The sequence below is a fragment of the Peromyscus leucopus genome, chromosome 23 (genome assembly GCF_004664715.2).
Source record: "Peromyscus leucopus breed LL Stock chromosome 23, UCI_PerLeu_2.1, whole genome shotgun sequence".
NCBI lineage: Eukaryota > Metazoa > Chordata > Mammalia > Rodentia > Cricetidae > Peromyscus > Peromyscus leucopus.
Window position 1 is genome coordinate 7,196,122 of NC_051082.1, and position 144,179 is coordinate 7,340,300.

At 48.4% G+C, this 144,179-nt stretch overlaps 1 protein-coding gene across 1 annotated transcript; it reads right to left on the reverse strand.

Annotated features, from left to right (window-relative positions):
• Nucleotides 1-25,727: 25,727 nt before the first annotated feature.
• Ccdc60 (coiled-coil domain containing 60) lies at nt 25,728-117,924 on the reverse strand. The gene is made up of 14 exons (XM_028856547.2): nt 117,832-117,924; nt 117,424-117,503; nt 74,628-74,798; nt 68,513-68,620; nt 61,451-61,558; nt 52,083-52,173; nt 47,807-48,038; nt 43,955-44,042; nt 39,558-39,629; nt 36,016-36,078; nt 34,772-34,894; nt 32,931-33,062; nt 29,347-29,536; nt 25,728-26,075 (listed from the first exon to the last, which is right to left on the reverse strand). The coding sequence occupies exons 1-14, from the start codon at nt 117,922-117,924 to the stop codon at nt 25,968-25,970; spliced, it is 1,659 nt and encodes a 552-aa protein (XP_028712380.1). The 3' UTR covers nt 25,728-25,967.
• Between the last annotated feature and the right edge of the window lie 26,255 nt (nt 117,925-144,179).

The following is a 144,179-nucleotide window of genomic DNA, read 5'->3' on the forward strand; positions in this document are numbered from 1 at the left end:
TATCTGGTGTGTCTATGTGATCTCGTCAGGATGAGTGAGCTGGTGCTGCCTTACCATACCTAAGCTCTCTGGTGGACATTTTTCTTAAGTGAGAACTCTCCCACAGGATGGAGAGATTGCTCAGCACTTATGAGTACTGATTGTTCTTGCAGAGGACCTGAGTTAGATTCCCAGCACCCACAGAGTGGCTCGCAACCACTCACAACTCCAGTTCCAGGGGATCCGGTGCCCTCCTCCGGCTTCCTGAGCACCAGGCAGTATGTGGTCCACAGACATACAAGGAGGCCAAACACCCATACGCATAAAATAAATAAATGATATATACAAATAAAAACTGTGACATATATTATTTACCATCCTTGAAACACCAAATTGTTTATGTTTGAAGTTTCTTGTACTACATGTAGTTGACTCTTGCTTTGCTTTTCACGTTTCAATGTATTAATCTATTTTAATGAATATATTTGGAAAATTTGTATTTTAGGTAGCTATTGCTATGTTAGAACCTAAGTCTGGCACACTGTCAGCAGCTTTCTGGTGGGGTGCTTGAATACCTTTTAAGATTCCATATTGATTTACTTTTCATGTTTTAAAATCTGTTCTGTCTAGTTATTTCACAGTAGCTCTGTGTATTTACCATACACACACACTTATTGGCTTATGATGGCTTAGTCATGTTCTGCTAAACCCATAGTTGGCTGAAAGTATCACAAATTAAAATACATTTAGGGCTGTGGTGGCACATGCCTTTAATCCCAGCACTTGGGAGACAGAGGCAGGTGGATCTCTGTGAGTTTGAGGCCAGCCTGGTCTACAGAGCAAGACCCTCAGAAAAACCAAAACCAAAATAAAAAAAAAAAACAAAATGTAATGCAATATTGTCAATGTTTTCTTTGAGAATTTCATGCATGTATACAATGCATTTTGATCATGTCAACTAATTTTTTTTTAAACACAAGAATTTAGGAATATATATTTTGCTCAAAGTACTCCATTAATTTTTTTCTCATAAAATTTAATCTACAGCATTTTTTTTTATCATTTTCAATAGTATTTTAAAATCTCTGTTGTTATTTTCCTTTGGCTCATGAATTATACAGAAGCTGGGTCTTAAATGTCCAGTCTTCTTGTTTCCTCAAGGCTGTCAACTTAATTGCATTATGATCTGAGATTGCAGTCTATATGATATCGATTCTTTGAAAATTGTTAGAATATGCTTTACTGCCTGGAATGTGGTCCATTTTTAAAATAAATGTTTCATGTGTAATTGAGAGGAATCTAATTGTCAGATACTGGCTCTATATGCTACGCCCATTAAATCGAGCTTTTAAATGTGTTGTTCAAAGACTCCGATACTCTGAGGTGGGAGCTGGACTCCTCCACTCTGGGTATGGGCTCCTCGATTTCTCCTTCTGTTAGTTCAATTTTTGCTCACATGTGCTAATGCTATTTTATCAGTGGCCTATAAGTTTGTCGCAGTTACAGATTTTTGATGAATGCTTTATCATTGAATATTATTCCCATATCATTCTAGCAAACACAAATGACTTTTTTTCTTGTTTTGTTTTGTGGCTATTTTGTGAGATAGTAGTTTAGGCTGTTTTGTTTGGTCATTAGACTTGTTCCCATCTTTCTCTGACCTCTTCTTTCTTACCCTTATGTTATTTTATCTTTATGTTTTGTTTTAGTTTTTTTAATTAGGATTTATTTATTTTTATTTTTTCTGTGTATGGGTATCTTGTCTGAAGGTATATCTGTGCACCAGGTGTGTTCAGTACCCAAGGAGGCCAGAAGAAGGCATCAGATCCCCTGGAACTGAAGTTACATATGGTTGTGAGCCACCTTGGTGTGTACTGGGAATTGAACCCACATCTCCTGAAAGAGCAGCCGGTGTTCTTAAACACCGAACCATATTTCCAGCCTCTTGTTTTAGTTTTTGAGCTTGGTTCTCATTTAGCCCAGACTGGTCTCAGTTTTGCTATATGGTGGAGGCTGGTCTTGAACTCCAGGTCCTCTTGCCCAAGCCTCTCAAGTGGTGGGATTGCAGGTGAATCACCACACCAGTTACTTTAAACCAGACAGTAGTAAGTTACAGCAGCTATCTTTTTATTGGTTAAATAATCTACTTTTAAAGATTTTTATTTTTATTTTATGTGTATGGGTATTTTTCCTGCATATATGTTTGTGCACCATGTGCATGCAGTACCTGCAGAGGCCAGAAGAGGGCGTCAGATCACCTGGAACTGGAGTCACAGACAGTTGTGAGCTGCCACGTGGGTGCTGGGAATTGAACCTAGGTCCTCTGGAAGAGCCGCCAGGGCTCTTAACCACTGAGCCGTCTCTCCAACCCCAGTATATATGTTTTATTGCCTCTATATTTGAACTAATTTCTATTTCAATCTTTATATTAGTTTCACATTTACCATGACTCCTCCATATTTTTGCCCCATTAGATGAGAGCATTTTCTTCCCATATTTTTTTCTTTTTTTTGTTATTTATTTATTTATTTATTTATTTATTTATTTATTTATTTATTTATTTATTTATTTAGAGACGGGGTTTCTCTGTGTAGTTTTGGTGCCTGTCCTGGATTTCGCTCTGTAGACCAGGCTGGCCTCGAACTCACAGAGATCCGCCTGTCTCTGCCTCCCGAGTGCGGGGATTAAAGGTGTGCGCCACCACTGCCTGGCTTGTTTGCTTTTTCTAATGATGCCTTGATACTTTCACCAGACTAGAATGTGCACCCCCTCTCCCAGACCTCAGTGGTCCAGATCCTACACTACTCGAAGACCACTTCCTCACACTCTTTCCCAGGCACCTGGGGGGTCCACCCGGGAGCGGGGTAGTGGTGGTGGGAGGACCCTGCAGAAGCGAGAGTCTCAGTTCTGTTGGTCCAAGTATGTGTCCCGGAGCTGGGTCCTGTCATCTCTGCAGATCTGGATCTTCATTAGATAGCTTTTGCCCACATAGACCCACATTACTGTGACTTCCTGGAGGACCACTGTTTGGCTGAGGAGGTGAAGGGCATCAAGAGCACACACATAACAACAATTAAAGAAAAAAGAGGCAATGAATATGGAAGAGAACAGGAGGGGGCGTATATGGGGAAAGTTTGGAGGGAGGAAAGGGAAGGGGGACATGATGTGATTGTAGTATAACCTCAAAAGGAGAATTAAAAATAACAAAGGAGATAGGCGACCATTTGGCCAACCTCTGTAGGCTGGCTGGGCTGCCTCCATGGCAGACTGGCATGTTGCTGGGCTAGCCTCCCTTCCAGGGGCTAGCCCTCAAGCATGACGAGGTGCCACTTCCAAGAGGCACCCCTCCCGCCCACTGTGCTCTGTACCAGCCTGTCTCAGGACCTCCCCCTGAACCTCTCCAGACACTAGGCAGCTTTGTAACTGCCCACCAGCCCCCCCCCCCAAGCCTTGGGCCAAGTGAAAACGGAGCTTTTTCAAAGAGGGAACAAAAGAATTCTCAGCAATTTCCAAGAATGTAATATACAAGGCAGCCATGGTGTACAGAAAGGCTCCTGAAGCCAGAACTGTTTTGAGACAGGGTCTCACTGTGTAGCCCAGGCTAGCTTTGAATTCAAGATCCTCCTGCCTCAGGCTCCCTGTGCAGAAACCACAGGCATGTTCCACTATGTCTTCATTGAACATATTTTTACTTTCACATATTTTAAGTCTAGTTTTATAGCTCACGAGTGAAACATTCTTTTGTAGATAGAATCTGTTCTTTTGTAGATAGAATCTGTTCCCATCTATTGGTTTGCTAATGTCTTCGCCGCTGCCCTTATATTTCAGATTTTCTTTGTGGCATCATTTTTCTTCTTTTTGAAATCTCTTCAAGGAGCTGTATTAGAGAGCTCTGTTGGTAGTGATGATTCCAGTGTCTGCCTTTTTGAAGATGCCTTATGTAGCTCATATTTCTGAAAGATGGTTTTTTTTTCTGAGCACACAATACTGGCGTGACAGGTTATTTTTCCTTCATATTTTATAAATATTATTTCACTTGCAGCAGGCTTTCAGTGTTGCTGGTGAGATGTGTACTGTCTGTTTATTGACCATTTCTTTATAAATGATCTGTGTTCTCTTCCTGGTTGCCTTTAAGATACTTGGTTTGCTCTTTGTAATTTTATTATATATATCATATTTGTACTTTTACTTTTTATCTTTCTTACATGGTTAGTTGAGCCTCCTAACCCAAGCATTTTTAAACATGTCCTGTGCACGATAAAGTCAGCTGAAATCCCATCATGGCCAGGGGAGGGGTTTATGAAGTCCAGCCCCTAGCTGAGAAGTACCAGCAGTTTACAGCTGCTGAGAAGGGAGAGTCAGTTTTCTTCAGGGGCAAGACCCCTCAGAGGCAACCTAAGCTCCAGTAAGCGGTCCTACCATCAGTCACACACATACAGGCAGCCTTAAGTGGATGCAGAAGGTTTAAAAAAAGTTGGGAGGGAAAAGTCATGGGAGACAGGGAAGGAATTGGAGAGGAGAGAATGGAGGGTGGATTTGATCAAAACACAGTATATGCACATATGGAATCGCCAATGAAGAATGTTTAAAAACATCAGTTCTGAAGCCTGGAGAGATGGTTCAGTAGTTAAGAGCGCTTGCTGCTCTTGCAGAGAGCCTGTGTTCCGTTCCCAGCACCCCCTCGGGGTGACTCAGAACCGCTTGTAACTACAGTTCCAGGGGATCTGGCTCCTCTGGAGACAACCACATCTTCTGGCCTCTGTGGACACCCATATGCAAAGAGGAGGCAGGGAGGGAGAGAGGGAGAGAGGAGGACAGGGGGAGAGGTAGAGAGAGAGAGGAGGATAAGAAGCTCTTATCCCCCGGGACGGCGCTACTACAGCCAAACAAACACAGAACCTGGAGACCGGAGGGAGAGACTACAACCCAGAGGACTGATTGCAACCCCACTTCCTTCCAAGCAGGTGTTATAGGCGTGGCGTCGAAGCCTCGACTTTCTTCCCGAGGGTGCTGGTTAGCTTCCTGCTACTCTGACAAAATACGGGAGGCGGTCAAGTTAAGGCAGGAGAAGTTGGTTTAGCCCCACAGTTGGAAAGGCCTCAGTCTAGGGTCGCTTGGTTCTGTTGTCTCTGGATGTGTGATAACATGGAGGAGCACATGTTAGAGCATGTCAGTGACCGACAGGCAGGAGAGAAAAGTGCCAGGGTGCCGACATATCCTTTCAACACATACCCCGTTGATTACGTCATCCAACGAAACTCCACTTACGATAGTACCACCATATGGGGATGAAGGGGTCCCCATGAACCTTTGGGGGAACATTCTAGATCTAAGCTATAACACAGGGGAAGGGCATCTGCCCAACAAATGAACGTTAGCTCTCGACATGCCCCCTGCTGGCATGGAGAATGTCTGGTAGGTTTCTGAGGAGCTGACTTTTCAGCTGCTGGGCTTTCAGAGCTCCACAGTTCCTCTTAGCACACAGCAGCTGTTGGAACTGGGGCTTGCCAAAATCTTCAGAGGTCCCCAAAGAGCCCTTACTTTGGTAAATCATTTCCCATCAGTAAACAGGGCCAAGCGCCTTGCCCAGAAGCCTGTTAAATTTGCCTCTTCTCTTGGCCAAGTGTTGCCTCGTTGAGAAGGATGCTCTCCTGGGTCTTCCGTGGTCCCTTTTGCCGATTTGTAGAGGTGAGGGGAAGTGGTGGTCAGTGGGGTCAAGAGAGGTGATGGAATGTGGGCTTCATATGAAGTGAGTTTTCTGTAGCCCCCTCTGACACTTTTCCTTTCGTCAAGTGGCGAGGTAGGATCCAATTCCTTCCTACTCTGCGCTGGGGCAGTCTGAAGTATGGTAACCAGGGAAGCTTGTAAAAGCAGGTTATTGTTATTGTAAATATGGTCATTATTGTGTGTGCGCACATGTGTGTGTGTGTGTGTGTGTGTGTGTGTGTGTGTGTGTGTGTGTGTGTGTGTGTGTATGCTAGCAGACGACCTCCAGGATTGCTACTCCAGTATCTTAGAGTCTCTCTTTGATCTTGAACTTAACAACTAGGGGAGGGATCTGCCTGCCTCTGCCTCCCCAGCCCTGGGGTTACAAATGCCTGTTACCATGTCTAGCTTAAAAAAAAAAGGGGGGGGGGGTCCTGGGGATCAAACTCGGGCCCTCCTGCTTGCAAGGCCAACATTTTCCTGACAGAGCCAACTCCCCATCCCTTAGAATTGCCTTTTAAAAGAAATGGATGTAATGGATGGTGTTCACAAGGCTGACCACACCCGTGGTTACCACGAGTTCTTGGAAACGTAGCCACAAATGCCCCTTACTTTTCTCTCACTTGGGAAAGTGCAGTAGAGGGCCGAATCATAGCTGTAATATTATCATAGTGAAACAAACTTAGCGTCTCACCAGGTACTTAGCAACACTCAAAATCATAAGCTATTTTTAATTACTATTTATGTTTTAGGCTTAACCTTTAATCCAAATTACACTTCATGGTCTAAATCCAGCCACCACCTGTTTTCCTATGACCTGTGTGAACCAAGAATGGTGTTTGCATTTTGAAGTAGCTGGAGAAATGTATGAAATGCAAATATTAAATAAGGCTTTACCAGGACACACAATGCCTTTTTTTTTTTTTTGTACTAAAACAATTGAGTTGAGTCCCTGCACAGAGACAAAATGACTTGTAAGTCTCAATTGTTTATCTGGCTCCTTATGGGAAGAGCTTGCCAAAATGTTCACTAGATATGGGTGCTAGGAATCAAACCCAGGTCCTCTGCAAGAGCAACAAGTGCTCCTAACCACTGAGCCACCTCTCCCTCCCCAGGACCATGTCTGTTTTGCTCACCACTGCCTTTCTGGTTCTGGGTACAGAATTGTGTCAAGTTCCTCCCTTGTAACCCGGGTGTACGGGATTCTTCAGCTTTCCCGTAATGATTGCCTTTACCACCGTTGGAGACCTCTTCCAAGATTTGCAGTCTTGAACCAGCCCATCCTCAGGTGGTTGGGGCCGGAAATGGGATACCTGAGGAATTCTTCTGTGGTCCCCATATATTTATTTGTGTGTGTGTGTGTGTGTGTGTGTGTGTGTGTGTGTGTGTGTGTGCTTTTCTAGGTTCCTGTTCTTAAGTTTTTTTATTTTTATTTATTTATTTAATTAATTAATTTTTTTTTTTGAGATAGGGTTTCTCTGTGTAGTTTTGGTGCCTTTCCTGGAACTCGCTCTTCAGACCAGGCTGGCCTTGAACTCACAGAGATCCGTCTGCCTCTGCATCCCGAGTGTTGGGATTAAAGGCATGTGCCACCACTGCCCAGCTTATTTTTATTTTTATTTATTTATTTTTTTAACTCAGCATCTCTGGTAACCTTAGAACTTAGCCATCTACTGGAAGCCTAATGGTGAATTCATAAAAATATATGGAAAGTACAGATCCTTAATCCTGTCCTTCAAACATGTCAGAGTTCATATGTCATGCTCATGGGCACCCCAAAGTGGGACCTTCTTCTCCTGCCTATGTTGTGGGACTGAGTCAACCAGTTTCTAGTCTTTGAACCCCTCCCTTCCGTCAGAGTTAAAGTCTTGGACTCCTATTTTGTTCTAAAGAGAGAATTCTTTGTATCCAGTCACACAGACATAGGCTCCCATCTGAGTACCAATCAAGTCTGACTCTGCTTAGCTTCTGGGATGAGACAAGACTGGGCGTGCTAGAGTGGTATGGCTGTAAATGCAAGAGATATTCTTCCCTTCCCTTCCCTTCCCTTCCCTTCCCTTCCCTTCCCTTCCCTTCCCTTCCCTTCCCTTCCCTTCCCTTCCCTTCCCTTCCCTTCCCTTCCCTCCCTCCCCTCCCCTCCCCTTCCTTCCTTCCCTTTCCCTCCCTCCCTCCCTCCCTCCCTCCTTCCCTCCTTTCCCTCCCTCCCTTCGTGTGTGTGTGTGTGTGTGTGTGTGTGTGTGTGTGTGTCTGTGTGTCTGTGTGTCTGTGTGTGTGTGTGTGTAAGTATGGCTTCACAAATGTGTGGGTGCCGGCAGGGTCCAGAACATCTCATGCCTTGGAGCTGGAGTTACAGGTGGTTCTGAGCTGACTGATGCAGATGCTGGGAACCAATCCTGCAAGTGCAGTGAGTGCTCTTGACCCCTGAGCCATCTCCCCAGCCACAGAAGTATTCTTTAGAGAGATGTACTTCTGCTCTCAGTGGAGACTTTCCCAGAAGAGGACTGTCTACACCTTTGCTTAATTCAAAGCCTTCTAAGAGGGATGCTCCCGGATCCAAACACCTCCTCCATCTCCTAACTCCTCATATTTCCTGTAAGAACCCAACCTTTCTCCAAAGAGCAGCTGAGAAATACTTTGATAGCTCAAAAAACTTATTTGCATCCCATGGTGAAAATCTTTTTGCACCCCCATGATGAAAGTCTAATTTTACCTCCTCCTTTAGCCTACAAAGTGGAATGCAATATCAGGGCCCACGTTTTACATCACAGAATAATACATGAAGGATGGAATGTTCATCTTCTATATACACCTACACATGTATAAGGCTTAATAATCTGTGTGATTGTATGTATTATAGATGTATACATGTACTTTTCTCTACATAGCTCATCATGAAGCAAAATGTATTTACTGTGTAGTCAATTATGTGCTAACTCGCTGTAGGATCTTGAGTGATTTGAAATCATTGGGGCTTTTTGCTTGAGTAACCTCAGAGGACTCCTGACTCCTGGGTGATTCATCTTTGGTTTAGAAGTGCTGGGCTCAAGTGCTAGGTGCTAACACCCCAGACCGAGATGGCTTTTAGAGCATGCTGCTTGCTGGTTTCATTCTGCTTGATCTATAGCCACAGCCTGGTATTAGCCAACTGTGGTGTTTAAGGATAATGTCTACAGGGCCCAGGACTGGGGCAAGGAGGATAGGAAATGAAGGTAGGGAACAACCATGGATATTGATTAATGACCTCTTTCTGGAGAAGTCTCCCAGGCCCAGCTGTAGTCGTGGGTAGGTTATCTGGGAGCCCAGGCCCATATAGGCATCAACAGGTTCTTCCTGTGCTGACTCTGCATAGAGGAAGTAGAAACATGGGAAGCTGGAGGAAGGCCGCATTGGGAGGGCTCATGGAAGGGGAACAGCTCATTGACTTTTTACAAGTGGTTTCTGATGGTGGTTTGTGGCCTTGAGGTTCTTTGGGGGGCCCAAGAGACCAACCAAAGAACCCCGTTAGTGTTGGTGGAGGTGGTGGCGGCTCTCTTCTTTACTATTTTTTTTTCTTGTGACAAAACTCATAATGCATTGCACACTTAAAAATATAGACAAGGAAACAGAGTTCTGCCCCCGCCCCCGGCCAAGAGAGCCATTAGATATATCTATGACATGTCTCCTGCTTGGTGATGGGCCCTGAGAATGCAGAGAGAATGCAGCATAGATCCAATGAGTCGGATGTTTTCAACAGTGCTGATAAAGAAAATAAAATAGAGCTCCTGAGTAGCTTGATGGGAGGCAAGTTTAGCAGGACACAGCCATTCTTCACATCTCAGGGCAGGCTGTTTTCAAGGTCCTCTACTTCTCCAACCTGTCCTCCTCTTCCATTCCCATCTAATTATGTGTCATCTATCTGAGGATGTGATTGTGATGTACGACCTGTGTTGTAACCTTATTTTTTTTTCACTTAATATAGTGTGAGCAGCTTTCTGTTTCATGATTTATTCATCTGCATCATTAATTTTATGCACGCAGAGCCATTTATCACAAGGGCTGTGACATCCTTACGTGAGCCCCTGTGATTTCAGGTAGCTGCCTTGGTGCCTCCGAGTGTCGCTTTTGTTAGGGATGCTCTGTCCATGTGAGCTTCAGTGGCTCCAGTCACAATGACCTCTGAATTGGGTCTCTGGCTCCATCTTCCCTGATTCTGCCAAGGTTTTCTTTTTATCTCTGGCCATATCCACTCACAAACTCTCATTGGCTTCCTGTTGCCCGCACAGTACAATCTTCACAGCTTAGTTTTGGCACTTTGGACGGGGCACCAATACCAAGGGGTGACTTGAATAAACCTGTACAGAAAAAAAAGCGCAACATCCACAGTCTTTAGGGAAAGGCAGGTCAAACCCACAATGGAATGCCACCTCACGCTTGTTAGAATGGGTATCCAGACCAGCAATGATACAGAGTTTAACATATGTTGCAGAGGATGCAGAGAAACGGGCCTCTGTCCCTGACTTCTAGAAAAGTTGTTACTTTCGCTTCAGCTGCTGGGGAAAGCAGTATGGTGGTACCTCAACAGGCTAAAAAGAGAGTTCTGCCACATCCATCAACTCCGTTCCTACCTGCAAACCCCCAAGCATTGGAAATGAGGAATCTGATAGACAGCTCTCTGTCTCTGTTCACTGAGGCTTTGTTCAGCATAGCAGAGATGTGTTGCATTTACAGATAAACGGATGGACAAGATGTGGCTTATCTATGTAATGGGATTCTGTTCAGCAAAAAGATGAAGTCTGTCTGGTACATGCTACAGCCCTTGGAGACCCCATGCCAAAGGATAGAAACCAGTTCAAGGAGGTGGAAAGGAAGTCAGGGGATGGAAAGTCATTGCTCAGTGGGCAGAGTTTCCGTTCATGATGATGGAAAAGATTTGGGGAGCAGGTGGTGGTGATGTGGTACCAAACCATGGATGTAGTTAACGGCATCGAATTATGCACTTAACATGTCTAAAAGGAAGCGTGGTATAGTGTTACGTGCTGGCAATCCCAGCACTCAGGAGACAGAGGCAGGTAGATCTCTGAGTTCAAAACCAGCTTGGTCTGCACAGTGAACTCCAGGTCAGTCAGGGCTATGTAGAGAACCTCTCTCAAAAACAATATTAAACAGGGAGGATTTTATGTTACAGATATTTTACAAGAAGAAAACTGGATGGGTTGACCACTGCCTCTCTGGCTTGCTGGTATGGTTTGTTCACCCTGGTCCCTTCCTCTCCCACCCCCCCTCTCCTACCCCCCTCTCCTCCCCTCCCTTCCCCTCCCCTCTCCTTCCTTCTCCCCTCCCCTCTTTTCCTTCCTTCCTACGGAGGCCAGAGAGGACATTGGGAGTCCTGCTCTATCATTCTCCAACTATGCCCTTGAGGCAGGGTCTTTCACTGAATCTGGAGCTAGGCTGACAGCCAGTGAGCCCCAGTGATCCTTCTTCTTCCCTCCTCTCCTCCTTCCTCCCTCCTCTTCTCCCCTCCCCTCGTCTTTTCTCCTCCCCTCCCCTCTTCTTCCCTCCCCTCCCCTCCTCTCCTCTCTTCTCCTCTCCTCTCTTTCCCTCCCTTTATTCCTCCTTCCTTCTTTCCAACTGTGTCTGGCTCTTCAGCCCAGGCTAGCCTTGAGCTACAATCCTTAAATTCTGCTTCAGCCACCTGAGTGGTTTACAGATTCATGCCACCGTGCCTGGCCTTGTTTTTATTGTGCTGTAGATGTCTGAATCTAGAGCCTTGCACATCCAGAGGAAAGCAGCCTACCAGCGAGCCACACCCACAGCCTCGGTACCCGCCATTCTTCTGCTTCTTCCTCCAAGAGGGCCCGTTTCAAACTTCAAGTTGCATCTCAAATGACATCTCCCTCCTTGATGACTGCCCTGACCGCCACACCCCACGTTCTTAAACACACGAGCCTTCATTTGTTTATCTGCCGGGGTCTGTGTTACTTGGACTGTTGGCTTAAGAGGGTTTAAGTTCTATGGACAGAAGTGCTTGACTTTATTCATCTCTGTATGATGCATTCAACAGATATTTATTGAGAGTACACTAGATGTCCTCCTGGAACATACACCAGTTCACCATAAAAAAATATAATTGAGTTAAGGGACTGGGGAGATGGCTCAGTGGTTAAAGAACTCACTGAACAAATTTGTGGACAAGACTTCAGACCCCAGAGTCCACATACATGCTGAGTGGGCATGGTGGCCCACCTGTAATTCCTGAAAGATCTTGAAGACAGAGGATCCCCAGAGTGAGCTGGCTGGGGAAACTAGCCAGATCAGTGAGCTCCGGATTTGATTGAGAGGCCTGTATCAACGAATAAGGTTGAAGACTGATAGGAAGATCCCCAACATTATCCTTGGGCCTCCACACGCATGTCCACCTGCACATATGTACGCCCCAAACATGCAAAAAACATAGATACGTACACACATGCACTCACAATGAAAAGAGGAAGCGATGCAGTTCTGTAAGGGACTTCAGGTCTGTGTCACTCTCAAGGGAAGTCATTTCCTCTCTGCTCCCTGTGCTGATTTTTGGAGGCGGTGGACTGTGACGGAGTACTTCTTCCTTCCTTCTGGGAATAGACGGCCTTCCACATTTGGGAACTAATTTCTGGCTTTAGTCAGTGTGATTTGAACCACTGGACATGTTCATATATGGTCTTTCCCTGTTGTTAACGGCTGATGGTAAATACAGATGGCCCAAGCTGGGCCAACCGGAGATTTTCCCCTGGGATATTTGAAGTCAAATCAAGCAGGAGCAGAGGGAACCTCCCTATCAGTGACAGTGAAGATCTATATGCAGCTTTGTCCTTCGCTGCATTCCTTCAGGTGACACGGTCTCTTCTGTTTGGATTGTCCTGAGTTAGGATTCTACTGGGGGCAGCCACGTTGCTGAGTCTCTCTGAGCCACAGCCTCCTCGCTGGAAAGCCCCGAGGCTGACTCCTTCCTCACAGGGTTGCCAGGGACACAAACCGCAGTGCCTGTCAAGTGCCTAACAAAGGGGGAATGCCAGTAGGTGGCTTTGTGTTTAAGTATTTTACCGCAGTGGAGAGATTGGTCAGCAGTTAAGAGCACCCTACTGCTCTTGCAGAGGGTCCAAGTCTGGTTTCAGCACTCATGCAACCATGTTGGATGCCTCACTTATAGTAGTTTTTGTCATGCATGTGTGTGTCCGTCCGTCCATCCGTCTGTCTGTCCATGTATGTCCATGTATGGATGTCACAGGAGGTCAGGACGTCCCACTCTATCACTTTCCACCTGCTTCCTTACGGCAGGGTCTCTCACTGAGTCTGGAGCCAGGCTCATGACCAGAAATCCTCCTTCCCTGTTGTGACCCTCCACAGCACTAGGGTTATAGCCGTCTGTACCCATGTCTGCAGAGGGCAGAAGAGGACATCAGTTCCCTCTAGGAGCTGAAGTCGCAGGCGGTCGTGAGCCAAGCGAAGTGAGTTCTGAGATCTGAACGCTGGTCGTCTTCTTCAAGAGCTTTAACCACTGAGCTATTGTTCCAGCCCCTCCGCCCACTTTTTTGTTTTGTTTTGTTTGTTGGTTTGTTCTGAAGCAGGTGTCTCGCTGGCCTAGAACTCACCAAAGAGACTGGACTGGCAGGTCAGTAAGCCGCAGGAATCCTTGTGACTCCACCTTTCCCAGTGCTGGGATTATAAACACATGTCACCATACCAGACTTTTTTGTTTGTTTTTAAACTGTAGGTTCTGGGGTGGGAACTCAGGTCCTCCTCCCTGCGGGGCAAACACTTTACCAGCTGCTCTACTTCCTCAGTGGCCCCCCCGCCCTTTTAAGCAGCATCTCAGGTAGCCCAGTCTAGCCTTGAACTCACTATTAGCTAAGGATGGTCTTGAATTTCTGTTCCTCCTGCCTCTGCCCCCTGAGTGCTGGGGTTAGAGACGTAATCTTCTATGGTGTGGTGTAGTTCTTTAGAGTCATTGTGCAGCAGAGCATCAGGGCTCTCTCCTCCTAACTACCTGCAATTTTGTGTTTATTGACTGGCCTCTCTTCCTGCCTCCCTTCCCTGTTTACCCCCAACCTCTGATGTCCGCTGTTCTTCCTTGAGCTTCTCCGATAGTCTGCCTTTCCACAGATAAGAGGGATCAAGCAGGGTTTGTCCTTCGCTGCCTGGCTATATCCCCTTGGCTCATGCATGTTATGGTACAGGGGGATTTCCACCCTTTATGGATGGCTCATATTCCATCAAGTATATTGATTATCTGTTGGTAGACACAGGCTGATGTCATATCTCACTGTATTGAGATACACTGCAATAAGCATGAATGTGCAGATGTGTTTTTGACATGCAGATCGCAGTTCATTTGGATACATCTCAGGCCATGCATGGATGGGTGGATCACACTGAAGGAAACAAAATGTCTGTTTACACTTAGACACCATGGCACTGGTATGAGTATCCACCGAGTCTGCTAAACCATGCCTGCCACCAGACATCTGCAGAACCATAGGGAGATGATGGCCAGCACCAGCTGTCGTTAGTGATGAAATTGGTTATGTAACTGGTCCTGCCCAAATCCCACTGTTGTGTGGGTTTTATATACTATGGTTTTGAGGTCAGAGGTGAGTGCCTTTACTTGTATGGCCTGTGTGCCAGCTGGTGTGTCTCTGTGTGGCCCATGTGTGTCAGTGTGTGCCCGGATGGCTGTGTGTGCCTTCCATGGTCACCCTCTGTTCCTGGTGTCTGAGCTGAGACCTCATACAGAATGATGATTTTTTAATTTTTTTTGAGGAGCATCCATACTGTCTGTTTTCTGTACTGGCTTATACTAGTTTACATCCTGGCTAACTGCAGGGATCTGTTTTTCTCCACACTCATTCCTACGCTGGCTTCTTTTTTTTTACATTAGCCATTTGGATAGCATCTTGATAATAATTACTCCCTGAATCAATGCCCGTAGTGCTCACGACCATGTCTCCACACTGTGAGACTACAGTGAAGGAAGCGGTGGGTTTGTTTCTGCCCGCGGAGCTGAAAAGAGAAACACCACTTGTGTGTCTTTTTGCCGGTGTCCCTCTCGGGCCCATATGTGCCTGTTGGGTTGATGACAATTTGGGTTCTGAAGACCCCTCCCCATTTCTAGTCACTTCTCCTTCAGTGTCTCCACCGTGGGGGCCGAGACACAGATGGGGTTGTTCCTTTGGCCACATTCCCGCTACTCCAGCTGCTAGGACTCTCAGTGTGCATCTCCAAGGCTTAATTGAATCCGGCTTCTTTGGTGCCAAAATACCGAAACCTAGTTGGAAGGGAGTGTTTGGGGGAAATGGGCTATGTTATTTCATCAAGCAAAGTTTCAAGAAGTTGAAAGTGCCGAATGAGCTGCCAGCCCTGAACCTGACCTCTATCTAGTCAGCCCACCTATGCTCTTTGGAGAAGGTATGTTGACATGTTTAGTAGGCGCTCTGGGAGTTCACTTGGAAGAAGTCTTATCCCTGCACCAGTATTTAGTGACACCCAGTAGGTCTGGGTTGTGCATTTTAAATATACTGTGAAGTTTTCCTAACATTAAGAGTAAAAGAATAGTAAACACATTATGGTTTATGCCAGCTGCTGTGTGTTCTGAACAGTCTAGTTATTACTAACTAAACGGTTTGCAAACCTCACTGTGAGTCAGACTCCCCTGAGCTGTGAAAACGAGTCTTGATGCTCAGACAGTGCTCGGCACCACTGGAAACAGAATCTCAGGACTTGTCGTTTTTAAAGCTCCCCGGGGGATTCAAATGTGAAGTCATGTGCAAGAACATTTTTAATCCTCACCGTGAGTTCATTAGCCAGGTGTTCGCCACCCACACTGCACAGGTGTGGGAAACTTACAGTGACTCGCCCAAGGTCACACAGCTGTTAAATGTCAGAGCTATGATCTGAACTAGTCTGTCTGGTCCAAGGGCTAGCATCGTCAGAGTCTGAGACCTGTAGAAGTGCAAGGGCTTCAAGGAGTCTGTCTCTCTCTGCCTCTGTCCCTCTGTTTTTGTCAGTCTCTGTGTGTCTGTCTCTGTCTCTGTTTATCTCTCTCTCTTTGTGTCTGTCTGTTTGTCTATCTCTCTTTGTGTCTGTCTGTCTCTGTTTGTCTATCTCTCTGTCTCTCTGTTCATCTCTATCTCTCTGTCTCTGTTCTGTCTGCTTCTGTCTATCCCTCTGTCTCTCTTTCTCTCTGTGTCTATCTCTGTCTGTCTTTCTCTCTGTCTCTGTTCTGTCTGTCTCTGTCTACCCGCCCCCCTCTCATTAGGCTGGAGGATTGTTGAGCCTTGGATTGCTGACTATCTCAGTGTATCTCCAGCGTGAGCATCGAACAGGGCAGGTGTGAATGCAGGTGAGAGCCCCATCTTCAGGAGGGAGATACTGTCTCCCTTATCATCAGGGACACAGAATTCAAGCAGCCCAGGGGTAAATTGCATCTGATTGGCTGCTGCTGGAGAATTTCCAGTCTCTGGTACACTGTTTTCCTTGGCAACACGACTTCTGTTCGGAGATAAGCTGGAGTGCCCAGGAGGAGACAAAGAGGAATGTAATTAGGCAGCCACTGAGTGAAGGGTGAGTGAGGATCCCCCATCTGGCTGTGCTGAGGGGGTACAGGGGGAGCAGTGCTGATGTCACAGGCACACCTTCTGCTTTGGGATAAACGGGGCAGGGATCTTAGAGGGATTGCAGACCTGCAAAGTAAGACCTACTTCCCGGACTGAGGATGGGAAGACAAGATGGCCCCATTATCCCCTTCACACTGTGGCATGTACATCCACCCTTGGGTTACCTGCTTGGATTGGTACCAGCCAAGCGGTGCTAGTCTTTTTTTTCTTTTCTTTCTTTTTTAAGATTTATTTATCATGTATACAGTGTTCTGTCTGCAGGCCAGAAGAGGGCACCAGATCTCATTACAGATGGCTGTGAGCCACCATGTGGTTGCTGGGAATTGAACTCAGGACCTCCGGAAGAGCAGCCAGTGCTTGTAACCGCTGTGTAGCATGAATCTTAAAAGTTCTTATTAATAAAATTAAACCTGAGCCAGGTATTGGGATGAACTGGAAGATCAGAGAACCAGAACAAACCACAGCTACCTCACCTCGCCGGATCCTCAGCTGGTCTTGTCTCCTCAGACTGGAGGCCTCTGAGTCCTCATCCAGAATGGGTCTCAGCTGAATTACTGCTCAAAAGCCTGAATGCTTAACCAGCCAAATGCTTCTAGTTTCTGGTCCTCATGCCTTGTAAACCTTTCTGCTTTCTACCACCACTCCCTGGGATTAAAGGCTTGCTTTCTGGGATTAAAGGCGTGAGCCACCATGCCTGTCTGTGTCTTTGAACACAGGGATTTCTGCCTCTGGAATGCTAGGATTAAAGGCGTGTGCTACCACTGCCCATCCTTTATGTTTAATATTGTGGCTGTTCTGTCTCTGACCCCAGATAAGTTTATTAGCATGCACAATATTTGGGGGAATACAATACCACACTGCTGAGCCATCTCTCCAGTCCCAAGTTGTGCTATTCTAAGTGTAGAATGAATGCAGGGGTTTGTGTGGAAATGCTCCCCCACAGGCTCATGTGTTTAAACTCCTGGTCTCCAGATGGTGGCGCTGTTTGGAAAGACTATGGAATCATGAAAAGGTTGAGCCTTGCTGGAGGAAGTACATTCCTGGGGGTGGGACTTGAAGTGTTCCAGGCAGTTCCACGTTGTCTATATTGTTTCCTGACTGCCCAAGCAACGTGACCAACCGCTCAGACCCCTGCCACCAAGGCCTTCCCAACCATGATGGACTGTGCCCTCTCAAACTGCGGCAGGACGAAACACCCTTCCTTACGTTCGTTGCTTTTCTGAGTGTTTTGTCACAGCAGGAAAAAGTAACTAACGCACGGAGTCAATTCACATCCAAGCCAGGGAAGCTTAAAACACCACCTCACTAAGACAGCGACGAAGACACGTCTGACATTTTCTTCTGCTTCCTAATGGGCCATCCCGGGCACTTCTTCCACTCCAGACACCATTCGGCTAGGAAGCTCATATACTAAAGGACCTCTTTGCACAGTGGCAGAGACACAGGATGGCAATCCCTACCTTCTGTGGGTTCCATGCTCCTTTAAATACAAATTGGCACTGTCATACCTGCTGCAAAAGTGAGCATCTTAGAACATCTGCATTTCCCCTCTTTCTCTTCTCTCTGGATCGATGTGGTGGATTCAACTCAGGATTTTTCTCTCAGCTTCACTCGCGTGATCTGATGATGGCAGACTCCCCTCTGCTGCCTCATTAGACGTGTTAGAGGAAGGGCCTTCCTCAGGGGAGAGTCCTAGAATTCATCTCTCTCTCTCTCTCTCTCTCTCTCTCTCTCTCTCTCTCTCTCTCCACCCCCGATTGCACTCAACAAGTTGGATCGATTGCACTCAACAAGTTGGATCTGTTTTAAGCAGAGAAGAATTTGCTAGCTTCTGTAACTGAACAATTCAAGGGTGTTCAAAGGGGGCAGCTTAGATGTGGTCATTCCTTGGCTTTGTTTTTGACAGTGTCCCAGTGTGGTAGCTCCCAGAAACCCTAGGATAGTTTTATTTTTTGTTGTGTTGGGACAGGGTCTTGCTCTGTAGCCCAGGACCATCTTGAACGAGAGATCCTCTTGTCTCTGCCTCCTGGGATTGAGGATGCCACACCTGGCTTGCTTTGTGTATGGTCAGTAGTTGCAGAAGAGAGAACAACCAGCCTTCTAGATTCATCGCAAGTCCAGGTATTGACTTGCACTGTTTTTTTTTTTTTTTAAGTGACCATCTCAGAAGTGCTTACTATGACCAAAGAAATGTAATGCTTGGACTGACCAGGTCTGGGTCACATGACCATACAGCTCTCTCTGAGTTGGAAACACTTCCTGATCCACAGTGAAGGAGAGTCCAGAGGTGGAAGGATCAATACCTGTGATGGCTAATCTTATTTGTTAATTTGGCTGGAGCTGGATTTGACAAGCTACTGGACACCCCTTTGAGGGGTGGTCTTGATCAGATTATTTGAAGTGGAAAGACCCGGCCTAAGTGTGGGTGACACCTTCCAGTGACAACCCAGGCAACAGGGAGATGGAAGAAGGAAGCCTTGCCTTTTGCCTGCTTGCTTTCACTCTTGCTGGCAAGTCCATCTACCCTGTTGCTGTGACCACCACTGTAGTGGGTAGCCATTCCAGCTTTGATCTGGAAGTTCCAACCCCCATTGAGGCTTCAGTAACTGTCATGCCTACAAGGCGGGCCCAAGAGAGAGGACCCTGAAGATCTGGGATCTGGATGGGCCAGCTCTCTTGGTTCCTGGACCCTGGACACTGGAGGTAGACCTAGCAGAGTTCTCCAGAGAATGCTGCCAGACTGTGCTACATCTTTCCCAGACCCTGTAACCTATCCCTTCACTTATAAGTTACCCCACAAAATAAACCTCCCTTTTAACTACATGGAGTGGCCTTAATATTTTAACCAATATACCACATTCTTATACTGATATTAGATGCTTCTTCAGGCTTCTAATATAGATCAGTGGCTCTCCAGGAATCCTCCAGGAGGCCATTGGTGTCAGATTGAGACTGACACATCCAGTCTTCTGGACTGAAGAACTACTGGTTTCTCAACCTCTCCATTGTGAGTTAGCCATTGCTGGACTACCCAGGCTGTATCATGTCAGCCACTCTGATAAATACCCCTTAAATACATTTTCATGTTATCAGTTCTATTCCTCCAGAGAACCCAGACTAATATGACCTAAAGAAGATGTGCTAGTCGGGTGCAAACTGCTTTTTCCTTTGGCCTAGTGTTCTTGCCAGAGGCTCACCTACAAGAGTTGGAAGGGCACGATCCTTTGAATTCTAGCTTTCTCTTTGCCATCCAACGGTGTTACTAAGTACTCAGTGTTAGGTTGCACTTCACAGGATTGCCTTCGAGACACAAGCCACAGCTTCAGGAGTTCCTAGGCCACAGACACTTTTGCCCAACTGACTATATTTTTGGGGATTCCCACTAGTCACTCCCAGGTCCAAAAACATTTATTAGAACAACTCAGAACACTCAATGAAGCATGATACCTATGTGTAGAGCAAATTTTAATTGGTCTTAATAATAAAATCCCAGAGCCAGATACAGGGGTAAATGCTGAAAGATCAGAGAGACAAAGGAGCAAGTCACAGCCACCTCTTACCTCACCAGTTCCTCATTCTGAAAGGGGCTGAGCTCCTATCTCCTCCCACCTTATATTCCCCTCTCCTCTCAGCCATATCACTTCCTGTCTCCACCTCCCTAGTGCTAGGATTAGAGGTGTGTGCCTCCCAAGTCCTGGGATCAAAGGCATGAGATCCCAAGTGCTGGGATTAAAGGTGTGTGCCATCACTGCCTGGTTTCTACGGTTAACTCGTGGCTAGCTCTGCCCTCTGATCTTCAGGCAAGCTTTATTTGTTAGAGCACAAACAAAATATCACCACACCTATGTTTATAGTTTATTGTTATTGTGGTAATTATCATTATTACCATCATCATCATCACCACCACCACCATCACCACCACCACCATCATCACCACCATCACCACCATCATCATCACCATCACCACCACCACCATAACCACCACTATCACTACCACCACCACCACAATCATTGCCATTATCATAAGCATGAATAGAATAGTTCTCTCCCTGACTGAACATGATTGACTGAATCATTGAGTCTGTGATTGAACTTGGCCTTCCAGGACAAAATGAATTAGCTATTGGATGGCTAGAAGTTCCAACCTTCTAGTTACGTAGCTGATCTTTCTTGAATGACCAGCCCCCGATATAAAAGTAGGAAGTCCAGCGTGTGTCACCAATCTGCATAAACTTAAGGGTGATTTCAGCATCCCAAACGAGGAACTAAGAAATGTCTATCACTTGGGGAGCTTGAAGGCTGAGATGTTCATCTCAGGAACTGGGAATAAAGATGAGATAAATCATTAATTCCTTCCTCTCTTCTGTGCTGTATCCCAATGTCTCCCCAGGCCTGGAGGTCAACTCCTGATCCCTGCTGGCTTTCTCCGTTGATGCCTCTGTGCCTAGACCCAACTCTGGTGGAGGCTTTCAACCTCTTCACACACCCCATCAGGACCTCCTCTGGGGTAGCCTCCTGAACACTAGCTCTCATTCCCAGCCTTATTTCTCCCCCAAAGTGGGTGACCTTGGACACATTTGCTCTGCATGCCTCAGTTTCTTCATCAGTGAACTATGGAGTATGGGATGCTTTTAGCCCAGCTAAGATGGTCCTTTGTCTAGGATGCCGTCTCTGGAGAGTGCATGTGGGCATTTCTAACTGGAATTCTCATCCCTTCCTTTCCTTGGAAATCTTTTACTTTTGCAGGTTTGATGTTGTTCCCATCACAGAAGCTGGACACGAGAAATCTCAACCTTGTGGTCCCCTGGACAAGACCAGTGTAACCAGTGTGCCAATGTGGATGGGGGAAATTTCACAAGGTCCCAGCCCTAGGTGAAGATCTACAGGCAATCAATGGCTTCTGACAGAGGGAGAATCAGTCTTCTCCAGGGATGAGAAACCTAGTAGGTTATCCAGTCTCAAATGGACAGCCTTACACACACCTACAAGCAATACCAACTGGACTGGACAGATTCTACCTATCATCTATCTATCTATCTATCTATCTATCTATCTATCTATCTATCTATCTACCTATCATCTATATCTATCTGTCTATCATTTATTCATTCATCCACCCATCTGTCCATCCATCCATCCATCCATCATCATCTATCTATCATCTATCATCTATCTATCTATCTATCTATCTATCTATCTATCTATCTATCGGAGGCCATGGATTTGAGAGGGAATGGGCACCACAGAAGGTATTGGAGGGAGCAGAGAGATGGGTGAAAATAGTGTAAATCCAGTACTCATGTGTGAAATTCGCAAGAAAAAAATTTTTTTAAGTTGGAAAGGGCCAGATAGGTGTCTTTCTTGTTCCTGGGTTGGGGTCATGTGACTTGGACTTTCCAATCAGTCTTTATGTTCTCAGAGGCAGTGATGGAAGGACTCAGGGTTCAATTAGCCAGGGTCAGATACTAACGTATGCACGTGAGGACAGTGACTGATGAACTGTCCTTGACATGTAAGACTGGGGATGTGGGACTGTGTCCTCCATCCACACCCCACTCCCTGCCCCCACTGCCACTGTTGCCATCTCTAATGAGTTTATGTGGCACACAGGCATCCTTGTGGGCTCTTTAGTGGTGTCTGCCCTTGACAGATGTGATGCCCTTCAAGGCCGTGCAGGGGGTGGAAGCGCGGCTGAGGTCTGGACTTGATCACACAGCAGCACCGCTGTTTAGTTCTTCTCGAGTTCCTGGAGAGAGGGGCTATCTTTGCGTCTCTGCATCTCTCACATGGTGTGGAATGGGCTAGCCACATCTCCCCAGGTTCAGGACTTTCCTGCCTCCCACACACCTCATTTCAGCCCTCTGTCCTGTAGCTCCCTTCTGTTATCTCCAGAATTTGTCTATTCATCACGAACCATTTTCTCTTCCTTTCTACACATACCTTTTAATTACATTTTATTTAACGTGTGTGTGTGTGTGTGTGTGTGTGTGTGTGTGTATGTGTGTGTGTGTGTGTGTCCACAGAGGCCAGAGGCCAACTTTTGAGAGTCAGTTCTCCTCTTTCCACTACGTATAGATCCTGGGAATTGAACTTGGGTCATTAGCGTTAGCGGCAAGCACCTGCTGACTCTTTCATTCCTCACCCTCTCTGGCTGGTGCTCACACAGAACATCTCTGGGAAGACCGAGAGCTACTGGGTGTGTCAGTCTGAGAGCTGGAGGGGTTTACCGTGAAGGTTTACCCTGTGCGTGTGTTCTCTTCCCATGAGAAGACAGTCAGTGTCATCTAAATATCTAAACAGATACTGAAATCATTGCATTTTGTTAGTCCTGCTGGTGTGTTCTTTTGAAAAAAAAAAAAGAAAAATGTGTCTTCTTTAAACTTACCCTGAAGCATGAGTCCACAGACTGTGGCTTCTTAGCCTAAATCTGCCCTGTGGTTTGCTTTGATATGGTTTTATTTTCATGTTTTAATCACATTTGTGATCCCAGTGCTGGGGATGTAGAGGCAGGAGGGTCAGGAGTTCAAAATCAGCCTCAGATACACAAGCAAACTCAAGATCCTCCCGGGCTTCATGAGACCCTATCTCCAAACCAAATAAACAATGAAAGAACTATCTGCATAAACAGAAAATCCAACCAAGAGATGCAGTTTTAGAAGCCATCATAGCAGATACTCAGATGGCTTGGGCAATCTAGGGGGACGGTGACTTTGGGGACTAGACATGGTCACTGTTCTCTAGGATTCTGATGAAGCTGTTCATTCCAAAAATATTTCTCCCTGGGGCTCCATTTGAGCCCAGCAGCTGGTAATATGATGCATGGGTCGCTGTCCCTTGTTCCTGGCTATGTTTTAGCAACATGCCCTCCTCCTCTGTGTGAGCCTGTTACTCCCTGTCTGAGCTGGTGGGTCTTGTTACTGCTGTTAACAGTCTCTGCCTTCCTCTTGGGCAGGACAGTTACGTTTTGCTCAAGGGCATAGTGAAAGCCATACTGACAGCCGAACATCTGCCACTAGATGGCGCCACAGTTCTGAGAAATAGGCTGAGAAGGTGCCCGGCGTGGAGGAGGAAGCAGGAAGTCTTGTGATTTTTAGGCTATTTCCTGTCCTGGACAGACCTCATTCTAGACTCGGACTCTGGCACAAATCTGCTATGTGTCTGCCTTCGCATGCTTAATTATAAAAATGGATAGTGTCGTAATGCCCTCTTCACCCCTGAAGAGTTTCTGTGAACACCTGGGAGACCAGACTTGAGCACATGTGTGCATGTCACAGTGCACACACGTGCTCCTTAAAGCCATTCCTTGGGCATCCTTCTTAAGACACAGCGACTTTTGTGACCTCCTTGTATGACAGCAAGGAGAACCTGGTACAGAGGTAGCAGCGGGGGGGGGGGGGGGGGGGGAGACACGACACGACGACACATAGTTGGGCATGGGAGAAGTAGTCATGGGCGAGGTTGACCAAAGGGGTTCTGAGCCACGGCTGGATAAAGGCAAGAAGTTCTAGGGTGCCATGGCACACCCAGGACTGCTGTAGCTACAAATGCTGCAGTTTGTTTCAAAAGACCACAGGGAAGGATTTGGGACATTCTTATTGTAAATGATGATCGTTTAGGGAGAAAGCTATGTTTACCCTGTTTGAACATGATACAATGTATACATGTTATAAAAAAAATGTGGCGCACGCCTTTAATCCCAGCACTCGGGAGGCAGAGGCAGGCGGGTCTCTGTGAGTTCGAGGCCAGCCTGGGTTACTGAGTGAGTTCCAGGAAAGGCGCAAAGCTACACAGAGAAACCCTGTCTTGAAAAACCAAAAAAATAAAATAAAATTTAAAAAAAGGTTTTTATGGAATTCTGTATCAGCTACAAATAAACCTAGGGGCTAGGGAGACGTCTCCGTCAGTCAAGTGCTTGCTCGGCAAGCCTGAGGAGCTGACTCCAGACTCTCAGTGCTCCTGTCACAAAGCCAGGCAGGGAAGCCTGTGCTTAGAACCCCAGTGCTGGGAGGCAGAAACAGGAGCCTCTCGGAAGCTTGCTAGCCAGTCAGCCTAGCTGAATCAGCAAACCCCAGGTTCAGTGAGAGACCCTGCCTCGAAAATAGAAACCTCAAGAATGTCATAGTGTTTGTCAACCAGACACAAACCTGGACACACCTGGGGGAGAGAGAGAGAGACTGGGTTGAGGAACTGCCCTCGCCGCTATAACTCGTGGGTGTGTCTGGGGGGGGGGAGATTTTCTTGATTGCTAATTGGTGTGGGAGGGTCCAGTCCACTGTGAGTGGTACCATCCCCAGGCTAGCTGAGCAATTCATTAAGAGCAAGCCAGTAAGCAGTGTTCTCATGGCCTTTGTTTCAGCTCCTGCCTTGAGTTAATATCTTGGATTTTCATGATGATGGACTGTTCCTTGTAAGCCAAATAAATTCTTTCCAAGTTGCTTTTGGTAGGTGTTTTATTTATTATATTTTTTTTTGGAGATAGAACCTCACTGTATAGCTCTGACTGGCCTGGAACTAAAGGCATGTACCACCATTCTTGGCCTGGCAGAGTGTTTTATCACAGCAACACAAAACAAACTAAGAGAGAGAGAGAGAGAGAGAGAGAGAGAGAGAGAGAGAGAGAGAGAGAGAGTTGGAAAAACACACTCAACATTGACCTCTGGCCTATGTGTACATACACATATATGTGAACATATGCACACACATCCACACACACAAACCTATACAAGCAAAACTAAATTTAATTTAAATAAAAAAGAGTGTAAGAATTCTTTCAAGCCTCGCTCTCCCTGTCTGCAGAGCAGGAAGGATGAAAGAGCCAGCCTGTGGGGGCTGTGGAGACAGATTCAGATGATCCACATCAAGTATTTGCACACTGCATAGAAGGAAGCAGTCCATTGGTAAGTGCTGCACTGTGGCTCTGTGCTTTTGCGATTCTGAAAAACGTGTCGGGGCACAGCTGTATATACATGTGCACACATACATGCCCCTTTGTGTACACTGCAGTTATCCATCCATCCATCCATCCATCCATACATACATACATACATAATCCACCCATCCATCTATAATCTACCCATCCCTCCTTCCCTCCCTCCCTACATCTATAATCTACCCATCCATTTATCCATCCAGCCATTCATTCATTTATTCATCCAGCTCTCTACCCATTCATTTATTCATCCATTTGTCCATCCATCCAAAACCATATATGTATATTGAAAATAACATTCTAGCTCCAATGGTATGGAATAGGTACACCATTAGTATCTACTCAAGAAACTCATTATAAGCTAATATAAATAATTATGTGATATAGCCCTGGGCTGTCGATGCAAAAGCTCAGCAAGTGATAACTTGTTCTCCTAAGATCTGACTGCCACCCCCAAATGCCATAGCTTGAACTCTTCCTTGAGCAGTTGTTAAGCATCCAACTCAATTTTATTATATAGGATTTTTAGGAAAGGGGCATGGTGAGGGAGCCTGGAAGAGTTGGCAGAGTCAGGGTTGAACAGTGAGCAGAGACAGGGAACCTGGTGGGGGAGGAGGAGGGGGAGACACATGGAACCATCATCTCAGACTAACGCATTTTTAGAAGTGTCTTCAGGTGACCTCACTGCTCTACGATGTGTGTCCATGTGATAGCACAGGCTGGACTCAGGTACATACCGGGGTGATGTACTGCCGGATGGGCATGTTGACCCGGGTCTGTAGCCAGTTGATGTAATCCTCTTGCGGCATATGGATGATGTGTTCTCTCACGAACTGTGGGGTAAACACAGTGTTACTCTCAGAGTCTGGTTTGAAAGCTGGACTAGCCTGCCCCTCTGCCAGCCTCTCTTTGGCATTCCAGAAGACTTTGTGATTGATATCCAGGATGAGCACCCCCCTCCATGATTTGGACATTCATATTTAAATTGGTGCAAAAATAATTGAGATTTTTGCATTGTTGACATTTATCATTAAATGGACATTAGAATACATTCTAAAATAAACGTGGTTATGTTATATACCATTTTTTGATGCACATTTCTTGATTTACATGCTTGATGCTGACTTATCACTTGATGTTTATTTTATACTATAGAAATGATATTATTAGAAGAAAAATTCTTTTTTTTTAAAATTACTATTTTATTTTATATGTATGAGTATATATATGTGCCTGTGGAGGCCAGAAGAGGGCATCAGATTCCCTGGAACTGGAGTGATAAGTGGTTGTGGATGGCCATGTGGGGCCTGGGAACTGAACCCAGGCCCTTGGCAAGAGCAGTCAGTGATCTTAACTGCTGAGCCATCTCTCCAGCCCTTTGAGTGATGTTCTTATTTGAATTCAAAACAGGTCTTAAGGCAGCAGAGACAATGCATTTGGCCCGGGACCTTCTAATGAATGTCCAATGCAGGAGTGGGGACAAGGCAATGGATGGTTGGGGGCAGTCACTGACGGTGACCCTTCACAATCAATCGAGAAAGTTCCTGTCTGAACTGTTGATTTCCTTTATTGTGTCCAGCAACAGCATTCATTCCTTAATTGCATCAGACAGGATAGGACAGCTACTGAGCAATCTCTCTGGCCCTTAAGATATTAAGAAGTCAAAAGAGCAGAAATAAAAATGTATCCAGATGGGGTTTCTTCCTCTCTTCAAACTTTCTTAGGGGGCTTGGCAACGAGATGAGCTTAAAATGGTAATGAGTTCCTAAGCGTTCAAGAACATCAAATTCATTGACAATATCCATTCCCAAGTACCCTCTCCTGTCCTCATTCTTACTAGTACCTTTAGGTTTTCATGTCGTGTGCGTGTGTGCATGCATGTGTGTGTGTGTGTGTGTGTGTGTGTGTGTGTGTGTGTGTGCGCGCGTGTGCGCGTGTGCGTGTGCGTGTGCGCGCGCGCGCGCATGTATGTGTATGTGTGTAAAGAGAAGAAAAGAAAATCTGGTAGTCTTGCCTTTTAAGCTCAGTATAACAATGTCATATCCACTTCCCAGCAAGTGGCATGAATAGCTCTTATAATGTCACTTGTCCTTAAAAAGTTTGTTTCGGTCAGTGCTCTCATTGAGCATTGACGACAGATCCAACTTTGAGCTCCAGGAAAGGGTTGAAGACACACAGAACCCAGTGTTTCATGTGGGCTCCTGCTGTTAGGTGATTTATGACGTTCCCCTCATCAGGAAGCTGCTGATGTCGGTTCCCACGTCTATGGGCTCACTGTTGGGCTCTTCAGCACCCGGGAAGATCACCCTTCCACAGACCTCAGTAACTGGTGGGTGGGGGCAGGGGCGGAGGTGGACAGCCACCCTCAGACTAGTTCTGTCTAGTCTGTCAGAGGTTTTCCTGAAGGTGCCTTCTTTGGTGATCAGAGTCGAATCTGGGCATCTGAACGGGTCCACAGGGCCACCTCCTCCACCACTCTTGACCTCGCCCAGTGCACACACACACACCCAGGTCATCCTGTGGAAGGACCAATGTGTTCTTAAGCCTGTCTACTCTTAGAGATCCACCATTTGAGTTGCTGCTTCTTCAGGAGGGGCCGAAGTCCCTATTAAAATGCACACATCCAACCTGATAAGATGAAGGATGAGTGGACTTCAGAGATAAGTCAGGGGGCTCAGGTGTCTGCTGCTCTTGCAGGGGACCCGAGTTTGGTCCCCAGCCCCCACATTAGGCAGCTCACAGCTGCTCCTAACTCTACCTGTAGGGGGATCTGATGACCTCTTTTGGCCTTCATTGGCACCTGTACTCATGTTCACCCTCCCATATGCATAGTTTAAAAATAAGATAAGGGCTGGAGAGATGGCTCAGTGGTTAAGGAAACCTGCTGCTCTGGCAGAGGATTTGGTTCCTGGCACCCACATGGCAGATTGGAACTACATGTAACATGTTCCAGAGGGATCTGATGACTTTTTTGGCCTCTAAGAGCACCAGGCACTTCACATGGTGCACATAAATACATGCAGACAAACACTCATATGTACAAGATAAAAATAAATAAATCTTAAAACATAAAATCTTTGAAATCAAGGATGCAACCTAAGCATATTTTAAAAAGCACTGGGGGTTGAAATCAGGGCCTTGCGTGTGATTTGCTTTGTCCCTGAGGGGCGTCCCCAGCCCTCTGTTAGCATTTGATTTTGAGATAGGATCTGGCTAGGTTGTCACGGGTGAACTTGGGCTCACCCTGTAGCCCAGGAAGGCAGTGGAACTGTGATCCTTCTGTCTAGCCTCCAGAGCAGCTGGGATCCCAGGCCTGGACCACCACCTCGGGCTCCACAAGCATCTGTAACCTCTCTTTGGCATCCTTACTGCTGTTGTCTTTGATGCCCCAAGACTTCAGGGATGCTGGTGATGGGAAAAGCTTCTAGCACCCTTGAGGAGAGCCGAGACGCTCTACCGTGACCTTCACAGGTCTTCTGGGGCTGACACGTCACCTCCTTGACCTCTCTCTGCCACACCCAATGACTTGCAATGTGTTTCTGCAACAAGTCAGGCCGTGTTATCTCCTCACTCTGCGCTTTTGCCTTCTTTTCATGATTCTGACTTCTCACCGTTCAAGTGCAAGATTAAACCTTACCTGTCCCATGTGCTCTGGTTAGCTGAGTCCTCCAGAATTTAAGCCAGAGCTCCTCAGTGTCACCATGCATCCGACACACCTGGGACCTCATTAGGAGGTCAATTCTGTATTGGCAAATTGGGTGCCTGGGGTTTCACATTCCCCACAAGCAGGCAGTGAGGGCCACACTGCCGGCCCGGGAACCAACTGCAGTTTCAGTAGCACGCTTTGAGATGTGCATTTCAATGATTAACCCACTTATGTCCCCTCCAAGCCTCCTAGTCTCCAGGGAGTACTGCTTACATAGACTCCAATGACCAAGGCCACGTGATACTCTCTTTGCAATTAGAGTAAAAGCTTCAGAGGGCAGGGTTTTTGTGTTTCGTGATGGTTGGGTCCCCTGCACTTCAGCAGTGTCTGGCTGTTGACAGACGACTGAATGAGGGCACCCGAGGCACTGTGGGAGGAGTGGGGAGAACGGTCATTACCTCAATGGCCACCGCAATGTCTGGGGAGCACAGCTCCCAGATCCGCAGGTCCTGGAGCACCTTCAGGAGGACATGCGGCCGGATCCTCAGGTCTAGGTTCTCTCCAAACTTCTGCAGTTTTGCCAGGATCTTTTTTGCAGGCCGGAAGTTCTTCAGATCCTCAGGGAGTTTGGACAACAGATCAAAGTACCTTCAAGTCCAAGAGGAGAGAGCCAGTTAGGGAAGCCCTGGGATGGGGATCTTGGCCCTTTGGGGCCTCCTTCATTTTCTTTTTCTACTCTTGCGATGTGTTGAGGGCATCATGAGCCTCTATGTGGGGGCCCTGTCCTCTATACCCAGTTTTTGTAGGGTCATACATGAGGTATTTATTTTTAAGGGTAGCCACCTTCGGTTTCACTGGAAAACAAAGAAGGGTCATTCTTTAAAAGGCTGTATTCATAGAACAATGCTCTATAAAGCAGATAGTGTGAAAATCCAGAAAACAAAATGGGGGTGGATGGGCATTTGAGATTCTCTTCTGACTTTTAATCGTGCCAGGGTGGATGTGGACACATCTGTGGGTGTTTTCTAGATGATAGTGGCTCGGACAATCAATGATGATGGTGGCGTTGGAGATGAGGTGGTGATGGAGATGATGGTGGTGATGGAGATGATGGTGGTGATGGAGATGATGGTGATGGAGATGATGGTGGTGATGGAGATGATGGTGATGGAGATGATGGTGGTGATGGAGATGATGGTGGCGATGAAGATGGAGATGAAGATGGAGATGATGGGCTGTGCATTTTCCATCTCCATGATAATAAGCTCAGTTGACAGGCTGTGTGTCTCATGTTACCACTGGGAATGCATGGTTGAGGTGGTGGAGAGTAACCCATCTTAGTTGGGTTCTAACCCATCTCTGTCTAACCTACTAACCTACCTTAGATGCTTTAAATGTGGCCAGGGATTACTTAGGACAAATGATGGCATGTGTTTAGAAAGTGCTCTCGGGTAGGGTGCTTGTCACACATGCCTGACAACCTGAGTTTGAGCCCCAGAGCCCACAAAAAGGTGGAAGGAGAGAACAGAATCCACCAAGTTGTTCTCTTAACTCTGCATGTGTTCCCTTTCTCACATCTGTAGCATGAATCTTAAAAGTTCTTATTAGTAAAAACAAACCCAGAGCCAGGTATTGGGGTGAACGCTGAAAGATCAGAGAAGCAGAACAAGCCACAGCTAACTTCACCTCGCAAAGTCCTCAGCTGATCCTGTTTCCTCAGACTGGAAGCCTCTGAGTCCTTATCCAGAATGAATCTCAGCTGAACTGCTGCTAAAAGCCTAAAAGCTTAACAGACTCTAGTTCCTGGTTTTCATGCCTTATACATCTTTCTGCTTCCTGCCATCACTTCCTAGGATTAAAGGTGTGAGTCACCATGCCTGGCTGTTTCCAGTGTGGCTTTGAACTCACTGAGATCCGGATGGATCTCTGCCTCCAGAATGCTAGGATTAAAGGTGTGTGTGTGTGCCATCATTTTCTGGCCTCTATGTCTATCTAGCGGCTGTTCTGTTCTCTGACCCCAGATAGGTTTATTAAGGTGCACAATATATTGGGGGACACAATATCACCATACACATGTACTAATTAGTAATATTAAGATAACAATTTAATTATAGAATTATGACATAGTTTATGATGATGAAGAAAAGTACTCTCTTTCATCACATATGTACCCTTGTAGAAGATTTTGAAAAATAGCTTCACCCACCATACATTCCTGGGTACTCACCTTTGTACTTAGGGAATGCATTTATATATTTGTTCCTACGTCTTTGCATAGCATGAATCCCCATACAAACATAAACTTTGCCTGAGTTACTCAGCGCATGGTGCTGAGCTAACTGGGCCCAACAGATAGTAGGTGTTCAATAGTTACTATCAGAAAGAGTGGATGAGAAACTGGATGAAGGAGGGGCCCAGCTGAGCACGCTTGCTGGCAGGCTGTGATTCATTTGACTTGATTTTAATGATGCTATGGAGGGCCCTTGTTTCTCCATGATGATACCGAAAGCTCCATCATTAGAGATGCTGGCTGAGTCCCACCGTGAGAGGCTCAACACTAAGTTCCCACTCTAATATCATCGTGTGAGTTAGCTTATTACCCTTCCACTTTTCTTCGCAAAGAAGCTGGGTTATAAACCACCTCTCCCTTCCCCCTTGCATAAGGCACCTTTGGGAGCCCCTGTACCTTTGGGGATAGACACTGCTCATGAGACAGCGAAGACCTGGGCATGTGAGGCAGTGTGGGTGGTTCCCACATCTCTCCTGCAGCTCAGGGTCCCTCTGAGTTCCTATTCCACATCAGTAATAATGTGGGAGGGAGTCTAGGTCCATCTCTCCATTTTTCTCATCTTTTTTTAGACCTTGTTTTCCTCATCCTGACAGAATGGGGTTCCCAACACACAAAAGGTCAGACTCTGATTCAATATTACAAGTGAATGCGTGGTTTGAGAGCAGACAGAAGCTCATGTCCTATGCTCACCACTTACAAATAGTGTGGCCTAGGACAAGTGAACCGACTTCTCTGAGACCCAGTTTCCTTGTGAAATAGGGCTTTCATTTGTATCCTTAAGGATTCAGAAGGATACAATACGAAACATTAAATTTTCTTAGGGTAGCCTCTGCCATCCATCAGTCACTCAGTTCAGAGTGATTTCTTAAGGTGGGCCAGCATTTCCTTTAAAGTTTTAAAAATCTTGTTTTAATTGACATAATCACTGAACCTATTTCTAGGGTACTTGTGTCACACGTCGGGACTTTTTTATTTATTCTTTTGTCTCACTGTGAGTCTTGAGTCATAGAGTCTCACTGTGCAGCCTTGGTTAGCCTGGAACTTACCGTGGAGACCAGACTGGCCTGGAACTCACAGAGATCCACTTGCCTCTGCCTTCTGAGTGCTGGGATTAAAGCAGTGTGGCTTTACATGTATGTAAAGTGTATGTAAAGCAAGTGTCAGAACATGTATGCAGTGTGTAATGTCCCAATATGGATGCACCCGTATGCAATATATAATGTCCCAATCTAGATGCTCAGTACATCCACCGAGCATTCATCACTTCTCCATAGAGGTTCAGTACCTCCCCCCCCCCGCCGCCGCCTATTTCAAAATACCCAGTGCCATCACCCTGCCATGCAGCAGACCCCAGCCCTCACCATGTTGCTCTCCATCCTCTTCTACATGCTGGGCACAGTGTTCCCAGGACTATACAGTGATAACCTCAGAGAACTCAGATTCTGCAGCCATTTGATTGACAGGTTTGGTATTACTCTTCAGTGTGTGTGTGGGGGTGCAGGGGTGGGGGGGTAGCAAGTGAGCTCTCCTTATTTCTAAGTCTGGACCCAAAACGAGGTAACTATGAAGACCAGGACAGGTTTCATGACTCATGGTTCTAGGAGGTTCGTCCCTGATTGCAGTTTGATCTGGGGGAACGGAGTGGTGGCTGATGGTAGTTGGGAGTTAATGCCTCCTGGCTACTGAAGAACCCTGGAATGGACCATGAGGTAACGCTAAGGGACCAGCGTGCCTGGTCCTCGGGGGTCTTACCAGTGGTCCGCAATCTCTTCTGCATCCCCCTTCACCATCGAGACCCGGTGCCTCATCTTTGATAAATCCTTTTGGAAAGTTGAAGTAAGAATAAAAGAGTGGAACTTCTGGATACCCCGTTCTTCTTGGCGCCTATGATGTGGTGTGAAGGAGGGGGAGGGAAATTAGAGGCACAGAACGCTCCGCCTCCTCCAGCTACGGGTGAGCTCTCGCAGATGCCACCCACCACTTTTTCTTCTGTGGAGCTCTTGTTGCCGTTATAAATTATGACTGGGCTCCCCGGACCATAGCTCTCTCCAATGTGCTGAAAGCGATCTTGCCGCCTCTCAGAGACGTCAATTAAATGCTGTGTGCAGAGCACTGAGCGTACTGCCGGGCACACAGTAGGTGCTAAGCTCATGTTGGTTGTTCTCTTCCTCAGCCTCATCATTTTGCACACACGCCCTCTCTCCAAAGAGAGTTCATGTTGTGATTATGCCCATGCCTAATGCCCCACGCCCAGCACCCAGTGCTTTGCATCTCACTTAGAATAAAGAACTTAGAACAATTCATTCCTTAAGGTCCCAGATTACCCAGGTTTTACACTTTCCAACTGCATGATCATGCTTAGAATTGTATGCCTCTCCCTCACAGTCAGAGTCTTTGGAACAAAGTGTTATCTCCACACTAGGAGGTAGTAGCCTTTTTTTTTTTTTTTTTTTTTTTTTTTTTAATTTTTGAGACAGGGTTTCTCTGTGTAGCTTTGCGCCTTTCCTGGAACTCACTTGGTAGCTGAGGCTGGCCTTGAACTCACAGAGATCCACCTGGCTCTGCCTTTATTGTCTTGTCATGTACAAGGTTTTTGGTACGAGACCTCTCTGAGTATACTTGGAGCATCTGTAGGGGGTCTAAATAAAGCCCTTACCTGTGGGGTTGTTGGGCACCATTATGATGCGTAACTGCAAAGCTCTTAGCTCAGCAGTGAAGCCTAACACGGTACCCTGGAGTTGGCACTGCCCTTCATTAACCGAGAATGTCTCCTTCATGCAGATGTTCAGGTGGCTTTCCCAGGTCAGGGGGGCGGGCACCAGCTCCATGTGTTCCCTTAGCCCTCTGCTCTTCCCCATCATTGATGGCCCTCACTGCCCTGTGTGGCAGATTCTTGTGTACTCACCTGTCTCTCTAGATGGTGAGCTCTGAGCAGGAAAGGGAATGTAAAGGGTCACCGGGAAGCCCTGCTGGGGTGGGTGAGTTCCCCGGGGCACGTGGTCACCTTAGCTAGGGGATGGGCTCTAGTAGGGAGGAGGAGGAGGCTCCTTGTGGTCTCTTCCTGTTGAACCACACTGACAGCATCCTGACTGTGTGTCATGTGGGAGTCGCTGCCACTTCTTGCTCCTATCGGAGTCCCCAGGTACCTCCACAGGGAACCCTTCTCTTCCTAGTTTCTTCTCTTCTGGGTTCCTCTGCTCCCTTCATGGTCATCCTAAAGCCACCTCCTTAGAGAAGACTTCCTCCTCATCTCCTGCTTCTCTCCTCCCCTGCCTCTTCCTCCTCCTCCTCCTCATCTTCCTCCTTACCCCTCTTTCTCCTTTGCTGTTTCTCTCCTCCCTTCCTTCCATCCTCCTCTGACATAACACCCGTTTTCTTCCCACATGAGATGATTTCAAAACTGTGTCTCTCTGTAGATACAGTGATTTCGTTTCTGTTTCTCAAGGGGGCAGAGTGAGCCCCCCCGACTCCAAGGGCAGGGAAGACATCTCCCTTTGTTACTGCTCTAGCCCCAGCCCTAGACACATGCTGAACATGCAGTAGGTAACCAGGTACATGTCCTGGCAATGAGCTAGGCATGTGTGTGCCCTTACTTCATGAGGATCTCCAGCTTGTCTTGCAGGCAGAAGCCGGCCTCCTGGGCGACGCTGTAAAACTTGGCCCGCAGAGTGCTGCACACGCCACTCTTGCAGTGGACGATGTCACGGTTAGCACGACTGTAGACAAGAGACACCATTGGGGGATGGGGGCCAATGGACACTCCGGGTAGCCTCATGGGTCCCACTGGCCTCCCTGAGCCCAAGATGCTAGTGTCTAACTGGGCTCTCTGTTTTTGGGTGGAGCGTCCCCCACCCCCCGGCATCCCCTTTGGGGGTTGGAAGAACAGGTGGTTGTGGTGGTATTGTGTTCCCTAAAATATTGTGCACCCTAGTACATTTATCTGGGGTCAGAGACAGAACAGCCACAATACTAAACATGAGGATAGGCAGTGGTAGCACACGCCTTTAATCCTAGCATTCCAGAGGCAGAAATCCATGTGCTCAAGGATATAGCCAAAACATGGTGACTCACGCCTTTAATCCCAGAAAGTGAGCCTTTAATCTCAGGGAGTGAGGCAAAAAGCAGAAAGATACATAAGGTGTGAGGACCAGAGACTAGCATCATTTGGCCTGGTTAAGCATTTGGCTGGTTAAGCTTTCAGGCTTTTGAGCAGCAGTTCAGCTGAGACCCATTTGGATATGAGGACTCAGAGGCTTCTAGTCTGAGGAAACAAGACCAGCTGAAAAGTTGGCCAGGTGAGCTTAGATGTGGCTTGTTCTGTCTCTCTGACCTTCCAGTGTTCACCCCAATACCTGGCTTCAGGTTTAATTTTATTAATAAGATAAAAGATTCATGCTACAGGTGGTAGCTCATGAGCCACAGTGGGGGGCTTCCACTGGACCCCAGCAAATGTCGAGGATAGTAAGCCTCCCACTCCAGCTTCACCCCTTCGCAGCTGTGTGGCCCTGACTGGGACATTGCTTGTGGCCGACTCTCAGCCTGTGACTCTGTAAAATGAGATAATGCTCCTGCCTGGCAGGCTTGGACTTGGGGAATACACAAGGCCAGGAACGTAGGGTGCAGCCCATGGTGCTTGGTGCTGCAGAGGGATCTCGTGTTGTATTCCGCAGGGCTGCCCACTATCTGGTGTGTGGGACCTTGTCCCTCTTTCCTGTGTATGGCTGCGGGGAGTCAGGGCTGCACTGAGCTTTCCCCATACCCCTGGGAGACAAAGGATGCAGTTACCATGGTGAGGCCTGCCTCTTGACCATGATGTCCGCTTCCCCACCTGGCTTACCCCTTTGACTTCTTCTGGGTCACCACGGTGTGGCTTTCTCCGCTTGTAGTGCTGGATCTCTCACTGAAACACCAAGGGACAATTTCCAGTTGTTTTTCATACGAAGTCCCTCTGAGCGCCTCCCCCGCTCTGCCCCCCACCTGTGCTAGTCCCCCAGAATTCAGGCACAGAGGAGACTCTTACCCGGGCACCAGGGCTCAGTGCACGTCATCTCCAAGCCCGGGCCTTTCTCCTGTCCTACTCTCTACCTCGAGTGTGTCCCCCTTGCCCCTCTCCCGCCATCCCTACTGTTCTTTTGTCTCATGGTCCGCAGTGAGTCCTGCATCCTCAGACTCTTCAACTTTGACCTCCGCATAGTGTCGGGATCACGTGCTATCTTCAGTAGGGACAGGTGCATGCTGGGAAGGGTATGGCCGAGTCTTCCTCTCCGTGTTACGTTTGGTGCTGTCCCTTCATTTCCTAAGCCGGGTCCCTGCAATGGCTACCCTCGGCTGTCAACTTGACTGGAAGTAACTAAAAGTCCATGCGGCTGGGCACACTCGTGAGGGATTTCTCCCGATCGTGTCACTTAAGGTGGGAATACCCACACTGCGTCTCGATCATCTGAGGTGGGCCACACCTTCTGGTGCCATCACACATGGAAGGAAATGGGAGAAGGATGCCTGCCCTCACTCTCGCGGGCAAGTCTGTCTGCCCTGCTGCCGAGGCATTCCTTCGCTGCTGTCAGGACCCACTTCTCCAGGATCCCAGCACAGACTGAAGGCCGGCTGACACACCCAGTCCCCTAGACTGAACAAGTGCTAGGATTCTTGGCCTTTCCTTAGGGAGACAGCTGTTGCCAGACTAGCTGGGCCCCAGCCTTAAGCTGTTCTAATGAACTCCCCTTCAGTATCTATGGATTCTTCCCATCAGTTCTGTTCCTAGAGAACTCCGACTAATACACCCCTCAACTGAAGACCCAGGCGCCTCAGTTGAGAGTCCAGAGTCTGGATTCAGAGTCCAGCCTGGTTGTCACACCTCCTCTGGGCCACTCAACTTATCACATCCTTGGACTCTTTCTAGGTGTAGACCAATTAGATTCTTTGTACGGCTGTTCCACCCTGTGGTTCTAGCTAGGCCAGCTTCCACGAGTAGATTATCACTCCAGATCAGATCCAGCACTTCCTGCTGCCTTTCCGCCTTCCTCCCAGGACACCTGAATATCACTGTGTGTGTGTGTGTGTGTGTGTGTGTGTGTGTGTGTGTGTGTGCAGGCATGTGTGCATGTTCATGCATGCAAGTGTATGTGTGGGTGCACTTGTGTGGGCACGTGCATGTGTTTGTGTGAGTGCATGTGTGCACAAGTGTGTGTGTGTGTTACAGATACATGCTGCCACACCCCACTTTTTTTTTTATTTTTAAAGATTTATTTATTTATTATGTATACCGCATGTATGATTGCTGGCCAGAAGAGGGCACAATATCTCATTACAGATGGCTGAGAGCCACCATGTGGTTGCTGGGAATTGAACTCAGGACCTCTGGAAGAACAGTCAGTGCTCTTAACCTCTGAGCCATCTCTCCAGCCCGCCACACCCCACTTTTAATGTGGGTCCTGGGGATTCAGACTCAGGTCTTCATACTTGCATGACAAGCACTTTTTACCAGTGGAGCCATGCCCACATCCCTGAGCACCATTTTTGAGACAGGGTCTTACCATGTTGCCCTGGCTGGCTTGGACTCCCTATGTAGACCAGGCTACCTTGAGTTCACAGATACTTGCCCACCTCGACTTCCTGAGCATTGGGAGCAAAGGTGTGGATCAACCACACCTGGCACACTGAGACATTTCTTTTTGTTAGCGCTACTTTACATACATCCCTGTCTCCCCCGTTTCTCCCAAATAACCCAACAGCAGACTTGGCCACTTTCTCTGTGGGATCTGGGGGCAAGGCTGTCCTGCTGTTCCTATGATGGTTGGATTACTTCCTTTCCAGCTTCACAGCTTTGGTGACTTTTGGGAGGTGGACTTGGCCATCTCGCAGGCCCTGGCATTTGCTGCTTTTTCTAGAAACTTCTGGGATTGGACCTGAGGGTTTGGGGCCTTGGAGGTGATGGGAAAAGTGTTAGCCCACCTGGAGAGGATGCAGGGTCCCAGTAGTAATATACAGGTAGACAGGACCAGATTCCAAACAGCTGCCCTGACCCCTGAAGATGAATCATGAGGAGACCATGCTGGTTCAGCCTTTCTCCTATAGACTGCTGTCTCCTCAGAGAGGAGGTGGGAGGTGAGGGATGTGGTGTCATCAGTTGGTGATGGGCAGACAAATGAGCTACAAAGCCCCCTTTGTCTTCCTCAGCCTCCCCTGCCCTGTCCTCACAGTGTCTTTGCTTGGTGCCTCCTGTCTCAGGCCCTCGGCATGGGCTCTTCCCTCGGCTTGAACCCTGTTCCTAGATTTCGCTCCCCACAGGGAGGCTGGCTTGTCTTTGTTCTGCAGGTCTCAGCTGAAATACCATACCCTGCCCAGATTAGAGCCTTGCTGGCAAGCATACTCCCATCCCTCCATCTGTTTTCTCCAGAGGACTTTTCATAGCCACGATTGTACGGCCAACCATGGGGTTAACCAAGGAATGCTTACTACATTATCAATTATCAAAAATGGGGAGAATTCAGGAGGCCCATGGAGGCAGACAGAGAAAAAAATTATCTCTGTTTTAACTAGTCTTTAACTGAGATGGCAACAGTGGGCATTTGCATATCATGTGACAGTTGTGGGAGAGAGTCTCAAGAATCACTGACACTCAATGCTAATCCAAAGTCACAGTGTTTGTTAGCCCTACCGTGAGGTCTTACTCTGTAATGCATCATTAAGCTCCTAGAAGATTATACTTCAAATTGGGAAGTAATCCAGTAACTTATTACCATAGATGCCTTCAGAATCCTCGTAATTTATCACACGCATTTACAACACCCTTCTGAAAGGCATCCATGGGCTTCCTTGGACTATCTAAGGCCCCAAAGCAGAAGAATGTTCCAGTCAGATGTATGAGTGCACTGTGTATTTGTTTCATTTGCTTATCGAAGCTTCCAGACCTGGCACAGCTCCTGGCCCTCAGAGGGGACCTTGGAAGAATCAGGGGACCAACTCCATGTCATGAGACAGACTGCTCAAAGGGAAGGGGGTGAAGTTAATTCAGAGTAAAGTCCTCCAGGCTCGGGCATATGTGCCCCCACAGTATCACACTGCAGATCTCAAACAGGCAAAATGAAATTGGATTTTACAATAGAAGGGGGTCCTGTGCCATGCTCTCCCAACTGTGTTTCTTCATGGAGGGAAAAGAGTTTAGCGAAAAGCATGCAATATAAATGTTGAGGAGAAGTGTCTGGGTACTGGCTGCCAGGCCAGCAGCAAATGGAGCTTGTTTTCAGTGATGTCAGAAGAAGGGAGAGATCCCCTCCCAGACCTTCTCCCCTCAGCATCTATGTGGTGGCCCTGGGCCAGGGACAGCTTCCCTGTCTCTCCACCCTGCATCCATCTGCTGTAGCCTTCAGAATTTCCTACCTGGACTTGTGGGTGGTCTGCCACTCCTTAACCGCAGAATCGCTCTTGGCTTGCTTGACTATAGACATGAGGCTGCAAAGCAAGGGGAGTCTTGTAACAAAGTGTCAGATGCTAGGTGCCCCTCCTGCAGCAGGTGTCTATACTGGGACCAGTTGCCTCTCCCCAGAGTGAACTACAGAGCCGCAGTAGAGGGCACAGCTGGGGAGTCTGCTGAGAACACTGATTCTGGCCACACGTTCAGAGACTTGGCTGTGCTGGGCTAAGTTGTGCTCGGAAACCGCATTTAGAAACCCCCACTTTTTCGGAATCAGACACACGGACAAACACCAGGATGATCTACCTCCTCTGGAGAACTGCAGAACCCCAGAATCACACATAGATACTATAGAACTGCACCTAACTCAGAAACTCACAATTTAATTACACACACACACACACACACACACACACACACACACACACACACAATTATATAGACATTTTTGGAGCCTAGAGCCAGGCGGTGGTGGTGCATGCCTTTAATCCCAGCCCTCGGGAGGCAGAGCCAGGCGGATCTCTGTGAGTTTGAGGCCAACCTGGGCTACAGAGCGAGATCGATCCAGGACAGGCACCAAAACTATATGGAGAAACCCTGTCTCAAAAGAAAAGGAAAAAGAAAAAAAAAGGAAAAGAAAAAGAAAAAATACACCTAGAATTTCACCTATACAACAATATTTACATACACATACAGAAAGATGGGGAATTAGGAATTCCACACTCACCTAGAATGACAGCCTTATCTAGAGTTCAAGATTCATCTACTATTTCACAAGCTCTAGAATTACAGTACTCCTAGAATTACCCCTCTCCCATCAGGTTCCACACAGAAACCCAGAACTTTATGCTCCATGGAAGTCTACACAGCAGTTGTTTCTCAGACTCTGAGACAGTGCCCACTTGAGGTGCTTACTAGACGCCAGGCCTGCTCTGGAGGTTTTGCCTCGGTGGGTCTGAGATGAGGTCTAGACACTGACCTCTTCACAGACACACCAGTTCTCATCCCCAGCATCCTGTCTGAAGCATTACTACATTTCACAGAGGAGCCATCTTCCTGCAGCCTTGAGGCTGAGGGTTGGCTGGGGTTGGGTTTCAGAGGCCTCCATCAGCCTCTCAGCCTGTCAGCTGACCTCAGTGTGAGCTGGTGTGGTGTGTGGAATGAGGGAAGTTAGCACTTTCCTGTCCCCATTGGTCTCACATAAGCTTCCGTGTCTGGTGCTCTACCGAACTGGGGAGATTTCATTTTTCCTAGAAAGAATTAACGAGGAAGGGAGATTTCTACAGTTTCTCTGTAACTATGGTTATCGCTAAATTGAATGCAGAGCCACATGACAGGGTTCCCCAGAGCCATAGGCTTTAGAAACCATATGGAAGTCATCATGGATGTTCTCCATCTGTGAGGTGGGCTGTGCTTGCTCAGTAGGGTTTTTTTTTTTTTTCTTTCAACTTGACAGAGCTGAGAGCATTTGGGAAGAAAATGCCTCCACAAGATTGGCCTGTAGGCATGTCTGAAGGGAATTTTATTGATTGATTACTGATGTGGGAAAGAGCAAGCCCACTGTGGGTGGTGCCATCCCCTAGGCAGATGGCCCTGGGTTCTATGAGAAAGCGAAGCATGCAAGCCATGGGGAGCAAGCCAGTCAGCAGCATTCTTCCTTGGCCTCTGCATCAGCTCCTGCCTCCAGGTTCCTGCCCTGACTTCTCTCCGTGTTGGGCTGTGTGGGCTGGGGTTGTAAGCTGAGATGAACCCCTTTCCTCCCCAACTTGGTTTTGGTCAACGTTTCACCGCAGCAATGGAAAGTGAACTAGAACCGGTGACACTGGTGACCGCGGATGCACCTGTCTCAGCAAGGTGCTGTGAGAAAAGTCACGACTGCCCCCAACGCTACCACTGCATCTATTGGTTGCTAACTGTATGCGGGGAAGGAGCTGGCATGTAAGTAAGTGTGCTATATCCCTAAATGCTCTAAGGACTCACTGAGAGAGCCATAACTTCCAGAAAATTCCTAGGACTTTACAAGGACAGGATGACTTAATTCTCATTATAACCATTTTGGGTAAGTTGCTAAGGTGCTTTATTTTACAGGATTGCAACAAGACTGGGTGAAGCAATGTGCCCAGCATCACACAGAAATCGAGTGGTGGGACGGAGATGCTCCCTAGTCTATTAGGTTCCAGTGCCGTGCCATGGTGCTTCACGATCTCATTTCGACAGACGCTTAGGGAGGACAGAGACATCTGTCCTCAGCACCGGGCTTTGCATCTCTGTCCACTTGACTCAGGCGGTGAGTCTTTAACTTTGTCACCTTTGTCTGTCACTAATGCTGGCCGGGCAAGTGCCTCATGGGTCAACACGGTCTCAGAATGCCTCCAAGTGCCACCTGAGGCGGTGGGTTTGAGTCGAGGCTGCAGAGCACAGATTCATCATTAACAGACAGAGGTGGGGTGTGATGTATTCGAAAACACTGGGAGAAGGGTAATTACAGCACTAACACTAACCAATAAGTCATAGCTGGCGTCCCGGTGGGCCGAGACTCATGATAAACCTCTTCATGGGCTCCATTTATTTTCTGTAAGTAATTTGCTTGCTCAGAGGAATTTATACTTGAGAGGGGAACTCTACTCTATCCTGCGTTCTCTCTGGAGCATTTATAGAGGCCACAAGTCCATGGGCAGGGCTTCCCACCAGAAGATGGACAACTCAGGTTTAAGTTCAACACTATCCTCTTATGAGCCAGTCATTCTGGTTGCTGCTTGGAGCATCTAAGGATGCCCACGCTTTTAGGGCAAGACTACCAATCTTTGAAATCCCTCACCAACATATGCTTTTCTCTGTCCCATTTTGGCTGTGTCCTGCTCCCTGACGGCGCTGTGGTCTCCTTCTGACTGTGACTGCACGTGACTGCCGGAATATTCTCCCCTCCCCCCCATGTGTCCATCACCTTTGACAGGCAGGCCTTTCCCCTCTGACCTCATCTCAAATCTCAGCTTAAGAAAGAAAATCTCTTTCCAAAGAGAGAAGAAACTCTCATGACCATTACTGACTAGGTCAACGATCCTTTTGGAGATAGGGTCTTGATATGTAGCCCAGGCTGGCCTCGAACTTAAGGTCTTCCCACCTCACTTCCCTGAGTAATGAGATTTTAGGCGTGTGTCACCGTGCTTATTGTTTTTATATTTCTCTGCCTTTTTTGTCTGCAGTGTTGGGGATGGAGCTGGAGGTTTGCACACACTGGACAAACTCTGTAAACTCAAAACTCCTACTTGCTCATCTTTGACTTCTTTTTGGCCACTCCATGCCTGAAAATAATGTACCTTGCCCATATTCACCCCAACTCACTCCTCCTAACCCCCATACTGGACACCCTTCAACACATCTCCTTCCAACCCCCGCCCCTCTCTCTCTAACACACTGAGTCTGATTCATGCTACCTGCTGGAATATTACTGAGCCCGATGACTTGATCTCTCTCTCTCTCTCTCTCTCTCTCTCTCTCTCTCTCTCTCTCTCTCTCTCTTTCTCTCTCTCTCTCTTGGTTTTTCCTAGACAGGGTTTCTCTGTATAGTTTTGGTGCCTGTCCTGGATCTCGCTCTGTAGACCAGGCTGGCCTCAAACTCACAGGGATCCTCCTGCCTCTGCCTCCTGAGTGCTGGGATTAAAGGCGAGTGCCACTGCTGCCCAGCGTGATGACTTGAGCTTGTTCAGATCTTATGCATGTGCCCATAGCTGCAGTACATTTGTGAAAGCAATGGCCATGCCATATCCCGAGGACAGTGTTCCAGGGCACCCCTCACCACCCTCCAGCTCTTACATTCTTTCCAACCCCTTTTTTGCAATGTTCCACGAGCCTTGTGGGGTGTTGATAGACACATCTCATTTAGCCTCGAGCAACCCAAAGTACAGTCACTTGTGCTCGTCACTTTGACCAGCTCTGAGCCTCAGTATTAACTACTGCCCCCTGCTTCTTTAGCCAACATTGACAGCACCATTATGTTATATAAAGGCCCTAGTTTTTTAAATCTTAGATTTCCAAGTTCTCCCTTGAGCATATCGTTTATAACAGCCCACAGGGTCCCAGACAGACAGAGTGGTGGCATGTCAAGAAATTAGAAAGACCTAGACTTTAGTAATTTGAGTCACCATCCACCAGCTGTGTAGCAAGTCCTTTAGCCTCTCTGCCCCTTGCTTGTAAAGTAGTAAAGTGGTAGCTTCCGCCTCTAGGGGTTGCTGTGAGGATCCAAGGTTACACACATCAAAGCACACAGCTCAGTGTTTGGGCCGATGGTTGGTGAGGGCTATTGGGGCTGTCGTGGCTATTTGACTGACATCCTTCGACTGCCCAAGGAGCTGAAGTGACACACCTGGGAGCTGTCTTCTGTACATTGTCCACCATGGTCATGATTGTTCTTCGGGCGTCTTCCCGGACCATCTCCAGGAGCTTCTGCAGGTCTGATGGAAACAGGAGACAGGACAGTGCATGAACCCCATGCCCGGCCTCTGGGAGTCAGGGAGGGGGGGCGCAGATGGGGCAGTTCACAGGGTCTGGCAGGCTACACATCTGACTCTGCCACTCCTTTAAAATTAATTTATTTTTTGCATGTGGTATTCCTGCTCTCTCTCTCTCTCTCTCTCTCTCTCTCTCTCTCTCTCTCTCTCTCTGTGTGTGTGTGTGTGTGTGTGTATACATACTCATGTGTGGGCATGCATGGGGCCAGAGGTCAATATGGGGTGTCTTTACTAAACCTGGAGTTCACTGACTGACTAGACTGTCTGGCCACCAAAGCCCTAGGGGTCCTCCTGTCTCTCTCTGCTGGGCACTGAGATTGTTGGCAGGCACCCCACACTTGGCTCTTTATGTGGGTGAGAGGACTGAACCGATATCCTCACACTTACACAGAGAACAGTTTACTGACTGAGCCATCTTTGCAACCCCCTTAAGGATCTTCAACTCTGCTTCAACCAGACAGAACTGCCTCGGATCCTGATAGGAAATATTGTTTGCGAAACCCTAACTGATTATTTTCCAAACTGGTGATTTCCAGCCTGAATCCAGATCACAATTGATCACAAGTGTTTGACAAGGACACATATTTGCATGTCCCCACCCCTCACTCTCTTCCACTCGAATCAGGGACCTGCTTGGTAACAGAACCATTGGAAACGGCCTTCTCCAGAACTGTCCAAGGTGCTGAGTCATCACTGGGCGAGGCTGTCACTTGGCAACTGTCCAGGGCTTCATTCATGACGGACAAGCAGTCTACCAACTAAACTACATCTCTGCCCTCTTTTATTAGAGATATAATCTTACATTTTCTGTATAGCTGGTAAATATCAGCGATGTTGAGCTGTCTCAGGACAGCCCGTGGGGCTGACGTCAATTTCATGTAGTTTTGAGGCTGGGAAACTAGTCGGCCTTGGTCAAGGCTGTGACAAACAGGGTGGAGGTGACGAGGCTAATGAGAGGAAAGAGCAGAGCAGCTGAAGAAGGGCTCCCCCTTCAGAGACAGATCTCTGGTGGAGATACTTCTCAGTCATTGCTGAACGCCAGTGTGTGCCAGGCTGAAGGTGTGGACCAATTCACCCAGGTGGGCAGGAGTCTCATCTCCCTTCCCCTTCACTCTCTAGTCTTAGGAACTTTTATTCTTTTTTTCCATCTGAAAGGGTAACATGTTCTAGGTCATTTTCCCAGCATCCTTTGCAGTTGAGTATAGCCCTATGACTGAGTTCTAGAGGTTTTAATTCTCTCTCTCTCTCTCTCTCTCTCTCTCTCTCTCTCTCTCTCTCTCCTCCCCCTCTCTCCTTGTGTGTATGTATGTGGAGGTCAGAGGAAAATCTCCGAGAATCAGCTCTCCTTCCACCCTTCGGGCCCTGGGCACCCCACTCAGGTCATCAGGCTTGGTTTTGGGTACCTTCACCTGCTCACCCGTTTACCTGCCTGATGATGGGATTTTAGAAGTGCCGTGGACCCGTTGAGAAGGTTGCTTATGCACACCCAGGTGCGGGCACTTTCCTACCTTGTCTACTGCTTTCTGCTTCAAGCCTAGAACATGGGTGAGGGCTAGAGCTCTGTCAGCCATCCTGGACCATGAAAGGATATTGAGGTTGGCCAACTAAAAGGACGGGATAAGGCAGGTGCGTGATGAACTTTTGAAAGTCATTTTACCCATCCTCGATTAGTCGTCTTAATCTGTAGGAAAATGTAAACTTTGATCTTTTTAAAGTCGCTGTTTTCAGGCCTCGGTGTCACCTGAAAGAAGTCCCTCTTTGATACCATGAGATGAAAACAGTAAACAAAAACCAAGTTCCCGGTAAGACCTGATACAAAGTACTTAGAGACTTGAAAAGAGAGAACCCAGGTAGGTCAGGCAAGGCTTCACAAGGGAGGATGCATTTGAATTGGGGCTTGAAGATCAAGGAAACATCTACCAGCCCCAGATGTTGGGGGATAAAGGAAGTCTGTAGGATGGTGCTTTGAAAGTCTGCTGGTGAGCTTGGGCTGCTGAAGATGTGACGCAGCCAATGCTAAGCCAGAAAGAAGCATCCTGAATAAGAGGATGTCTTAGAGGCCACAGGCGCCACTGAAAAGATGCTGAACTGGTGGTGGTGGGGGTCACTGTATCCAGTATTTAACCCAGAAAGTTCTCTCTGGATCAACATGTGGGGCCAAGGCAAGGAGCAGAGAGGCTGTTAGAAAGCTGTCCAATGTTGAGGCCTTCCTAGCCCCATGTCTTCGGGTCTCAGCTCAATGGTCAGAGGCGAGAGAGGCCTCTGTGGACCATCCTGGCTGATGGGAAGATTAAGCCCTGTGACTGAGCTTAGCACCCACTGCCATTGTCCCCTTTTTACCTGTGACCTTAGTCATCTTGCTGCTCGTAGCATCCCTGTTTACCACCTTCCTTGTTTTCCTCCTTTAATGCACTATCCCCTTGTTCCTTCCACATCCCGAGTGCATAACACACAGGCATTGAAGGAAGAAGCTTCCAGAAATTCAGAGGAATCAATCTCTGACTCTCTTTCTGTTCAGAGAGTGGCTTTGAGAGCTCTGGGTCTTCCTTGGGCCCTTGTTGACAGGTCCTGACTCCTTCTTGCACTTCTGGAGGTTTGCACACTTTTGGCTCTGATAAGCCAAGACTCTACGTCTACTCTGACCTCCTTGAATCTCAGCAGCACCCAATCTTTGCCCGTTCTTCCCAGGCCAGCCCTAGTTCAGATGTTGGACTTCACCTTGAACCACTTTGAGACAGGATCGCTGTCACTTTCCTACTGTGTGTATGTGTGAGGCTAGCTGGCCCAGGAGCTCCCAGGAATTCTTGCCTTGGTCTCCTGTCTCTCTGTGGGGATGCTGGGATTGCAGCATCTGGCTTTTGTGTGGCTCTGGGGATTTGAACTCAGACCCTAGAGCTTGCAGGGATGGTACTTTAACTCACTGAGGCCCGGCTACACATCTGATTTAATTTATACTTGCTCAATGGAGGAAATTCTGAGAGAATATTTGGCATGATTTGTGGAATCCAATTGCAAGTTTCTCTTCCTGAGGTCGGAGGGCTCCCTACCCTTGGATGGTATTCATGTGACAATGGATACACAAATCTGTGCTCTGTCAACTTCATAAAATTCTTGGCTCGTACATTTTACAATGTATGGTTAAAATGAGCGGGTGTGGTGGCACACATAAACCTTTAATTCAGCCTCCAGGAGACTGAGGCAGGAGGATTGTGACTCACAGGACATCTTGGGCTAAATATAAGCATGTGTTGTATCTCTCATATACATGAGAATAGCACAAAACCAAGCAAAAAACAACACATCTATAAATCTAAGGAACAACCAGGCACTGAATTTGAAGAATGTGGGAAAATAAGGTAGAAATATCTCAATCATAACTTCTGTATTTATGAAATGTGGAAAGGATAAAATTCTATGGAAAAAGGAGATACATCAAAACATATTTTAAAGTGTTATGAAGGTACATGGTGATCGTGGCTGTGTCCCTGTGGGGGATGACTCAGAGTGACACAACTCACGGGCTATTTTCAGCCTTTTTTTGGGAGGGAAGAGCTTTCAAGGAAAGGGACCTAAAGACATTGAACTAGGCAGGTGATGGAGAACTTTGACCTCTGTGTCTCTGCTGGAAGGGCTGGAGGTGAGGCAGGAGAGACTCAAAGACTGCAAATGTAAAGGCGGACCGTGGTGGGATCTTGGGTAGGACTTACTGGTGTGGAGGTTAAGGAGGGTCTCCTCATCATGCTTAGTGGACCATGACTCATTATCTTCGATGTCTTTGCTGCCGGTGGCTACACTTGGGGGCTCATCAGAGCCGGGGTTCACAGAAATCATGCTGCTCTGGGGAGAAGAACCCCCACTGGTCCGAGTCAGACTCAGGGTGGAGCCCCGCCGGCTGGGTTTGCGGCTGGCGCGAATGGCAGGGATTTTGAATTTCTTGGTCTGAAGGGAAGAGAGAGAAAAAAGGGATGTCAGAGAGGGTGGATGAAGAAAGGGAGGGGGAGGGGAAGAGAGGAGGAGGGAGAAGGGAGGAAGGAGGGGGAGTGAAGAAGGAAGGAAGGAAAAAGCAAGTGGAATTTCTAATTCCTGCGGAGGTCCAGGTGAGGGCTCAAAGGACACTCAGTTCCTCCTGGCTCCTTGTAAACACCACAGACACATGCTGGACCTGGAGTGACCTGTCGTCACCCGCCAAGATGATCAGAAGACATTCCTTTCTCTGTGTGTCACTGGAAGTGCCCTTGGCCCTGTACGGATGATTCTTTATGCCACCTAAAATGCCATGCTGATGGCAGAGGTGTGAGAGAGCTCGGGACAGGCCACGCTGCAATTCAATAATCCAATAGAGATGATTATATTCGAAATGTCATGTATGTGAGTGTATATGGTACTTGTGTGTTTGCATGTGTGTGTGTGTGTGTGTGTGTGTTAGTGAAAGAAGAGAGGAGAGGAAGACATCATGTGCCCTGCTCCATCATTTTCCACCCCATTCCCTCGAGGCAGGGTCTCTCACTGATCCTGGAGCTACACTGGTGGCCAGCAAGTCCCAGTGATCCTCCTGTCTCCACCATTCTCCCCACAGTGCTGGAGCCACAAGCCCACGTTGCTGCGCCTGACTTTTAATGTAGGTGGTTGGGATTCGAACTCGGGTCCTTATGCTTGTGTGGCATGCCTTCTGACTCACGGAGCCGTCTCCCCACCCCAGACATAATTTTCCTTGAGCTCTTTCAAAATGAAAGTGCTTCAGAGATTCACATTGGTGTCATATTTGTATGACACTCCTAATATTTAATGTCCTAGGAAGGAAGGTGGCAGGGAGCAGAGGGGACCCTGAAGGCCACACCAAGATTTAAGACCCTGACACTCCGTGGGGAGACTTACACTCAGCGTTTTTGCTTCTGGGAACCAGCTTCACTGAAGCAGGAGTGTTAGTAATGACCCCCCCCCCCCCCGCGCACTCCCCCCCCTCCTCCCGAGACAGGGTTTCTCTGTGTAGCTTTGGTGCATATCCTGAAACTCACTTTGTAGACCAGGCTGGCCTTGAACTCAGAGATCAGCCTGCCTCTGCCTCCCGAATGTTAAAGGGCCTTGAATACAGGCGGAACTATTCTGCATTACAAGCAGGGAGGGATTTCTCGGTTGTACAGAGGAAGGGAAAAGGTGCCAGAAGAGGAGAGGGGTAAGGCTTCGCCTCCCATTTCTTCCTTTGCTTTGCTCCCTTCCCCAAGTTTTCTGGCAACGTTTTGCACAAGCAGAAGGCGGCTTCGGCCTGCAAGAGGCTGGGGGACTGGAGTTGGGACTGGGTTGACCCAGCTCTCCAAGGCAGTGCCCAGGTTACAAGATGGTGGCGACGGGCGGATTCTACAGCGGGAGCTGACGTCAGGAGGCTTCCCTTGTCCCTCTTTGCAGCCTGACAGGACACTCCATCCTCCCCCCCCCCCCCCCCCCGGCCACCCTGTGACAGAGGATCTCAGAGCTCAGGGACAGCACCTACATGCAGAGGTCACCCTTCCTGCTTCCGGAGCCGCTTCTGAGTCCCTGGTGCTGGAGACAAGACTCTTCAGACCAACGCCATTGTGGAAGGTTTAACAGACTGTGTCCTGGGGCAACCTGGGGTCTTGCAAGGAGCCCTGGACGCGGAGCCAAGGGACTAGATCACCCTGCCTCAGCTTCCTCATGTATAGAACAGAGGGGACGGACTGAGGTGTCCACAAAAGGACCTTTGTAACTGCCGTCCTCCTCGGTGCGCTCTCCCTGAGCTGGGGTTTCATCTTGTGCTCCTGAAGTTGTCATTAATTAACATTCAATTAACCACCCCAGCCAGGGGACCCAAGTGAAGGGCTGACACTTCTGATTAATTGAGCGGGTTGGAAAGAAAATGTTGGGGGAGATGTGATGGGCTTCAGCATGTCATTTGCCCTTTACCGAACTGACTCTTCCCTGACGGAAGTCCCCAGGTGCCTTTTCTGGCTTTCACAGTTTGCTCAGGAGTGATGTGACCCAGCTGCCATGTTCCGCCTCCGGAGGGACTAGCTTTTTTTTTTTTAAAATAGGGGAAGTTTCCCCTGAGTGAATCCTTATGCTTTCTAAGAAGCAGGGGTTGGATGTCATGGGGAGACATATTTACCCACCCATCGTTTTTTGTTTGTTTGTTTTGTTTTACAAATTTAGAGACTTTTATAGAAAAAAAAACCTAAGTGTTTGGGTTTCGTTCAAAATAATAAACCCGCCTGGGCTCCCGTTTGCATGTGGTGGTGTGAGTCTCTCAGCCTTCCCTTTGGCTGGCCTTCATTTTGCCCCAGACTTCACCACTTCCTGCTCCCTGCTGCGTTCCACTCAGCCTGATTTTTTCCCATTCACAAGATTTCCCTCAGGAACATCAGCCTGCTGCTGCTGAGGTCTCCACGTACCAAAAAACCAGTGGGGGACTGTTGGCTAGGGTATCTTTTCCAGATCCCCACTTTACAGAGGGGTAAACTGAGGTCGGGTGAGAAGGAAGGGCTTGCTTGTCCAAAGTCACAAAATGGAAGGAGCCAAAGTGGCTGCTGGCACCCCCAGAGTGGACCAACCACACACACCGGCGCCAGGGTGTGACCCACATGCTCTGCGGGACATTCAGTTCGAGAATTCGACAGGAGGCTGTGCTGAACATTCTGGAAGGACACTTTTTTTTTTTTTTTTTTTTTTTTTTTTTTTTTTTTTTTTTTTTTTTTATCCCGAGGCTCATCGCTCCTGCTGCTTTGTGGGTCTCTAGAGACGGAGGCACACAGTGTCTCCATAGCAACTTTGTGTGAGAAAACAAAGGCTCTTGCTCCTGGGGTCTTTGAGGATGCCGATGAAAGAGCGAGCGGGGAAACAACGGAATGGGGAGGTGACTCTGAAGAGCCCTGTGTTTAGCACAGGCCCAAGGTGAATGCTAGCCCAGCTCTGTGACCCGGCAGGTCCCTTCACCTCTCCAAGCTCCAACGCCTCCCCTCTGTAAGAACAGTCCCCTGTGGGACAGCGAGAAGGTATCATGGAGTAAGACTGAGAGAAACTGGCCCTTTGGTCAGTGTGCTGAGAAGGGCTTCCTAAGACTTGCACATGTTCTGTGTGTACACACCTGTGTGTGTGTGTGTGTGTGTGTGTGTGTGTGTGTGTGTGTGCGCGCGCAGGGACAAAATTGCTGGAGTCGGTTCTTTCCTTCCGCCACGTGGGTCCCAGAGATCGAATCCGGGGCATCTGCCTTGGCTGCAAGCACCTTTACTTCTGAGCCTTCTTGCCCGCTCCCATTTTTACGCTTTTCAATGAGTTTGCACATCTTTCCCCGAGCTTCTCACTAACCATGTGGTAGGTGGGGCGGGCCCCGTGGGGTAGGTGGGGCGGCCCCGTGGGGTAGGTGGGGCGGGCCCCGTGGGGTACTGTATTGGTTCTGTGGGTGAGGGGCAGGAGCCGTCTGCACCCCAGCTGCATAGCTAATACTCCATGGAAGAGCAGCTTTGTCTCTGTTGTCACTATTATTTGGGTGCTGGTTTGTTGAGTAGATGGACTTGGGCTTTGGGGACAGGCATAGCTTTGGGTTGAAGATATAATAGACTTCAAAATGCCTTCTTAATAGTGAATATACATGTGGCTCGGAAGAATAGCCTGTCTAGTGAGTGGAGAGAGGGAGGGAGGGAGGAAGGGGAGGGAGCTATTGATTAAAAGATAGAGTGAGGTGAGTCCATTTCCTTCCAGTCACATCTTACTAAGCAGGCGCCCATCCCCCCTTCCCTCTCTCCTCTTCCCAGTGTGTCTGGACAAATGTCATTTTTCCTATAATCCCCAGATAACCATTTTAATTAAAGTTTACCAAAAAAAACCATCCAGTGGCATGTGGTCTTTCCTTTGCTTGGGAAACCACCTAGAAATATAGAAATAACCCTTTCCCAGCAGAGACTGGCTGTGGGATGCATGTTCCTTTCCCTGGCTGGGGCCTGGGCTCTCAGGGTAGGGTGGGCTCCTGGTTACCTTGGGCGCTGTGACGAAGTGATCCCACCTCTGCCCCATGGACTTGTCCTTGTTGACCTTCTTAATGGTGCTCTTGCTGCCTCCTGGGTCCCTGTGTGAGCAACAGCTTAATGAGTTTTCAGTTTGCAGACTCTTGGTTTATTACAGTCCCCCGCCCCATCCTAAAGAAACACAATGAATCCGGGCTGAACGATCTCTAGCATGATTTTTCTCTCCCTACTGTCTTTTTTTGGGGAGGGGGGTGTTGAGGGGGGAAGTTTGCCATCGGTGGGGTTTTTTGGAGAAAAACACCCGAGGCCAAGAGAGACCACCCTTCCCTGGGTGAGGACTGTGTGGGGTGGGAGAATATTTGCATATATTCTGGATTTATTTGCATTCTAGACTTGGGCGCTTTTGTGGAGTCCAGGGTGAGGTTGCAGTTACACTGGGGGCAGACAAAAAAAAAAAAAAGTGTCTTCCTTTCTGCACCTGTGCCTTGTTCATTGCTCACCGGCACCACCAGGGGGAGCACTTCGGAGTATCACAGAGGCAGTGAGCCTAGACACCCCGGGAGGCTGGGAGTGGGCGTGGAGAGTGAAATCACTGGTTTTCAGACTGACCAGAGATACTGGGATCTTCTGTGCCAGATGCCTCTGGGCTCTCAGGGAATCACTGTCCATCACAGGTCACCTTGAGCCAGAGTCATTATCACTGCCCTCTGCAGCTGAGGAGAGGACCAGAGTTCCGGGCCTCTCCCTTGCACGGGTCCTTGCCTCGGGGCCCTGCACATGCTTACGCTGTGATCTTGAACTATTTTTTATTAGAGTGCCCTCCTCCTCCATGTAAGTAAGTTTCAGGACTTACAACATCATACCCTTCTCTCGTGGCCTGGGAACTTTCTGGATAAGAGACTAAAGCCCTAACAGGCTCTGTGGGTGATTTCCTGCTGCATGCCCCCACCCCCCTACCCCCGACATGTTACCAAATTTGCCATGCTGGCATTTTTGAATGGGATATGTTGCAGACACTGTGTGTCACTATAACCCCTCCAATGGACCCAGGCAGACTCTTATAAACACATTAACATGTCTGGAATACAGTAGGTGGGTTCTTAAACTCAGTGAAGGATTGGGGTTCCATGTCAAGTCTCAGTTTGGTTCATTTTAGTTCAAGTCTGATTTTTGTGGCCAAATGAGTTATGAAAAAGCTGAGTTTTTAGAGCCTTTAGATTTTGAATTTCATGGTTATGGGACCTTGGGTCTTTATTGATACACAAATGAGGAATCTTACTGTGTGATATAACTTCTTATATGATCAATCAATTGGCTTATCAAATCCCTCTATCCATGTGTCTGTTCATCTATCTATCTATCTATCTATCTATCTATCTATCTATATGCTGTCTACTTACCTTTTCATCCATCCATCCATCCATCCATCCATCCATCCATCCATCCATCCATCCACTCAACTATCTACGCAACCACACACCCATTCACCCTTCCTTCTAGCCACAGTTATCCATCCACATTCCCATCCATTCATAAATTTCATCATCCATCCATCCATCCCTCCACACATCCACTTCCTTTTTAATCCCCTTTTCTCTGAAGGATGAGTTTGGGTGTGTGAGACCTGTGAATTACTTGGCTGGCTCTCAACCTGTACAGATCAGGGATTTGAGGAGATAAAGTGATCAGGGCAACGTTGATAGGTGGAGGCCGGGCACTCACAGTGTCTAGGCTTGTCAGGGTATGTCCAAGTGATGGCTGTGGACCAAAGTATTCAGATACAGGGGATGGAAATGGTCAGATGAACTGGACTTAAGGCTGGCTTCTCATGATGTGAGGTTCTGAGTAGCAGATCCACAGGCTATCACCAGTAAGGAGCGGGGCTCTTCTGCCCCTGAGGCAGGGCCTGTTGGGTGTCTAGCAATTCACAGCCATAACACAAGAAACAGACCCCAGGGTGGGAGCTGGGCTGGGGTGGGGGTGGGATGTGCCATCAAGCTTTTTGTAAGACTTTATGTTGATTACACAGTAAAAAGCTCTGAATAATTAACAGAGAAGTTCACTGGAGTCGGTTCTGCTTGCTTGTCCCCCCGAGTAATCAAATTAGGGAATATTTAAAATCCAGCCAGAGGAAGGAGCAGAGCTCCAGCCTCCAGTGTTTAAACAGCGGCACTTCCGGAGCCTGATTTCAGCCTAAGCAACGGGCGCTTTGGTGTTCCACGTTGTCTTTCATGACCACGGGGCTTTGGGCTTCCTCCTTTGCTAAGGCAGCCCCTGCTGAGCTGCCAGCGCCTTCTTGAAGTTCAAAAGCAACCTCCATCCCCTTTCAAAATTAAATCTGGGCCCAGACAAGCTTTCGAAGTCTTAAATATTCAGGTCCAATCAGGAAGATAGAAGCCTTCCGCTAATGCCGGCTTCCAAGGCGACCTGAAGTCTATCGCAACTTCAAGCGGCAGGCTAAATGAACTAAAGACGCATCCAGATCCCTGCAGACCTCCGGAAGCCCTCCGCACTCCCTCTGCGAAGCTATTGATAAAGGAGAGGCCGGGTTAGGCAGAACCGGCCTCTCTGATGTTTCGTTCTCAGTAGCAAATAAACCCAAAGGGGAGATCAATAGGCGGGGAGGAAGGATCAAAAGCAGCCGGAGCAGGGAAGTCCACTCGGCACCCACCTCACTGCAGAGGCTAAAAGCCAGTTTGGCGAACCTTCCCTATTAGCGCTGTTCACCAAGTGGAACCCCGCTTCCCCGCCCCCTGAAGTCGGGTGCGTCTCTGTGACTTGCTTTGTTATTAAAAAAAAAAAAAAAAAAAAAAAAAAAAAAAAAAAAAAAAAATACATGACCATAGAGTGGCAGGTGGCTCGTCGGGTGGATGCTTTGCCAGCTAGTCCTGAAGGCAGCAGGTTCCATGCCCTGCTGATAATGGGAGTTTGGGTTCAGAACCTCCATCCGCCAGGCTCTCTGCATAGCTATAATGAGCGAGGCTCCGGTGTTGGGTGTGGCGGCTGAGCCAAAGGCCATTTCAGAGGCGGGGAGGAGGAAGCAAAGAGCGCTCATTGAGCACATCTGACTGATCTGACTGAGGTCCCGGGACCTCAGGCGACCATCCTTGCGTATCAGAGCCTGCTGTTTTGCTGGAGTCTGCCTGACCCCGCCTTCTATGTGTACAGGGTTATTTAGCTTCTCCCAGCCTCAGTCCCCGTCTGTACCATCTGTAAGATGGGGCTAAGGACATGAGCTAGGCTAATAGATTGCTGTGGGTGTGAAAAGAAATGGGTCTCAAATGGGTGAATCCGGGTCAGCTGTTAAAAAGAATAACACGCTTTCATCCACGGAGATCTTGGTGCGGTTTGAGAAGGGGCTGGCTCCGGTGGGAAGCGAGGTAGGGCCGGCAGCTCTCAAGGGGAGAAAGCTATGATTTTTCAGACCGTAATTTTCCCCCTGCCGATGCTTTCTGGGGCACCCGTTTCTCAGAAATCAAGGGGAGAGAGCACTGGGCACAGGCTCATCTCTTTAAACTGCATCCATCCAGCAGATTTTGTTCTTGGAGGTCACTTGGCAATGTCTCTCCGTCAGGGCAATCAGAGCAATTTTCTCAAACACTTTACTCTCACTTTCCCAACTCCAGTTGGGGTAAAGTGTGCTCTTCTCAAGATGAACATCTTGTGGGGCTCGTTTAGGATGTGCACTGGCTGCGGCTGAGGGGGAAGAGATGCTGATCCCACACCAGGGAGGCTGCCGTGGGTGGTCCAAGCTCTGGGAATCTTCCAGGCCAGGCAGTCCTGTCCTGCGCCTTCAGAAATAAGGTGACCTGATGATCGTGCTGTGTTCTTCCACTCCTGCGGTGTTGGCTTGAGTACCAGGGTGAGGAGGGATGGATGCTGCTGTGTTGGCTGGGAAGAGGAGAGTCAGGGGCAAATCAGGTATTTCATTCAGAATGCCCATCCTAAGAGCCTCTTCCGTGACCATCAAACTGAAAAGCAAGCCCCGCCCACTATTGGTCATATCTCCCATCAGATGCCTTGCAAATTGTGCTTGTTGCTATTGAAGATTTTTAAATATAAACTTCCATTTATTTTATGTCTATGAGGGTTTTGCCCTCATATATAACTGTGTACCACATGCATGCCTGGTTCCCACAGAGGTCAGGAGAGGGCGTTGGATCCCCTGGAACTGGAGTTACAGATGGCTTTGTGGGTGCTGGGAACCAAACTCTGGGCCTCTGCCATCTCTGTGGTCTTGAAGATTATCTCGATCTTTGCATGTTTACTATGGACTGCATCCTCCAGCCCCTTCCCTGGGGTGGAAGCTCCAGTGGGCAGTGGTACGGCCCACTTCCTTTACTGTGATATTCCCAGCAGTGGTTGCGAATGGTCCCACATGACAAAAAGAGAACCCCATTTAAATATAAAAATAGTTAAATTAGAAAGTTGCTTATTACTGTTCACAACACTGCTGCCTTTTTCACAATGATGAAAACTTAGATCTCAGAAGTGGAGTTATTGATAACCTCCGAGGCAGGGTTCAAATGAGGAAGGGTTCTTCTTTGGTGAGGTCAAAGAGCACACATTTGCACACATTTTGCATTTGCAAAATTGCACATTCAGAATGGCTTCCAAAAACTATTTTGTAAGAGAGAACCTACTCTGTATTTCAGGTTGGCTCAGACTCTGCAGGGTCACGTTCCGGAAGCCTGTCCCAAGCGGGTGCTGCTGCTGTGGCTTCAGAGCCCTTAGGAGGGGGCACTGCTGGCAGCAGGAGGTCACTAGCCCTGAGCATCTGGATTCTCAGTAAAAGTTAGGATTAGTGGGAGCTTGCTAGAATGCAGATTCTCAGGCCCCACCCAAGCGGGCAGCTTCACGGCACCCAGGTCTTCAGTTACTTCACTCTATCCGTAGGCTGAGGACGCTTGCACTCATGGGAATGTTCTACAAAGTATAAAACAAGCAGCATCCATGTGACCGTTAGCCAGTCTTCCTCCCAGCTGGTTTTCTGACAAGGCCCATGCCGTCCGTCTTTCTGGGACAGCCTGAGGTAACCAGGCTTAGATAACCATGCTGCACGTGTGTTCTTCCTGCATGGTAAACCAGTGACTGCTGACTCCCCTCTCTGCTCCTTGAGGCTTGCCACCACTAGTGAGAGCTGGTGTGACTTTTCTCCCCAGCCTGCATGTTTGCCCAGTTACCATGGATATCATCTGTTGGTAATAGAACTCTGTTCTTTCTTCTTTCTTTCTTTCTTTCTTTCTTTCTTTCTTTCTTTCTTCCTTCCTTCCTTCCTTCCTCCCTCCCTCCCTCCCTCTCTCCCTCCCTCCCTCCCTTCCTTCATTCCTAAGATTTATTTACTTATGTATATTGAGTACTCTACTTGCATGTGGTTCCTGCATGACAGAAGAGAGCGTCAGAGAGAAGAGGGCATCTGATCCCATTACAGATGGTTGTGAGCTACCATGTGGTTGCTGGGAATTGAACTTGGGACCTCTGGAAGAGCAGCCAGTGCTCTTAACCGCTGAGCCATCTCTCCAGCCCCTTACTTTGTTTCTTTACTAGCTTGGGGTCTCAGCAGCGCTGATGAGCACAGCTCTATCAGCTCTTTAGAGATTTCTATCTTCAACGACTGTCACAGAATGAACACTCACTGTGTTTCTAGACGTGAGCTTGCCCAGTCTTAGGAATAACTCTTTTGGGTCAGCAATCCATTTGATAGGCGATGAAACAAGCTAAGAGGTTAAGTGACTTGCCTGTGATCACACAGATAGCAAGTGGCGGGGTGTGGACTCATCTAGGCTGATGTCCAAACTCCACTGATTTCCACTTTCTCATTCAGCATTGGGGACTGAAGTGAGGGCTTTTGCGCTAGGGCTCTGCACACGATTGACACAGACACTGGCCAAGACGTATCCTCCAGGGCTCTGTCTAGCCCTCTGTTTTGAGATGCACTCTTGCTAAGTTGCCCAGACAGTCCTTGAACTTGAAATCCTCCTGCCTTAACCACTCTAGTTAGCTGTGGTTATGGGTCTGGGATGCCAGGCTGAACTGATGCCCAAACTCTTGATTCCGGTCATTCAAAGCCACCTGGGTTTTAGGAACATACATTCCAGGCTTGGGAAGTTGATGTGATGGCATGGGGTGAGACCTCAAAGATGGATGAGGCATCCAGGAGAAGGTGTCCTGCTTTCTGGCTCACTGAAAAGATGTTCTCATGTACTTTCTAGGGAACTTAACCCCATAATTAACAACAATAATAACATATATTTATGAATCCTATATGGTGGTGTGCTGGGGCCAGTTCATGTTAGTTCTCACTGACTATTAAGAGCTGATACACATGGATTGTGTATTAGTCAAGGTTCTGTAGAGTAACAGAACTTATATAATGAATATATATTATAGAATGAATACACACACACACACACACACACACACACACACACACATATATGAATGACTTAAGGTTGCACTCCAGCTAATCCAACAATGGCTTGATATGAACAGGAAGGTCCAAGAATGCAGTAGCTGTTCACTCCACAAGGCTGGATGTATCAACTGGTCTTCAGTATATGCCAGAATCCTGAAGAAGTAGGCTCTGATGCCAGTGAAGGGATGGACTTGGCATCGAGAGTGAGGGCAAGCAGGCACAGAGCAAAGGCTTCCTTCTTTCATGTCCCTTATGTAGGCTTCCAGCAAACGGTGTGGCCCACAGAGGTGTGTTTTCCCAGCTCAAAAGATCTGGATGAAAGGTGTGCCTTCCCACCTCATAGATCAGATTAGAAGCAGTGCATCCCTCACAGGTGTGCCCCTCCCCATTAGGGGTTTTAGTTGATTCCAGATGTAGTCAAGGTGACCACTAAGAATACCCATCACAGCTTCTTAACCCCAAGTTCAACCACACCACACATGAGGCTGAAATCAGCCATGGTGGGGTTTTCACATATTTATACTATGGTGATGGCACTGTTTTAAGTCATGGCTCTCTGGGCCCTGAGAACAGGTAATTTAAACCTTTACTAGCGTGTCTGCAACCACCAGCTAAAAAAAAAAAAATCCTCATATGGAGAGAAGGTTATATCAGGATAATCCAACTCCAGCAAATACCCTGACTCCTTGTGGATATCTTTCTGGGTGGCCGCTCCTCCTCTGATGGCCAGGTCTGGTTCTGGTTCTGTGGCCTTACATTTTTCTTTTTATTGAAATTAACAACTTGTGCTCCCATTCTGAGCACGTTTCTGAGAACCGAAGGCTTTATAGATAGACCTTCCTATCGTCCCAACCCAAGTCCTGCATGATGGGCTTTCTTCCATGTGTGAGGAAGGGCGTCCATATGTCAAAGGAAAACATTGGGCCGGGTGACTAGCTGGGAGATAAAGTCCTATCAGGCATCTATGGGCTCAGGGCATTTTGTCTTTAGAAAGTACAAGCAATCAGCTGTGGAAAAAAATTACATGTTGCTTTGACCTAGGGAGTCATGTTTCTCAGAACCCAGTCCCAAGAAATCTTTGCAATTGGGCATGAAAGAGATGCAGCCGGGAGTTCTATGAAGCATGACCTGCCATGCCAAGCATGTGAGACCAATGCCTCAGCAGCTGTCCAGAGGGACTTGGTGTGAGAGAATTCCCTGCTGGTTATTCTTTTCCATGGTGAAAGACTGGAAGCTTTGTGTGGAGCGCTGTGGAAAGATGGCCGTGAGTCACCGCTGCTGCGGCTGTATTTGTGGGTAGTCACAAGGGGGAGGGGCGCGAAGATGTGGGACAACCCACCTTACACCCTTAGAAAGGGATTTACACTCTAAGGCAGGGATTTCCAAGGCGGTGTAAAAGCTTCCACGCCTTATATATTTACTCGTGAGGTTTGAGGAAGGCTTTTGCAAGAGAAAACTGCATCCGCTTATAACTTGGACAGTTTTGTTTTAAAGAACTATAGATGATGCATGGAAAGTATTTTTTTTTTTTCATGAATTAATTTTTGGTGTGTGTGATGGATGCCTGTGTGTCTGTGTGTATGTGGGTGTGTGTGGAGTGCACTCATCTGTGTGGGTGCATGCAGATGCCAGAGACTAACACTAGATGTCTTCTTCTATTGCTTTCCACCTGATTTTTTTGAGACAGGGTCTCTCCCTGAGCTTGAAGTTCAACATTTCAGCTGGACCAGCTGGCCATTGAGTCCCTGTCTCCACTCCTCAGTGCTGGGGCTACAAGCCCTGGGCATGTAGATGAGGGCTACTGGTGACATGGGACACGGGGAGCCGGTCTGTTTGACTCAGCCTGGGTTTTCACAGTACAAATCCAATTCCTCAAGTCAGGGTTCTTTACCATCTTTTGTTGCTGTTGGTTTCATTCTGGCAAACAATGGGACCTCCCAAAGGTGGTGTCTCTACAAGCTGAAAACTGTCTCTACAGCTCTTGAAACAGTGACCTCTGAGCTCTGGCACAAGTCATCCCTGTGGTGGTGACATGGCTTACATTTTCATGGCTTAGTCAACATTCTCTAGAGTTCCCATCTGGGTGTATGTACCCAGCTGCTCTAGAATCTGGAACAAGTACCTTAGGTCTAAATGGGGCAATAACCTTCAATATGTATTTAAAAAACCAACAGAGCAAAAATCAAACCAGTCAGCCAAACCATGACCCAACCAATCAACCAACCCACCAACAAACCAATAAACCAGCTCAACCAACTTACTCATTAACCAACCAATGAACCAACCTAACCAACTTGCCCACCAACCAACCCACAAACCCACCCAACCAACCAACTTGCCCACCAAGGAACTGATAAACCAACCCAACAACTTACCAATCAACCAATGAACCAACCCAACCAGCCAACTCACTTACCAATGAACCAATGAACCCATGAACCAACCCAAGCAAGCAAGCTAGCAAGCAAGCAAGCATAACTCCCTGGGCTAAAGGAGAAAAATAAGAACAAAGAGCAAAGGTGTGGGGGGTGGGGGGGTGCGGTGGGGGGTGGAGAGTGACAGAGATAGAGAAGCATTCAGAAACAATGCTAAGGAGACAGTAAGATCATGAGGAGGCCCGGAGAGAAATCCGGTTGTGAGTCCACAGTATGCTGGTAGAGCTTGCCCAGTTCTATTCTGTAGTGTAAATGTTCCCCCACTGTGCCCCATTTTAAGCTACCAGTGTGTTGCCACATAGCATCAGGAAGAGATGCTTGTGTGCAATGGACTCTGGAGAGAGTATAGGAGCTGGCTCCAGCTTACCTGGGTTTGGCTCCATAGAGCACGTCAACTCCTAAAGCAAGTCACCCAACAAAAACACCAAAGTGGGGGGAGGTAGGGGGGGGTGGGAAGGATGAGATCCCCACCCCTTACCACCCAGGCAAGTGCTGGTTTACAGTAGGCTACAAGGCTACGGGCCTTACTTGGGGTTCCAACAGGCAATCAAGGGCCGCATGGTATGGTGGGTGTAGTCGATAGTCAGGGCCTCTAGGAGCCAGTGGAGCGCACACAGCTGTCGGTAGAGGGCATCCCTGCAGAGACAGAGGGTCCTTTTAGAATGACATGCATGGAGGTCGCTGTGATGGCTTCAGTGAGCGTTCTGGCACATGGTATAAGTGTTTTGCACACATTGCACACGAGGGCACTGGAGTCCAGAGTGGTTAGGGAAGCCACACAGTCATGTCATCGAGCTAGTAGGTGGCAGAGCCATGGCTGAAGCATGAGCATCCTCTGAATTTGTTCCTCTGAATTTGTGTGTAGGGGGTAGATTTTCCCCTAGCTGGAGGTCATGACTCAGGCAAATAACAATGAGAATTGAAGGCAGTTAACATCCCACCGATGTCCAGTCATGTATCTTATTTAAAAAATGCAATAAATAGCCTGAGGGTATAGGAAAGCCTGGAAACGGGAAACAACATTAATTGGGTTGAAACATAGGTGGCTATTGAAAAACACACTGAGCACCTTATTTGAAAATGAACGAAAAACACGGCTTACCAATCTGTCTAATGGGCGTTTCTGATCGTTTGGAGACCTTATGCTATCCACAGCAAACCAGACATTCACTGGTGTGCTTTTTCCATATTATTTAAAATTCCCAACAACCTGGTGGGGAATGAATGATTATCTCCATTTTAGAGAAGGGGAAACTGAGGCCCAGAGGGCACAGAGAGTTTTGCTCTGGATCATGCTACTCATCATGTTACACAGAATTGGCATTTGAATGTTTGATTTAGTGCTCATGGCAACAAGATAGACTGTTGTACCTGGGAGAGACCTGAGGCTCAGAGAGGGGCAGTGAGTTACCTGAGGTCACACAGCTAGTAGCATCGGCGAGGATTTGAACTGGAGAGTGATCTGCCCTAGAGACTGTGCCTTAGGGAGCTGAGCTCTGACTAGGTACTAATGAAGCCAGTGTGTGGTGATCACTCTGCTGGTGAGTGAGGTCAGGAGAGGGTTAACCTGCTGCTTGTGGTTTTCTTGGAAACAAGGTGTAGTCCTGGAAACTGCCCCACCCGGCAAGATTTCTCATCCCGCACTAATGGAAAGGAGGCCTCCATTACCAAGCTTCGTGATAGCTCTTTCCTGAAACTGCACTGTGCCCAGACCGCTGCTCCCCAGGGTTCCCAGGCCGGCTGCTCCCAGGAGCAGGAGGGGATGGTTTCTCAGTTTCCAGGAAGATCTCTCTTCTCTTAGAGTTTCCCCTGGGAGCCATCCCTCCATTCACCCAGCATGGAGCAGAGCGGCCCCTACCCGAGCCTTTCTTGCTAGGGAGGGTGTGATTATCTTGTCTAAGGACAACTAGCCAGCCCACCCCGTGTGTGTGTCTTCCACACACACCCATCTGGATGAAGAAAAGTATTTTCCTTCGATAAGCAATTTGCCACGTAACCTCTTCCCTCCTTTAGCACCGTCTTGGGTCCCACTGCAGGGGACAGCATGGGGTGGTAGCTCTATGTCCTGCATTTAGACAATGAACTCAGTGTGCTGTGTGCCTGTTCTTGGGCCGTAAGCCCCTTGATTCTCCCTCACTGTAAGGTTAACAAGTTGTGAAAGGTTGGGACAGGGGCCCCTGCAGGCCTAGGTTGTGGAGGTGTGGGGTGGAGGTGAGTGCTGGGGATAGAGTCTGCTTGGAGATGGAGTCACGGGGCCTGTGAATGAATGCCAAATCCATTCACATCCTCCTTCCAGTCTTCTCTGTTCTTCTCTCCCTTCCCTCCTCCTCCCTTCTTATTTTCTCCTCACTTCTCATTTCCTTTTATTTCTTCCTTCCTTTTCCAATCCCCTTCCCTTCTCCTTTCACCTAGGCTTTCTCAACCCATCTGTCTTTTATTCCCATCCCCTCCATCCTAGTGATTTCGGAAAGTGCCCCAAACAATCAAAGTGGACCCTCTCCACCCTTGCTTAACATCTCCAAACTCCCTAAACCACCTATCCTGGGCTTAATTGTGGAGCTGGAAATTCTTCTGTTAAAAGCCAACCCCTCCAAGTGTGAGTGTATTTGGAGATAACAGCCTTTGAAGAGGCACATCATTTAAAACGGAGCCATTTTGGAAGGCTCTAATCCAGTCTGATCGATGTTCTTAGTGGGAAGAGGGAATATGGACACATAAAGATTCTCCATGACTACAACATACAGAAAGGCTGTAAAGAAACAGAGAGAGGACTGCTGTGTGACCAAGGAGAGACCAGCCTCTTAGACGTCCGGTCCCCAGAACCGGGAGACAATAAACTCCATTTGTGTAAGGTCATGGGGAAGCCTTCCTTGTTCCCTCCAGGTTTAGGTTGGGCTCTGTTCAAGGGTATCCCTACTACATGTCATCCTGTCTCTACACCTCAGGTCCCTGCTTTAGCACAGCTCCATGCTCATTGACTGCCCTTGCTCTCAAGGACCTGCAGGCCACATGGTCTTGGCCAGCACATGGTTTGCTGCATGGACACAGATGGGCTCAGCATCTTCCTGGTTACTGAGTGGAAGATGGTGGGAACCAGTTTCTTTAGAGCTGACATTTTCCCTGACTGATAGCTTGGGTGCAACTCTCACGCTCAAGGCCACTGAGATTCAATGTGTAGTGACAGCACCACCCCAATAGTAACTGTGAACACCCCCAAGAGCAGCGCTGTTTTAATGGTTCACTCTCCAGGGATTACTCCTTATGAATCTGGGAAGGGGGTACCATTAGCATCGCTATTTTGTAGATGAAAGAAACTGAGGTATAAAGAACCATGAAACTCATCAAAGGTCAAGAGGCCAGTGAATGGCAGAGTTGGAATCTGAGTCCAGCCTCCTGAATCCCTGCTGATGTTTCCTGCCGTAGGGTAGAGTCATTTTTCATCAGGAAATGGTTTCATCTAATGGGTCCAGATCACTTACAAGGAGTCGGAAACTTGACACTCTCTCACCTCATCTGCAGTGAACGAACTTGGAAATAGGCACCAACAAAACCTGGAAGCTTTGTTGATAGAGATCTGCCTTTTCTCTCCAGGTCACAGAACAATAGCTCAGATTTAAAGAGAAAACACTTATTTGTTTGACTGCAAAGGACAGTAGAGAAAATCTCTGCATGGGGTTGCACAAAGCTCATGTCCACAATGCCTAGGCTCAGAACCGGAGAACCAGCAGCCACACACCTGAGCAAATACAGTAGGAACCCGAGGGGTGGGGGTGAACATCCCTGGGTGGGTGGGTGGGTGGGGCGACAGTAGTTTCCTCTCACAGCTGCCAGACCGTGTGTACAATGCTGTTACAGCCGTCCACTCCAGTGTTCAACGGCAGATCTGGACATAGGGTGTGGGCACGCTTTTACTGAATGGGTATTTAGCAAAGGCTGCTAGGGACAGCCTTGTCCTTGTATAGAGATGGTAGGAATCTGTGTCTCAGTCCTCTAGACGGCCCCTCCCATTTTTGAAAGGTAAAAGCCAAGTCTCCCCTGGGGTGATGGGATCGATCCCACACAGTTAATTCAGGATTATCAACCAGCTTTGGGATCAATTGCACTGGGATTGAGGGTGCTAACCGGGTTCTGGTCTACCCTGGCTGATGCTGTGGCTGAGAGCTTAAGAGACGATGACATGCAGAGCCCGTCCCCATGCTTTTCAGTAGACTAATGTTATGGTTAGAATGTGAAGCGTTCCCCCACAGGCTCAGTGTTTGAGGTGGTCCCCAGCCAATGGTGCTGTCTGGGGAGACAGTGAAACCTCTGGGATGTGATGACTAGATGGCAGATTGGGGCCCTGGGAGCTGTGTCTTGGCTTGGTTCGGCCAGAGTTCTCTGCTTTGTGATCAGCTCAGATAAAAGCAGGCTGCCTCATGCACCTACCGCCTCGCCTTCCCCTCTAGAGTCGGCTGAATCCCCTCAAACTCAAGCCAGAAAAATTTCTTCTTCCCTTACATTGTTTTTTTTTCTTTTGTCTTTTTACAACTTTTTTAATTATTACATTAGATAATTAATTAAATAGTTAATGACACCAAGTAACTAATTAGGTAACTATTAAAATTATTTGATGTGCTGGGATAGGGGGTGGGTTGTGCTGCACCTGTATCCATCAGAGGACAAACTGCAAGAATTAATTCTCTCCTTCCACCTTGCAGGCTTGTAGGGATCAAACTCAGGCCACCAGACCTGGCAGCAAGGGACTTTACCTGTCAGACTTTACTTTTGTTAAGTATTCTGTCACGGTGGAAAGAAAAATGCCTAATACAACTGATTACAAAGATGCTCTAATTCATGGAGAGAGTGCTTAGTGGTTAAGAACACTGGATGCTCTTCCAGAAGACTCAGGTTCAGTTCTCAGCACCCACATGGGGCCCACAACTACCTGTAACTCCAGCTTCAGGGGATCTGCTGCCCTCTTCTAAGCTCTGAGGGCACTGCACACACACACACACACACACACACACACACACACACACACACACACACACACAGAAACACAGTTAAAGAATAATAAAATAAATCTCTGAAATACCCTGATTCCCCCCCCCCCCACATTTTTCATTGTACATCCTCTGTGTTTTGACTTGCTACTTCATCTTATCAAGAAGTGGAATCTCTCTCACTCCTTGTGTCTGGTCTGGTCTTTTGACAGGCTTGGTCAACAGAACGGTAGAGGGCCACTGTGCCTCTTGTGAGCTTTTGCCTTAGGAAGCCTTGTGTTCAGGCCCTTGTTCTTAGAATTCCTCTTGGATATAGTGTGAACAAGCCCATAGCAGCCTACACTAGATGTTGAGAGATGCATCTATCTTTCTAGTCACCAAGCAACCAATCAAACCAAAGGCTGGTCCTGCCAAGACCAGCCAGTCTCCAATTTACCCAACAACTGGATACAAACACAGAAGCAGACCCAGCCAGAAGCCGCTAAGGTGGGTTCACCCAGCAATCTGTAGACTTGGAAGCAATGAGAGAGAGTTCTAAGTCACTCCAAGTTGAGAAATACATTAATGTTCTAGCTATTCAACATGGTCAGAACCTTTCACTAGTCAAGGAAAAGAAATGGCCATCTGTAGTTTATGGCAAGGGTTGGCAAACTATAGCCAGTGAGTGGGTTTCTCCCTTGTTTCTATAAAGAAAGCCTTATTGGAACACAGACAATACAACTCATCCTTGTCTCTTTCATACTACAAATGTAAAGTAGTTGCAAGAGAGACCATAGGATGTGCAAAACCCCAAGACATTTACTAGATACCTCATAACATATTACTATAACATCCATTGTGATTTGACATAATGATAGCCTAATATACCTGAGCTTGGAGCCAGAGCCAGGGAATTAAGGGTCCCATTGTGAGACCTCAAGCAGGGCTCATCTACTACTGGAATTCACTTTCTCCATTTGGCAGTGATGGAAACTATTTCTGTTCACTACACTTCAGGCTCATTATGTTTAAGCCTCATTGTTCAGATCAAATGAATGGGGAATAGGACCCATTTTTTTCAAGGCATCTCTTCCCATCTCTTGATGTATGTGAATCTCATGCTTCCAGAGGGCATATCCATGGGAATGGCAGGGAGACAGGAGACACTTCCAAGAGACACTGAGCAATCACAAGGCCTGTTTTCCTAAGGGGACACTTTAAGGGCATCCAAACTAGGCTGCCACTTGGAATGCTCATGATGAACAGGTCTACCAAGAAACCCAGATAATGTCAATCAAAGGTAGGCAGGAGGCCAGTGGGACGAGGTGGGATTAACATGGACTATTAAGAAGGGATGCGGGCGTGTTCAGTGTGTGCTGCTGATGACAGTGGCGATAGATGATAATGAATGATGGAGGATGATGGTTATGATGGTGGTGATGATGATGATGGTGGCGGTGGTGGTGGAGGTGGAGTGAGTAATGGCTGCCTGCATTTTCTACCATGAACTAAGTGCTCTTATTAATAATCTTTAATATCCATCCCTGTGATTTCACTCCTGGGTTACTCTTTGTGACTTTCAAAATGTATCATGACTCCCCAAAGGCAAGGCCTTGAGATCTACTTTCTATAGTGCACGTGAGGGGAACTTGGGGTGTGACATCTGACAGATCCGGCTTAAAGCCTGGGAGGGTGGCATGCTGTGTGTGTGCTCTGGGACCAAGAAGCGGTGGGTCCACATCTTTGAGCTTCCACTTTCTTTTTATGCAGAGAGGCACGAGGAAATACCTACACAGCAGGGCTGCGGAGAGGGCTGAGTGTACGCAGTGTCTACAGAGTGGCAGTCATTACCGCCAAGGCTGTGGGAGCAGAATAAACGCAGAATGTCCTGTGCAGCACTGCGCATGCCTTCTCCTAAGGTAGAGGTTTCCAACACCGAGGTTGGAGGGGACATCTGTTCATGTCCGCAGACATCTGTGACAGCTTGCAGGGTGTGAGGGTGCTATTAACATCTGCTGGGCAGAAGCCCAGGATGCTGCTTTTAAATATCCAGTCCTACACAGGAGAGCTCTTCACAGCAATGAACTCTCCGTCTCCAGTGCCAATGGGGCTGAGGTCAGAGGTCCTGTCTCTGCCTGAACCTTTCCAGGTAGAAAGCTGTGGACTTAGAGCTCTCGGAACAGACAGGAGAAGAACCGGATGTCAGGGTTGCAGAAAGCAAGCGTGCACTTTGGAAGGTTGACTAGTCTCTGCATACCATGAGATGAGCAGGCCAGGCCTTTAGGCATCGGACCACAGAGACTTCCCTGGGAAATAGCTCTCTGAGTCTTTGGGGGCAAAAATCATGTCCCGTGAGCTGAGATGTTTTTGTACAAGCCCTGCAGGGAGAACTCAAGACAGATTCTATCAAGCTTTGCAAACTAGTGTACATTTGAGCGTCTGGCTTGGTGAGGGAAGGGATGACTCCTGGCCCATCGGATTTGCCGCTGGGGTCTAATCCACCACATCGATGGTGTCTATTCTCTGTTATGTTTTTTTATGAGCCAGTTTTGCTGGCTCCAAGCTCCTCATCCCTTTCAAGAGGACAGAGGAGCACCTGAATGACTCCTGACACATAATCCGTGCTTACACATGAGAGTCGGGCAAGGAGGGAGCCATGAGGCAGCTGTGGACCGGCGTGAACGGGCGCATAATGATGCCGGCCTCCATCTTCTTTAACTTCTCATCCTCATAGGTACTGAGGGAAGAACAGAAGGGGGAGCAGGGTGAATCATACATAGCGGCTTTAGACCTTATCTATGACAGAGTTTATTTGGCAGTCATTACTGGGCACCTACAGTGTGCCTGGCAATAATGTCAGCCGGCTGGGTGAGACTTCTAGAAGCCTATGAACAGAGCATATTAAAAGAAAACAACACTTGCCCCACCAGAGGAGCCAAGAAAACAAGCAAGGAGGTAAATCCTTTGTTTCGGAGATACCCCACCAGGTGTTGGAAATGCTCCCTCAAGAATCAGACAAGAAATACTTTTGTGTTCATTTTTCATTGTTGTGACAAGATACTCAGGTGAAATAGATTGAGAGAGAAAGGATTTGCTTTGCCTCAGAGTTTCAGTCTATCATGGCAGGGAGGGGGTGGTGGGTCAGCTTACCCTGCAGAGCAAGGGGGGAGAGGGGAAGAAAGAGAAAGGGTAGAGGAGGAGAGAGGAGAGGGAGGGAGCAGTAGAGGGGTGGGGGGGAGGGGGAAGGAGGAAAGGGAGACAGAGAGAAACCTGTGGTGCCTTGCTTTCTCCCCCTTTTATTCCATCTGGGCTCCCAGCCTGTGGGATTGTGTGGCCCACACTCAGGGCAGATCTCCCTTTATTAGCCGATCCTCTCGGGGAAACCCTCTCCCAGACACACCCAGAGGTGGGCACTGCAAATCTCCTAGGCGTTTCTCAATTCAGTCATGTTGACAACCAAGACTGACGGGCACACTCTCCATCTCTGGCTGGGTTCCAGGAATGGTGTTTTGAAACCCTATTTCAGTGTTTTGTTTTTCTTCAGCCCTCACAGAGCAGGTTATCTCAGTTATAGAAAATGGTTTTCTTTCAAATATTCCTGCATCACAGGCATTTTTTTCCCTTATAACTGAATTCGGCCTGCAGGTATATTTTAATCAAACGACTGTGTGTGTGCATGTGTGTGTGTGTGTGTGTGTGTGTGCCCGCACATGCAACTTAATCGACCACCCATATTTTAAATTTGGGAAACTTCATGTAAAAATTGTAAAGCTTTGGTTCTTGAAATCTTAAAAATGTTGGTCACTCCCGGCCATGTCACTGCTGAGCATCAGCGGCAGCTGAAGATGGCGTGCGTGTGTGTGTGTGTGTGTGTGTGTGTGTGTGTGTGCGTGCGTGCGTGCGTGCGTGCGTGTGTGTGTGTCTGCTCGTTTGGGTGGGCTCATTCACCCCAGGCTTGGGCACTGATGGTTTCCCACTCACCTTTTCCCTTGAAGGGCTAATAGTTCAGGAGTCCCATGTAAGTGCTTTCCATACAGGGTGGCTGATGGGCTCCCAGATCACCCACTTCCAACAATAGCTAATGAATATCTTCTCTGTGCAGGGGCAGCAGATGTAGCATCCAAGGAGACCAAGCCTTCTCTTTCCCTCCTGAGGCTTAGAGTCTTGTGGGGTTGGGTGTAACCAAGCACACAATGGGGCTCAGTGTGTACAGGGAGGTTACAGAGTAGGACAGCCTAACATTGGCTGTAATCCCCTGAGGGAGCCATGACAGATCCACCGATAAACCTCCAGATGAGAGTGGGTCCCCATACATTCCCCCTGTCCTTAGATGGTGGCTCTGTGGTGGGCGGACCCAATAGAGTTTGCCAAAAAGTGATGTCATGTCAGGATTCAAGAGGGAGCGACCTCTCCTCCCTGAGTCCTGGGATGCTGTTAGCATCTGCTCTGTGAGGAACCCCTTGGCCTGTGAAGAGGCTCACGGGGAGAGGCAGCAGGCCAGTGCGAGGGATCGGTCTCCTCTGAGCCACCCTAGCTGACACCAAAGGCTGCAGTGACTATCCTTTGATCTCAGTGTCCGTCGTCCTGAGTTCGGAAGTTTTGGAGTAGGCACCTCATGGCTGCAGTGATGGGAACAGAAGGAAACACTGAACTGAAATCTGAAGGTTGGATGGAGTTCACTAGGCGATTGGAAGAGAGTACGGGCTCATAAGGGGAGGCAGTGCGGGGAGGCGTGTGGTCAGCGTGGCAGAGGAGGCTGGGCGCCGAGGCAGAAACAGGAGTCCGTGAACAAGACTGCCTGGGCCTGCGAGCTCTGCCCATGCTTCTGTCTTTGTCCAGCGAGGAAAGGAAGCCCTCGAGAGGGTGCTGTGGGGAGCAGTTTCTCTTGCAAAGATCAGCTTCATGTGAGGTCATGCTGACACACATGTGAGGACCAAACACCTTCCCCTAGGGAGTTTGAGGACAGTCTTGGGGTCATGGAGCTAATTAAAAGACAGCCCCAGAATCTAGGTGCCCCAGTTTCCATGCCCGTTGACTCCGTATTTGACACTAGAGTTGGAAAACAAATTAGAGAAGAAAAATCTCACCGGCAAACACATGGCCGTGTTCTGTCTTGCTGACCTAACTGTGTCTCCCAGAGTAAACAGAAATTAACCCAGCACTCATACTCCTTAATCGCCGGTTTGATGTCTTCTCTCTCTCTCCTCTCTCTCTCTCTCTCTCTCTCTCTCTCTCTCTCTCTCTCTCTCTCTCTCTTTATCTTTTTGATTTTTTTCGAGACAGGGTTTCTCTGTGTAGTTTTGGTGCCTGTCCTGGATCTCACTCTGTAGACCAGGCTGGCCTTGAACTCATAGAGATCTGCCTGGCTCTGCCTCCCAAGTGCTGGGATTATAGGCGTGCGACACCACTGCCCGGCCTTGATGTCTTCTCTTGACTCCAGTTATAAGCCAAATTCCACTCCCCCTCCACCTTTTCCAGCTGAATCAACAGCTGAAAAACAAGGTCATTGAGCCAGTGGGGAGGAGAGCTTGCCGGCGGGGACCTTGCTTGTGGGACCGGCTTGATTTCCCCTTTTCCTTGTCTAGTTTGTCAGACTTAAAACTTCTGCCTGGAATCACTTAGATGCTGAGGCGTGTGTGTGTGTGTGTGTGTGTGTGTGTGTGTGTGTGTGTGTGTGTGAAAACCAATCCCCTTTGCATTTTAAAAACAAAAGATCAAATACTTGGTTAGAAGACATTTGTAAAAGAGTGCTTTTGTTCTTGAGACCTCTGTGTTGGAACTGTATTTGTAGAAGGTAGGTCTTAGATGTGGGCCGCTTTCACGGAAAATAAGATTTCTATGCAAAAATATAACGGAAGCCCAGAGAGATCAAAATCACTTTGTTGTATTACAGTCGCTGACGGCCACTGAGCGTGTTTTATATGCTGTGGTCTGTGCTCAGTAGAGCCATCATTTCATGTAATCCTCACAGGAAAGAAGGGGGTCTGGTACCATCCATCTGGGTAAAATAAAGGAAGGGCCCGGAGAGGTCCAGTGAATTGCTCAAAGTCCAGCGGTTGTATAGGTGGAGTCAGAACTTGAATCCAGGTCCTAACTGTGCTCGTGACTGTGACCCTGTTGTGGTGTAGACAGTCCCCTCATGCTAACTTAGAAAGCAAGGCCCACTCTTGCGTTTGATGCTGCACTCATGGAGCAGGAAGCCTTTTTATTTTGTGCAGCTCAGAAAGTCTACCAGATGGAACATAAACAGACCAATGAAAGGAGTGACTGCCTGCGTATTTAAACTTATTAAACTCTAAACCATGTCTCGAATACCCCAACAAGGACCAAAGGAGAGAGAAGGGGTCCCCTGGCTGTGGATTAAGGCCACATCCACATAAGTGGAATGTTCTATGTGGCTTCTTCAACATTCTCCTCTCCTTGTGTGGTGCAGGTTGGGCGGCTTGTTCATTACAATACAGTTTCTGCTAAAAGGAGCCAGGGCTTTACTCCTCTTTATCCTACAGCAGGGCTGCCAGCTGACGGGCAGCACTGGGGTCCTAGGCTTGGGCAGAGTGATGGGCTCTGGGTAGACGGCAGAGTTAGCACCAAGGTCTTGCGACTGTCAGAAAAAGAAAGACCCAGGGTCACTGCCCATCTCTCTCTGTGTCACATACCTTTTTCAAGGTCCAAATGAGGACATTTTAATGGTTGTGACCCTGAACATATTGTGTATGACTCTTGGCCAAAGACAAAGCATGGAGAACTTGCTATGAAGAACGATGTGGTTTATGTTTCCTGCGGTGCTGGGGATTGAACTCCAGACCTTGTGAATGCTGGGAAGTGCTCTCTCACTGACTGACATGCCCTCCTGGGGAGGGAAACCTCTAACCTCATACAGTGGTTGGAAAACTGTGATTGATCACAGTGGCTTGCGTTCTCCCTCATAGTGAATGGAGATGGCTTTGAAAGTTTTCTGTTCAAACTAACATGTTTGAGGTGATGGATCTGGTAAGGACCCCAATCTGACCATTGCATGTTACACGTGTGTATTGAGATGCCACGCTGTACCCTATGAACACATAGTCATTTCTGTGCCAATTAAATGTTTAAAGGTGCTTTTAAGAAAGAAAATAAGTACTGCTTTAATCGTATATGCTGGATGCCCAGACTTTCTGATGGACTGTTACTGGTGTGTCATAGATGTACCTGTTGGCATCACACACCGTTTCCCATCACCATCCCAGTCCTGGTCAACGCTCAACTCCCTGGAGTGTTTTTTTTCTTCTTCTTCTTGATTCCTGTTTATTCTTTCAACTGAAAGGGATAGGTGGAGTGGAGTTCAGAGTTCTGTGTGTTGACATCTTTCAATATATCACCATTAGTTGTTCGGTAAGAATGCATCAGATTGTTGTAGTTTGAATGTGAAATGTCCCCCACAGGCTTACATGTGAGAACACATAGCCCCCAGCAGGTGGTGCTGTTGGGGAAGGTTGTTGAAGGAGGCGGAGCCTCGCTGGAGGAAGTGGGGCGTTGTAGGAGGGACTGGAGTGTGGTGATATAATGTGTACCCCAACATATTGTTGGAAACAGGGGAATTTAAAAATGCTACAAACATGTAACTCTCCCCAGCCCATGACAGAGCCCACTATAATTAGCTTGGATGTAGCCGGGACACTAGTGGTTAGTGGTTTAAAAATCTCTCGAGGCCATTCTTGTTATTTTTTGATTGGGTCTTTTGACCTCCTGCCTCAGCTTCCTTGGTAGCTGTGAATTACCAGCAGCTACCAGGCGATTCTAATGGGTTGCTGGGGTGAGCTTTGCTAACTGGTTGCAGCTGCAGCCGGTTTCTATCACGTGCCTCTCACTGTCGGCTCTAGCGTTCTCTTCTCATCCCCGGGGTGTGCTGTGTTCCACCCTCACAAGCCAAGTTTCCTGGGACCTTGTCCGTGATGATTGTGGAAGCCCATAGGCTTTGGTACCACCGGGTTTGCGACTGAGGATGCTTCTTACTAGTGATGTTGGGAAAACCAACAGGTATCTTTTAGTCCGTGTTTCTACAGCTCTCAAACAGGGCTAATAAATTCCTGTTTCGAGGGGACGCTGCACGGTGAGCATCCATCACTACTGCTTTGATGGCTGCTATGGCTCCTCTTGCTGTTTTATCTATGTGAGCATCTCATAACGGAGTGGTCTGTGGATGGTCCTCGCCTAGCCAGGAGGAAGGCTTCCTGAGAGGGAAGTGTCTGTGTTTACTCAGAACACAGACATTCTTCTGTGTGCTCGCTTTATGTAAAAACCAGGGGCTGTAGCCGGGGGCGTAGAGCAGAGACACTGACGTGGGATAAAGTGATGAACGCAGACACATGGTACGAGGACCCGGAGAGCAAATGGTCCAGCAGGTGGGTGGCTGAAAGCTAGGAGGTACCGGGAGGAGGCAGCATGAAAACCGGAGTTGAGTACCAGAGTACTGAGCCGAGCTTTGGTTGGAAGAGGATGTGGGGAGGGATCGGGGTAGGAGAAGGTTTGGAAAACATGGGGGAGGTGTATTTGGGAACAGTCGAGATGTCTTCTGTCCCGCTTAGTATCGTCAGATTGGAGGATGGAATGTGCAATAGAAGATTTTTCCCTTAATGCCAGAGAGTGAGGATGACCAGGAAGGTTGGACAAGGCTGAAGAAAGGATGGAGGACCAGCCTAGGGGAGGGAGAGCCACCCTGAGCGAGCCTTCGCTGCCCAGCATCCCCGAGCCCGCCGCCCACTCACGTCATCAGAGTGCTCCTGCAATGGATGTCTGAGTACTTCTTGGCCGGTTGGAACTTATTTAATTCTTCCTCCTTCAGCTTCTGGAGCTGCTGTTCTCTCTTTTTCATGGCATTTTCCTCTCGCAGTATGGTGAAATACCCACGGCCTATCTTCACACACTGGATCAGGAAGCTGGAGGCAAAAGCAGGGGCAGGAGGTGGGGGAGGGAGATAGAGGCAGACAGACAGGCAGATAGGTGCACAGGGAGATGGATATAAAGGGAGGGGGAGAGAGATGAGGGATAAATAGATGGACAGATAGATGTAGAGGCATAGGGAGAGTGGGCGGGGGTGGGAAGAGATATCAAAGACAAGCTCTTAAGTATATTAGGACAATACCCTTCAGTCTGAGGATCAGCTATCTCACGCCCACAGAACAGGACCCTTATATCATGGCTTGAGTGTGACATGTCCCCCACAGGCTTGGCTCTTCAGCTGGTGACCCTCCTTTGGGAGTCTGTGGGGCTTTTGAGATGTGGGGAGCAGCTGGCAGATGTGGGGAGCAGCTGGCAGATGTGGGTCATGGGGGACCTTTGAAGGTCTGTCACCTGCCGCCAGCGACTGAGCTGCCCTGTGTCCAGCCATCCCTGCCATGATGGACTGAAACCGTGAGATAAAATGGACCTTTCCTTCTTTGTCAGATGGTCTGTATCAGCTGTTTGTCACGGTCACATGGAAGTAAGAAAGATCCCCCCCCACCCCCGTCTCTGCATTTCCAGAGTCAGACAGCCCCTCCCCCAGCTTGAGCGCTGCACCTGTCTTTGACTAAGACCTGGGACAGGCTGTTTCATCCCTGGAAGGCTGTGTTCCACCTCCCGGCTGGTATTTACGGAGCATGTTTCCTAGAGTGAGCCTGCTAAAGGATGCTATGAGGAGACACGAAGAGCCAGAGTCCAGGCCAGGGAGATGACTCTGTTGGTAAAGTGCCTTCCACGCAGTGTGAGGACCCCAGTTCAGGTCTCCAGAACCATGTAAAAAGGCCAGAGATGACAGCATGCTCCTGGGCGTAGCAGAGGCAGGCACATGCCTGAAGCTCACTGCCCAGCCAATCAAGCTGGATTGATGCACTGTAGCTGTGGTGAGAGACCTTGGGGTGATATACTGTGTACCCTAATAAACTTGCCTGAAGATCAGAGGACAGAGCCAGCCACCAGATTAGACACAGAGGTCAGGCAATCGTGGCACACACCTTTAATCCTAGCACTCAGGAGGCAGAGATCTATCTGAATCCCTGAGTTGAAGGTCACACTGGGCTACAAGAGATTGATCCAGTCTAGGAGCAAAACAGAGCCAGGCAGTGGTGGCACACACTTTTAATCTCAGCACTTGAGATCTCATGCCTTTGCTTGGAAAGCACACAGGCCTTTAATCCCAGGAAGTGACATGGCAGGGCAAGGAAACAGGAACTCACTCTCTTGAGACTGAGGATTTCATAGAGGTAAGAACTAGTGGCTGGCTGTTCTGCTTCTCTGATCTTTCAGCTTTCACTCTGATATCTGGCTCTGTTTTTTTTTTTTTTTTAATTTATTTATTTAAAGTCCATCTAAGATTAGAACAACAGACCTTGTCTCAAAAACTAAAGATGAAGAATGATCAAGGAATGTCTCCACATGAATGGACCTCACATGCACATACACCAGCACGCAAATGTGTACAACCCACAGTAACATACACACAGTAACACACACACAGTAACACACACACACACACACACACACACACACACACACACACACACACACACTTCACAGCCAACAGGATTAGAGACATCATGCGTAGGAAGAACCAGCAGGTGCCAGGCCTTCAGAGGGGCATGTCCATGATCATTGATGGCAGAGCAGGTAGCACTGAGGGTCTGGGGTTTGACCATGAGCACCAAAGACCCCAGAATTTTGTTCACGCTGTATCCCCAAGTCACCACACACAGGCTGCTTATCAAGAATTTGAAGAGCGCCAGGCGGTGGTGGTGCTCACCTTTAATCCCAGCACTGGGGAGGCAGAGGCAGGAGGATCTTTGTGAGTTCGAGGCCAGCCTGGGCTACCAAGTGAGTTCCAGAAAAGGTGCAAAGCTACACAGAGAAACCCTGTCTCGAAAAAACAAAACAAAACAAAACAAAACAAAAAAAAGAATTTGAAGAGCAAATTAAATTTCAGACCCAAAATGTCTCTGTAGGAAACATGGTGGTAGTTTACTGTGTTGCCTCAGTACAGACAAGTTGACGAAATGCACACACCCATCATTCTTTGCTCTGCAGCTCATTGCTGTCAAATCCCACCTCTGCTAAAGATAGCTAAGAGGAAGGAGGTGCGGCCATGTGCATCAGGGCTGATCAAGGGGCTGTGGTTGGGTTGGCAAAGAAAGGTCAGATCCCAACACAGGTCACATGGTACAGTAGCCATCTACACGTAACAACTCAGATGTCTAAGCCAAGCTCACAAATGTGTGAGAGACACACACACAAAAGGCCAACAATAACACAGAGTGATAGGGAGAGAAGATTCTGGGCTTTGGGGGAGGGGCATCTAATTCAGACTAGACGGTCTTTGGAAACCTCATTCAGGAGAAAATGATATTTGATCCCTCTCTTTTGAAGTGGCCCCTTTCTCCTGGTTTCTCACTGTGTAGATCGAACTGGCCCTGAACTCAAAATTCTCTTGCCTCAGCCTCTGAGCTCTGGGATTATAAGAGTATACCACCCTTCCCTGGCATTGCTTAATTTTGGATGGAAATCTCAAGCATTGTGTTTCTCTTTGCTGTGGCAAAGTTTGGGCAGAAACAATTATTTCTTATTACTTGGTTCTTCCAGACAGGGATTCTCTGTGTAGCTTTGGCTACCCTGGAACTCGCTCTGTAGACAGAGTATCTCGGGCGGCAGCCAGCTGTTAACTGTCACTGCGTCGTGTCTCTGGGGCTGCACCAACCGTCAAGGATGCTGCGTTTCCCGAGGGAAGGTTCACAGTAGTGGGGAAGAACTGTACACAAACACCTTCTTCACAATGGCCAAAAGGCCGTGGGGGAGGGGTGTGCGAGGGGTCCGGGTTACCTAGGGAGGAGGGCCTTCCTGGAGGAGGTGACGGTTATGGCTAAGGAGGAGCTCCCCAGGAGGAAGCGGGGGTCAGAGTGCTGATGAATGAACTGGTCAGCATAAATGCAGAGCTGAGTCTGCTCCTGGCCTGCTGAGCGGGGAACTGAAGCCCAGACGGTGTATGGCAGAGGCCGGGAGCCTTGCGTCCTGAAGTGAACCTGGATTTGGGGGCTTCAGGGGGCTGTGCTTTCTAAAGATGCTCTGGGATGCTGCAAACATCTCACGGAGTGTTTGTGGGTGGCTTTCTAAGCTAGTGAGTTCCACAGACAGGGTGGGACTGGAAAACCTGAGGAAACTACCGAGTTTTCAGCCCTTCTCCAGCCAAGGCAGCCGGAATCCCAGCTGCTGCGCCTTCTGGAAGGGCCCAAGTGACAGGTGAACAGGGTTGGTGGAGGGGAGAGCCAGACGCCAGACATCCCAGTCTATTCCGGGAACTTCAGACGGCGGGATCACGGAATGAGCCCGGAGGTGTTCCCCAGACACTGCAGAGGCCCATTTAAAAATGCTTAATTTTATTTTGCAGATTCTCATTTAATTCCCTGTATGTTTCCTACATCCTCCTCATCATTATTGCTGATTGCTGATTACTAGGCTATTTGTAGGATGAGAGCTATTTGCAGGGAAGAGCAGTTTTGGGCTCTAAATCCGTTCACGGGGGTGAGGGGGCTTTTGCTCACTACTTCACGGGGTGTAGAGCTCCCTTAGCTGACATCAAAGAGGGATGGTGTGGAGGGAGGTGACTGCCAGCCGGCACTGGGGAGTGGAGGCAGAGGCGGGTTACACAATGTCAAGTTTCCTCTGCCAGACACAACTTCCTCACTGTTGCATGGGGCAGTGTTTGCATTTTCAAGGGACCTGTGTTCTCTGTAGGTGTCCAGGACTGTTGTAAGGGGATGGGAGGATGGCTGCTGTGCCAGTGGGCGGACTCTGCAGGGCTCAGTGGGTTAGGGCAAGGGAACAGAAGTGTGCCATGAGAAGGCAGAGGAAGGGGCAGGTTCAAGTGGGATTTTTGCTTTGTTACGTGTGTGTGTGTGTGTGTGTGTGTGTGTGTGTGTGTGTGTGTATGTGTGTGTGTGTTTGTAGTGGATGCACGTGTGCGTGCAGGTGTCTGTGTGCAGAGGCCGAGGGAGGATGCCATGTGTCCCGCTCCCTGTCACTTTCCATCTTATTTCCTTGGTGTAGATTCTCTCACTGATCCTGGAGCTAGGCTGCTAACCAGGAAGTCCCAGTGATCCTCCTGCCTCCACCCATGACAGTGCTGGGGTCACAGACAGGAAGGAGACTACTCTGGCTTCTTATGTGGGTTCCAGGATTTTAACTCAGGCCTTTAACATACTTGTGCAGCGAGGGATCTAATCTGCTGAGCTATCTCCCCGTCCCTTGGGTGGGTTTCAAAATAGCGTTTGTTTTTATTTTTAATTGACACAATGATCGCACATGTTTTTTGGGGGGGGCAGTGTGGTATCTCTGTACAAGTGTGAGTGGGTAATGACCGTTCGGGGTAAGTGGCATTACCATCACCCCACATACTGGTTAGTTGTTGTGTTGGGAACATGCCAAGTCTCTCGTCTATTAGCGGTTTGCAAACAGTTAAAGGTTGTCAATTAGCTATAGCCCTCCGTGCTGTGGACCACCTGAAGTCCCACTGCACCCTTAGCCCATTAGCCACCCCTTCTCCTTCCCAGCCTTAAGTCACCACCATCCCGCTCCCTGCTTCTATGCCATCGACATTTTTAGCTTCTGCTTATTTTAGGGCACGCCGCGTTTGCTCTTCTGCGCCTGATCCACCTCACCCAACGCGACCCCCTCCAGCTTCCCCGGGTAATTATCAATATTAAGTGTGATGCTTAGCTTTAATTGCCAACTTGACATTGGAGAATCGCCTGGGAGCTGGCCCTCTGGGCGTGCCTGTGGGGAATTATCTTGATTATGTTAACTGAGGTGAAAAGCGCCATCTTGATGATGGGTGAGACCGTGCCATGGGCTGCATCCTGTACGCTGTAAATGTGGAGCAATCTAGTTCCATGCGAGCATGCACGGTGCGAGCATGCACGGTGCGAGCATGCACGGTGCGAGCATGCACGATGCGAGCAGCCGAGCTGTCTTCCTGTCTTCTTCCTGGCTGAGGGTGTGGTGTGGCCAGCTGAAGTCCCGTCACTGAACTTCCCTGCCTCGAGGACTACACCCCGGAGCTGTGAGCTGGAATCAACCCCTTTTCCATTTTGTTACTTTGCTCGGAGTATCTCATCACAGAAACAGGGGAAGACAGTAAGAGACACTTGTGTACATGTTAATTTGAAAGCGTCTCACCATGTGATCCGGGATGGCCCCTCCATCTTGGGAGCCTACTGCAGCCATCTCCCAAGTGCTAGGATTACAGGCTTGACCACCACAGCTGGCTAATGAAGCAGGTGAGCTTCAGATAGGACAGGCATTCATTAGTTCACGGCCCAGAGGGCTGACGGGAGGATTCAGTGAGCCCCTGGATGTAGTGAGTTTAGTTTAACACCTATGGCATAGGACCCAGTCATGGGGATCGATGCTTAGTATGGTCAACCTGCTTAATGGTCCAGAGAGGCCAGTGTGATTGACAGATGAGAAAACAGAGGGGGAGGGGAGGTAAATATGTGAGGAGCGTCATGGCAGATGAAAAGTACAAGAGAAGACGTTAGAAAACCCGGGCCTTTAAAGGAACCAGACCCCAAGCAGACAGGATGGAGAGCAGGGTTGGAGCAACAGCCACCCCACCCACCTCCTCACTATCAAGACAACTTGACTTTGGATACACTGTATCCAAGACCCACATCCCTACCCTGACGCCTGTTACTTAGTTTAAAGTTATGCTCCGTAACTGTCATGTAGCACAGGCCGCACGTGAACCAGCTTGCTTCTTGGGTGCAGGACCCCTCCGTCCTCTGGGAGCCTTTGAAGAATAAACACTGGCTGTGTCTCTTGAGATCTCTCCTGTGATCATCGCTATTGAAGACCCTCTGCCTAAAAGGATGACTCCTCTCTCGCCTCTCCCCTCCTCCTCTCCTCTCCCCTCCTCCTTCTCTCCTCTACCCTTCCCTTCTTCTCTCCTTCTCTCATTTCCTCCCCTCTCCCCTCCCCTCCCCTCCCCTCCCCTCCCTTCTCTTCGCCCCTCCTCTCCCCTCCTCTCCTTACCCCTCTCCAATGCTATAACCTACAAAGAAAATGGTAGGGTTGCTTCCTAAACTCCACCTCCAGGCTCCAAGCTCACACATTCAGTAGGAAGCCTTGGGTTTCTGTACCTCCTGCTGCTTGGTATGCCCAGGTCATCCCCGGGTCTGCGGTGTGCCCAGGTCACCCCTAGGTCTGCGGTGTGCCCAGATCACCCCCGGGTCTGCAGTGTGCCCAGGTCATCCCTAGGTCTGCAGTGTTCCCAGATCACCCCCAGGTCTGCAGTGTGCCCAGGTTGTCCCTAGGTCTGCGGTGTGCCCAGATCACCCCTGGGTCTGCAGGAAGCCTTCCTCTCTTGGGGTCATGTTCTGTCCATCTCAGACTCCATCTGTGGCTCACCAGGCTCAGCAAATGCTCCTTCCCTTCTCCATCCGGTGTATTCAGGGGTGAGGTGTATTTCCCAGTGGGGGCTCCTTGGTTGACTGGTTGTCAACATGGTGCTGTGCAGGTGTGTGAAGTGAGTTTTTTCCCCTGGGTCCAGGAGAAGAATGATGGCGACAATTACCTCACTAGACCAGGACAAGTGAGAAGGGGGGGAGCATGCATACAGGAGCCCGGAAATGCCAGCCTAGATCACCCGACCCCAGTCAACCTACATCTTACAAAAATATGTATTAAAGTCACTGAATTTTGGGGAGGCAGCTTGTTACACGGCCCCAGGGTGAAAATTGCTGATTCATACATCATCCGCTGTAAAAATGAAATAGTCTTATTGAGAAAAAAAAAATAAAAGAAAAAGAAAAACATCTCAATTAAATTAAATATGATCATATTTGACTCCATATGTACTGACTCCATGTTACTGTGGGTATTAAAATGTGGGAAAGTATGCTTTGTAGACGTGATAAGACATGTCAGGAAGAAAGCAGTTGACCCAGACTATAGAAAAGGGGGGCCTGCAGTATAATGTGGAACACAAAGCAATTAACGGTCTTTTTCTAAGCAGGGTGGGGCTATTAGGTAAAACACCTGCTCTTCTCTGTAGGCTAAGGTCCCCCCACCCCGTGGTGTTGTGTTTATCAAACAGCTGGGTTGGACATAGCAAGGCTATTAATTTCTGTTGCTTGCTTTGTTTTTGAGACAGAGCCTCAGGCACCTCAGGCTGGTCTTGAACTTGCTATGTAGCTGAGGATGACCTGGAACTTCTGACCCTCCTCCTTCCACTTCTTGAATGCTGGAGTAGCGCGCACACCGCCATGCCTTGTTTTATGCTGTGCTGGGGATGGCCCAGGGCTTTGTCCACATGAGGCCACACCTTACCAACTACAATGCATCCCAGCTCGGGGCTGCTTAGTTTTAAGCAGCTCTACCCACCAGAAATGCTGCTGCTTGGTCCGCAGTGTTTCTTGGTCCACAGTGTTCTAGAAGCATCCTCAGCTCCCCGGAGCTAGTTAGGATGGAAGGCCTCCTCATTATGGTTTGAATCAATACTGTTTCCCTTGGGCTGATGGTTTGAATGCTTGATCCTGAGCTGGTGGCACTATTTTGGAAGGTTCTAGAAACCTTGTGAGGTGAGGAGGCCCAGCTGGCAGGAGTAGGTCACTAGGGATGGGTCTTTGAAGGTTAGACACACGCTGCTTCCTGGTCTGCTGTGATGGGCACAGGCTCTGCCACGCATGCCCACTGCCAGGACCGAGTCCACGAAGCCCTCCTGCCACAGTGGCCTGGGTCCTTCTGAGACAACAGACTGAGATAACCCTTTTTATTCTTCCTGTGTGTAACAGGGCATCAGGGCAACACAGCAGTGACTCTTGATTCTTAGACACATCCCTGGGTGATCAGCGAACGCCCTGCAGTTTTAGGAATCCTGGCCCAGCCGCCTTCTTTTGCTTCTTACAAAAGACCTCTCCAAAACGTAGTGGTCCGACACCTGCTCTCCTTGCTCACGTTTGAAAAGTGAGATTTTGACATGTGCTGGCCATCAGGTCATCTCGGAAGTTCTTCCCGGGTCCCTGGATTGGACAGTCCCACACTGTGGGGGTGCTCGGCCTGTATAAGCCTCCTGTGACCTGAATCCGTCCCCAGTCCTGGGAACTCTGACTTTCTCCAGTTCCTGCTGTGGGAAGCTCTTCCTCCTGCAAATTAACTACAGTCCTCATCCTGCACATTACCTTTCTAGACTTGCCCGCCCGTCTGTTTGCAGATGTGAATCCTCTTCCGTGTTTTTCCATGTTTCCTCTCTCTCCTCACAACCCTCTGTGGTGGTATTGTGTTCTCTAATAAACTTATCTGGGGTCAGAGAACAGAACAGCCACTAGATATAGAGGCCAGAAAATGGTGCGTGCACACCTTTAATCCTATCACTTGGGAGGTAGAGATCCATCCGGATCTCTCTGAGTTTAAAGCCACACTGGAAACAGCCAGGCATGGTGACTTGCGCCTTTAATCCCAGGAAGTGATGGCTGAAAGGTATTTAAGGCGTGAGGACCAGGAACTAGAGCTGGTTAAGCTTTTAGGCTTCTAGCAGCAGTTCAGCTGAGCTTCATTCTGGATGAGGACTCAGAGGCTTCCAGTCTGAGGAAACAGGATCAGCTGAGGAACTGGCAAGGTGAGGTGGCTGTGGCTTGTTCTGTTTCTCTGATCTTCCAGCCTTCACCCCAATACCTGGCTCTGGGTTTGATTTTATTAATAAGAACTTTTAAGATTCGTGCTACAACCCCCCATTCTATCGCCCGCCTCCCATTTCCCTTTCGAGTCTGCAAAGAGATGGTGTGATGCAAGATTTTTTCTTTTTTTGTGTCTGACTTAGTCACTTCTGGGACTGAAAGAAACCAGGACTGGGCCGCACCCAGCATGCATGTGGTTCTTGCAAGCAGTTGCAGAGTGCTGGAGAGCTGACAGTGGCCTGTGATGGGGATGCACGTGAGCTCAGCCTTTCTGTTCAGGAGGGAGGTCGACTAACTGTGTCGTTTTGTTGAGGACTAACAGCCTACGTGTACCTCAAAAGAAAAAAAACAAACACCCAACTTTTAATGGTGTTATGGTTCCGCATCCAGCCGGTTTTCACTTATATTTTCTGTCTCTGCCTACGAGAAATATGAGGCTATAAAGCCAAGCATGCTTCATTGGGGAAGGCTGAGTGACATTAAGATGGACAAACACTCCTGGCAATCGGATTTCACGGGTGTCCTGCTCTTGCAGCGGGTTATTGCCTACATGGGAAATTTTCACTTAACACATTTTACTGTTTTCAAATAATAGCAGGTAAATCAGTGTATTCCCGATGTGTGGAGGCTGGGAGCTTCGAGAGCCCACTTCATCTGGCCGGCTTACGCCTGACTCTGTCAGCCCACCCAGACATATTGATTTCTGAGGAGGGTAGGGAAATATTGTGATGGAGAGTGGGAAGGATCTAAAATACCATCCTCCTGTCCTAGACTATTCAGGCAAGCTGGATGGGGCAAATTAATAAAAACAGCCCTGGTCCAGATACATCAGAACATATATTTTGCATTGAAATTCCCTGCATTAGAACGCCCTGTTTATACAATAACTTAATAAATCTAGTCTGGCTGCCAAATTGACAAGAAGGTGAGAATCATTCATTAAAATGCAAATGCAATTGAGATGAAATTTGGGATATATTTATTACAGTAATTGAACCTTACTCCACTGTAATCACAACAGAGTCTGAACTGCCTTCCAGACAAAGGGACCGTGCATGTTAAGCCCCTCCCAAGTTAACATCTTTGTCAGGGTGCAGATTAAAGCCCTCTCCTGAGTGCTAATGATTTGCAAGGGAGGATTTTCCTCTTCTTGTTAGGACAAGATTACCCAGACAAAGGTCAACTACATACACAAAGGGTCACTCTGGTAGCGTATTGTGTGAACAGCAAATTGACTAAGAGCAGACCTGAGTGCTTATTGCAATCCCCTTCTTATTCAGTCAGAGCAGAACTGTCCCTGGGTCATTTGCTGACTGTCAAACCCGGCCACGGGGTGGGGGTGAGGGTGGGGTTCCTGGAGTCAGGACTTCACCTCTCAGATCCCCATTCAAGGTGGATCTCCTTTCCGAAGGACTCTGAACGATGGGCAGGACCCTGCGAATGGGCTGGTCACATCATGGCTTCAAGGGGCCTTCTCTTCAGCTCCTCCATGAAGTACGACGCATGGTGGTTCTTAGGTCTGGGCAGACCGTGGGCACTGCCTCGCCGACTGGGGCCTGATTGGTTCTGTCAGTGGTTGGGATGGTGGGGGCAGGGGCTGTGGTGACCCTGTGGCAGCCTGTGGCCTTTTCAGAGGTATCCTGAGCGGGGAGTCTTGACTTGGCCATAGAAAAGGGTTTCAGGATAGTCAGTGTGGAGGGAAAGCTGGAATTTATTTAAAAAAAAAAAAAAGGTTTGGATGTAGAGTTAACAGAGGTAGAGAGGGAAGAAGGGAGGGAGGGAAGGAGGGATGGGGGAGGGAGGGAGCCAGGCATGGGGGGGGAGAGAGAGAGAGAAATAGAGAGAGAGGAGAGAGAGAGAGAGAGAGAGAGAGAGAGAGAGAGAGAGAGAGAGAGAGAGAAATGGGGACAGTACACACCCCAGTGTGGATCTGAACCTCTCTAAAGAGTCACCATAACAACATTGGCCACATAGAGGATTTTGATGGCGTCTGAAGTTACATTGTCCAAGGGGGTCTCTAAGGAACTGTCCCTTCCCTATGCGTGAGGTCACAGGTTAGAATTGCAGGCTGATCCCATAGAAACAGTCAGGGGGTCAAAGGGATCTCTACCACACTCAGTTCAAGGGTGCAGGCGTCTGAGTACCCCAGGGAAGCTTTTCATAGGCCCAAGATGCTGTTTGATGATGCTCTTTGCTTTCGAGTTGGTGGAAGCCAGCGGTCTGCCGAGTTAATGCATTCTCAAAGGTTTTTATCTTTTCGCCATCAAACGTTGGTTCCGACACAGAGGTGGGCAAGGAATGGCTGGGATAGGACTTGCCTGATGACCTCTTTGCCTCTGAACCTGCAACATCCCAGCCTCCCCACTCACCATACTGAACATCTGACCAACCCTTTGAGGCTCTGTAGACACAGCTTGTCTGGAGATTTTGCTCACCAATGACTATAAGGAGGGTTCTCGGTCTTGTTTGTGAGATCCTCGGGAAAGTTTCAGGTTTGGCAAGAAGGAAGGTTAAACCACACAGGCCTTAAGCATAGCTACTTTGAGGTTCTTGTTGGAAACACCTCTGTTTTGAAGAGGAACGTGGCCATTTTGCAGGCGATCTTCACAGCCGATTTTGTTAGTCGTGCCAAAATTCCTCACTGCCAGCTGTAGAGTGACTTCTGCCAGGTGGCAGGGCGAGCGACTCCTCTCCCTCCCCACGTGTCCCCCCCCCCCAGCTTCCAGAGGAAGGCGTGGCCCGAGAATTCCTCTGGCCCAGGGATGTGTCCTGTTCAGCTCTGGCAGACCCAGGGTATAGATGAGGTGCTTCATGTCTCCATGACTTCGTATCTGAGCTCCAGCCACAAGTGACGCCAACTGATGTCCCTGCACTCGCTTCCTGCTGATGCCACTCTAGCCAGGGACCTTCATGGGAAGCCTCATTTGCTCTTCATCTGCCCGGCCTGCTCTCTCTTTTTTTTTTTCTTTGCTTTTTTTTTTTTTTCCCCCCTTTGAGACAGGGCTTCACGGTGTATCCCAGGTTGACCTCAAAGTCACAGTTCTCCTGCCTCGGCCTCCAAAGCGCTGGGGTTCCAGGTGTGTGCCGCATACCTGGCACAGCTCTTTCCAAGGCACAGGTTTAGCCACTGTGAGCCAAGAGCTCCAGTTCACCCGGTGGCTGCCCAGTGTTCTCAGGATAATGTCACCTTGCCTCCTCCTAGGCCGGTGCTCTGGGACTTGGCCTCCAGCCACACACCCAAGCTCTCCAGGGCACCATTCTTGCCTCTGGAGCAGATGTGTCCTCCCTTCTTCCTGTAGCACTTGTCTCCATCTCCATCTCCACTCGGCTGATTTCTATTGCTCTTCCCTGGCTTAGCTGCTCGACGCTCTCCTTCCTTCTCCGCTCATCACATCCACGCTGAGTAAAGAGCACCCCCAGTTCCTCATTCTCCCGAGTCCTCTCCAGTCCTGCACCCATCACACTGGATGTTGAAGGCCTGTTTACTCCAGGGTGTGGGGTCATTTGATTTTTATGTTAAAAACTTAAGCATTTTATGTGTATGGGTGTTTTGCCCAAATGTAGGTGTGTCTGTGTGCTGTCTGGGTGCCTGGTGTTTGAGAGAGCCGGAGGGTGTCAGATCCCCCTTAGAACTGGAGTTACAGACTGTGGCAAGCCATCACTTGGGGGCTAGACGTCAAGCCCAGGTCCTCTGGAAGACCAGCTAGTGCGCTTAACCATGGGGCCATTTCTCCAGCCCCAGCTGTGGGCTCCAGAAAGGACAGCTTGTCTGCCCCACCTTTCTCCTTGGTTTCCAAATGCCCACTCTCGAGCTTTCTTAGTGGTAGACACCCTGACCTTGAGCATTAATGTATCAGACAGACAGACAGACATAAAAAAGTGGGGGAAAAGGAAAGAAAAATGAAAAAGAGAAAAGAAATCAACATGCTCTGTCATGCCTTTTAGATTGGACACGCTAATGAAGTACAAATCATGTTTTGGAGGCTTCTGGGAGAATCTTTGATGGATTTTGGTGTACCTGCATGGTAGACATTCTATCTCCTTCTTTTCTGTCTTTTTTGAAGGTTGGCTGTGACAGTGTAGCCCCACCATCCACTCTGTCACTTGGAGAATCCTTACAGCTGGACACATATGAACAGTGTCTGAGCACAGAGCTGGAAACCGGATGCTGGTGACCACGGGGCCACCCTGTTGGCACCGAATTGTCTTCCTCCAGAAGGTAAGCTTTTCTCTGAAGAATGCTGTTGCTGTTACTTTATTACTGATGTCATTATTTGAGACAGGAGTTTTTCTTGTAGCCCACACTGAACCCAGTCTGATGGTCCTCCCACCCAGTTTTCCAAAAGCTCAGGTTATCGGCATATGCCACACACCTGGGAAGGGATGTGATTCCCAGGGTCTCAGGCTGGCTTCAAACTCACGATGATCCTGCCTCGGCTTCCCCAAGTGCTGGAATTACAGACCTGAGCGACCACACCTGGCTTGAGGGGTGTGACTAGTTTTCTCTGCTGCAGCCAAGTGACTTCGGGGCTCTGTTACTATTCCAGAGAACACAGTCCCAAGCAACAGTTTTTTCCCTCAGCCTGACTGTCACAACGCTAATGTGGAAGCCCGACATCCTCAGCTCACTAAAGAGGCATAGAATCTTAGAAGCGCAGGACCTCCACAGTCAGAGTCAGGTCTGGGAGGGTTTTCACCAAGCGGGTGGCACACGAGACCTGGAGGGCCTGAGCTCGAGGAAGTGGTTGCTGTTGGATACAAACAGGCACCTTCTGCAGCAGCGGTAGGAGGTGCCTCGTGATGGCTCAGGTGAGACCCTGAACCAGGCAGGCACTGTAGTTACCTCAGCAACCCCCTCCCCAACACACACCAGCACCCTGTGATGTGACAGTTATCCCTGTCCTGCTCATGAGGAGACAAAAACTCAGAGAGGTCGAGTAGATGAAGCATGGAGGTAGAAACCAGTGGAGCTTGACTTTGAACCCCGCGGCCTGACTCCACAGAACGGCACAAGGAAGCGGTGTTGGCTTTGGACATGTTTGCTGGTCACCCGCTGTCTGTGACCTTGGGTGAGTCATTTCACCCCTCTGAGGTGCATCTCCCCGACTCTGAAACTCAGACTAAGGGATAACAATTTGTTATGGGTTGAATGTGAATTGCCCCCCCCCCCAGTCCCTGCCCTGGGCTCAGGAGTGAATGCTTGGGCTGTTTGGGGGAGGTTTTGGAGACCTTGGGAGGCAGGACCTGGCTGGAGGAAGTATGTCACTGGAGGAATCTTTGGTGGTTATATCAGAACCCCTATCTCTCTGCTTCCTGTCAGCCAAGAAGTGAAGGATGGGCTCTGGCTCACACTCCTGCCTCCACGGTATTCTGCCAAAGCACATGAAGCCAAGAAACCATGGATACGATGCTCTGAGAATGTGGGGCAAAATTCATTTCCCCAGCTGGGGCCATGACTCAACCAGCCAAGTGTTTGCATGCAAGTCTGAGTTCAGGTCCCTGGCAACTGTGTGAAAAGCCAGGTGGTAGCATCAGTCACCTTTAATCCCGGCTCTGGGGAGGTAAAGACAGGTAGGACCCCTGTGGGGCTTGCTGGGCAGCTAGTCTGTCTAAATTGGTGAGTTCCAGGTTCAGTGAGAGAGAGAAAGACCCTGTATCAAAAAACAGGGTAGAGAGAGACCAAGGAAGACACCTAGCATTGACCTCTGGCTTCCTCATACGTGTACACATACACGGGACACCCCACAAATGCACATGCATGCACATGCACACACACACATACACACATATACGCACACAGACACACACACACACACACACATATCTTCCCTCCTCTAAGCTACTTTGGTCAAACATTGTCAACACACCATGCTAGGGTGTTGCTGAAAACTCTGTATGAGAGAGGCAAGCGCCGGCACGCTGGCGTGGTCCCTGATTGACAGCACTGGCTACTGCCTCTTTCTTCACCGCCATCGTTCATCACCTGCCGACACAGCCGCTGATGCCTGGGCGCTGTTGACTCCTGACTTGTCTGTAGCCAGGGCGCTGGTTTGGCTGCAAAGCCCCACAAGGCTGCTGGGAAATGGCACTTGTTCTGAGTGGCAAGCTCATGTGGTCGTCTTCAGGAGTGATGGCAAAGAACAGTCTAATTAGACCACAGTGATTCGGGGATTTGGTGAATTGCATGATGAAGCAATCCGCAAAGGTCCATGAATCTGCTGTGCGGAGCGGTGGTGGGGGATGAGTGCTTGGGTCTCATGTAGTAATGAAATTTATTAAACTAGAGGGCCGGGGAATTAACCTCCGCTCTGCTGAAGAAGAAGCTGCATGCGGGCACCGTCTAATTATTTTAAGTGGTTTTCTTTTCTGGGTTTTAATTTAATCCCTGTCCCTGATTGTCACGAAAGAAAATAAAGAAAGAGAGGGATGAGGAGCAAGAATAAAGGGTGACGGTGTGGAGAGAAAGCCCGAAAGGCCCACGCCAGTGCCCGGTAGGTGTTTCCCAAGGGGCCCTGCTGATGAGTGAATATCAGTCAAACCTATTGGTGTAGCCTGAGCAGACAGAATTCACAGGTCAGGGATTCTGTTAGGCCTGGGGGGGTCCCATTTAAGGGGAGTTCATGACCCGCCATGCACCATTGTGCATTTAGCCCTCTACGAGTGTTTCCTGGGCTTTCGCTGGGGTGGCATGGACGCCCAAGGCCCAGGGACCGCTGCAGAAGAGGGGGCGGGGAGACGGCCATAGCTGGGGGGTGGGGAAGAGTGCCGTGAAGTGCTGCCTTACGGATATGACATGGCCATTACAGTCGTGAACACACAAGCAGCAGTTGTGGCTGCCCGGGCACATTTGTGAACAGACACACATACACATACACAAATATAAACACACATATACGTACACACATACACATATACAAATATATACACATGCACACAAAAACATACATATGCATACACACGTCATATCCACATATCCACATACATATATCCACATACACAGACACACACACAACAAGAAAGTCAGAAAGTAGGGAGGTGACTAGTAGGGAAGGAGGGACGAATAGGAGTCGGGGATAAGACAGACTAACGGGGTGCCTGCGATCCCAACACACACATAGAACTGTCAACTTAATAAAGACAAAAGCTTCCTGGCAAATGCAGGTGCCGTGTTAAGGAGGTTGACAATGGTGTTGTTTGTAAGTAGTTTGCGGTCTTTAGCCCAGACCGGACTCTTTAGGAGTCCTCTCAACCAAGCCAGTTCAAAACTGCAAGTTAGTCTGGGAGATGGCTCAGAGGTTAAGAGTGCCTGCTGCTCTTGCACTGGACCCGGGTTCAATTCCCAGCACCCATGTCTGGCATCCAGTTCCAGGGGACCTGACACCCTCTTCTGGCCTCCACAGGCACACATACACTTGTGGCACACATTCATGTACACACACACACACACACACACACACACACACACACACACACACACACGTGTGCGCACGCAAAGTAAAACCCCCGAGGGGGATCTGAGTCTCCATTGCTGCTCTGTGACGGCACAAAATGCATATTCACTGCATAGCACACCCAGAGCCCATGAACTTCACCTGAAGGTCAGCCACCACCCAAACCCAAGAGTGTCTGAGGAGGCAGCGTATACTCAGGGGAGGCGAAACTGGGGTGTCCAGGCTCCAGTTATAATTATTAACAACTGTGTGATAAAAACAGAACTGATCGCTCTGCTCTGTCAACTGGTCGTACATAACCACGACCACCAGCATCTCTACACCACCACCGTCAACAGTACTACTTGTACGATTGCATACATCACCACCACCAGCATCACTGCACACATCACCACCTCCATCATCCATCCTCAACACACATCATCACCTGTATCATCATCACACATGTCATCACCTCCACCATCAGCACCACCACCACCATCATCATCACACACATCACCACCTCCACCATCAGCACCACCACCATCATCATCACACACATCACCACCTCCACCATCAGCACCACCACCATCATCATCACACACATCACCACCTCCACCATCAGCACCACCACCATCATCATCACACACATCACCACTTCCACCATCAGCACCACCACCATCATCATCATCACACACATCACCACCTCCACTATCAGCACCACCACCATCATCATCACATACATCACCACCTCCACCATCAGCACAGCCAGCAGCATCACACACATCATCATGAGGCTGTGAATAATTGCGATACATCAGTAGCTGTGAAGAAAAGGCTACAAGCTCTTCTAATTCTTAGAACAGCCTCCAAGGCAGCTCCTAACAGGGGTGGTGTTCTCACGTCACCATGAGGACACACTCGGGGGATACTGAAGCACAAGGAGGTTCAGTGACATGTGACAGAGTCACCAGCTGGGGTGGGGTAGCTAGCACCTGTATTGGCCCCAAGCCTGGTTACTCTGAGTGATTCTGCAAGACCGGATTATCTTATCTGACTCAGGAAAGATTGAAAAATGATGATAGGGCACACATTGGGAGGATTTCTTTAAAATACCATATGAACCCAATGCAGAATCCTCAGCTGAATATTCAAGCAGCTTTAGAAAGAGGTGGTCCTTGCCACCTAAACACATTATGGCTAGTCACCATGTGCATGGCAAGCCACTCATCATTCAGGAGGCAAACACTGAGGAGGAGGGGATGGGTGAAATCAGGTGCAAAAATGTGAATGTCTATGAAAAACAGCACCCCAGTCTCTGGAAGCCCCTTGGAGACAGACACATGCTAGACTCCTACACCCCCTTTCCCCTCATTGGTGCATAGCGGGGACCTCAGAGGCAGACAGACACTAGTCATCTCACACCCCCTCTCCCTCACTGTTTGGCACCTCAAATGATTTCCATCACCAATGAATAAAACAACCAATTTACTAAGTGAAGAAAAGAAAGATTAGGTCGGCAATTTCATCTCCTGTTTATGGTCTGTTTTATATTTCATTCGATTGTAGCCCCAAGGCTGTGTATCGACAGTTCTGTTATTATCTATTGCCGTAATTAGAGGCCAGCACCTCTGGCCGCACTTGTCATGATTCACTGGTTTACGTGAGATATCCGGCTTTCTCTGCAGATCACATGCATCTTTCCCCTTTTACAAATTTACTGTCACTGAGTAAACATGACCTAACTGCTTGTCATGTGCCTGCATCCTGCCTGGTGCTGAGTGCAATTCATTCCCTCTCCCTCTCCCCCTCCCTCCCTCCCTCCCTCCCTCCCTCCTCCCTCCTTCCCTCCCTCCCTCCCTCCCTCCCTCCATCCATCCATCCCTTCGAGATAACTTTAGTAGACACAAGGTACTTTTCACGACTCGGGAAAGATGCAAAACTAACACTGGTCCTTCCCTTCAAAAACTGTGCACTGTAGATGGATGAGGTCTGGGCCGGGAGCCCTCCCTTCCCTCCACATCTCCCTTCCTGTGCTCCTGGTTTGACGTTAGGAATTGCTGTTCCCCGACCCAAATCAGAAGCTAAATCGAGTGTCTGAGGAAGACTCTGGGTTGCCAAGGTGCAGAGAGGCATCCTGTGGCAAATGAGAGACAGAACCTGGACTGCTGTGAGGGGAGTGGGGTGCCCCTGGGTTCCCAGCATCACATGCCAGCTTAGGCGCTGCTCACAGAACTGTACGGAGTCGCACACCTACCTAGAGGCCTTACAGTTTTAAAACGGCAAGAGAGTAACCAGAATGGTCTCGGGTCTTTATTCTGTTTCTCTGGTATTTCGTCTTTCTACCTTACACCAAAGATACCTCCTAAACACAAGGATGGGTGCGCTGTGAAAAATGCATCACGTGGCTTTCTCAGTGTTTCCATAACATTCTTCTGTGCTGGCTGACCCTTTGGGGTCAGTTCCCAAAGCACCCCACCCAGGCTTCTGTGCCACAACCTCGGCTTTTATCACCTGTCTCTTGGACAGCTGCTCTTCCTGTTGGATCTTCCCACCCCCTTCCTCGGTCCTCTCTCCTGTCTTTCTGTGACCCGGTTTGGAATCTCCTGGGAGACACACCTCTGGGTGGGTTTGGGAAGCTATTTCCAGAGAGGCTTAACTAAGCCGGGGGGGGGGGGGGGGGTAACCCACCTTGAATGTGGGGGCCACACCCTGTGGGCTGGGGTCCTGGACTGAGTGAACAGAGACTGAGGAGGACACAAGCTGAGCACCAGCATTCATGCGTCCCTCCTCCTGCCCGAGGACATACAGTGACATTCCTGATGTGACTGCTTCCCTCACGCTCTCGCTGCGTGCCTCTGCCTGCGTGATGGACGCCATTGCCATGTGCACCGCCACAAAGCCACAAAAAGCTGGTCAGAAGTGGCGAGCCTGCTCTCCTCTGTCCACACTCCCTGTCTTCCAGAGTCTGCAGTTCAGCCCACCCAGCTTGTCCCACCTTCCGGAGCTCTCCATGGCCACTGGCTATCCCAGGAGCACCAAGTGCTGTGCTCCACAGCCACGCCTCCCCCCCCCCCCCCCCCCCCCCCCGTGCCTTGGTCACACTGCTCTGAACACTCCTCTGAATCGTCCTCATCCCTTGCCAGGAGTTGCCCAGGGTGGGGTGAGCCACCCCTGGGCCTGTGCACCTGGGAACTGCCAGCTGGCTTGTGTGCCCACGGGTCCCCTCTTCCCACCACAGCTCTAGAAGGAGCTCTTCAGGAGCCGGCACTTTCTAGACTCTCCTCTGTGTGCTGCTGTGGTGATTTCCACATGGAGAGTGCTCCAGAGAACGCTGCTGCATGGCTAATGAGGCCGCTTGGGATTCTTGAGTTTATAATACCAATTAAGCACACGCCGCCGACTGACTTTGCCTGGCGTATAATGAGGGCATTTCTGGGCAGATTCCCTGTCTCTTTGGGTGGAGCAGGCTGTAGAGCTGTTTGTGCGGGAGCAGAATATTGGAGACAGTATAGAGACGATGCTGCCCATATATGCATGTGTACACATATATACATATACACATATATAAACACATATGACACAACAACAAATACACAAATATATAAACACACACACACACACATATATATTTTCATTTGCTGGGAGAAATGATCAAATGGAATGGCCCTTTACATGCCACTGAGGAAAGTTATTTCTTTATACCACGACGCAGTCTCTGATCTACTAGCCCATGCTAGATGACTACGTGTGGTGCCTAAAGCCCCAAAGGAACTGCAGATCCAGTATTTAATATCAGGTCACACAGCGTGCATTGTCCTGTGTCACATTTCAGTTATTATAACATCACATGGGTGTTTCAAGCTTTGCGACCTTACTGACCACTCTCACTCTCTGTCCACAAAGATACCATAGTCCCTGGAAACATTCCACAATGATTGTAGTGGCAGAAACTTATGGTCATCTTGTTTAACCATAAGGAGAAAGATGCTGGCTATGGCTGTAACCTCCCCTCCCCTCCCCCCCCATCTCCTCTCCCCTCTCTTCTCCTCTCCTCCACTTCTTCCCTCCCCCTTTCTTCCACCCAGCCACTTCTCTACCAGGTTAACAGGTGCCTCTTGGTTCAGGACTACTCTTTAATTAATGTGAGTCAGCATTTGTACCGGATCTCTTCTGGAAGAAGAAGGAAAAGCCTGCTGAGCGTCAACAAACAGTTCTATACACATCCCAATTACGGTGATTGCTGGAAGGCAGCTGAAGCCCAGCGTGGCTCTGGTTTCTAAGCAACTGCCATTAGAAGTTCTGAACCTCATCCGAGAGGGAACATCACCAAACCTGACTTGTTAACGAGGGTAACAGCATAACGTGCCTCTTCCTGGCTCCCCTCCCTCCCCACTTCTGTTCTTGTCTGTGGTACCCCATCACATTCAGAAGCAGAGTATGGCTTTGGGAGGTGGGTGTTGATGAAGCTGAGGATCCTTGAGGGCAGAGGCCCTGGCGGAGAGCTCAGGCTTGCAAGGTCCTTCTGATGAGAGCCATCAGTTACGGAGCATGCTCTGTGTGTTCCCGTGGGACTCACATCTTTTGTGTTCATCCATTTGGTTCCCACAGTGACCTTATCATGCAGGTGCTATCATTTCAGGGACAGGAGAATTGAAGCTACTCGCCTAACCTCATGCAGCCGGAAGGTGGTAATGCCAAGACTTTGGCTCTGCTTGTCTGAATCCCAGAGCCACTCCCCCTGCCCCGCCTTCCCCCACCCCTTTCTTCTCCTCATCCCACTGTATATATTTAAGATGAGCAACTTCATGGCCCAGTATTTGCACACATGAAATCATCACCATTGTCAAGATAATTAGCACATGCCACATCTCACGCCCCACCCTCCCTTCGGCGGTGAGAACAGTTGGGATCTAACTGGTGAATGCATTTCAAGTGTTGAAGTAGAGCATAGGATCTGGACCCCTGCACATCCTGCTACCTGTCAGCATCCGGTCAGGTCCCTGCCGCTGGCAAGCAGAGATGCTGTGCTGTGGGTGAGGGGCAGACTAGACCAGACATCGGCTTTCAGTTCTGGCATGAACTAGTGCTGCACATGAGATACAGGTATGGAGGCAAACCCCACCCCACTCCAGCCATCATGTCCTGTTGTGCTACAAGTGCTTAGTGGCCGAATGGAATGGGAGGGATCGCTCTTCCCGGACCCACTGGGATGGGCATTTAAAAGTGCATTAGTAGGAAGAGAGTGGCTTTTCCCAGGGCACACAAAGTCTGGTGTATAATTTCAGGACAGACAACAGAACAAGGCACGGGACCACCAGCCCGTGTTCTGCCTGATTGACAGTATGACGGCTGGCTGGAGACAGCCATGTCCTTCGGAATTTGCAGTGGCTTTCCCCTAAATGATATTCATATGGGGGAAGTGGGAAGGGCCTTGGGTATGATGGGATTGAGGAGAGGGGTACGGCCGATGGCTCCTGTTAATTCACGATCTCACTTTGCCTGTCACCATGAGGAAGCCTCCTGGACATGGGGTAGTCACCTGCCACTCTTCGTCCTCGCCACGGTTCATTTCTAAGGGCCCGAAAGAATGCCACACCTCTCCCCAGGACCACAGACAGCTCTCTCTCCCTATTCACCTGGAGTCTGCTGGTCCCTGTCCATCTGAAGGCGTTCCTGTAATTGCCTGACCCGGATGACTAAGCTGCCATTTCTCATCTTCCCCTTACCTCTGACTTTGTCATACATCAAGTCCTACTTCAGAGTCGGGCACAGAGCAGGAATGTAGTGGAGTCTCCCAGCCTCCCAGGGCCTGTCTGCTGCAGCCCTGAGGAGGCTGCTGTCTCTGCCTGGGATGTCCCTCTCACCTCCACATGTCCCCTTTACTCGGCCAGTGCTTATTATTAACTAGTCCTAAGACTTCCAGAAGGCAAATTAAAAAACAAAAAACTTACAGGAGTATCGAGGGAAGAAGTAAGCGAGCCCAAACATGTGCCCGTGTGCCCATGAACATGCGTACCTTCTTTGTGTGTGTGCACGGGGTATGGGTGTGGATGCACATGAGTGTGGAAGGTAGATGTCAGTCACCAGACCAGTGTCAGGTGTCTCCCTTAAAAACGTGTGTGTGTGTGTGTGTGTGTGTGTGTGTGTGTGTGTGTGTGTGTGTTTGCATCTGGCTGCCACAGATTGTGCGTGGAGTTCAGAAGACAGCTTGTGGAGTCGGTTCTCTCTTTTGACCGTAAGGATCCTGGGGATCATGAGGCCGTCAGGCTTGCCAGCTTGTGCCTTGATCCATCTGGCTGGCCCTCTTGATGAACCTGGATTCAGTTCTATATTGCAGGCGTTTTTAAACATTGAATGCTGGGGATCCAAACCCAGGCCCTCTTATTTGTGCAGCTGGTACATCAACCAACAGACGGAGCCACCTCCCAGGCCTCCTTTTCAAGCTGTACCCAGCGACACATCCCTACTCCCTAGCTCTGTAAGCTCTTATTTTTATCTTTCTATAACCGCCAGTGAAGTGATGCTCAAGTGTGCAGTCTCTTGGGCCCCGTGTATTGTTGGCTCTGGAGCACACGCTGTGAGCGACATCCCGGCACACATGCTGCCATCCCTCCTGCTCTGCCCCTGGGCTTGGGTCATGGTAAGGTCTTCATGCAAAGCTCATGGGGTCTCGGGGCTGCTTTGCAGCAAATGCACATTTTGAGATGTCCCGAGACAAGGAGGAAGAGTTAAATTCCTCGTTGACGTGTAGCTACAACTTGGCTTTGTTTGAAGTACTCCTTGGGAAACATTTCTTATTTAAAGACCGTTGTATAAGACACCTTCTAGTTGGTGTATCTACATCGCTCCCATGTTTCACTAGGAACCATTCTGGCAGCTAAACACAAGAGCTGGATGTGCTGCAGGGCTGTCTGCACACTTCCCTTAAATTGGACCCCTGAGCCCGGCAGTCAGAATTTCCTGACCCTCAAATTCGGCTTCTGATACAGCCTCGGGGACCTGGAGGGACCACTAGTCTCCATGCTTCTTGGGCTGTTTGACTTTGCTGTCTTTGCTGTCTTGTTTTCTTTTTTGCTCATGGCAGAAAAAAAAAAAAAAAAAAAAAAAAAAAAAAAAAAAAAAAAAAAAAAAAAAAAAAAAAACCACCCAAAAAACAATGAAATGCTTCTTCAGGCATTCTGGCTTGTTTTGCTCTTGTTTTTTCTTTTTCTTTCTTTCTTTTTTTTTGTGTGTGGGAAGTTTAGGGAAGATAAAGTTTATAGCTATTTCTAAGAGGTCCTCTTAATCCAGGGCTGGGGTAAGAGTGGCTGGCTGTGATGAGCTTGAGAGAGTTTTGGCTTTGGGAAAACATCTCCTTCCACACCACTGACATGCTTTGTGTGATCTGTCTAGGTGCCTCAAAAGAGGGGGAAATTGTGCTCTTCATATAAAATTTTCAGCAAACAGAGGGCTAGAAACCTCAGGGCTGAGCCTTCTGGAAACCCACAAGACCACCGTCTTTATGAAACTGCCTGTCTCTCTTGGAGTGAGGTATCTAACCAATGAATTTTAAGAGCTATGGTGATATGGATCATCAAGATGTTGGTCAAGAAGGGCCAGCACAGTCTTTAAGATCAAGGTGGTGTGTTCTCTACAGCGCCACCTTGTGGCTGGGAGGAGCAATGGCTGTGTAGCGCCAATATTGTTCTCCCTGCTGAATGTTGAAATCAACCAAAAAACTGTGTGTTGGAAAGTCAAGAGGGGAAGGCAAAGCTCCTAGAGGGAGACACTAGACACCCATGTACAGCTCATAGAGCTATCTGGAAAATAGGAGATGTAAACTGGTAATTGTGGTTCATGCTGTGAGAGAAACAGCCCTTTGTTGTAATTTCCTCCCCATGGTGGGCTCATGGGTAAGGAGGCAGGGAATGGTCTGGTCACCTCTAGGGTGACCTTTTACCATCACACTGACTCAAGCCATTTTCTCTGGTAGCAGCAATATTACTAAGTATATCAAAGTAACAGCAACAAAAATGTTAACAACAATGGGGTCCGGCACATGCTGTGGGGCTCCAGCTGCTTTCTGAGTACTAGCTTGTGTCCTAAAAGTGATGTCCCCCAAGTACATGCCTATTATCCTACAAGACAAGGGGCCCCTGTGCTGTGTGTTCCGTGCTACAGCTTCTGATTTCACAATCAGTCAGGGATGCGACAGCTCGGGACAAATGAAGAGAACGTTCCAGCTGGATCATTATCCTTCCCATTTTATGGATGAAGACAGTGATGCTCAGAGAGGTTGGGTGACCTGCTCATGTTCAAACAGCTGGTGAATGGGTAGGAGAGCCAAGAGTCAGCCTGGCTCCCAGGTTCTGTGGGCTTACCCTGCCTGCAATCACAGGGTCAAGAGAGACACAGGTGCCCAGGAGGCTAATTTGGAGACAGTGCTGGTTGCTGGGCACTTTGAGGGTCTTGTTGGAGGGGTGAATAAATGTGTTTATAAGCGTGGCTGGTGGAGTGAGGTTAACGTGCCTTCTATTTTATTACTGTCACTCTGTGCTCAGGTGGGTTGTGGGTTGCATAAGTGACAGGAGTGAGTATCACTTTCCTCATCCACTGGCTGTGAGACAAATGCATATCCAACGTCCAGGCTCTGTACCCAAGCACTGTCCCAGTGTTCTCAGGCTAGCCTGGGGGCCTATTCATTGTCTGCCTTTTAAATATAGCTTTATCTTACTTTGTATATACATGTATGTGTGTGTGTGTGAGTGTGTTCACAGGTGTGCAAAGCTCAGGGGTCTATGTTGAGGGTCTTCTCCCTCATTATCCACCATATTTTTTTGGGATGGGGACTCTCACTGAACTTAAGCTCACTGCTGGGGGATGTCTTTCTTTACGCTATGAATATATACTGCTCCCATTGGTTAATAAATAAGTTGCTTTGTCCTATGCCAAGGCTTAGAGGCAGCAGAAAACCCAAGGAGAGAGACAGGAAAGAGAAAGGAGAAGTCTGGAGAGATTCCAGCCTGCCACCCAAGGAGCAACATACCAGCAGAGCAGTAACACCATGGAACACGTGGTTAAACGTAAATTAGTAGAAATGGGTTAATTTAAGATATAAGAGCTAGCTAACAAGAGGCCTGCCATAGGCCATACAGTTTGTAAAAAATATTAAGCCTCTGAGTGATTATTTTGTAAGTGGCTGTGGGACTGGCCAGAACTGGAGAAAACTTTCGACTACTGCTCACCATTGTGGTCAGTGAGTCCCAGAGGTTTTCTTGTCTCTGCCTTCCCACTGCTGAGATTCCAAGTGTGTGCCGCTGTGCCTGGGGATGTGAACCTGGGTCCTCAAGTTTGTGCAGCAAGCCCTTTACTGACTGAGCCATCCCCCTGCCCCAGCCCTTACTTCATTTTTAATGTGAAATCGTAAGTGACAGGACATGTCAGTTAATATTACAGAAAAGACTGAGGCAAAGTCGTGCTCAAAGACCACCTGGTTTGGAAAAGATGAATAGGTTAGAGACACTAGGAGAGGCCCCACCTGAGCAAAAAACTACCATAGCAATCGGTTGGAGATGCTGGCGGTGGCAAATTAGACTGTGCGGTCTCTGTCATGCTTTAAACGCTGGGTGTCCAGGCTGGCGCTACGGGTGGTGGGAGTTTTAAGAAGTAGACCCTAGAGGGAGGCTTCTGGGGTGTGCCCTTGAGGGAGGTGCTCTGTGATCCCTGTGCTTCCTGGCTGCTATAAGGTGAGAGGTAGTCTCTGCCGTATGGTTTCACAGGCTGCAATGCAACGGGACCAAATGACCACGGATTGAGATGTCTGAGACCATGGGCCAAGATAAGCTTGATTAAAAAAAAAAAAAGCTACCTCAGGCATCTTGTTATAGGAACAGAAAGTTGATGGACACACTGACATTAAAGGAAATGCTGAGCCCATGATGTTATCAGTAAGACTAGGTATGCTTTTGGCTAAATAGTTTAGGAAAGGCGGGTGGGGGTGGAAATGGATACCTAGCTTTGTCTGAGGCTCATCTGGGCACCACCAGGGAATTTCAAGGTTGTTTTTTTTTCCATGAATACTCTCTGCTTTCATTTTGATTTCACAATCCAGCTGTTTGTTGATGGTGACGGCACTCAAGTGAAAAGGGCAAGAAGTCACGACGGAAGTGTGTCCAGCCTCTTAAACAATGTCTACTGCTTTCCTTTCATTTTTGATCAGTGGCTCATTTTGTTTCAAACATTTCTGAATTAGCTGGTTTTTTTGTTTGTTTGTTTGTTTTTTTTAGCAACAGAAATACTATGCAAATCTTGAGGAATTCAGTTAAGAACCCCAGAGCTATGTATATTTAAGAATCAAAATATATAACCAAGTACTCTGAAGATCTCTATCCAAGCATTGCTTTTGTAACAGGAGGAAAATTAAAATAGCTAACAAGTCTAATGGTAAGAAATCGGTGCATAAAAAAGGCTCCACTTTCATGGTGAAATGTATAAGCATTGATATAGTTATGATGTTCTCATGGGTATTTGGTATCAAAGAACTCTTGTTTTTTTTAGGTATGATAATGTTATGGTGTATGTACCTTTAAAAAGGATTCTTACCTTTTTATATTATTACCTAAATATTTATAGACAAAAATATATAATGCTACAAAATAAGGAGGAATAGGATTGTTGTGGTTTGAAAGAAAATGGCCACCAGAAGGAGTGACACTTTTAGGAGTTGTGGCCTTATTGGAGTAGGTGTGGCCTTGTTGGAAGAAATGGGTCATTGTGGGGGCTGGCTTTGAGGTCTCATAGGCTCAAGCTATGCCCAATGTGGCACACAGTCTCCTTCTGCTGCCTGTCGATCAAGACATAGAACTCTTAGCTCCTTCTCTAGCACCAAGTCTGTCTGCACACTGCCATGTTTCCTGCCATGATGATAATGGACTAAACCTCTGAAACTGTAAGTCAGCCCCAATGAAATATTTTCCCTTATAAGAGGGGTCATGGTGTCTTTTCATAGCAATAAAACCCTAAGACAGAAATTGTTACCAGGGGCTGAACTATGCTTTTGTTTGAAGGAATATGGACCTTGTGATTGTTGATTAGAAAATCAGTGGAATGCTTTAAGTGTTCCTTGACAGGCCATACTAGTAGTAACATGGAAGACAGTGGTGCTAAGGGTGATTTGAACTGTGGGGGGCTGGCTCAAGAGGTTTCAGAGAAGAAGAATGTTAGTATGTTGCCTAGAGATCATTCTTGTGATATGTTGGTGAAGAATGTGGCTGCTTTTGCCCTTGTTCAAAGAGTTTTCTTGAGGCTAAAGTGAAGAGATTTGGATTAATTCCATTGGGAGAGGAAATCTCAAAACAGCCTAGGGTAGACTCTGGTGCGTGGTTATTAGTGTTAACTCTGATGAAGATTTATAATGAAAAGGAGCAAGCTGAGAAAGGAAAAATAGAAAATGTACAATTTGAGGAGAAAAGGAACACCAGGAAGTAGAATGGAGCTAAATCCTGTGTTCAAGGAGATAAACAGATTAAGATAAACAGGTTAGTGGTGACCTCAGGGCAAGAAGCCACCTAGCTAAGTTTGCAACTTGTGAAAAGGTATTAAAGAAAAGCTCAAGGCTGGTGGTGCAAGCCTTTAATCCCAACAGATTAAGGAGGCAGAGCCTGGTGGGTCTCTGAATTTGAGGCTAGTCTGGTCTATAGAGCAAATTCCAGGATAGCCAAGCTTAGGCAGTAAAGGCAACCATCAAAAACATAAAGCTGGCAGAGATGTAATTGAACATGAGGGACATGTTCCAGCCCCAGCAAGCAGCAGAACTTGGCAGCTTTGGCCATATGGTTCTGACTTTAGAAACAAGGATAGAAGAAAGTGGTTATGGAATTTGCCCCTGAGACCAAGGAAAGCTGCTGAGGCCAGGCATGTGTCAGGGATGTCAATGGAGGCCTAAAGAGACCATTGCATGAAACTGTGAAGTATGTGATCTGCTTTTTTATTTTGATTTTACAGGGGATTACAGTTAAGAGATTGCATGAATCTCAGAAGAGACTTTGAACTTCAGACTTAAATAAGTTTGAGACTATTATAGACTAAGAGGACTTTTGAAGTTGGACTGAATGCATCTTTGCATTATGATATGGCTGCAGCCTTTGGGGGCCGGAGAGTGGAATGTGGCAGTTTGAAAGAAAATGGCTCCCATAGGGAGTGGCAGTATTAGGAGGCGTGGCCTTGTTGGAAGAAGTGTGTCACTGTGGGGGCGGGCTTTGAGTTCTCATATGATCAAGCTATGGCCAGTACACAGACTCCTTCTGCCCGTGGATCAAGATGTAGACCAACTCTCAGCTCCTACTTTAGCACGATACTGCCAGTATGCTACCATATCCCACCGTAATGATAATGGATTAAACATCTGAAAGAGCCAGCCCCAATGAAATGTTTTCCCTTGTAAAAGTTGCCTTGGTCATGGTGTCTCTTTACAGCAATAGAAACCCTCACTAAGGCAAGGATGGTGTGTTTAAATGAAGCACATTGGCTTTAGTTATATTTTTATTGATACGAGTGACATTTCCGTAGGAGTTTGTTGTGTATTCATTTGTCTTTGTAGATATTTAAATGTATTTATAGTAACAATTTTAAAAGATGACACCATTTATGTACATTTGTTTAAATTATGGAAGATGTTAACAATCATTTTCTAAATTAAGGTCACGTTACTAATAGTGTATTCAGAACACTTCTTATGAAAATATCTACATCTATGTGTATGCACAGACAATCACTGCATGTTGTATTTCTAGGCGCAGTGGTTAACTTTCCTACACTATACTATTTATATACTTTGAAAAGGTCTTTTAAATATTGGGCTGAGGGCTAGTGATATGGCTCAGGGCATAAAAGAGCTTGCTGCCAAGCTCGACAACCTGACTTCAATCCCCAGGACCCACATGGTGGACAATGAGAACCAACTCCTGAAAATTGTCCTCTGACCTTCACACACCCACTATAGCGTGCATGCCACTCACACAAAATAAATAATGGAAAAAACCTGGGCTTGGGCAACAGACGCTATCTACTAATGCCAAGTACCCGCCAAGTGGGTGAGCAGACGGCTTCACTTCTCCATCCCATCCCCACAGAAATGCCTGCATACGCTTAGCAAACACTGTCTTAAGAATGTTCCCAGCAGCTCTAATAGTCCCAACGTGCAAATAAACCAAATGTCCATCAATACCAGAGCAGAGAAATGCTGCAGCGTTTACACAGAGAAGGACACACAGATACAGGCAGAATGGGTGTCGAGTGAGTATCCTGAGTGAGTCCCTGCGTCATAATAGTGAGTGAAAGAAGAGCCATACTGAGTGCCAAGGAGACAGTTCCATTTTATAGTCTAAGTGGGTGGAGTCAGGGCAGGGCCTTTCCTGGGGTGTGGATGACTGGGAGGAGAGCTTGCTTTGGAAGGCTGCAGGAGGTGTCTGTGTCTTTTCTTCACATGAGTGTGAATTACACTTTCCCTAGGAAAAGGGGGAGCTGCCTCAATAAAGAGTTAAACATCCTGGGGGGGGGGGAAGGTTGAGTCTCAGAACTAGTTCCCAGGAGGATACTAAGGCCTGGTCACCTTGCTTGAGAGCAGGACATTTGTGAACCATCATAGTTCTGAAACAACCCATGAGGTCACCTCCACTGTCCCCAAATTGCTTTTCAGCTCAGTCTGTTCTCCACACCACCTTACACTCTTCTGAGAGCACTTCTCAAGGAGCACCCCTTACAGACACTTTCCTGGGAGCACTTCCCAAGGAGCATCAGTGCTATAATAGTTGGTGTGGGTACTGTGCTCAGAAATGGGGGGTTTGGAGGTAGAGAGCCACCATCCAGGCGGCAATGGGTGTCTGAGCTAGAAGTGTGTTGAGCCAACACACTCGTGGGAGCCGGTTGTGTGTGCCTCGCCCCTGCCCTCTGTTCAGTGTCAGCAGGCAGACAGTGGCACACCCGAGACATCAACACACTGTATACATCAAGACCTATTTACCCCATGGAGGGCCACCACCTGGAGGGTGAATGCTGAGCAGTGCCCGTGGTCCTCCCTCCAAGGGTGGGCGGAGTGCTGGGAGCCCCACACATGCCTCAGCACTGTGCTTGCCACATTTTCAAAAGTGTAGTGTAGGATGGGACCCCTGTGAGAGCAAGGGCAGCAGCAGGTCTGATCCCCCATGCCTGTACTGTGCAGAGACTAAGCAGGAGTGCAGACTGTACCCACGGTGCCTCCGCCCATTGTTGGCAGGCTTCTCCAGGAAAAGCATTCGATGTAGATCCTGGAAGACCTGTTCCCGAAGTGGGCTGAGCTTGCCGTGTCCAGCAGGTGGATGCCAGAAGCAGAAGGTGTGGTTGGGACTGATGTGTTACATTGTCCAAATCTCCCCTCATCCCCAGCCTGAAGCATCGAATCCTCCATGTAGGAGACTGTTGCCTGTGGAAGGCTCATGGCTGAGCGACTCCCCAGATACTATATGGGTTCAGAGGTGTGGTGACCCTTTGGGTTAATCTGGACACTTCTGAGGGGGCATTCCTAGCTCAGAGCTCTCACAGAGACCAACCAAGGTCTCTCTATGGGCGTACTCCAGTTCCATGTCCCCATTTGTGTCAGGTTCCCACTGTCTTATCTTCATCTGAGACTTTCCCAAGAACCCATGCTGAGACTCAGGCAAAACACCACGAATTTTATATCAAGGTTGTAATGTGGTGTTCCCTCGCCAGAAGTCATTGAAGGTGCTCAGTCTTCTATATTGCTACAAATAGAAGCTGACATTTAGTTGTCAGGGATGTCCAGACACATGCAGAGGCTCCTATACTACAAAACCTCACAGACCTTTACGATGCTGCTGTGTCTGGACACAGTGATGCTCACCTGTGATCCCACCTACTCCCTAGGCTGAGGCAGGAGGATGGCAAGTTCAAGGTCAGACTGAGTGACTTAATGAAGCCCTATATGAAAAAGATAAGGAAGAAAAAGATATAGTCTAGTGGTAAAGTAATTACCTAGCATGAGCAGGGTCCCGGGTTTAACATCTCAGTACCACAAAGCAAGCAGGCAAACTAGTACTATGTACCATTGAGACAGGGGTAGGGTTTGCAGTGTTTCTCAGATATAATCTGTGGCTATAGAACCTGCTTCCACATAGTGTATTTTGTAGGGTGGGTGCTCTGCTCAGCTGCACTGGACAAGATGATCTGTTTTCTTGCTACGTTTATTTATTTGTGCACATACGTATGCATTTATTCATTTACTCTCTGTCTCTGTCTCTGTCTCTCTGTCTCTCTGTCTCTCTGTCTCTCTGTCTCTCTGTCTCTCTCTCCCTCTCTCTCTCTCTCTCTGACACAGTCTGTATATTCAGGTCAGAGGACAACATGCAGGAGTCAGTTCTTCCCTTCTGTTATGTGGGTCCTAGGGAACCAAGCCCGGGTCACAGGCTCTTACCCACTGAATGATCTCCCTAGCCCATGACCCATTTTCTTACACAGCTAGAGTGAAATATGTTTCTTTAAGTCCCTTGGGTTATGTTTGGGAGACAGAGGGAAATGATATTATGATTCTGTTGAAAATGATGGAAGATGTGACATTGTCATCGATTGTTGGTATTTTATCTTCAGATTTCTTTGCTGATTGTACCTTAAAGTCCCATAATAAAGGAACAGAAAGGAACTCACTCATGAATCAGCATATTTTCTTTCTCCTCTCCCCCCTTACACACACACACACACACACACACACACACACACACACACACACTGTTCCCTACAATTTTAGTAGGAAGTGCAGAGACCAAGGGCCAAGTTAACTCATTTGTGTGTGTCCAGCAAAGAGAAAAACGTATTTGTGGTCTGCAGAGTGAGGGCCTATCCTCCATCTTTGGTGATGAGGAGGTGTTTGCCTGGTCCAGGACCACCGAAGCCTGTGGAGGAGGCAAGGGTGGACGGAAGTGATATGGCTCGTCAGAGAGGGATGGGGCCTTGGGCTCAGGTCTCCTGCTTCCCTTCTGTTTCAGAGCATGGAAGGAACCAAAGGGAGCAGGATGTTCCCTGCAGGCTGTGTTATTCTGTCCTTTCCTTTGCAGAGGCCCCCCCCCCCCCGAAGAAAGGTACTGACTCCATCCAATGGAGACACCGGAGGAACAGGACAGCTGGTCCGAGTTCACGGAGCTCATAGGAGATGGGCTGGGCCACTTGCTTTCTGAAGCTCATGTTTTCTGTTGAATCTGGGAATATTTTCAGGTTGTCTCAGCAAACTCAGCATGAAAACACCAAAGCCTCCTTTTATTGGTTTGTTCCCTCCTCACCTGTTCCCATACATCTCAGCTTTCTTTACCTTCTGTTCTCTTCTTCTGATAAGCAGTCTGGGAGTTAGAGAATCTGGTTGATTCTCCTATGACCGCCCAGCTAATGGCTGGCAGTGGAAGGATTTGGACCCAATTCCAAAGCCAGCCAGCTTTTGACTACACCAAGTGAGCCCTCCAAACCTCCCTATAAAAATGGCCTTAACGCTACTTCTCTGGGAAAGAATTTCACAAAAAGCGACAAAGGGATGAAAGGTCCCAGAGATTTTGGTGTTTTGATTTGAACACTTGGTCCTCTGGCCACGTTCTTTTTGGAATGTGAGATGCTGTGAGAAGGCATCTCGAGGACAGGAAAAGAACAAAACCAGATGTTTACTCTCAGCTGAGAGTGTCTCGAGGAAAAGCAGAAGAGAAACTTAGGCTGGGACTCTGGTTGACTAGAGGCATCAGATATACAGAGACAGACAAGGCATGGGCAGGGTGCCCGGGTCACAGCCACGATGATAAACACGCAGTTAGCTTGCGTTAGTTTCCCCCACTGCGGGCATGTGGCTGGGTTTATTAATTCTGAGTCAAGGACATGGGCCAAATGTTTGTCCTCACAGAACATACAAGGGACTCATTAATAGAAACATTGCTGGCTTCGGGGCATGGGGGAGATGTGATTGACATAGATCTATTTTTGGGTACAATCCAGACATTTTGACTAGGACTACACCCAACGCATCCACCAGCACACAAAGCTCAGGTCTTAAACAATTCTGGGGTTTTGAGACAAGACCTCAAGGGTGGCAGAAGAAGCAGAGGAAAGAATCAGGATTGGACTTTGGGGCTACGGATGTGCAAGGCCTGAGGCATGGGATGACACAATGCACCAGCCAGAGAGAGATGAAGTCAGCCCAAGTTCAACAATACCGCTTCAAATGTTTAAATGTACTGATCAAAATCCAGCTGCATTCAGAAAGGGATTTGGATGAGCTTGGTCTGTCCTGCTGATCCTTTTTACTCCAAACCCCAGTTTAAATTAATAAAATGTTAGTAGAGATACCATAGTTTCCTCCTGCAGCTTCTCATTTAGAAATGATAAACTAAAACTTGTGCCATGACATCAGCCATAGTAAATGGCGGAGAATCTGAAACTAAATCTGCACTCCAAGGAAAACAGCACTGTGATCCATTAGTGATGTCTGTCATGAGCTCAAGGCAAGGGTACATGTGCCCCGTATCTGTAATACTGTATTTAAGTTTTTTTTTTTTTTTTCAGTTCAGTGATGAATTTTATAACATATTAGGGAGTGGGGCTGGGGGAATGCGTCAGTTGGAAAGATGCTTGCTGAGCAAGTATGAAGACCTGAGTTTGAATCTTCAGCACACATGTACAAAGCCAGGTCGGGCTGCACGCATTCCTGTAACTTAGAGATGTGGAGGGCAGTGACAGTGGGACCCCTGAGGCTTGTTGGCTTTCAGCTTCTTTGAGAGACCCTGTCTCAGGAGAACAAGGCTATGAGTGGTAGAGCAGGATGCCCTGCTCTAGCCTCCGCAAATGTGTGCACCCACTCACAAATGTACATATATGACACACACTCAAGACCACACACAGGGGAGGAAGAGAGAGGGGGGAGGGAGGGAAGGAGGGAGAGAGAGAGAGCACATGCGCCACCTCACTCTACTTAAAAAAAAAAACCCAGATACAATTAACACTTCCAAGTGAAAATCAATCACATTATCAGACATCATCAACTTATAAAAATAGCCTGAGAAATAGTCTGGGCTGGTAAAAAGCACTATGTTTCCTCTTGACTTTAGGAGCTGGGAAGTTGTTTCGTTCAGGCTGCTTGGTTGGTGAGCCAAACCCTGAAGAGGGATATCGTCTAAGAGTATGTGTGCAGGAGACCAGGGCTATGGCAGCCCTTGTGGAAATCCAAGGTCAAAAAGTTCCTGGACAGGCATTGAGACCACTCCAGGGGGCGTGGTCTCTTGGTTGAGTCCTGCTACAGTACAAGGGCCCTCCCCTCCCCTCTCCCCTCCCCCTCCCCTCCCTTCCCCTGCTGTGTGTTCTTCTCCATTTCTTCCCTGTGCCAGGCTCACTGCAGTAAACATTCTCTACTGCATTACTGTGGTACCTCTGGCTCCTGCACCTTCTTATTTTTATAGCCTGGCACTGTTTTCTCCCATTGCTAGAGGATCATCTTCAGCTTCTAGTTCATGGCTCTGAGTCTCGGGGTCATGTGTGTGACTGCAGTGGATGGGAAATGTGGTCCCCAGTGTCCAGCCTTTAGCACGGAGCCTTTGCCACTCTTCCTCATTGTGAGTGGAATCTCTACTCCCCCATTACTCGGGGCTGGGTTGTGGATTACTTTGTCCACAGAATATGGCAGAAGTGATATGCCACTACTTCCAAAACCAAATCTCAAGGTCTTTCTGAGGACCTCGCCCACCACCTGGAGACCAGGCCCGGGTCAGCCTTGAGAATGAATGAGATGACACTGTGTTCTGACTAAGGCCATCCTTGGCCTGCCTATATCTACATGACCTCTGGACATAGTCAGCAAAGCCACCCACCAAATTACCCACTGATTACAGGCGTACAAGGGAGTCCAGGAAAGTTCAGAGGTGTCCTGGTTAACTTGAACTGTCAGCTTCACACATCTTAGAATTATCTCAAAGGAAAGCCTTGATTGAGAAATTGCCTGGCTCGCTTGGCCTGTGGCCATGTCTGTGGGAGAGTGATTGTCTTGATGTATGAGGACCCAGCCCACTGTGGGCAGCACCATCCCTAGGCAGGCGGTCCTGGTCTGTATAAGAAAGCTAGGTACAGGGCTGGAGAGGTGGCTCAGTGGTTAAGAGTACTGCCTACTCTTCCAGAAGACTCTCAGGTTACATTCCCAACACCCACATGGTGGCTCACAGCAATCTAGTTCCAGGGGACCCAACACCCTCCTCTTGTGGTCTCTGCAGGTACCAGGCACACAGGTATATAGACATAGATGCAGGCATCCCCCCCCCCAACAAAATAACAGTAAAGTATCAATAAAAAGAGAAAGCTAGGTAATCATGAACCCATGGGTGAGTAAGCAGCGGTCCTCCAAGGTTCCTTCCTGGAGTTCTTGTTCTGATTTCCTGCAATGATGGATTGTGACCTGGAAGCATAAGCCAAGTCAGCTCTTCCCTCCCCACACTGCTTTTGGACAGAGTGTTTCATCACAGCCACAGAATGACTCCAGGACACCAGGTTAACCATGGACTCACAACTCCAGCAGGTGGTGGTGGTTAATCCTGGTTGGCAAGCTGAGTGGACTGAGAAGTGCCCAGTAAATCACAATTTAGGGTTTACCTGTGACAGCATTTCTGTAGAGAAGACCTGCTAAGATGTAGGGCTCCCTTAATATGGCCAGCTCCTAAAGGCTGTGGAGCCACACAGACAAAAGGGTAAAGGAGAAAGTCCATTCTGTCTCTTCCTGTCTACCAACAACCCGTGCGTGTGTGCACATGTCCGTGTGTGCGCGCATGTCTGTGTGTGTGCATATGTGTGTGTGTGCGTGTGTGTGTATGTGTGTGCATGTGTGTGTGTTTGACATGTCTCTATGTGTGTGTGTCTTTGTGTATGTGTGTGTGTTTGTGTGTGTATGTGGTATGTGTGTCTCTGTGTCTCTGTGTATGTCTTTGTGTATAGGTGTGTGGGGTATGTGTGTGTCCCTATGTATATGTATGTATATATGTATGGTGTGTGCATGTGTATGTGTGCATCATCTTTTACTAGCATGTTAGTCTTCTTTCTCAGTGTTAACTAAGTTAGCAGAATGAACAAGAAAATTAATCCGTCCCATGAATACTTGTTCGGTACCACAACATGGACACACCCGGCTATGAGCTCCTACATCCTAACCGGAAGACATGGATGTGGCAGTAGGTCTTAAGACACATGGATGCTGCCTTTCCCCTTGGCTCCCACATCCAATCCACCACCCAGTCTGGTAGCTCTGCCCCCGGGGAAACTGAGTCTGCCCTCCTGCTGCTGTTTCCTGACCCACTCTGGGGTCGTCTCTCACCACGGCCTTCCAGGCTGTCTCTGTGAAGTGGGTGGAATCCTTTTGCTAAGTCAGACCATCCCCTGCTGCTCAGAACCCTCCAGCGGTTCTCCAAATGTCTCTGCATGGCCCTCCAGGCTTCCCTAACACTCAGCTCCATCTCTTGTCTCTCCGCTAGCATGTCCAGTGTTTTCTGTCTTCATCACCCACTCAACCCAGGCTCTGAAGTACCTGTCTCGCCCTTTGTGTGAGTGACTCTCTCCCTCATTCAGCTAGCAGGCCCACGATCTGTCTGTATAAATCATGCACACCAAACACAGCCATGCCCCTCTACCACCGAGTCTCGGCATCGGCAGCCTCGGTACCACCTCGGTTTGTCCACCTCCAATTCTGCTTGCTTGCTTACATATGACTTCATCCCAGTACAAAGCAGACCGTTGCCTCTTGCCGAGGATGAGGGGCTTGGGTCTTGTTCATTGCTTTGTTTTTAGCACAAAGGATGCCTCTGGCCGTGTCCATTAGGGTGTTTGCAGAGTGTTTAACTGAATGTGGGTGGTACTGTTCCTAGTCCATGGGATGGAGTCCTGAACTGGATAAGAAGAAAGATGGAGGGAGCCAGGGGAGCAGTGGCTCTCCCTGACATCCTGACTGTGGACATCCCTCTCCCTGCTTCCTGACTGTGGACGCAGTGTGATCTCACACAGCTGCTGCCATGCCCTCCCTGACACCACGGGCTATGTCCTCAACCATGAACCACACAGCAGTTCTTCCTTCCTTGAGTTGTTCTCGTCAGGTTTTTTACCACAGCCAGAAGAAGACTGACTAATACAGATCTGTAGGATGCCTGAGCCATCTTCCTGTCACTGTGAAGAAATACTGGAGGCAGTGCCCTTATAAAGCAGTAAGGTTTATTTCATTTCTTGGTTTTGGAATTCCCACGAGTGAACAGGCCTGCTCATTGTGCCTCTGGTGAGTTGTGTGTGGGCAGGGTGATTCGCCATGTGAACCAGGAAGCAAAAAGTGTAGAAGAGTCTAGGGCCCCGAGTCCCCTTTGAGACAGCTCTAAACCTCTAATGAGCCATGCAGTGGTGGCGCACGCCTTTAATCCCAGCACTTAGGAGGCAGAGCCAGGTGGATCTCTGTGAGTTCGAGGCCAGCCTGGTCTACAGAGTAAGCTCCAGGACAGGAACCAAAACTACACAGAGAAACCCTGTCTTGGAAAAACCAAAAAAATATTTCCCACTGGTCTCCACCTCCCAAAGGTTCCACACTGTTCCTGAAAAGCACCACACAGGGCACCGACCTACATGGACCATGAGGATACAGCCCATAGGAGAGAAGCATTTACCTCAACACATACAGCTTCTTCCTTTGCCCCCAAACCCGCCTCAGCTCTTTCTAATCACCTTGCTTTTGCTGTGCACTGAATGCTGTTGGCAAGACAGTGCCCCAGACCTCCTAAACGTTTGAGAATCTATACCATGGGGCGTGGGGGGGGGGGCTGGAACCCGTCACCCTTGTAGGTGCTTGAGCCTGGCTACACTGTGTTGTGGGGCAATTGTGGCTTCGGATGGAACATTTCTGTGACAGGGATGTTTGCTTTCATCAAGGCACATGCGTCAACAGGTGTTGGTGGAGGAAGATCCGCCATTGGGGTGGATCGAGGACTGAGCCCACAAGGAGGCTCCGGTTGTCAACCTGTGCCAGCAGAGAACCGGCACTGGCAATGCCGAGCAGTGCGGGCTGTTCTTCCCCGCCGAACATCTGGTGCCACAGGCAAGGAGGAGGCAGTGAGCGCTTTATTCTTTTTTAGCATCGTACTAAATTGGCCATGAAGCCAGGGATGGATCTGATTGAATTATAAGAAGGCTGGAGCATTAAATAAAAATCCAGGAGACAGGGGGTTTGGTTCAAGGTGGGCTCGACTCTAATGGGAGATGGTACGGATTGAAGAAAAAAATAGTAGAAGAGGCAACATCTCTTTTGCTAACAATTCACCTCAGTTAATAATGGGGGTGGACTCATCGTGTGTGAACAAGAGTGCATGTGCAATTATGTGTGCTCCTGTGTCGTAACTCCCTGCAAGGCAACTTGCCCTGGAAAACAACAGTTCCTCCTGGAGGAGATTTCCTGATTCCTTAACTGTCAGCAGCCCCCCCCCCCCCGCCAGTGTGGCTGGAACATCTCAATGCTGTCTCTTGGTTTCTTGCTCGCAGCTCTTCCGTGTGTCCTTGTCCTCCTCTCTTGTTCCCGTCCATCAGTCAAGCAGGCTGACCTTGTCGCCCGATGAGGATGTTAAATCCTGGCTTATTCCGGATCTGTGGGAACTGTGTCAGGCACCAGTGACAGACTCCCTCCGTCAACTGAAGGATGTCAGAGAAGCCACTGCCTCACCTGTCCATCAAGTGTCCCCACTCCCCTGAGCTGGTGCCAGCTCCCGCCTTTGTCTCTCTGGAGGCTTACCCCAGAGGTGTGCTGTGTTTACCAGTCAGTTCCTGGGGCAGGGCCGGAGATAGAGAAGCCAGACTGGCTTACTGTTGTCCCGTCCCATAAACATTCCGGCCATGGCTGATCTGGGGTAATATGGCGTCAGTAGACCCAGAGCTAGGAGAGCATTTGCTTCAACACTCTGTGTTCAGTGTTTTTCTGTTGCTGTGTTAGAACACCCGGACTGGAATCAGCTTAGGAGAGGAAGGCTTTGCTTTGACGGACACTTCTGGAGGGGATGCAGTCAGTCATTGTGGGGAGCGTGTGCACTGGCCTGGCTGTCAGCGCGAGGGCAGGAAGTGTGGCCAGGCCATAAAACCTCGGGGCTGGATCCTGAGGACCTCCCTCCCCAGGGAGGCTCTGCCTTCCAAAGGTCTCATAGCTGCCAGAAATCGAACCACCAACTGGGGACCAAGTGTCCAAACACGTGAGCCTGTGAACATTTCGTATTCTAACTGCAAGGCTCCTCCCGTAGTACTTTTGCCACACAGATGTTTTAACCACCGACAACCACGAGAAAGTAGATAAGAGTAAAATGTATAAAGGCATCGAGATGAGTGGCGGGGGTGAGGGGGGAGGTGGATTATCAGGTAAGTGCACTATGAACATCTGAGTTCAAATCCCCAGATCCTATGTGAAAAAACAGGAGTGGTTGCATGCGTACCTATAACCCAGCCCGAGTAGAAGTAGGGGGATTATTTGAGTCAGGGTGGGGGTCAGGGTGTCACTGACCACTAGCTTAGCTCCAGCTTCAGTGAGAGACCCTGTATCAAGGGACTAGGTGGAGAGTGACAGAGTAAAATATCCAGTGTCCTCCTTTGCCATCTATGAATGTGCATGGACATCACACTTTATATATACACAAATGTGCATACATCATACACATGCATGCGTGCATGCACACACACACACACACACACACACACACACACACACACGGGATGGCTCTCTGGTAGCTGTTTGTGTGTTAATATTTATTTAATTATAGATTTAAATAATAGCTGTGTTTAATAAGCAACTTGCACGTTTCCTGACAATTTAATGATGGGTTCTAGGTGCAAGCTGGTTCACCCATGCTTGTCAGCCTCCTGAACCTAGGTCCCCCTGATTTAGGCAGGGATCTGGGGCTCACACAGATCCAGGCACCCACAGGCCTCTGTGGCATTACCAGCTGCTGCTAGGAAATGCACAGATTGTTGTGGGAAGCCTAGCTTGGTACCCGAAGAGCCTGGGGTGCCTCTTTGAGGGGACTCTGAGTTGGCAGCTGCTGCTAAGAATGGATGTGGTTGGGCTGGAGAGGGGGCCCAGCAATTAAGAGCATGCAGCTGCTCTTGCCAAGGACCTGAGTTTGGCTCCCAACACCCAAGTCACAATTGCTTGTAACTCCAGCTCCAGAGGGTCTGATGTTCACTTCTGGCCTCTGAGGGCCCTGTACTCATGAGAGCAAAGACACATGTGCAACAATTGAAAATTAAAATAAAATCTAAAAAAAAAAAAAAAAAAGAATGGACACAGGTGTAATGGTGTCCACGAGGATCAATTAATCCTGTGTTTGGGCCTTTTTGGACCCCATAAAATCCTCATTATTTGCTTCCTGCTACAGCTGGGCCAGGTAAGTCCTGGCTTCTCCATCTCACCTCTCACTAGTCTCTAGAGCCTCATGGTTTCCCAAGGCATCAGCCGCAGAAGTCCTCAGAACATGGTTTCAGACACAACGTGTCTCAGCCCTGGATTCTGAGTCACGTTCACATGCCGTCCTTGTGCTCAGCTCAGCTTGAGACTCTCAGGCTGAACCGTATTGGTCAGCCCTGAGCGGAGGACATCACCTGCCGGAGAACGGCAACGTCATCTGTGATGTCACGAAACTGCTGGGGCTGCCTTCACAGAGTGCCACGGGCTGCGTGCGCTGTTTTCCACAGCTGTGGAGGCTGAAGTCCAAGGCAAGGCGTGGACAGGCTCGGCTGGTCCTGGAGCATCTCTTCCTGGTTTGCTGGGAGGCCCCCTGCTTGCTTTGTCCTCATGCGCTTCTGTGCATGAATTCCCGACATGCCCCCCTCTTCTTACAAGAGCACAGACCGGATAAGGATGCTCTAGACCCCATTTAACCTCAATTACCTCTTTAGTGGCCCTTGTTCTAAGTCACGCAGGGCTTCAACACTGGGACTTTCTCCAGGGTAGGAATGGGAGGAGCAGTTCCTTCACAGGGAGAACCAGACACTCGAAACCTGGCTGGCACATGCACACGGCAGTGTGAGCTTCAGCTAGGGACCACACCTTGGCCATTAGGTCATTCACCGTTTGCTACCGTTTCTTCCCTTTCGACAGAATGTTGAAATGTGGAGTGTTCTCGTCCGCCCTCTGTGGCTGCAACCAAACACTGACCAAAAGCAACTCGGGGGAGAAAAGGATTTAGCTGGCTTACAGCTCCAGGCTATCTCTGTCATTTTGGGAAAGTCGAGGCAGGGGACTTGAAGCAGCTGGTCACATGACATCCACAGTCGTGGGGGGAGAGAAATGAATGCACACATGCCTTGCTGTCTCCTTGTCATTCAGCCCAGGGCCCAGACCGTGGAATAATACTGCACCCAGTCAGGGTGGATTTTTCCCATCTCAGTTAACTCAATTGAGAAAAAAAAAAAAAAAAAAAAAAAAAAAACCTTCACAGGCATGGCTACAGGCTGACCCAACCTAGACAACTAAGACCCTCTTGAGACCCTCTTCCTGGTGATTCCACATTGAGTTAAGTTGACAATCAAAACTAAACATCCCACTAACTCAGCTACGCCTCCAGCCCTAAATGCTTTTTTTATTGAATACAATTTGAGTGATAGTATTTTGGGTTAAGTAAAACATTACTGGAATTGTTTCCATCTGTTCCTTTTCTAGCGTGGATAGTCATGAACTTAAAGATTACATCATGGCCCAGCCCCTGGAGAGTAGACAGGGCCACCCCTCATATGGAAAGGGAATGTTGCCCTTACGGTCCTTTCTTGACCCTTTGCCTAGCCCTATTACCTATTCACCACCTCCTTTTCCATCTTCCACTTGGCCTCAGCCATTAGTCTACACTGCCGGACAGAGGCAAGGGACCTTACAGGTGATGAGGGGGCAAAGAAGGTGATTTGTGCCCCTCCTTGTGGTCTGGCTTGGAGGGGCAGTGTCTAAGACTCTGACCCTCAGTGCTCACCTCATGTGTGTTTTCTGCAAAAGCAAATGGATAAAAAAAAGGTTTCCACCTCTTATTTCACCTTCAGTGGCTAAATCCAAAGCCCTATTTTATTCTCCTGCCAGTTCCCTGGAAGGAGCTAAGGGGCGACGAGAAAAAATGTTTTATCTAGGGGCTGAGAGGATGGCTCAGTTGTTAAAGAGCTTGGCACCAAGTGTGAGGACCCCAGAAACCCACATTAATGCCAGTTGGCCTTGTTGGAGGGCCTATAATTCTCCCTGAGATGTAAAACCAAAATAGGTCCCTTTCTCTTTCAAAGATTACCCTCCTGTAAGTATTCCAGTGGGTGTCTAGGGAAAGGCTTATCCCACCAGCCCTACCCCACCCCGTCCCCAGCCTGACGGGCAGTGTCCACTGGCTCATAACTCATTTCATACAGGGCTTACTCACCGGCTTCGTACGAGATCCTTTTTGAGGTTTATTATTTCCTTGTCTATATACCTAATGTTCTTCACTGTCTTGTCTATGACCTGATGGGAAGACAGGAGAGGAGAGGAGAGGGGACATTAGTACAGTTGCTCCGGATGGAGTCGGATAACAGAGCCCCTGTACCCAGTGAGATAATCAATATGCAAAGGGAAAAGTTCTACTCCAGCTCATGGCTGTGGAGGCTCTGGGCTGTGGCCACGTGGTCCTGTGTTGCTTTGGATCTGTGTCAGGATTGGGGTGTGTGGCACAGTGGAATGGCTCACTTCATGGCTGGGAGGCAAAAGGGAGGAGCCATGCACCCCATGACCAGAGACCTCTCACTAGGCTCCACCTCCCAGCAGCTCCACACTGAGGACTAGGACATCCAACACAAAAACGGTAGCGATGCTTGTCCAGGTTGGAAGGCTCCGGGCATGTGAGTCCATCTCTGCATTGGTAGGGGCCACGTGGCACAGCAGGCATGGTAAGGATTCTGGAGGAACGTAGCCCCGATTTCTCATCTTGGTCTGTTGGATGATGACTATTGTGTGGACTGGGCCCCCAAATTACTTCTTTTTACAACCACTATAGAGGTCACTTAGTCTATCTTCCTTCCTTCCTTCCTTCCTTCCTTCCTTCCTTCCTTCCTTCCTTCCTTCCTTCCTTTCTTTCTTTCTTTCTTTCTTTCTTTCTTTCTTTCTTTCTTTCTTTCTTTCTTTCTTCTTTCTCTTTCTTTCTTTCTTTCTTTCTTTCTTTCTTTCTTTCTTTCTTTCTTTCTTTCTCTTCCTTCCTTCCTCCCTTCCTTCTTTTCTCTCTCTCTCTCTCTCTCTCTCTCTCTCTCTCTCTCTCCCCCTATCATCCATCCATCTACCTACCTACCTATTATCTATCTATCTATCTATCTATCTATCTATCTATCTATCTATCTATCATCTATCTATGAGTGAGAAGCCTCAAAAGTACAGTCCCAGTCCACAGGGCAACACAGACAGATGATGGTGTCTCATGAGATGCTAGTGGGGCTGGGTTATAGTAGCTCCCTGGTAGAACATTTGCCTAGCAGGTGCAGAAGCAGCAGCAGCAGCAAGAACAGCAAGTGAGATCGCAGTGGAGCTGCACAGTGACGTCATAGGGCAATGTAGTATTCCTGGGTTGTAATGCTGGAGTCGGCATACCTACTGCTCTGGCGGTTATGTGAGAGTGCTCTAGGGGCTGGCTACGTGGTTAAAAGGCTTGCTGCACAAGTTCAGATCCCCAGAACCCACATAATTGCAGATAGGCATGGCAGTACTCTTCTAAGTCCAGCCTGGGAAGGTGGAGGTGTGGGATCCCCAGAGCAAACTGGATAGCAAGACTTGCCACATTGACGAGCTCTGAGTTTGATGGAAAGACCTTGCCTTATTGAGTAAGGTGGAAGAACAATGGAGGATGATTCCTGACATCAGCCTCGGAGTCCACATGTACACACACCCATGTGCATGTATGTCCATGTGCATGCACACACACATGCACACATACCCATGTGCACCCCAATATATAAGTACCACATATGCAAAAGGCATACACACATGCACACCATATGCCACACCCCATACATACATAAAAATAAAATTAAAAGATACAGTGAATGCAATTACATGGGGCACGGGACACTTGCTGTGGTGATAACTGTGTGTTACTGGCTTATGTGGTTGCTGTATTGCATTTTTATGATTTTGAGAGTTTTCTTTATACAAATCCGTTTGCTCTAAGCCAGGCTGCTGTTGTGCTGGCAACAGCCTTGGTTGTCCCATGTTTATCCAGCCTCTTGATTGTATTGTTTTCCTCCTGTGATGGATTTAATCTGGGGTGATTTTGTTCATCAAGTCCTGAGCAACAGGGATCTCTTTCTCTTTCTCTCATGCATACACACATATATACAGGTGGGTGGCAGGCTGTACCACCTAGGGTTGCTCTGTGATGTCTGTACAATGACTGTGAGACCCAACAATGCATTCCTCAGGTGTCCCCATCGGAAAGGGGTGCACAGCTGTATGCACTCTGCCTACAGCAATCCCACTGACGTCCAAAGAAAGAAGGCAGCTTCCCCGTGAGGATGTCTATCACCGTGGTGTGAATCACTCTGCAGAAACCTCAGTGCCCAGCAGACAGGCATTGTGGGACTGAGCCACGGTTTGCCCATACAAAGAAATGGTTCAATTCTGTTGCTAATGCTTCATGTTGCTGTAGACGTTTGTTTATTGGCATGAAAGAGTGGCGGTGGGCTATAATTTCAAGGGAAAATGTAGCTTATATGACATAAAGAAATTAGATCATAGAGAGTGCTCATATTTCCTTTGTCTAGAAATTTCTAACAATTTTCTATCATCCCATACAGATGATTTTTAAAAAAAAAATTGTTGGCAAAGAATTTATGTCATAATAGAATGATCTGGAAATACAATAAACCAACGACAGAGATGTCATATCAGGGTGTCTGTAAGTTAATGTAACAATCATTTTGACTTGGGTTGTTCTTTTCCTAATTTTCTGTAATTTACATATATTAATTCTAATTAAATAATGGTGTCTTTCATGTTTATACAACAATTTTGACTAATTCTCTTGATGCCGAAAAATAGAAACGTTGCAAGCTGATTTCAGTTGAGTCGTCTAAGGTCCTGGAAGTGATGTGAGTTTTATGCATGACATCAGGCAGGCTCTGGATGGGACCTAAAAGCTCATGCCCCATTGTTCCACAAAAGGAGTGGAGCATTGTAGAGCTACAGAGTTGTCGGAAGATCTGGAAAGCCAATCAGGGACAGGAAAAGAACCCCTGGAAATTAGCCAACGAAGGCCACCCTGGCCACCCTTAGGGCAGGACTGAAGGAAAGGGTCCTGAGAGACCCTGGGGTTGGCCTGCCTGGCATAGGCTGGACTCCTGGGAAGCTGGGTTCAATTGCAGGTGCTGAGAGACAGATGGGGAAACCCTGAGCCTTCCCTTCATCCTACCCTCCAGTTTCCTGCTGGAACTTTCTCCTGTTTGAACCTAGGGATCCTGGAGAATGTAGTTTTTAATGATGGGCTCCTACGTGGGGTTTGAGAAATGGAAATGAAGGCCCCAAGGAGATGGTTTTGGGGTTATGGCATGGGCTTAGTAATTGGGTCATAGCTAAGACGGGGCTTCAGCAAGGTGGAAGTGGCCTTGGCTCCAGACCACTTTGCACTAGAAAGCGGGTTCTTGCTTTTAAGTGGGTCATCACAGACCGTAACTTTAGATAGCCCTTATCCTTTGATCTTAAATAAGCACTCAGTGTCTCCTGTGGCTTTGAGGTACACCCAGACCTGGGGTCCTTCCCTGTCATTCCCTCTGAATGCTTTCTGCAACTATAACAAACACCCCGTGTGGCGGCCAGCTTATAAAGAGGAAAGGTTTATTTTGGCTCACAGTCTTGGTCCATGATGGACTGGCGCATGGCTGTGAGGCCATGAGGAGGCAGAAAGTACATATGATGGAGAAACATAGAAGAGCAAACGTCTTACCCCATGATGGCCAAGGGAAAGAGAGTAAAGGAGACACCCGGGTCCCACAATCCCTTTAAAGGGCACACCCCCAAGACCTAAAGACCTCCTCAGAGTCTTTGCCCCTTAAAGACTCTAGAACTTCCCAGTAGTGTCAAACCTTTACTACATGAGCCTTTGTGGAACATTCCAGATCCATGACTCTTAAATATCTACAGCCCTCTTTTGCATCCCTTCCTTTTCCGGGAACTACTGAATGTCCGTATCCTTACAGGCCACCCCTTCCTGCATTAGAACGCATCTGACCTGGGTCCCTCTTGCTGGTGTCCTTACATTTCATGTTAATATCGACACTGGGTCTTTTCACCCGGGGGACACAACTCCCAAATAACTCCACACTGAAGAATTTATTCTCGTTACAAAGCTGGAAAACGTATTAGAAAGTCAGATTAAGAGAAAAACAGGAGAGAATAAGCAGCATGCTAAGCCCATGGCCAACTGTGCTCTTTGATTTGGGCTATGATTCTTAGCCAGGGACCAATCTTAGGGGCAGTTCACTTTATCTGTCCCTGCTCTCTTCGGATGTGTGATTGTCTTTGGAGCCTCTGGTTTTCCGGTTGCTCTCTGAATATGAGTGATGGCATCATTCTTTGTTTTCTAGAAAACAGTCATGTCTCTGCCCTGCATATGTCTCCCTCAGCAGGTGCCAACAGCATCCCGCCTCTGACAGATGACATGAGGTGTGCAGCAGAGGACTGTGAAAGATGCATTGTGGCGTCTGTGATGGACCAGGCTAAGGACTGATGGGTGTGGGGAGGTGGTGGCCTCTTTAGATAGCCACTGTTGGGGGTGATTTGACTGAAAAGAAAAGATCTTTGCTTTTCAGCAGGAGGCCTGACTCTGTTGTTTAGAATCTGATGGCTGCTGAGAAAGCCACATTCAGAGCCTCACTTTCCCCATCTGTTCAATGGCGCTCATGCTAATCCTACCAGAACTTTCGCCTTATTTGCTACCCGTTATCCTAATGACATTCCTCCTCAAATGTGTGATGTCATCTGTCTGCGCCACATTGCAATTCCACTTTGTAAGGGAGACTTAGAAAGGTTTTGAAAAAGACATGCCTTCGAGTGGTGAAGTGGTGAAGCCTGGGTGTGGAAATGGGCTCCAGTGACATCAGAGCATTTTCTCTTTGTAAAACACTTTCCCAAGTGTAGGCCCAGGCTTTACTTGAACTCATGATCCTCCTGCCTCCGCCTCCCAAGTGCTGGGACTACAGGCATGCACCATCATGGCCAGCAAAATGTATGTTCTTAATAACAAGAGCACGCCTCCCTCATTAGTGCCCTATTTTGCATAGTAGGAACTAGCTATTGATTTAGATAGCTTATCCATTGAATTTTGGTTAGTTTCCCGATTAAGACTTCTATAAGGCAGACAATCAGCATGATTTATTGAAGGTCACGGCCAGAGAGCCAATCTTCTAAATACTTGTTTTCTCTGTTTTATGAAAGGATGCTCCAAACTCATCTTTGTTAAACCTTAAAACATGATCTCCCTGGAATCAGATTAAGATGGAAACGAATTCCCGTTAAGTGCGGCTGGGTTGATGTAGACATCAGGGGAACAGCTGGGATGCTCCCTGGAGCTGTGTCGGGGGAGGGTGACTGTTTGAAAAGAGAGCAGGGGTGAACAAGCCAGAGACCAGACAGTTCTTGGGACAGACCGCAGCAGGCTGCAGGGTGGGGCTCTTGAGACTTCAGTTTGCAGCCGATAGTTAAGCATTTGATGGTGGCTTTATGCTGTAGGTGGGTACTTTCCTTTGGGGGAGAGATGTTTTATTTATTTATTTATTTATTTATTTATTTATTTATTTATTTATTGTTGTCTTAGGGTTTCTATTGCTGTGATAAAACAGCATGACCAAAAGCAACTTGGCAAGGACAGGTTTATTCAGCGTATACTTCTATATCACTGTCCATCACTGAGGGAAGTAAGGATGGAAACCTGGAGGCCGGAACTGAAACAGAAGCCATGGAGGACCTCTGCTGACTGACTTGCTTTCCATGGCTTGCTCAGCTTGCTTTCTTGTAACACCGAGGACCACTTGTTCAGAGATGGAACCTCCCACCGTGGGCTTGGGCTTTGCACATCAATCATTAGTCAAGAAAATGTCCCCATAGTCATGCCTACAGGCTAATTGTAGAGGGGCATTTTCTTAATGAAGATCCCTTCTTCCTAGACAGATCTAGGTTTGTGTCACGTTGACAAGGAAAAAACCAAACAAAAACTAACCATCACAGTCATATGAAGATACAAAACAGGGAGCCAGGGATTCACAAGATGAGGAGCCTTGGCCACAGGCCAAGGCTTCAAAGAGAAGTGTGGAGAGTTCGATTGAGTTCCTCAAGAAACCCTTTGTGGAGGGCCAGTGGCACTCCCCTTTCCCACACTTCCTTATGAACCCAGGGGACAGGAAGTTGGGTCTGGCCATTGAAAGAGAGGCATGATAGAAAAGGGGATGTCTTCTGGGGTGGGAGACGAGGAAGTTCCTGCGAAGAACTTAGGGGCATTTTTAGGGTATGAAGGGAGCAGGGGACGAGCAGCCAGAGTCCTGGGGAAGAAAGCCCCTGCTGTCTTGGCTCTGAGCTCCCTCTCTGTTTCAGAATGAGTGGAGAGATGGCTGAACTGCAGGGTAGTAACTGACTAGGAAGGGGACGAGGTACCTCTAATGTGGATACCGTGGGACCACTCTGGCCATGCTGGGACAATCAGGTTCCCTGTGCCCATGATGTGCGGACCTACTGTGTTTGTGGAGCATCCTTCCCTTACCGTCCCAGTGTAGACTGCTTCCTTTCTCCTTCCCAGGAATCCTCCCAGGCATCCTTATTTTTATCTTGCCAGAAGGGAACCCCAGGACCCTAGAGACAGTGACTTCTTCAAGGTCACGGAGACACTGGTATGGAATACAGTGTTCTCACCACCCTTCTCTGACACATGGGTCAGCAAACCATGACCTTCTGTACTGGGACCCTTGTGGCCAAACCCTTGTCTGTGGGTGGTTTCCTGTTCTAACAGCTGCCTTCAGCGACTGTCTTTCTTCCCTAAAGATGTCTTCATGTTGTCTTCCCTCCCAGCGTCAGTCTCCATCACTGCCAGATGCAGACGATACACACAGCATTCCATCGCTTTGCTCTTATTTCTTTTGACCCCCTCCCTACACAGGGTATCGGGGCTCCAAAGTAGCACCTGCCTGGTCCTCACCTGGGAACTGTGAGAAACTCAACTCCGCTCTTGGTACGGGGAGCTTAACCAAGTTTACCAAGCAAACATTCCTGACACTAGGCATCTGTGGATTTTACACGTTGAATCACAGACCATGAGTTAATAAATAATTCGAGAAAGCGTATGAGAATGTTTCCAAACAAACTCATAACTGACAGTCTGATAACTACCAAGGGCTTCCAGGTCAGCAAGGGCAGCTATGTGGAGGTGTACCAGTAGGTGGCGCTAGAAGCCATCGCTTTCAATCAAATTCCCCTTTCCTTGATCCCTCTGCCTCTGCATTTCTCAACTCTCACTTGATTGAAATGGAAATTGGCTGCCAGCATCCTTGAGCCCCCACCATCCAGGGACTAAGCTGGCTTGCTAACAGCCAAGACACTAGTTTAAAAAGATAATAAAACATGCTAATCGCATGTGATCTTTTGAAAGACTAGCTATAAGGGACCAGTGGTACAACTATCAGATGCTGGTAACCAACCCAAGTCCTTGTGAAGGGCTGGGGGCTATCCTTCATAACCCTGGATGAACTTAAGGAAATAGATTCTGAGATGGTGCTTAAGTTCCGTGTGTCTAGGAATGCACTAAGCTTCTTAGGAAACATGGGGCTCCCGTGCCAGCTTCCATCTACCCGACCGCAGTCATGGCTATCTGGAGCACCCCACATTCAATCTCATCATGTAGCTAGAGTTTTCCTGCTTTGCCCATAGTCAGGACAAATCTTTGTCACCAGCCAGTCCCACAGCCGCTCAGACCCAACCAAGTAAACACAGAGACTTATATTGCTTACAGACTGTATGGCCGTGGCAGGCTTCTTGCTAACTGTTCTTATAGCTTAAATTAATCCATTTCCATAAATCTATACCTTGCCACGTGGCTTACCAGCATCTTCACATGCTTCTTGTCATGGCGGTGGCCGGCAGTGACTCCTTCTACCTTCCTGTTCTTTCTTTTCTCCTCTCTGTTAGTCCCGCCTATACTTCCTGCCTAGCCACTGGCCAATCAGTGTTTTATTTATTGACCAATCAGAGTAATTTGACATACAGACCATCCCACAGCATCATCAGAAGAATTTCTGTAATTGATTAGTGATGTCTGTCATGGTCCCTGGAGGAATCAGCAAGGATTCCTCCCGGATACATGATTGCCAGCCTGATCACTCGTGAAGTTGAATGGCCTGCACCCTCAAACTATGAGTCCAAACACACCCTTCCACCCTTGAGGAGCTAGCTCAGCCTCACACTGGTACCTAGCTTTACAACCTCGGCTTTCACATGGAAAGCATGTGATCTTCCATACTGCCACTGAGCTTAAGCTGCTGGCAAAAATAGAAGAGAACCAAGGGATGAAAGAGCTGGCCAGACGGAGTTGGTTGGAGCATAACCCTGGCAGGAGCCTCAGGGTGACTATAGGGTTCCGGGCGCGTGATTTCCACAGTGCCTTCCTCGGCATGCCAGGCAGTGCCCACTTACACAGACCTCCTTAGGAGACACAGAGATTGGCGAGGATCGCTCAGTACTTGCTGCTGCTGTTCTTGTTGGGTTTAAGCTGGCCTTGAACTTGCGATCCTTCCTCTACCTGCTGAGTACTGGGATAATGGTCAAATGCTTTGAAACACCTTCTGAGTTTGACTGCCTGTAGGTGTGATGGGGGACGAGAGGGCATTGTGTTTCCAGGAAGCTCGTGGCCTGAGCTGGGCGGCAGAGGCATCTGTAGGTGACTCACCCTCAGCGGGATGGTGCCACGCAGACACCAAACACAGCACACAGGCTTGGGAGGGTTTTCATAAAGCTCAGATCAAATGGAAAACTAGCTGAAAAGGACCTCTGACCTCTCCACTCTCAATTCTCTGTCCCCTCCCCCTCCCTTCCCTGAAGTAGGTCACGGGAGCTAGAACTCTGGTCTCTAAGCCATAAAATCTAGAAAAGGTGCCTCCAAATGCCCCATTGAGGTGTTCCCTCATGTGACAGGTGTTCTCCCCCATATCTGTGTGTGTGTGTGTGTGTGTGTGTGTGTGTGTGTGTGTGAGAGAGAGAGAGAGAGAGAGAGAGAGAGAGAGAGAGAGAGAATCTGAGCAGTCCTAGCTGAAACCTTAACACTAATTTATTATTTATTAACATCTATCATTCTTCTTTCTCCCCAGTCATTTTTTTCTGTGATAACCCACTTCTTTCATCAGACTTAGCATAAAGACATACAGATGCTGGGTTTTCTGGCCATCATCCCGTGGACTCCAGTGTCATGGTGAAAGCATGCTTCAGTAAACCCGCTACGCCTCTCTCCTGTCAGTCTATTTTTGCTACAGGCTGCAGCCGTGGTTCTAGGGATGGGTGGCGGGAAACATTGCTTTTCTTCCCCTATAGGCATTTTAGATGGATGAGCGCAGCCGGGGGGAGCCTGGAACAGAGAGTATGATTGGAGGTTGGGGTCAAAGGGGGGTCATGCAGGTTCTTCCGAAGACCAAAACCAGGAGAGAACATGCCTGAAGCCGGCAATGCTGTGAAGAGGCCATGAGAGGTCACTTTAGCAGAATCAGTTTAGAAGTGAGGACCCCAACCGAGATAAAGTAGTGACGTCCATCTTATTAAAATAAAAAAAAAAGTCAACACAGTATTTCTAAATGGCTTCAAAACAGACAAAGGGGAGGTGGTTACAAACAGGTCACTTCCATCTTGCCAGTGAGTTGTGCACATTCTGCTCTGGAGATGACTAGTGTACCAAGTTTTGTGGATTCTTCTAGAGAGAGTTTACATAAACACATACATACATACACACACACACACACACACACACACACACACACACATGTGCACATGTTCAGGTTTTGTTTTCTTCTACATCTATTTCTGGTATGCAGCTTCCAAGATGGCTCCAGCAAACCCTTGTTTCTACTTTTCTGAGTAATCCTCTCCCTCGGGAGGTGGGCTGGGCCCAGCAACTCTCTCAGAATGAGTAGAAAACGACAGAAACGGTGACTTCTGAGACTGGGCGGCAGAGCGAGCATGGCATCTATGTGGACCATTGACTTTGGCTCGGGGAGAATCCAGCTTCCTGGTTGTGAGGCTTTTCTTTCAAAGAGACCCATGTATCAAGGACCTGGAGTCAAAGCCAGTGAGCACCTGCTGCCTGTACCAGCCGTGTGAATGAGCTCAGAAGCCCCCTCTCCACACATTGAGCTCTGGGGCCCACTTGGTTGGGGTGCAGACACCCCAAGCCAGAGGCCTGCATCTGAGCCACACCTGGATTCCCAGCCCACAGCAGCTGGAGATGATAAATGTTTGTTGTCTCAAGCCACCCACTTCCGGAGCAGTCTGCATCACAGCAATACATCACTGAAACGCAGCCACGGGCACTGGGCTCTCCCCGGGAGCAGGTGGTACCTGGGGTTATATAAACTCGTTTAATTTCTCTTCGGGGTCTAATCACAGCTTTAAAAGAACTTTCAGACCATGGCAGCCTCAACGCTTTCCAAGGTGTGCACCGTCCTGGACACGGCTTGCCGATGGTATTGTCGCTCACCTTGCCACAGGGGGACGGCCAAGAGCAGACTAACTGTAGTTATTAACATGTGTTACTGGGACGGATTAATGTGACTCACCATGACTTTTCCACACATGTAAACATCACGTTTTGCTCATGTCTACCCTGTCTTCTACCTTCTCTTGATCTCTTCTTGCTCCCAACTTCCTCTTCCACGAAGGTCTATCATCTGCCTTCAGATCATCTTTTTTTTTTTTTTCTGTATCTGATATTGAGAGCATATTTATATATGTCTTTTATATGTGTATGTATGTGAGTGTATGACATATGCATGTACCTTATTATTCCTTGAGGCAGGCTCTTCATGAACCGGGAGCTAAGATGATAGCCAACGAGGCCCGGAGATCCTCCTCTGCCCAGGGCTGGTGTTAAAGGTGTGTGCATTGCCCTGCTCAGCTTTCTGGGCGGATGCTAGGGATTTGAAGTCGGTTGCCATGCATATGCAGCAGACACTGTCTTATGATGATTTCTCAGGGAACTTGGTCATGCAACTTCTCTATTGCCATGTTCCGTGTCCATGTCTTTGTTAAGGATGACAAAGACAGAATATTCCCTTCCGTCACTCCAGACGTCCCTGGTGTGTTCTGTGCTGGCCCTAGTGGCATCGTAGGGACTGATCTGGCACCTTTTACGATGAGCAGATGTGTGTCCCCAGCTGTTCTCAAAGACGTATTTTGAGCCAGTATGTTCTGGACAGCGAAGGGATCACAGACAGTTGACTGAAGGGGCTGGACAAACACAGGATCCAGCTGCTGCAGTGGCACCCTCACATCCTAGCTCCTGGAGAAGGGCTTAACCCCTAGTGTGCCGCTTCCTGTAGCTCCCCAGCTTCAGCCGGTGGTTGGCAAGTGGGTCAAAGTGTGAGGTTCAAGATTCTGCCTATGTATATGAAGTCAAAAGAGAAGCAAATGTCTCCGGTTTAAAATCTCTTCACTGTATTAGGCTTAGCTCTTTTCTCTCTTGCGTTCGTATTTTAAACACAATGCCCCAAACCACCGATTTGAGCAGCTCTTTTTGTGCTGTAAATTGTATCCCCGCCTCCTCTCTCTCATCCGGTCCCCAGCCACGCAGTGTGTGCAGGGAGTGTGACCTTGTCACAGGGCATCTTTGGTCTAGGGAACGGTGCCAAGCACTGAGTGGCTTCTTGGCAGTTCTTTGCTGAACGAGTGGATGAACGGATGTGATCATGGATTCATTGATTCTTAACTCTTGGACTCAACCCAGAGACAAAGCCCAGAAGCCCGAGCTGCAGGGTAGGACTGAGTAAGAGTGCAGTTGACCCTGACAAGGCTGCTGCAGTATAAGGTACTCAGAGGGCTGATAAGATGCCCATCCATAAGATAAGGTGCCAATGGTGGGTGGAGAAGGGAACATTTGTGTGTAGCTTATTTTAAGAAGTTATAGGATTCAAGGCTGGGGAGATGACTCAGAGCACTGGCTGTTCTGGCAGAAGAGCCGGGGTTGGTCTCCAGCACCTACATGATAGCTCACAACTGTCTCCAACTCCAGTTCCAGGGGAGTTAGAGTCCCCCTTCTGGTGTCCTCAGGTACTGCATGCATATGGTGTACATACATACACTCAGACAAAACATTCCTACACACAAAATAAAAATAAAGCTTTAAAAAAATTATAGAACCCACAGGGGAACTAAAGGTAGCATAACCTTTGAGGGGATAGGCTCTGGGGACAGGAAGTGTTGTGGGAACACAAAGGAGCTTGAACTCATCTCTCACAGTGGGTCACTGACGTTCTAAATGTACATGGACTGAGAAATGCAGGTAGAACTTGGAATCATGCGTGCATATTGACTACTGCTGTGTCTCTGGGATGGGATGCCTGCCAGAAATGAGCTAAGGGACAAAGAGTCACCTTGGCTCGTGGTCTTGGTCCATCACAGCCACAATGCTGTTCACCTCATGATAGACCACGAAGGAGAGAGCAGGGTAGGAGCTAGGGATTGGCTGTAACCTTCAAAGCCCACCCCCAGGGACTGATCCCTGCCCATTAGACCCCACCGAGGGACAGTATGAGCGAGACAGTTTCTCCAGTCAAATGGGGAACTCTGGGAATAGATTTGAACTGGCATGGCCAGAGGTTGGGAAGTGTTCTTTCTTTCCTGGTTCTTCCTCAGCACTAGAACATGAAGGACACTTTCCCGAAGGTGTGCTCTTTGGGGGAGACATGTCTTGCACAAACTATGACCCAATCAACATCTTTCTTCAGGCTAGCCAGTCAGGAAGGAGTCAGAAAGGCACACGCTGTCAAGGTTCTAAGTTCCTCCATGCCCAATGTCCCGGCCCCCACCATAGGCTCTCCCTCTTTTCTTGTGACTTTTGCCTTGAATAAACTCCAGCTCTCCTTGACTTTCAAACTTTTCCCTGCCTTTGGGTCCTTTAGTTGGCGGGGGAAACAAACCCAGCCTTGTATTCCTAGACGTCGGAACCACATCCTGAAGCTTTCACGGCCTCCTAAACAGCTCTGCTGGCTGAGGAGAAAATTTTCAAACCGTAAACCCACAGGGGACAATTCCACATTCAAACCATTACACCCAAAGTGTCAGAATTGGGTGCCCTGGATGGAGGCAGGAAGGATGGAATGGGGGGCTGGCGGGGGCTCCTGTTCCTCATTACATTTTCTGTGGAGTTTTCCAGCTTGTTATTCTTTATGTCAATTTTCTAAAAAAAAAAAAAAAAAAAAAAAAAAAAAAAAAAAAAAAAAAAAAATCAAAAGAGTTTGAAAACCCTAGTTGGAATTAAAATACAGAGCTCCACTTTGTTCCCACAAAAATCAACAAGCATAGAGAGCCCCCGTAATATCTATCCTCATTTCAGAGTCAAGATGAAATTAATTTGGAAAAGAAAATACAGCCAGGGAGCAGAGTTAGCAACCTCAAGAAATCCAGGGAAATGTAATTGAGTAAGAATTATCTCCTTAATTACTTCTGACCAAATCAATAACAAGGCTGGATAAGAAGCCGCAGTCGCCACCAGTGAGTGTCAAGCTGTTGGGGAACTAATTGGGGTTCAGGCTTGTTGGAAGAGCAAAGCGCCTTTCCTTCCACAGTTAACAAACACTGTTCCTTGGGGGTGGGGTGAGGCAGGACAGGACAAGGCGGCCACCGGGTTGTTATTTTGGGGTGTGAAATGCTGAACCAGGGTGAGCCCTTCAAAGAGGGGGAGCGGGGTGCCTTTGATGGCGGCAAATACTCATTTTCATGCCTTCCCGGGGCAAATCAGGGACAGAGGCAGGTTCACCATGCAAATTAGAGAGAGGTGAGCAAGTGCCAGAGAGGCAGGAGAGCTGCTTGATTGCAGAGCATAGTTTCCAGGCAGAGCTGCAAAGATTCCTTTTAACTCTGTTTTGGATGTACCCAGAGGGAGGAGGCAGTGAGGATCCAGGCTGGGAGAGGCCCGGCCGGGAGCACTTCTCAGATCTCTCTGGGTTTGGGTGCTGTGTTAAGGTCTAATCTGGAACTGATTCGAGACTGACGCCTTTGCCTAAGCTCATACATCCCCTCATCTCCATCCTGTGGGAGTCTCTTGATGATTGGCTACAGTCTCCTTGCTTTTCTCCCACACCCTGAACCTTATTCTGGGCTCTCCCAACCCTTAGAGTTGTCAACAAATCATATTCCCTGTCCAAGACACCGGATTCAATTCAAAAACAAAAAGAAAAAAAAAAAACACCACCAAAAAACAAAACAAACAAACAAAAACAAAAATAGAAAACCCTCTAAACCAATAACAAACGACAATAACAAAACACAAAGACTTCTGGCTGGGTATGCTGGCTGACATCTACAATACCAGAACACAGGATGAAGAGACAGGAGGATCACTACAAGTACCAGCCAGCCTGGCTTCCATAGTGAGTTTCAACCTAGCCAAGGATATGCAATGAGACCTTGATTCAAATCCCTGACCCTCCCAATAAAACAGCTCAAACCCCATAACCACCACCAGCACACCCCACAACCACTACCACACCACAACACATACCCTCCTTTAAAGCTGCCTCAGAGAGTCTCATGGGTGGATAAGAGAGGCTGTTGCCGTGCCATGTAATGTGGGCTGTGGGCATTTGGTCAGCAAGGAGGAAGGGCAGCCAGGGTTAAAGGAAGTGACTTCCAAATCTGAGCAGGCTCTGGGGGGACCAGCAATGATAAGCATTCGAGACTACGGATGCGCTAATTAGTCCGATTTAATCCTTGCACGGTGGAGCCCTACAATTGAACATACACTATATCCCACAGCAAGTATACTTTCCATTCATCAGTTAAAACGTAAAATTGGTAAGAGGGAGGGGGACGGTGTGCCAACAGTGTGTGTGGAGGTGAGCCAGGGCTGACAGAGGTTTGACCCAAATGCAGCACACAAACAGGACTAGAGAGGGGAGAGTGGGGATGGATGAGGAAGGAGGACTTGGGCTCTCTCCTGAGGAGACAGCCAGATTGTTAGCTGTGGTCTTCTTCTTCTTCTTCTTCTTCTTCTTCTTCTTCTTCTTCTTCTTCTTCTTCTTCTTCTTCTTCTTCTTCTTCTTCTTAGAAAGCCACTAAAGCCATCACAGAAGTCTCACACTCAGAATGTCACCTAGTTCTAATCATTCCCCAAAGGCCCTGCCTCCATTACCATGAACATAGACAGGACTTTGTGGAATGACCTTGCAGCCCATGACATTTGGGAGACACATGAGAGCCACAGCAGGCTCAAACCCAACCTGTGCATTGGCGACACCGCCAGAATGTTCCTAAGGGCGCACAGCTGGAGACGAGATAACGTAGAGCCTCCCCTGCCTGGATGCCACCTACGAGGCACGCAAAGTCAAAAGGAAGGTGTAGAATGGAAATCTCATAGATCTGTGTTCACTGCCCAGGGTTGTTGGCAGATGAGACAGTGCTGTGAGCTTAAGTTTCCTGGTGTGCATGGCCACGGTGGAGATTCAGCCAGCTGATACATAAGGAACATTCTCAGGACAGACCTGGGTTTATGGCGAGGGGGCGCAAGAAATGCCAGCTGTTAATGTAATTGTTGTAATTAATAAGATGTACCGTTAATGAAGAGATAAAGCACAGGTGAGCTGCCACAGGACCTCAAGGCTAGGTACGGAGTTATGGCGGCTACTGATCCGTTGGGCCCATCGATGAGGTAGGGTTATTATCTGCCCTCTGCTCCTGACACTGGAGCTTTATGAGGATTAATTAGAAGTTTTACAAGGTGCTGTGCACTTTGATGATCTATAAACAGACAAGTGTGCTGGCAGAATAGTTATATAATCCCATTACGGAGGATCTTGAATAGCTTTTCTCATGTTTGAGGAAAGAAAGTCCAACCTTGTGGAGGCATGCAAATCCATCTGAGTTGAATGAAAGATGGGCTTATTGCTGCCCATCACTGTGGAAATCGCCAGGCAGGGTGTCTGGGCATCGTTGGATGATCTCCATGCCTAAGGAAGGAGGGTATGGAAGTAGATCCTGAGATCTGGGGGGCATTTGAGCTCCCTCATGGCCAAGACCCTATCATGTTTGCCAGTGGATCCCCAGCCTTGAGATGGGGCTTGACATGCAACAACGACTAAAGAAATGCTTGATGGGTAGGTGGATGAATATACGGGGAGAAGGAGGAAAGGGTGGGGGACAGACAGATGGGTAGAAGGATGGATGGATGAACAAAAGAAAAAATGATAGACAGGTGGAAATAATGAGAGATGGGTGAGAAGATGAAATGATGAATAGATAGTAGGAAGCAAGTGGGTAGAGAGACAGGTAGGTGGATGGACAGATGGATGAATGTGTGAGTTGAGGGGAGGATGGGCAGACAGGGATGTGCTGTGGATGATTGATTGATAATAAAACCCTGATTGGCCAGTAGTCAGGTAGGAAGTATAGGCGGGACAAAGAGAGAGGAGAAGTCTGGGAAGTGGAAGGCTGAGGGAGAGAGACACTGCCAGCCACTGTGATGAGGAGCAGGATGTAAAGTACTGGTAAGCCACAAGTCACATGGCAAGATATAGATTAATAGAAATGGGTTAGGCGGTGGTGGCGCACGCCTTTAATCCTAGCACTCGGGAGGCAGAGCCAGGCGGATCTCTGTGAGTTCGAGGCCAGCCTGGGCTACCAAGTGAGCTCCAGGAAAGGCGCAAAGCTACACAGAGAAACCCTGTCTCGGAAAACCAAAAAAAAAAAAAAAAAAAGATAGAAGAACTAGATAGCAAGCCTGCCATAGCCATACAGTTTATAAGTAATATAAGCATCTGAGTGATTATTTTATAAGTGGGCTGTGGGACTGCAGGGGCTTGGCGGGACCCAGAGAGAAACTCTCCCGCTACAGGGATGGGCAAACGTATGGGTGGGGGGATAGAGGGATGGACGCAGAGACGGATGTATGGACCGCACAAACCCTGGAGAAAAGGTAGATTTGAACTCTTAGACATGGGTCAAAAGTAGAGGAAGCATCACAACAGGGATTGGAAAAGGCTTAATGGGTAGGATCACAACCCAGAGGGACACTGGACCCCACAAAGACAGACAGACCTACTTGGTTATCAACTAAGTGACGGTTGACCTTTAGTTTTCTTTCCTCATCTAATGATGTCTAAATATAATTTCTTAGTCACTCCATCTGAGAGCTACATAGCCCCCTACTGCCTTGACCCATGAAACCAACCTGCAGACTAATTTATACTAAGATGGGAATGGCAGGAGGCACTATTCAACCTTGAAAATAGAGTGTGGGTATGCTTTACACAAACAGAGGTGTGGCAAGTGGTGTGATTTCGGGTGTGTATGAGGTGTCAGCGTCTTGTCCTTGAGTTACATGCAACAGTAGCCTCCTATTCTAGCCATGCTGGAGGGGCCTGCTGGATGAGTAGGATGCCCACAGGCATCTACCCAGTGGCTTCTGCAGATGGGCACAGGTAGGAAGGGGACAGCTAAGGCTGGACGGGCTATGTCAGCCTTGACAGCCCTCTGCATCTCCAGAGTCTCACTGGATGGTTGTTAGGGGGAACAGGGTCCCTCTTGATACTGGGATTTTTGCTCCTTAGTTTCCAGATTCCCCCTTAGATATAATGTAGTTAAAATGGAAAACAAAAGCCCCCCAAGTATCAGAAAATAAAACCTGGAGTCTGTTACTGAACTGGGAATCCACTGATTTAGCTAGACTGGCTGGCCAGTGAGCCCCAAGGAGCCTCCCGTCTCCACCTTCCCAGAGCTGAGATTACAGAAGTCCACTGCCATGCCTGGCTTTTTGACTGAGGTGCTGGGAATCTTCAATCAGGTCCCCAAGATCTTTAATGACTTGGCCATCTCAATAGCCCTGCACTCCCCCGCCAATTTTCTACTGCCTTTGAGGAGCTTCCTTGGGCACCATGTGGCTGTGGATTCCAGTTCAGCTTCACCATTCCGTGACCCTGGGTAGATTATAATTTTCCCATCCATAAAAACAGAGATGCTGGAAATATTGCCTTTCTCTTTAGAGGTGTGGGGAGAAGAGCAGATAATGAATTCGAGGCGTCTTGCACAGCACATGGCATTTAGTGTGTGCCTAATAAATGCTGGCTGTTAAGGCAGTTATAAGCTCTGCTAATGGGCTCCTCCAGTCCTGAAGGCCAGTCCTAAATGAAGCCTCCCTAGAAAAGACCAATATGTATCACTACAAGCTTACAACTCAAAGAATCCTCGAGGTGAGCAGGTGGTTACCCCGTGAACAGCATCTGTGACCGTGTTCACCAGAAAATAGAGGGAAAGCAAGTGCTGAACCAGCTCCCTTCCCACCACCTTCCTGGATATACACCCTCAGTATACATAGCCTCACTCCCAGGATCTAGGAATGAGATGGTGTCTTACTTATGGTTTCTATAGCTGTGGAGAGACACCAAGACCACGACAAGTCTTATAAGGAAAACATTTCATTGAGGTGGCAGCTTACAGTTTCAGAGCTTCAGTCCATCATAATCATGGCGGGGAGTGTGGTGGCAGGCAGGCAGACACGGTGCTGAAGGGGTAGCTGAGAGTCCTACATCTTGCAGGCAACAGGAAATGGACTGAGATACTGGGTGGTGTCCTGAGCATAGGAAACCTCAAAGCCTGCCCCCACAGTGACACACCCACTCCAAAAGAGCCACACCTCCTAACAGTGCCACTCCCTATGAGATTATGGGGGCCAGTTACATTCAAACCACCACAGCCCGAAGTTTACTTTTCTTATTGATAAAGTACCCGTGGAAAGCAGAGGAAGAAGAGCTTGCTCTGCCTCATAGGCTGAATGGTATAGTCCAATATGGGCAGGTGTGTGGGGCAGTGGGCCACACTGAGTTCACAGTCAGAAATCAGAGATAGATGCCGATATTCAGCTCATTTCTACCTCCCTCTTCCTTTTTATTCAGTCTGGGAACCTTGGCCTACGGCTTGGTGCTGGGAGAGTCTTCCTACCCCTAGGTAGTCCTCCCCGGAAATACTCAGAGGTGTGCTTCCAGGGTGATGCTAAGCTTGGTCAGGTTGACGATGAAGATTAACCATCAGAGGGACCTTATCTGGACACTGGGTCTTTGCAGATACATAGAGGCTAGTGCGGTGGATCAGGGCAGGTCCTGAGTCCTTATGAATGGAAGATGAGCTGGGTGGTGGTGGCGCACGCCTTTAACCCCAGCACTCGGGAGGCAGAGGCAGGTGGATCTTTGTGAGTTCGAGGCCAGCCTGGTTTACAGAGTGAGATCCAGGAAAGGCGCAAGGCTACACAGAGAAACCCTGTCTCGAAAAACCCAAAAAGAAATGAAGATGATGCAGTGAGCAGGAAGCCTTCTGGACATGAGAGCAGACAGCGTGGCCAAGGAGCATGGGGGGAGAGGGAGCATGGGGGTGGGATGCTGCCATTGGAAGCCGAAGCTGGGAGAAAGGCAGAGAAACAATCCTGTTGACTCTCTGACTTAGGACTTCCAGCTTCCTCAACTGTCAGAGATGAGATTTCTGTTGCTCGAAATGACCGAAATGACCTCACCGTAGATGATTGATCGCAGCAGCCGTAGGGAAGGAATGCACCATCTTCTACAGCACAGACCTTGTTATACCCACTTAAAACCCTTCGATGGCTCCCCACTGGCCTCGGAAAGAAGTCTGGGTTCTCTGCTCCAGCACACGCTGTCCTGAAGTCACTGAATCACCTGAAACATGCTGAGTTCCTGGAAGCACATTAGGTCCCCTGAAGGCAACCTCCTTCTCTTTCTTTTTCTTTCTCCCTCTTTTTCTTTCACTTGAAAAACTCCTACTCACCCTTCAACACTCTACTTAAATATCACCACCAGGAAACTTCCTAAGCATGCTCTCCTTCAGTTCTTTCTTGGGTAGCTGAGTGGTTTTTTGTTTTTGTTTTTGTTTGTTTTTGTTTTTTTGTATACATGTGGCTATGCCCCCACAGTACCCAGCCAACTGTCTCTTCTTGGGACATCAAGTTCATCCACCACAGACTTGGCTACCGGTGAATGTTTCCCTGTTCAGGTGTGAGTTGCTCAGATGGGAGCTTTCCTTGTTTTCTTAAGGGGTTAGTACATGCTTTTCGGGACTGATGACTGCGGAATGTACAATGAATATGGAGGCAAGTGGAATTACTTAGTGGGAGATGTGACAGCTGGGGAGGGGTGGCTGCCTCATCTATGCATCTATGGAGATGCTCAACTTTCATGCTCAGTCTTGGGGAGAACCGCCAGCCATGTGGCTGTCCGTACCTGCAATGACCTATGACGTACCTCCGTCCCCCGTGAGAACCACAGCTTTCTGTGCCCCTGTGAGCCATCCTGTCCCAGTTACTGTCACATGGCTGTGAAGAGACAATGTGACCAGGGCAGCTGAGAGAAGAGAGTTTACTGGGAGCGTGCTCACAGTTTCAGAGTGAGTCCATGACCATCATGGAGGGGAGCATGGCAACAGACAGGCATGGCACAGGAGCAGTAGTTGAGAGCTCACATTTTGAGAGACAACCATGGGGGGGGAAGAGAGAGAGAGAGAGAGAGAGAGAGAGAGAGAGAGAGAGAGAGAGAGAGAGAGAGAGAGAGCGCACGACCAGGAATAGTAAGGGCTTTTGAAACCTCAAAGCCCACCCCCAGAGACACGCCTCCTCCAACGAGACCACGCCTCCTAATCCTTCCCAAACAGTTTGCCTGAAACCAAGCATTCAAGCATGGGAGCCTTTGGAACCATTCTTGCTTATGTCAGCATCCCCCACCCCACCCCCACCCCGATTCCAGGAGGAATTAGGGTGTGCCTCTGAGGTCTGAGAGAATGCTTAGGAGCAGTAAGAGATGCCCAAACTCAGAAACTAGAGAGTGGGCCCTGCATGTCCTGTGAGCAGGCAAAACAGGGGATCCCATGTGCCATGAAATCACCACCTGCTTCCTCCACGGAAGTCAACAGGAACGGCAGGAAATGGTCTGAAGCTAAAGGGATGGGCAGCAGAGACAAGAAGAGCGCACAGATGTAAGCCCCTAACAGATGCAGGCTTCAAACCCTTGACCTCTGGTGATGTGACCTTGGATGTGTCCTTTATTCTCTTTGAGTCTCAGTGTTTTCGTGTCTACACTGGTGAGGATGCTGAGTCACATCTGCCTCGTGGTATGCCCGTGACACTCACACCTGGAGAGCCTAGCCTGCCTGACACAAAGCAAGCTATCAGCAAACAGTATTTATCACATTTTTAAAGTCTGGCAGGGATATGATTAGTTCAACAAACATTTCATGGGGCGTATCAAGGGCCTGCTGTTGGAAAGGGATCTTGGGCTTTGAGAATGCATAAGCTTAAGATGCCAAGGGTGGAAACCCGGGCACAAGAAATGAAGTTAATGGAGAAAGAATTGAAGGAGTGAGTGTGTGCTTAATGGCCATACCATTTAAGTTGTCTCTACAAGACCACAGTTCATGAGAGAGGGGTGGGGAGTGTGTGTATGTGTGTGTGAGAGAGAGAGAGGAGTGTGTGTGTGTGTGTGTGAGAGAGAGAGAGAGAGAGAGAGAGAGAGAGAGAGTGTTTGTGTTTGTGTGTGTAAGAGAGAGTGTTTGTGTGTGAGTACACTTGCTTCAGAAGCGTCTAGAAGGTGTTGCTTAATGTCTGCCGGCTTCAGTATAACCCTGCTGAGCCGCAGAAGGCCGCCTGACCGCCTGTGATTCTGCCCCGCTGCTGAGGCGAGCTCCATCAAGTGCATGCATGCTTCCTCGCTGCCTGTTCTTTGTGGAGAATGTCACACAGGAGCAGGAAGCTCAGACTGCTGACATTTCCCTTCCTCTTGAAACCTGTCTACTTGTGGGAACAGAGATGCCGCTTTGGAGTTCTTTCTAAGCCACTGGCAGAGAAATTCCATTTACACACCACTCCCCATCACTTGCTGTCTGAGTCGCTGTGGATTCCCTGCACAGGTTGCTTACAGAGGCTGTTTTTAAGCAACATGAACACACCCACTGTTTAATGCAGGTGCAAGTCCCAGGGATGCACAGTTTTGGACGTTTGGTGTAAGTGGATGCAGGAAAAACACTGTGTTCACAGGACCCAAAAAGGCAAAGTAGGAGACTGCAGGAAGGATGAAGGGAGAGAGAGACGGAAGAACTCTTCCACGCTACTGCCTGTGTCTTCCCACCCCTCCCTTCCCACCCCTGCCTCCCACCCCTCCCTTCCCACCCCTGCCTCCTACCCCTCCCTCCCCACTCCTGCCTCCTACCCCTCCCTCCCCACCCCTGCCTCCTAACCCTCCCTCCCCACCCCTGCCTCCCACCCCTCCCTCCCCACTCCTGCCTCCTACCCCTCCCTCCCCACCCCTTTCTCCTACCCCTCCCTCCCCACTCCTGCCTCAGAAGCTGCATTTGCAGCAGTAGGAACCTCATCTCAGAAATGGCCCAGATCTCATTTTAACGAGTGCACATGATTGAGTTTGTCTAGCTAGAGATTTAATGACCTGTAAAATGTGCCCTGAGCACCTGGCAAACCCCAAATGCTCTCGTATGTGGTGCTCACACCTTGCAAACTCCAGGTCTAGGCTTGGGATGTTGCACTTGGCTTGGTTTAGAGGGCAGAGTTTAATGCCCCCCAGAGAGAAAACATTGTACCCATCTGTGGCCCATGTGTTGTAACTGAGCACCAAATAGCATGTGGGAGTCCTGACTCAATCATTCCTTCACCCACTTGTTCATCCCATAGATATTTATTGAGCATCAGTATTGCTAGGCTTCGTATTCGGTGCATAGTGTTGGAACTAACCACAGCGTGCTATACTGGGATGTGTATTCTGCACCTCTTGGTTGGGTGAGATGTCAACGTGGATGCTCTCGTCTGATCCCAGCTACCACCCTCCAAGGTCAATGCATGCCCCATTGACTAGCACTTTCCTTTGTATTGGAGCTTTCCCTCTAGGAGTGAGGGAGGCTCAGGCGACCCTGGGGGTAAACAAAATGTCAAGAATCTGGGAGAGTGGAAACTCCAGGATTCTGGAAGACCCTTCCCTAGCTTTGCAAAGAGAGCAAATAACTGCTGATGGGGGGGGGGGCTGTGAGCAGCCATGTCTGCTGGTCATCAAAGAGATGAACAAGCAGAGAGAGAGAATCAGAAAATAAGAACATCCCCTGTCCTCAGGCCGCTGCTTTGGGACGTCCCCGTTGGGTCATCCACCACAGAACTCCTCAGACCCCATGTGCTAAGGACAAAGCCCACTTGGGGCTCTGAAAAGGTTTGTGCTTCTTATGATAGAGGCAGCCTGGGCTTCCTGCCTTTGGGCCTGTCCTGCGTTTTGGCCTCTGCCCTTTGCAGTATTGGGCAGAGCATCACACAAGGGGCGAAGGAACAGAATGCACGGGGACCGAGCATGCATTCACCCCTAGCATGCCACTGGCAGCGGGCTGCAGGTCCCTGCTGCAGAAGGCAACCAGAAGGTGGCAACCCCAGGCAAGCATTCCTGCAGGACTCGGAAGGAGAAAGGCGGGGGACCTTTACTGATTAAACACAGAAAATCTCTTTCAACCTATCCATCAGAATTCTCTCCGCTGTCTTAGGCTGTGTGCCCACTGCTGAGCACACCGGGCTCCAACCGATAGTTCCAAACCCGTGGCCACACAGATGGTCCTGGTTAGTCTCACCAACCAAAGGCACAGTCATGAACACAAGAGATTTGTGGGAAGGAGTGGAGGAGTGACGGGCGGGAGCTTGTGGCTGAGTGGCTGATATGTATTTTTACATAGGTGGCATTGTCTAAACCCAGATTTTATTTAAAAAACTTCTCAGGCAGGGGAAGTGACTGGAGGCTCAGTATACGCCATGTAAGCATGAAGGCTGGAGATCAGACCCCCAGGACCCAAGCCAATGTCTCCTGGGTGTGGCAGCCTGCGGGTTTTTTCATCATCGGAAAGATGAGATAGGAACTCTCCAGAGCAAGCTGTCTAGCCAGAGTATCCATAATGGAGAACTCTGAGTTTGATGGAGAGACCCTGCCTTGTTGAATAAGATGGAATAGTGATTGGGATGATGCCCGACATCAACCTCAGTCACACACACACACACACACACACACACACACGCACACGCACACGCACGCGCACGCGCACGCGCACACGCACGCGCACACGCACACGTGCGTGCGTGCGTGCGCAGGAACACATGTACACACACACATGCACGCACACATACAGGAAAAGGAAAAGAGAAAAAAAATCTCCTAGATGGGTAGTAAGACCACTCAGGAGATAAAGGAGCTTGCAGCCAAGCCTGAGGACCTGAGTTTGATTCCTGGAACCCACAGGAAGGAGAGAACAGACTCCTTCCTGCAAGTTGTCTTTTGATCTCCACATGTTCGCCACAGCATACGCTCCCTCTCCTAATAAATACGTGTAAAAAATACAGAAATTCTTTCTGCTTTATCAGTATCAACAATGGCAACACCAGCAACAGTCCCAGTGTGTCTCATTTGCTGACCTTGTGTGCCTGTAAGGGTGCACTTCACGGATGCTACCTTGTTATTAACACAGGTATTTACACACACACTGCATCTATGTGCATATATTGATCTAGATGTGTGATCTACATGTGTGTTCTGTTTTACAGATATGTCTATGCATCCCCCCCCATATCTATCTGTGGTAGTGGGCACAGTGGCACTTGTCGGTAATCCTCTCACTTGGGAGGTAGAAGCAGAAGGATTGAGGGTTCAAGGGCATGCTTAGCTATGTAGGGAGTTTGAGAACAGCCTAGGATATGTGAGATCCTGCCTAAAAAATAACACCAAACAACCAAATCAAACCAAACCAAACCCCCAACACACATAGACACAGACACAGACACAGAGACACAGAGACACAGACACAGAGACACAAATACACAGACACAGACACAGACACACACACACACACACACACACACACACACACACACACACACACACACACCAGTAACTTAGCCTTTCATGTTAGGATTATTGCAGCCACCATAGAACAAAAGCAGAAACTGAGGCTCAGGATGGGTACGTACCCTGCTCAAAGTCACCCAGCTATGAAGCACCTTGGGTGGCATTCTGAGGCAAGGGCTCAAACTTTCACATCCTGTCCACACCTATAGCACCAAGCCTCTGTCTAGTAGTTGTTGTATATTTTGTTTGTGTTCTGACTAATAAAGCTTGCCTGGAGATCAGAGGGCAGAGCTAGCTGCTAGTTAACTGTAGAGGCCAGGCAGTGGTGGCACACACCTTTAATCCCAGCATTTGGGAGGAGGAAGCAGGAAGATCAGGTAGGTGTTCAAGGCCACCCTGGGCTACATGAGATTGATCCAGCCTAAAAGAGAACCAGAGCAGGGTGGTGGTGGTGCATGCCTTTGATCCCAGCATGTGGGAGGCTTAAGCCTTTAATCCCAACATCCAGAGGTGGAGACAGGAATATAAGGCAGGTGGAGACAGCATCTCCACCCATTCAGTCTGAGGATTCATAGAGACAGGATCTCCCCCAATGGGTCTGAGATTTCACAGAGGTAAGAAGTCTCTGGTGGCTGGCTGCTGTGCTTCTGTGATCTTTCAGTTTTCACCCTCGATATCTGACTCCACATTTTTATTGTTAAGACTAATTAGGATTGTGCTTCAGGTAGCCAAATGGATCCATGGTTCCTTTGAAAGCCCTTAGTGTCTGAAGATCAGAGAGTCCTCTGTAAGTTTCCAAAGCACCAAGATGTAGATAGCATTTAAGAGAAGAAATAAGACTCATACAAAGGTATACACACACACACACACTACATAAGTGTGCATACAATTATCTAGATGAGTAATCTACACATGTGTTCTGTTATGTTCAGATATGTCTATGCATCCCCCATATCTATTTATCTATTTGTATTCTGAATAAGTCTTAAGTGGCTTGGAGATGCTGAGAGCAGCTGCTGAGACATCTGAGTGACAGTGTGTTTTCTGATGGTTCTTGAATCTGTTGGCAATTTAACATCTTCCCTTCATAGGCTTTGAAAAGTCAAGCCACATGGAGCTAGGTACCTTGGTGAAGCAAATGGTTAAGAGCCCTGGCTAGTCAGGAAATCAAATGAACCAGGATTTAACAAGCCATGCCTGGGTGCCCTGAGATTAAGCTCCAGGAGATGAAGAGGGCTTATGGCCGCTCATCTGAAGTCATGGCTGCTTTGAGAAGCTTTGTACAAACTAAAGTTTATCAAAGTCCAGAGGAAGAATCTTGCAAAGAAATCCACTTGCTAGTGTTATCTGTTGTGATCGCCCTCATCCTTGGTGCCCAAAGTGTGATTCAGGAGCCAGGAGTGTCTGGATTGCCTGGGCACCTGTCAGAAGTGCGGAGTCTACATACCAGTCTGGCTGCTGAACCTGAATGCAGAACCTGCATTTTGACAAGATCTCAAGACAGTTTGTGTGCACATTAGAGTTCAGAGGGAAAGACTCTAGAGACCATCATATGATTCGTGTCGGTGTTTGTACACCCAGAGGATGGTCACTGGCTTCTTGATGATTCTATCTGTTCATTTACTCATTCATGCATCCATTCATTTTATTTAAAGATTTTTAAAACTTACAAGTATGTGTGTGAACCTGCTTGTATGTATGTGCACCGTGTGAGTGTAGGTGCCTGAAGTGGGCAGAAGAGGGTGTTAGATCCCCTGGAACTGGAGTTGCAGGTGGTTGTGAGCTGCCTGATGTGGGTGCTGGGAACCCAACCCAGGTCCTCTGCAAGTGCAGCAAGAGCTCTTAACCACTGAGCCACCTCTCCAGCCACTTAAATAATTCATTAAATTATATATATAGTGTGTGTGTGTGAGGGAGAGAGAGAGAAAGAGAGAGAGAGGAGAGAGGGGACTTGCATAAGTTTATCCTATCCCTCCATGTGGGTCCTGGGGCTTGAACTTGGGCTGTCAGTCTTGTTGGTGGTCCTCACTCATCACTATTAAAAAAAAAAATA

Bases quoted from the DNA above. Each gene is read 5' to 3' on its own strand.
- Ccdc60 (XM_028856547.2), bottom strand. From the start codon at position 117,924: ATGCCTGCTGTGCCACGTGGCCCCTACCAATGCAGAGATGGACTCACA. The intron at 74,799-117,423 runs GTGAGTAAGCCC...TTTTGCCTCCAG, and splicing joins AAGGATCTCGTACGAAGCCG to CTTCCTGATCCAGTGTGTGA. The intron at 39,630-43,954 runs GTGTGTCACTTC...CTTGCTTTGCAG, and splicing joins GTACAGAAGACAGCTCCCAG to CCTCATGTCTATAGTCAAGC.